The sequence below is a fragment of the Equus caballus genome, chromosome 7, assembly GCF_041296265.1.
Source record: "Equus caballus isolate H_3958 breed thoroughbred chromosome 7, TB-T2T, whole genome shotgun sequence".
Taxonomy (NCBI): Eukaryota; Metazoa; Chordata; class Mammalia; order Perissodactyla; family Equidae; genus Equus; species Equus caballus.
In genome coordinates, this window is record NC_091690.1 from 1190595 (window position 1) to 1308775 (window position 118181).

A 118181-nucleotide genomic window follows, 5' to 3' on the forward strand; every position below is an offset into this window, starting at 1 on the left:
TGCTCATCCGCCTGAAACCGGCCACGGCGGCCGTGCTGCCCTTGGTCAGCAGGTGGCGACAGTGCCCGTTTGATCCTTGGAGAGTCGGGGTGGGGGGGGGTCACAGGGCTGTGGGGGGGATGCGTGGGCGATCCCATTTGTCTTGCCAAAATAATAGTAATAATGACCTCTTCTGTTCACGTGCATGGGGACCTCGCTCTGAGCCAGGCGATGCGGATACCGCATCAAAGAAAATTTCCAGCATTGGTGGAGCGGACATTCTAGAGAAATAACATATCACCAGGTGATCATAAGTGCTGGGAAGACAATAAAATAAAGGGGTCCCAGGAGCGACTTGGGAGTGTTTGAGCTGGGGGCTCCCCCTGACACCCCCTGGTCCTGTGTGCTCATGGTTTTTGGGAGGAATTGGTTGGAACTGTGTGCCACGCGGGGTGCATTCCACCCCATGACACGCAAACTCCCGGCTGCTGAAGTGGAACATGCACACTTAACCGCTGTGCCACCAGGCCAGCCGGCCCCATGTCACTCATTATTAATTATTGTCATTTGGCTCAGCCTCTGGAACCTGGGAAAACAGAGAACAAGGTGGGTTATAATTGTGTGCAAACTAAGGGTTAAAAGGTTGTGCTCATAGAGGTTGGGTCTTAGAATTTGAGGGCCTGGCCCGGTGGTGCAGCGGTTAAGTTTGCACATTCCGCTTCAGCGGCCTGGCCTGGGGTTCGCCGGTTCAGATCCTGGGTACAGACATGGCACTGCTTGGCAAAAGCCATGCTGTGGTAGGCGTCCCACATATAAAGCAGAGGAAGACGGGCATGGATGTGAGCTCAGAGCCAGTCTTCCTCAGCAAAAAAAAAAAAAAAAAAAAAAAAAAGGAGGATTGGCAGCAGTTAGCTCAGGGCTAATCTTCCAAAAAAAAAAAAAAAAGAATTTGAGGACGCTTAAGTTTGCTTTTCAGAAACCAATGTTTTCCAGCCTGGAGGAACTGACCGATGACAGGTGGTTGGCAGCTGATCGACTCTGTGTGTGTGTGTGTGTGTGCGTGCGTGCGTGCGCGCGCACATGTGATCGGGTCATGGAGCCCTCTTGGAGTCTCATTTACCGAGAGCCCTGCTGGGGGTGGTAAAGTGTCCTGTGACGTCTGGGAAGCAGGGGATGGCAACTTTCCCCTCCTTGTCAGGCTGTGGCGGGCTTGCATCTGCCTTCCCCGGGCAGTTGAAGGAAGTCCCCCCAGCGCGTTTCCAGGAAAAGCCTTGTCTGAGGATCGCGGCCGAGGCGGGAAGCACCTGGGGCCCACACAGCTGCCGGGAGCCGCCTGAGAAAGTCAACAGGATAATGAGCCAGATAAACACGAGCCATGCTTGGCGCAAAGAGCGTTGATTTTGGCGCCAGCCCCATGGAGATGCAGGGGTTTTGTAGGGAAGTCCCTGTCCTCCTCCAGAGTCGTTTGCTGACTGCCTTGCAGACGTGGAAGAGCTTATGGCACCCAGCCCATCAGCAGCTAACCAGGCTTCTGACTGATTTCAATGTGCTTTCCGCTGCCATTAAGCTTACCATTAAGGAACCGATTTCACAGTTTTTCCAACCTTTTGGTGCTGGACACTAACCTATCACCACGAATTTTGAGGGTCATGTTGCTTGTGAAAGGGGCTAGATGATGAACAATGTCAAAACAAAAGGGACCTTATCAGTCAAAGATCTGGATTTCTAAAGCACTGAAATTATGACTCTAATTAGCTTAAGTAAAAAAAAAAAAAAAAAAAAAACAGCAAAACCAAAAATCACGGGAAAGCCCAAAGGCTTCCTGATTCAGGCATGGCTGGATCCAGGTGCTCAAACAATGTTTTCAAGGCATGGACCTCGCTTTCTCTCTGGGATCTGCTCTCTTCTGCTCTGGCTTCATTCTCAGACAGGCTCCACTGCTGAGTGGCAAAAACGATGCCCCCCCGCCCCCCGGGAATTCCAGGCTTAACTCTAGCATAATGAGAGCCACTTTTTTGCTCACATTTCAGACAGAGTCCCAGGGCTGACTCTCATTGGTATCGCTGCATCACATGTCCATCCCTGAACCAATCACAGTGATCAGGGGGAGGGAAATGCTCTGATTGACAAGCTTCTGTCTATTGTGGATAATGCTGCTATAAGCATGGTGTCCAAGCATCCATTGAAATCCCTGCTTTCAATCCTCTTGAGTCTATACCTAGAAGTGGAATTGCTGGGTTGTAGGGTAATTCTATGTTCAGCTTTTTGAAGAACAGCCAAACTGTTTTTACCCCAGCTGATGGACCATTTTACATCCCTACTTATATGTCTTTTGGATTCTGAGAAATTAAAAATAGGCAGGAAAACACAGCGAAGAGATTCACTTTCGACATGCAGAAAAATTAGGCATTCCTTCCAGCGACATCCCAATGAAAGACCATCAATATTTTTTTTTTTTTAATAATCAGCAAAACGGGGGGTCTTGGCTAGCTTGACTGGCACATCCAGTGATGGAGAGATGTGTAAAAAGAAAAGGAAAAACTAAACCACACATCAATCTGAGTTTTTATTTAGAAAAGAAAAAAGAAAGTGACCAGCTACAAGCAAAATGGTTTCCCAGAGTGTTGTTTTCTGCAGGAACAGATGCTGAGAATCACTGGGTTAAACCCTGTTTCACTGGAATGAATAACTGGATTTGCTCATAAAATTAGCATGGCTTTCCCGGAAGAGTCAAGAATCCCCTTTGCCTACGGTACAAATGGGGAAACTGAGCCCTGGAGTCAGCCTGGGCCTCAGACCAGAATTGGAACCTGAGTCCATCCAGGTCTCTGGGGACAGCTCCTCGGGAACCAGGTGGCAGCACCAAAGTGTGCTCGGGGAGTGACTGGAGTGGGTGTCGTGTGCCTTTCTGCCTCAGTCTCCCTACTCTACTGATTTTCTCCAAGGGTCCCCAGGGTCCGACTTTCGCCGCCGCCGGGACGGGTCTCGAACCCGCAACTCAACGCTCAACTGCCGGTCACGGGAGCGGCGCTCTGGGGAGGGGCGGAGCGAGGCGGCCGCGCGCGCGGCGTTGTGGGGATTGTAGTCCGGGCCCCGCCTCTGCCGCGCGCCGACCCCGCCCCTGGAACTACGCTCCCGTCGTGCCCCGCGGCGCCAGGCGGAGGCGGGGCGGGCGGCCGGTTGCTAAGACTTGGAGAAGCGCAGCGCTCGCGCTCGTCTCCTAAGGTAAGCGCGTGGCCTCTGGGGTCTCGGGCTCTCGCGACCCGGGCCCCCCCGGATGCGAGAGGGGGCGGCCACGGGGGGGTCTCGGCTGCGGGGGGCGCTGGCCGCGTGGGGAGCGACGGGGCAGCCGGGCCGGGCTGGCGCGCGCCTCAAACGGGCGGGGGGAGCGGCGCGTGTGCGCGTGCGCGTGCGCGCGGGGCGGCCGGGCTGCGGGACTCCGCTCCTCGCGACCCTCGCCTTTCTGCGCGTGCGCGCGCCCCTGCGGCCCGGCGTGGAGGCCCCGCGGGTCCAGCTGCTTCCGGTGCGCGTGCCCGCGGGTCATCGCGGCCAGCCCCCTGCCTCGGGGGTACCCCGTTTGCAGCCTCCTGCCCGCCTTGGGCGCGGGGACCCTCCTAAACGCTCATCATCCCACACGATCTTAATCCAAGGGTGAATTTTCGAGACTACTTCTTATCCGGGCCCCGGGGATCAGGGGTCCTCTCCCGCGCCCCACATTTCCGAGGGTCTCGAGCTGTCATGCACAGGAGGGCCGCTTGTAGGGGGGCCAGGTTCAGGAAGTAAAAGCGCAGGACGCCCCGTTAAATTCGAATTCCTGATAGACGAGGAGTGATTTTTCTTTTAATTGTACGTCCCAAAGATCGCATGGGACAGGCGCACCCCAAAAGATCATATGCGCCGCCTCTGGAATTCGGGTTCATCGGGGCGTCCTAGGTATCACCCCGCAACCCCACTCCATTGGGGGCGTGTTAGCAATGCGAATTCAATTGAGGCCCCGTCCCTTTCCGGTGGAGCCGAGTCCTGGAAACAGCGTCTGGAACCAGCGCCCACCCAGCCCATGGGCGCCTCCGAGACCCCAGCCCTGGCTGTTCCTAATGCTCAGGACTCACTGCCCTGCTCTGCCTGTCTTCCAGGCCTGGCTGTGGGTCACTGCCTCTGAGGAGCCCTCCTGGGCTCCACCCGCCACAGTCGGGGCCCCCGAGAAGCTGTAGGGTGGTTTCCAGGCCAGGCCTGGGTTTTCTTGCTTTGTGCCCTACACAGCCCCGAGTGACAGTGGTGGGTTCCCGTTTCCCGGAGGGGGAAGCTGGTGTGGGGGGTAGGACTGGTGCCTGAGGCCTCAGGGGACAGGGGAGCTTCCTTCCGAGCTGGGGTCAGGGCTCCTTGGGCAGGGCCTGGATGCACCCAGTCCAGGCTCTCTCCGTCCTGACCTGGGGATGAGATAAGGCCTCAAGCCCAAGGGTTACTGGGTGTCGCCTGCGGAGCCTGACTCGCTCGTGGAAGAAGTGCCGTTTCCCGTCCTCCTGGAGCCGAGTTCACTCCTGCTGGGACCCCAGGCCCACAGCCCCTGGATGCCACCGGCTGCCCATTGTCCCCAGGAGTTCCAGAGCACGCCCATTTTCCATTGGGATGCTGGAAGGGTGGGTGGTCCTAAGCCACTGACCCCGTCGCCATTAGGGGTCCCGTCTTTCTGGTCCAGGCAGCCCCTCCAGGGTGTGTGGTCCATGGGGAAGGGGCTGTCTTTGCAGTTGAACCCTCTGTGCCCTGGACAGAGGCAGCAGGCTCAGGACTGCAACGGTAAATGTGAAGGGACCCGCCTGAGCCCCTTGGAGACTTGGAGACGGAAGCTGTTGGCAAAGGGAAGGGACTGAGCTGGGCATGACCCGGGGAGAGCGCAGGCGGAGGGTGTGGGGGGTCAGGAGCTGGGAGAAGAGGAACTGAGGTGCGGTGGCCGCCGCCGCCACGCATCAGGTCCCCCCGGAGTGTTCAAGCGGGAGGTTTGTGGGTGGGTGCTCTGCAGGTGGCCCAGGCGTCACCCTCTGCAGAAGCTGTTTCCTTCTCGTGTAGAACGGGGTATGGACCCATCTTGCGTGGGCCGGAGCCTGCCAGTCTGTCTCGGAAGGCAGGGTCACTGAGCTGGTGAGCGGCCGGCTGCCAGGTTAGGTCCCAGCTCTGCCCGTCCCAGCCACGTGGCTCCCGGCAAGTCCCTTCACCTCTGGGAGCCTCGTCTCGGCCCTTAGAACAGGGATGGTCCCAGGATCTCCCTCCCCGGGTCAGTGGAGATGCAGGGGAGCCCGTTCGTGGAAGCCTGAGGACCCGTGGTGGTCACAGGACCCGCAGCTGTCCTCGAGGCGCCGGGCCTCGTCTGGGGTCTGCTGACTCACATCCTCCCCTCTCGGTCCCTTTCGCAGCCGCTCTGCTGAGATACAATTCACGGACTGCAGGTCACCCACTCATGAGGAGCGTTTTAGTGGTTTTTAATACGTTCACAGAGTTGAATAACTTTCATCTCTATCAGGTTCTAGAACATCCTCATCACGCTGCAAAGCAACCCCATCCCATCAGCATCAGCCCTGCCCCCTCCCCAGCCTGTGACACCCACAAGCCCGCTCTCTGTCTGTGGATCTGCCTGTTCTGGACGTTTCAGGTCAATGGGATCACACGCCGTGTGTCCTTCTGTGTCTGCTTCTCTCCTTGGGCATCGTGTGTTCAGGTCTGTCCGCATGCAGCCATGTCAGGGCCTCACTCCTTTTCACGACTTCATAATACTCCACTGTGTGGGTGGACCCGTGTGTGGGTGGACCCGTGTGTGGATCCGTCAGCTGTCGTTGGACACTGGGGTTGTGTGCACCTTTTGGCCGTTGTGAATTGTGCTGCCATCGACACATGTGTGCAGGTTTCTGTGTGCATGTGTGTTTTCAGTTCTCCTGGGCACATACCTAGGAGTGGAGTTGCTGGCTCAGATAGTGACTGTTTTGTCACTTTTACCCATCCTCCCTAGGGGTTGGTGGCCCAGCCAGCAGCGTCCCGCTGGCAGCCTCCTTTCCTTGTGGCTTGTTCTGTTTTAGTCGGGCAGAGGATGTAGTCTGGGAGGGACAAACGAGGCTGTGTCTGTCTTTTGCCCTGGAGACAGTGAGAGCTTTGTGGCCCGGGGCAGGCCATCTGGGCCGTGGCTCCTGGACTTGGTGTGTGCCGGGAGCAGGATTTGGCATCGGTGCTGTGGGCCCTCCTGGGGGCTCTGCCTGGCACCGGCGTCGGGGGTGCAAGCGGGGCCCCCCACTTCCCACTTCTCACAGCTGCCCCCACGCCTCCGCTCTGTGCATTTGCCAGACTTGCGTCGTGACCTTAGGGCACGTTGTGTTGGATGAGGACCTCACGTGCCCTCCGAGGGACCTGGCCAGTAACCACACGGGAGCCCGTGGGGTGCAGAGTGAGCCGGGGGTGCGCATTGTGAGGGGTAAAAGCAGTTAGAAGCCCAGTTTTTAAATCGCACAAAGAAACAGGTGAAACCAATTTTAAGGATGTGTTTGTTTAACCAAGACACACAAAGCATTACCACGTAAGCACACTGTCAACATAAGGCAGCTGAGGCGGTTTACGCTCTCTCGTCCGTCTTAAGTCTCCGACATCCGGGCTGCATTTCTGCTCAAGGCACAGCTCAAAGAAAGAGAAAGAGAAAAAGTGGTGGCAATTTAAACTCTCTGTAAACCCAGAGCTAGTAGGATGTGGGCGAGAGCGCAGTGGCCAGTGACGCGTTGTCCTTGGGCTGGAGCTCCGGACGAGCCTTCCGATGCGGCGCGCTCCTGGGACGGACCCCTCCGGCTCACCCCGGCCTCCCGCGGCTGACGGATGATGCTCTGCTCCGGTCTCTGTCTCCCACAGTCGGAGCCGTGCCCAGGATGGACCCCGCCCCGGGCGCCGCAGAGCAGCGTGGGGACCAGGAGGCCGGGAGCCCGGAGCGAGAACCCGCGCCATGGCAGGCCCTCCCGGTCCTGTCTGAACAGCAGTGCGGGGCCGTGGAGCTGGTGCTGGCCTACGCTGCACCCGTCCTCGACAAGCGCCAGACCTCACGGCTTCTCAAGGAGGTGTCAGCTGTCCACCCGCTGCCCGCGCAGTCCCACCTCAAGAGGGTGCGGCCGAGCCGCGATGCCAGCCGCCCGCACACGCTGGAGATGCTGCTGTGCCTGGCGGAGCCTGCCGTGGGCGCGCGCTCGCTCGCTGAGCTCCTGCCGTGGCCAGCCGTGGACGCCCGTGGCCTGGGACAGCCCTTCCTGGTGCCCGTGCCTGCCCGGCCGCCCCTGACCAGGGGCCAGTTTGAGGAGGCCCGTGCCCACTGGCCCACATCCTTCCACGAGGACAGGCAGGTGACCTGTGCCCTGGCCGGGCGGCTCTTCTCAGCACAGGAGCGGGCTGCGATGCAGGGCCACATGGAGCGGGCTATCCGGGCGGCGCAGCAGGCGGCCGCGAGGGGCCTGAGGGCCGTGGGGGCCGTGGTGGTGGACCCAGCCTCAGACCGTGTGCTGGCCACGGGCCACGACTGCCGCAGCCCGGCCACCCCCCTGCTGCACGCCACCATGGTGTGCATCGACCTGGTGGCCCAGGGCCAGGGCCGCGGCACCTACGACCTCAGGCCCCACCCCGCCTGCTCCTTCGCCCCGGCCGCCAGCGCCCAGGCCGTCCGCGTGGGCTCCGTGCGCAAGCTGGACGAGGACGTGGACACGGATGAGGACGGCCTCCCCTACGTGTGCACCGGCTACGACCTCTACATCACCCGCGAGCCCTGTGCCATGTGCGCCATGGCCCTGGTGCACTCCCGCGTGCAGCGCGTCTTCTACGGCGCGCCCTCGCCCGACGGCGCCCTGGGCACCCGCCTCCGTCTCCACGCCCGGCCCGACCTCAACCACCGCTTCCAGGTGTTCCGCGGCGTGCTGGAGGCCGCGTGCCGCCGGCTGGACCCTGACACGTAGGCCCCGTGCCTGCCCGCCCGCCGGCTTCCGGACTTCCTCTGCTCCGCGCTGGCCCTGGCCTCCTCCCGGACTCCAGGCGTGGCCCCGGCCTCCTCGCGGACTCCACATGTTGCCCCGGCCTCCCCCGCCGTCATCCAGGAGGCTGTGGTCCTCTCAATTGTAGGGACACTCACGCCTGCCAGCCTCGGAGCCAGCAGCCGCGCTGTTCCCGCCGGCCCGTGGGCGCACGTTTCTGCCCGGACTGAGCTCTCCCAGGACCGGAGCACAGCTGGGATCCAGCCGGGCCGTGGACCGTGGAGCCGTGCAGTCAGGCCTCGTTCCTCCAGCCACCTTCAGCCTCGAGCCCATGGGTTCTCTAGGATTGTGTCTCCTCTGTCTCGGGTCGGAAAACAGATGTGACCTGTAAAATAAACACAACCCCCAAACCAGGTTGGTGTCTGTTGATAGTCACGGGGCCATGCTGGCCGAGGGTCCCAGGTTCGGGGCAGTCCCTCCGCTGAGGGCCTGGGGTTGTAGGGCAGGGAGCTTCTGAGCCGAGTGTGGGCACAGTGGGGCCCCAGGTGTACCTCCCTGCCCGTGTCCTGGGTCTCGAAGGGCGTGCCTGGCCGGGGTGTGTCTCCGCTGGTGTAGCCCGCCAGCTCAGAGTCAGCTGACCCCAAGGCTCCTTTGAGGCCATCCTATGTCTGCTTCACAGGGACCCAGGGGGGTCCAGCGGGGTTCTGCCACAGAGCAGCTAGGGCTAGAAGCAAGGTGTCAGGACTCAGAGCAGGCCCGTTTGTCACATAGCACCGTGCCCTATCTGAGCACCCAGACCCTGCGCGGCCCCGAGGCAGCCCTGCTCTGAGCCCCCCCGAGCCCTCAGCGGGGGACGCCCGTGGCGCAGGGCACGCGTGGGCTCTGTGCAGTGGACAGACACTGGCATGGGCCGTGAGTCCGCCAGGACTGCAGGCAGCCTGGGCTGGGCCAGACAGAAGGTCCAGGTGGGGCTGTCACTGGGCTGAGGGGTGGGCCCTGGGGAACTCGGTGTCACTGGACCCTTCCCACCTGGACTGTCCCAGCTTCCTGCCCCATGCTGGCCTGCAGGCCTTGGTGTCCACGCCCCAGTGCCAGGCGCTGGGGACATTCAGGCCCAGCTGTGCCGTGATGACTGGGCAGGGACTGGCCGTGGCCGTGTGGGCGCAGCCCTGTCTGGAAGTGGCGCCGTCCGCGTGCAGAGCCCCTGTGGATCCGGCGGACACTGCTCGGTTGTGCGCGTTGGGGCAGCCTGGCATGGGGGCTGCTCCGTGACACAGTCATGTGGCTCCCTCTAGGAAGGGCCACTGCGTGCCCGCTTGTCCCTGGGTGCTTCGCTTGGGGTGCAGTGGGGACCTTGGCCCTGCAAGGCTCACGGGGGCAAACCCTGCAGACCCAGAGAGTCTGGGCTGTGTGACTTGCCTGAGGTCACACAGCAAGTGTGCTCACAGTTCTCGGTGACTTGGAAGTGGGACCTTGTGGAGGCGCTCAGAGCCATCCTTTGGCGTGGGGGAGGAGGAGGAGGTGGGAGAGCAGTGGGGGCAGGTCGCTGGTCTCCCAGGAACGTCCTGGCTGTGGCCACTGCGGGGTGGGGCTGCAGCCTGACCCCCTGTCAGTGCAGACGCCCCCCAGGAGGCTGTGAGGCCAGCTGGTGACTGGGGTCCCGCATTTGGGGCTGGCCTTTCGGGAAGAGTCCAGACACCCCCTGGGTGGCCTGGCAGCTAGCACTCTACCCGGCAGCCGTGGGGACCCCCTGACTGTGGCTGTCTCCCCCTAGGTGGCTGCAGGCTTCGCCCCCAGCTGGTCATCACAGCAGAAATGTCAGGTGAGTCTTACCCGGGGCCCTGCAGCAGGCGTCCCGGCTTCTCTGTCCTTCTAGGAAGTGTCCCCGGGCAGCTGGACGCACTGCGACCCCCTCGGGCACGCACCTCACTCTTGTCCCCCAGGCGAGTGTCCGGCCCAGCCGGCCTTCTGCCTCAGGGCTTGCTTTGTCGTTGACATGATGGTGGGCATCGAGATCCGGGCACCTGGGTTCGCACCTGCCCGTGTCCGACAGCACCCTCGCTCCGGCGGCCGCGGTGAAGAGCCCCCCGGGCTGCCCGCCTCGTCCTGCTGGGGATGGGGAGAGGAGGGAGGCGGGTGGACCACGCTCAGCCGGCTGGGGCAGAGCCGGCCATGGACCAGACCCCCGAGGCCACACTGTTCCTCTGTCTGCACACACTGTCCCTCTGGGGCTCCCTATCTGCCAGGAAACTGAGGTTTCACAGGGGCGGGCAACTCGGCTGGCGGTTTTAGCCTCCGTCCTGTCCCAGTGCCTGCTGGCGGGACTGGCTGCTGAGAATGTCACCCTGTCCTCACTTGGCTGGCGGGAGGTGTGGCGTCAATGTCAGGCCGGGAGAGGGGTACCGGTGACCAAGGGAGCAGCAGGACCTGGGGCTGGGGGCCGGAGGAGCTGTTGTGGGGGCCTTGGGACCCGGTCTCAGCTGGGACGGGGATGAGGGGTCTATGACCCGCAGTGGCAGGCTGGAGGCCTCCTCCCAGCCTCTCATCATAGAAGCAGCGAGGGGGCTGGCTCAGAGCAGATTGAATCCCCTGTGTGCTCAGGCTCAGGGCACTCCGTGGCGTCCTGAGGCTTCTCAGTGGCCAAAAGAGTGTGGTCTGCCCGGCCCACCTGCCCTCCTGCCCCTGATCTCGGTGCTCCTAGCCCGGCAGGTACCCACCCCAGGGCCTTTGCACTGGCGGCACCCTCCCCTAGAGGCCACTGGGTTCTCTTCTTCACCGGCTTAGTCTTTGTCCAGATGCCACCCTTTGAATGAGGCCTCCCCCGACCCCAGCACACGTGCCTGGCAGTCCCGCCTGCTCTGTTCTTCTCCCTGACAGCATCTTCTAGCACAGTTACTCAGTTGTTACGATATTGTGGTCTGCCCCTGTGGCACGGTGGCCCCGGGGGACAGAGGCCTCTGTCTGCTTTGCCCCTTGTCCGGCCCTCATCAGGGCCCAGGACACGTGTCCTGCAGCCGTGCTGGGGAGCATGCCACTGTTGAATCTTGTCCTCAAAAGACAGGTTCAAGTCCAGACCCCACTACCTGGGAACGATGGGACCTCGTTTGGGAGTAGGGTCTTTGCAGGTGTAAGTGGGTAAGATGAGGTCACGAGATGGGGGACGCTAACATGATGTGACAGACGTCCTTCTGAGAAGAGGGAGAGTTAGAGACGGACACACAGGGAGAGGCCATGTGACCGCGGAGGCAGAGACGGGCGATGCGGCCACATGTCAGGGATGCTGGAACCCCAGAGACTGGAAGAGGAAGGAAGGACCCTCCCCTGGAGTGTGTGGAGGGAGTGCGGCCCTGCCCGCCTGGATCTGGGGCGTGTGGCCTCCAGGACTGAGAGAGGATAAATTTCTGTTGTTTTAAACCCCCGAGTTTGTGCTCATTAGTTACAGTGGCCCCGGGAAGCTCATCCATTCCCAGTGCCAGAAATGTCTCTGGAGTCACAGGTGTTGACAGCACGCGGGCTCTGCCGCCGGGTCTGTGTTTCCTGTGAGCGCTGGAAGAAGTCACTACAAACGGGTGGCGTAAAATTTATCGTCTCACGTCCTGGCGTCAGGAGTCCAACAGGGTCCCAGGGGCTAAACCCAGGGCGGGCAGGGTGGGTCCTCCTGAGGCCCCAGGGGAGGAGCGTGTCCCGCCTCCTCCAGCTTCCAGAGGCGCTGCGTCCTGGGCTCGGGGCCCCTTCCTCCGTCCGCACGGCCAGCAGTGCAGCGTCCCCATCTCTGCCTCTGACCCTGGGATGACCCTGGGCCCCGGGGATCCAGGGTCACCCCCATCCCAGGGGCCTCGACTTAGCCCGTCTGCAGAGTCCCTTTGCCGTGTGAGGTGACACGTGCACAGGGCCCGGGACCAGGACGGGGACGTCTTTGGATCCGTGACTGAGCTGAGCCGGTGTGGCCCCGCGCTGTCGTCTGTCCCGCAGGAAAGGAGAACAACTTCCCGCCGCTGCCCAAGTTCATCCCGCTGAAGCCATGCTTCTACCAGAACTTCTCCGACGAGATCCCCATCGAGCACCAGCTGCTGGTGAAGAGGATCTTCCGGCTGTGGCTGTGTGAGCGGCGGGCGGGGCCGGGCGGGGCTCCCTGGACCCCAGACACCCAGGCCAGGCACGTCCAGGCCACGCAGCTGCCCCGTCCTCGGCTGGGGAGAGCCTCAGGGTTTTGTGATAAACCTCGTCTTTCTAGTCAAGTTCTGTCCCGGCAGCGACATGGTGTGGGGGACAGAGCCGAGGGGGCCGGCTGGGTGGGAGCCCTTGTCTGGCCCCGTGGTCCCCGCGCTGGTGGGAGCTGGCCTGCCTGCCCTGCCGGCTCGCCCGGGGGGTGGGAGGTGTCCCGGCTCACCCTCCTCGTCGCCCCTCCCCAGTCTACTGCGCCACCCTGGGGGTCAACCTCATCGCCTGCCTGGCCTGGTGGATCGGCGGCGGCTCGGGAGCCAACTTCGGCCTGGCCTTGGTCTGGCTGCTGCTCTTCTCCCCCTGCAGCTATGTGTGCTGGTTCCGGCCCGCGTACAAGGCCTTCCGGTAAGACGACGCCCGGCCCGCACCCCGAGGGGCCTCTGGGAGTGTGTGGGGCGGATGCGCGGCTCCCGACCAAGGCGGTCGGGACATCAACCAGGTGTGTGCTCAGCTCCTCTTGGGGCCTGCACCCTGGCCCACACCTGTCACTCTGGCCCAGGGATCAGTAACTGTCCCTTTCTCCTGTCCGGTTTGGGTGACAGTTTATATCGAGTCTGCAGACTGAATCCAGCTACTTCTTGTTTTGTTTTCTTTTGTAAGAAGCTTATTGAGATGGACTTTATGTAGCACACAACTCACCTACTTAACAGTTCACTGTTCTTAGCATCTTCACCAGGTTGTATGATCATCTCTAGTTCTAGAACATTCCATCACCCTAAAAAGAAGCCCTGTCCCCATGAGCAGTCACCCGCACCCCCTCCCCAGCCCCTGGCACCCACGGGCCCGCTCTCTGTCTGTGGATCTGCCTGTTCTGGACGTTTCCCGTCAATGGGATCATACGCCGTGTGTCCTTCTGTGTCTGCTTCTCTCCCTGAGCGTTGTGTGTTCAGGTCCGTCCACGTGCGACTGTGTCAGGGCCTCGCTCCTCTTCACGGCCACGTAATAGTCCAGTGTGTGGATGGACACACGCGTCTGTTGACGGACACTCAGGTTGTGTCTGCCTTTTGGCCGTTGTGAGTTGTGCTGCTGTGGACATTTGCCCCGAGCCGGCCCCCTGCTCTGAGGCCTGTGCCGTGTTTGCTGCTAGGTGGTCCCTGAATCCCAGGCTCAGAGTGTGTCAGCCTTTCTTGGAGCCAAGAACCAGAAGCCCGCCCACATTTGCGGAAGCTGGAGGAGGGCCGGGGCTCGAGGTCCCCAGCTGGCTCGGGCAGACGTGTGCAGGACAGCACAGCGCCGTGGGCCCTCGGGGACAGCCCTGCTCTGTGAGAGCTTCGCCTCCTCCTCCAGCCCCGGGTCCCCCAGCACCTACCCGCCCTCAGTGCACCGGCAGCGGCCTGGGACGGGGCCCTGCAGCTGTCCCTCGGGCTCAGGGCAGTCTGCAGGGCCCCTCAAACCCGAGATGCACCGTCTGCCCAGATTACTCTCCAACAAGCGCGTGAGCGTGGCGTGCACGCGGGACGTGGTCAAACCCTTAGGACGCAGGAGAGCGGCCCCACGTCCTTCCCAGTGGAGGTCCAGTGGCTGTAGCATCTGTTCAGAGGTGCTGCGTGCTAGCCCCTGCAGTCAGAGCCTGCTGGGCTCGTGCGCGGTGACCCGAGCGTCAGTGTCGGAAGCAGGAGGGAAGCCCGCTTTGCCGTCTGCTGCCCCTGTTCCTCAGGGGCGCCGTCCGGGGCGTGGGCCACGGTAACGGCGTGTCGTTTCCTCCCCAGAGCCGACAGCTCCTTTAACTTCATGGCCTTCTTCTTCATCTTTGGAGCCCAGTTTGTCCTGACCGTCATCCAGGCCGTCGGCTTCTCGGGCTGGGGCGCATGGTAAGCGGGGCCCGTGGGAGCCGTGTGGGTAGACGCGCCAGTGTGACGCGTGGGAGCTGTGGAAACACGGGAGGACACACGCACCGGTCAACGTGGGCCACGTGCTGACAGATGGGCCCCAGAACCCGGGCCGGCCGGGAGGGACCGGGGGTTTGCCCCCTGCTCCTGGAAACACTCTGTGGGGCGGGGGGCCGGGCCCAAAGCACAGACCCAGGGCCACGTTCTGCCGGCCACAGCTGCGTTCCATCCCGGCTGGCTGCTGGGCAGCATGGTCCTGCGGCGTGTCCTGGGAGGAGGACTGGGAGATGGAGAGAGGGCCTGCCCCACAGCACCGCCTGTGACCCCAGCGTCCAGAGAGCGCTCGACCTTCGTTGGTTTGCCTGTAAGGTGTTACAGGACGTTTCTGTGGCAGCTGTACAAATGACTCCAAGCCTAGGGACTTAAAGTGAAACACACACATCATCTCACGTCCTGGGATCGGGAGTCCGACAGGGTCCCAGGGGCTAAACCCAGGTGAGGGCAGGGCAGGTCCTCCTGAGGCCCCAGGGGAGGAGCGTGTCCCGCCTCCTCCAGCTTCCAGAGGCGCTGCGTCCTGGGCTCGGGGCCCCTTCCTCTGTCCGCACGGCCAGCAGCACAGCGTCTCCATCTCGGCCTCTGACCCTCCTGCCTCCCTCTGCTCAGGACCCTGGGATGACCCTGGGCCCCAGGAATCCAGGGTCACCCCCATCCCAGGGGGCTCTACTTAACCTGTCTGCAGAGTCCCCTCTGCCTCGTGAGGTGACACATCCACAGGGCCAGGGACCAGGACAGGGTCATCTTTGGGGCCTTCTGCCCACCCCGGTTGTCTGGCCTCGCAACTTTGGGGTCTTCTCGCTCACTTGTGGGCCTCCTGGCTCCTGGTTTGGGCCCCCGGGTTGCCTTCATTTCCGCGGTTCTCATTCTCGTCACTCTTTTCCGCTGTCCGCTGGGAGCGCTGCCGCGATCTGTCCTGCCCGGAGACAGGTCATGCCGTCTCTCTGGCCTTGGAGGCCTCGTGCGGGTGTTTGCGGCCTCGTGGGCCCGGCTTCTTGAGCTCCTTCTTTGTGGTCCGTTTCCTGCCGTGCCTGCCCCGTCCTCGTGCAGAGCCTTGCCCCGTCTGCTTCTCGCCAGATCTTCCAGAATCTTGCCTCCCCCACATGGCCCTGGCGCTCCCTTCCTGCGTGGGGAGCAGGTGGGCTCTGCGGGGACCCTGAATGTTGCATTCCTTCTTGGCTGACACCCTCCCAGATCTGGGTCTGGAGGACCAGTAATGGGCTGTCTTGGGGTCCCCAGGATCCTCCCAGGAGTGGGGACCCCCGGGGACCCCAGGACTCAGCCATGGTCGTCCTCACGGCTGTGGTTTCTGCAGAGAAAGGACATGAGTAAAAATGAGCAGAAGGAAGGGCATGTGGGGCGGGGGCGGGAGACCAGGCAGAAGCTTCCAGAGTCCTCTCCCAGGGGAGTCCCACAGGACGTGCCTGATTCCCCCAAACCAGATGTGACAGCACGTGTGAGGGACCGTCCCCAGGACTGGGTTCTCGGGCCGGGCATGGGATTCCAGGCTCAGGAGGGGAGCAGAGCTCAACCAGAGCCTGTGTCTGCACAGATGGCTGAGGGCTGGGAGCCCGGGTAGTGTGGCTGACTGAGCCCGAGTCCAGGTCCAGACGCCACTGGGGGCCGGCCTGGCGAGCCGGCCTCTGCGAGGTGGCGGCCTCAGGCCCACCATTGCAGCTCTCTTCTGCCCGGTGCCCCACTTCCTGGCTTCCACGCAGGGCGGGTGAGCCCTTCTTCCGCGGGGCCGGCTTGCAGAAAGGCCCCTCCAGGAGCGAGCTTTTCCTCCTTGAGTCAGGGCAGGACGGGGCGAGGGGACGGGCGCCCAGCAGCTGGTGCCCTCGGGGAAGGGAGTGGCCGAGGCGTCTTCCTCCTCTGTAAAACTAAGAGGATGAGAACAGTAATGACACCGCTGCTTGTGTAGGCGGGCCCTGACTCGTGTGCTCCCTATAAAGGGGCGACATTCCTCCCATTCGCAGATGGGGAGACTGGGCCCAGGCAGGGTGGGAGACGCGAGAGCGCGGGCAGCCGGCCCTCCTGGCTGTGCTTTCTTCGTGCGTGCCAGCCCGGGGCCTGGAGGGGACCACGCTGGCCCTGTCTGGGGCTGAGGGCAGGGAGCCACATCCTGCCTGGGTCTCCCATCCCTGGTCTGTCTGTCCATCATCATCCACCCCCCCAGCCCCCCCACCCCAGCCCTGCGGGCCCCGCGCAGCGGCAGTCCCCTGGGTCACCACCAGGGGGCGGGCAGACCGCGGGCTCTGGCTCGTCCCCGCCCGGCCCTCCTTGGGCTTCAGGGCAGCTCCTGGTGACAGGGCTTTGCTGGGGAGCCTTGCAGGCTGTCCCCGCGCAGAGCGAGGCCCCCAGGAGGCCTGCGTCCGGGCTCCACGCCCAGCCTGTGTCCTGCGTGTGGCTCCATCCGTCCTTCCCCACACGCTCTGGTCATCTGTCTCCCCGGGAGACACTTGCCTGTGAACCTGTAAAGCGGAGGGACTTCTGAAATGTATGAACATGTTGTGTACACATGAGCGTGATGCTCTTCACACCCGACAAGGTGACTGTGACCCCTAGGGCCACAGGGCGCCCAGCGTGCTGCCACCGTCCGTGGCTCTGAGCTTCGTTTCCTCTTCAGCCGGCTTTCTCTGTCGGGCCACTTGGAGGTCTGCAGAAGGGCGCAGGCGGGCCGGAACGCGGCTGTCCCCCGCACCCGGGAGCCCCCCATGGCCTGGGCCGCAACAGAGACCCGCTGGGTGCCTTGCGCCCCTGACCGCGGCTCTACAGGTCCCACCACCTTTCCACCAACATCTTTTCCTGTTTGGATCCCGTGTGGCGTTTGCTTGAGTTTTGCTTGAGCGGTTTGTTCACCTCGGGCGCCAGGTGAGGTCCCCCGCCTCGTGGGTGGCGTCTCTCCCAGGCCCCCGCCTGTGGGCTCCGTCATCCCGCAGAGACTGCCGCAGTTGGGGTTTTAGGGTAATGGCTTTACCCGGAGAGCTTTCACGGGCCTGAAGGCCACCTTTTTAATGAGTGTACAGTTCACTGCTTTCAGTGCATTCACAAGCTTGTGCAACCAGCACCACTGTCTCATTCCAGAACATTCCATCACCCCAAAAAGCAGCCCCGTCCCCATCAGCATCACCCCCCACCCCTCCCCAGCCCCCAGCCCCCATGAGCCCACTCTCTGTCTGTGGATCTGCCTGTTCTGGACGTTTCCCGTCCACGGGGTCACACGCTGTGTGTCCTTCTGTGTCTGCGTCTCTCCCTGAGCGTCGTGTGTTTGGGTCCGTCCACGTGCAGCCGTGTCCGGGCCTCGCTCCTCTTCACGGCCGCGTCGTGCTCCAGCGTGTGGGGGACACGTGTGTCCATCAGCCGTCGATGGGCGCTGGGGTCGTGTCCACTCTGGCTGTCGTGAGTGCAGCTCTGAAGTTTCTGTAAGTTTCCTTGTGGACGTGTGTTTTCATGTCTCTCGAGTGTCCCCCCCGGAGTGAATGGCTGGGTGACCTGGTGACGATTTTAACCTGAGGAGCTGCAGCCGCCCCCACAGGTTCTGCAGGCTGCGTCCCTGTGCCATCCTTGCATGTTCTGTCCCCTGTCCCTGGTTCAAGTTCCTGGCCGAGCGGCCTCAGGGGAGCACCTGGCGCCCCTTGTCCCCTGCCTGCCTCCTGCCCCTGTCTGCAGGCCTCTCTGCGGCCGCCTGCTGCCCCCCGCCACTCTCCGTGGCCTCTGCCGGGTGCGGATGGGATGCGGAGGCTCTTCCCTTGCCTGGAGCCGAGCAAGGCCACTGTGTCCCCTGCTGTTCCTGAGTGGCGTCATCCTGGGTTGTAACTGAGATTGTTCTCCTGGGAGCGGCCGGCCGCCAGTTGGCTCCTGGGCATGTCTGGGAGGCTGGTGCCCCCGTGGAGCCTTCTCCCGTTTACATTCCCACTGGGGGTGCGTCCTCCCTCCCCAGAGACTCCGTTCCTCAGGCTGGCCCCCCACCTGCCCAGCCCCTTTTCCAGGGCCCCGATCCTGTGGGAGATACTGATCCCCAGAGGATGCCCCTGGCAGACCCAGCACCTCTGCTCCAGCCGCCCCACCTGGCCCGGCCCCAGCTGCCCGTCCGTCCTGCCCAGCGTCCACTGAGCCCTCGGCCACTGGCCTTTCTCACACCCCTCACGGCGCAGAGCACTGTGCGCGGAGTGTTGCCCCTCATTTCACAGAGCGAGTACTGTGTTCTCGTGTGCAGGTGTGTACCACACGCACGTGTTTATAAACACTTTCTGGAAGGAGACGTGGCAGAAGGATTGCGTTCATTCCCTCTGGGCTGGGGAGGGGTGCTGGCGGGAGGGAGGCCATTCATTGTATATTCTTTTGAGTTTCCTGGATCTCAAACCGTGTGGTTTTATGACTCGTTAAGAAAAAGTGTTCTCAACAATTCCGTGTTTCCTGTCTGCCCGTTCCCAGAGGCGAGAACGGGTAACGAGATGGATGTTCTGTGTACGGACTGATGACGTCGCAGGTTTCATGGGCTCTTGCTGCTCCTGGCTGGTCTTCCGCTTTCTTTCTTCTCTCTTATGTTTTAGCATCTCCTGGGTATTCCGACGTGCGGCTGTAGCATGATTCATGTTTGTGCTGTCCCAGCCGGTGAATGTTTAGCTTCCTCCCAGCTTCTCGTTATTACAAATAATTACTGTGGCTAAATTCTTAGAAGTTGAATAGTTGGGGTAAAGGCCACACACTCCTGCTGACAGGGCAGTGTCCACATCCTTCCCTCACACACACCAAGTTTGCCGGTTCGATGGCGGAAGAATGACATTCTGATGTGTGTCTTCATTGGTGGGTTTAAACGTCGTTTCTCCTGTTTACTGGCCTCCTGGTACTCCTCGTACAAATTGGCCATCTCTCTGCTAGTTTATCTTTCTTGTTGGTTTGTTGGAGCTCTTTACATAGGAAGGATCGTGCACCCTGCTCTGGCAGACCTGCTAGCACCCACGCTCTCTCTTGCCCCTTGCAGTGGTTGGCTGGCAGCAATCGGGTTCTTCCAGACCAATGTTGGGGCTGCTGTGGTTATGCTGCTTCCAGCCATCATGTTCTCCATGTCAGCTGCCCTGATGGCCGTCGTGATCATGAAGGTAAGTCCTCTGGGTCCTGGGATGTCCAGCTTCTTCCCATGCTTCCTGTCCATGTGCCCCCCAGCCTCGAGGGCTCGTCTTGTTTCTCTGTCAGCAGCAAGAGCCTGAGTGTCAAGGAAGCAAGGGGACCCTCCGTGGTCCGCACCCTCGACTGCTCAGGCGGGGACCCTGCCTGCCCCGCCCACCGCTACCTGGCAGTGAGGGAGGCCTGGGGAAGCGGCAGAGCATGGGCCGACGACATGTCTGCCTCTGGGGGCTCTGTCTGCTGGAGCCCCGGCACACACGTGTGCCCAGGTGTAGCCCACGCCGCCTGATTCAGCCACCACCGGCCGCGCGTTCCCATTTACAGTTAGATTCAAATGGAGTAAAATTAAGTGAAACTAAAACTTCAGCGTCTCCACTTGCGCTGCCTCATTGCGAGTGCTCAGGGCCGACCGTCTCCCCCATTGCCGGTGCTCCAGTTGTTTGGAGCCTCCCTGCAGGAGACGTGCGCACTGTAGCCTCGGAGGCATCGGCCGCACCAGGGTGTGAGACCCAACGGGCCGCAAGGCCCACGGTGTGTCTGCCCAGCCTTCCCAGAGGTGCCGTCCCGGCTGGCCACCCACTGTGTGCAGGGGCGCTGCTCCAGAAGCCAGCCCTGCGCCGGGCGACAGGATTGCCAGCGACATTTAAAAACTGGTTTTGAGGGGCCGGCCCGGTGGCACAGTGGTTAAGTTCGTGTGACCCACTTTGGCGGCCCAAGGTTCGTGGGTTCTGATCCTGGACGTGGACCTAGCACCACTCATCAAGCCGTACTGTGCCAGCGTCCCACATACAAAACAGGAAGATTGATGCAGATGTCAGCTCAGGGACAGTCTTCCTCACCAAAAAAAAAAGGAAAGTTTTAAGTCCCTTCCAGCCTCCTTGCCACGCGCCCTCATGGCTGCAGCAGCATTGCAGTCTGGGCTGTTGACCCTGTGCCCTTGGCTGTCTGGGAGGACAGAGGAGTGCTCAGCGCCCCAAATCCCTCCAGCCGTCTGGACGACCTGCAGGGAGGAGAAGGGAGAAACGAGCAGAAACCGTGAACATCTCTAGAGCCCTGGCCGGGTGGTCTCGGCGAGACTCCGGGACGCGCTCCACAGGGAGCCGCCCGTGTCCAGCAGGGTCTTCCGCTCAGCATGAGAGGGAGACAGACAGGCCACCGGACGGGGTCCCCAGGGGCACTGCAGGCTTGGCGGGTCGCTGGCAGGGTGGTTGCAGAGAAGACAGGTCCAGCGGGACGCAACCACCGCGCAGCCTGACTGACGTCAGGAGCCTCGAGTGGAAAGGCCATTGTCTTGGTTCCTGAATTTGCCACTTTCCAGAAATAGCGCAGCCCAGTGCCCCTAGGGGCGCAGCTTTTCTGGACAGTGAGGAGTCGGTGGTCTGTCCCTGGGGGCTGTGGGGGAAATAAGCATCTGCCTAGAGATGGCTGTTGCGACGGACAGGGTCCAGGCCTGACGCGCCCACGTCACAAGGCCGTCGAGGAATCATTACCCGAGTTTTTTGTGCGTTTCTGCCACCAGGCGCCGCCCCGCGAGGCGGTGGGTGTCAGGCGGGGGCAGTCCCTGAGGAGACACGCCCCAGGCTGCCGGCAGGACAGAAATGCTCGTGGCTGAGGGTGTGCCAGGCAGGGGCAGCTGAGATCAACTCTGAGAGGCGACCGTGGCCCAAGTCCCCGATCCCGGTGTCTATGTGTTTTCTAAAGTTTCCACAAAGACCATTCTGTTACTTTTGTGATCCGTTTAAGGAAAGCGTCACCTGCAGCAGGAATGGGTCTCCTCGTCCCGCAGACCCTTGCTGACTTCTCTGCTTCCCTGCCCTCCCCCCCTGCAGGTGCACAGGATCTATCGAGGGGCTGGCGGAAGCTTCCAGAAGGCGCAGACGGAGTGGAGCACAGGTGCTTGGCGGAACCCGCCATCTCGGGAGGCCCAGTACAACAACTTCTCCGGGAACAGCCTGCCCGAGTACCCCACGGTGCCCAGCTACCCGGCCGGTGGCGGCCAGTGGCCCTAGAGCGAGGCAGCCGGCCTGCCTCCCCCTCCACTCCCGCTGCTGCCCTGCGGCCCCTGAGCCCTGGAGCCTGTACCCGTCCCTCCCGGGCAGCAGCTCAGCCCCTCCCCGAGCTGGGACGGCAGGAGGGCTCCCAGCCAGGCTGCCCCGCGTTCCTCTCCCTGCCCTGCTGGCACAAGGACGCTCTCCTCGCCCCACCGCGCTCGCCCCAGAACCGCGGCGGCCTCACACTCCCCGTGCGGTCTCAGAGGGCCCACCGCGGCCCCCTCGTCAGGGCGCTCGCCCCGTGCCAGGACGAGGGAGCCTCGGCACCGGGTTGCTGGGCCCCTCGGGCGACAGGGGACTTGAGGCACAGCAGCTCCTCGGACTTTTGTCCTCCTGAGTCCCCCACCGCCTGCTGCGGGAGGGCCCACCGGCTGAGCCCTCGGGACGGCCAGAGGCAGATCCGTCGCCTCCACGATCTGAGCGCTGCCCCCGCCCCCGTTTGTCTGTCCGTCCATCCCAGTCCCTCCGCCCCGGGCTGCTCGGCTGCTGTGGGGGCCGGCCTGCCTCCCACCTCCTGCCCACGGTCACTCGCATCCCGAGACGCCTTTTCCCTGTAATGGTTAGAAGTCCACGCCCGGGGAGGCTAAGGGAGAGAGGCCCCACCGGCACCCCGCCCCGTGCAGGCGCAGAGGAGAGCGGGCGGCTCTTGAGGTCACGCCTGCCCTGGGCCGGCCCTGTTCTGGATCCGCGGGAGGCGGGGCGTGCAGTTTCTCAGGAGGGCAGCCCTGGGAGGAGACGGCGACCCACCTCTGTGCCTTATCGAGGAATCTGAGCAGCCTCGCCGTGCTTGCTCCCTTCCCCTTCTGCTGGCTTCTTCCAGACGAAGGAACCCAGTGTCCCGGGGCATCTGCAGCCGCTTTGTGAATGGATGGACCACAGGAGGCCTCCTGGTGGCCTCAGGCTGCCGGGTGCCCCTCCCTCCCCAGCACTGCCCCTCGGCTGCTTCCCCGGGACGCCTGCTTCTAGAAGCCCCCGGCCGGAGGGCCACGCTGTTCCCCGGGCCTGCGCTTGCTTGCTTGAGCTGTTTGTGCCATGGTCCCTGGAGGAAGTGGCTGCATCCAGGTCCCCAGTGGACGAGGCCTCCTGGATGGAAACCCAGCCCCGGGTCTCCTGGTGCCCCTAACGTCCCCGAGCTGGCCTCTCGCACGGAGAGGTGCTCACCGTGGGGCCGAATCTCGTCATGACCCTAACGCTGATGGTGACACAGCCCGTTGGCCAGGTGGTCAGCGAGTGGTCACCCCATGTCGGAGGAAGACGCATGGATTCACCACGGCTCCCCCCTCCCCCGCGCCCCCACTGTCCTTGGCACCTTTGTTAATACGTTGAGGTGGTTTTTGTTATCAGAAAATATCCTGGAAATAAATACGTTCTTTCTGCATCTGAGCCAGCCTCCCTCCCGGGGGGCTGTTTGTGGCACGTGTGTGTGTGTGTCTGTCTGTCTGTCCCCGCCCGGGCCTTCCTCCCAACATAGGGTCCCAGCACTCGGCCTCCAGCAGGATAAACCAGGACCAGCCTGTGCACCTGGCCGCAGGGCCTGTCATCGAGGGTGACACCCCAGACACCCTGCAGTAGGTCTCACCTGTGGACCCAGCCCCGACGGGGCACCTGAACCTCTCTGGGCCCTGAGGAGGGAGCCCGGCTCCACCAACACCACCCCCACCCCTGGCAGCCTCACCCTCACGCCGTGGCCACATGCCACCCCTGTCCCTGGTGGTCCCGTACCGAAAGGACATTGGACAGAGGTGCACACAGAGAACTCCATGTGAAGGTCTCCTTGTTTTTTTTTTTTACATCAACCCATTTTCTTCATGCTCAACGGTTTTCATTTGAAAAATGGAATTCACAGAAAATGAGAAGCCAGTGTCGCTTGCCATAAAGGCACAGTCGTGGTAGAAATAGCTGGAGTAGAACCGGCCAGGCCTTACAGAGGCCCAGCCGGAGGGGCCCCTCCCGGGGCGCATGGTGGGGGCCTGTTGGTGGCAGAGAGTGGACGCCCTACGTGTACGTGGGAGGGAGGGCAGGCGTCTGTCTTCCCACAGGACACTTGGCTCCCACAGAGTGGAAGGAAACTAAGACCCACAGAGAAACTGGACAGACAGCGCCAAGCAAACGGCAGGGGTGGAACTGTGTTCCCCCAAATTCATGCGTGGAAGGCTGCCCCCAGGACCTCAGGAGGGGCCTCATTTGGATATAGGGCCGTTGTAGTCGTCAACAGTCAAGATGAGAGCTTGAAGGTGGCCCCTGGCCCAGTATGACTGGTGTCCTTATAGAAGGGACACCTGGACAGAGACACGCACAGAGAGGACCCCACGTGGAGACGGAGGCAGAGATGGGATGACGTGTCTATAAGCCAAGGAACGCCGAAGATGCCAGCAGCCCCCAGAGCCGGGACAGCATGCGACAGCCCCCGGAGAGGGGCAGCGAAGGTCAGAAAGGAGGAAACAGGAGACTCAACTGAGAGCGCGGTGCTGCGGAACGCGGGCCCGGAGGAACAGGGAGCCGGCGGGCGGGGAGGTGGGGCCGGTGACCGCCCAGGAGAGGGACACGCAGGCCTGCAGAAAGGATCGGCGTGTCGTTGGCTCAAAGGTGACATGCAAGGACGCAGGACGGGGGTCGGGTTGAGGGCCACCAGGGACGAAGTTGAGAAGGGGCCGTTCGCTGGGGCGGCCGTGATGGGACCACAGACCCCAGGGCTTAAACTACACGGATTTATTCTCCCAGTTCTGGAAACTGGAAGTCCCAGATCAGGGTGTCTCAGGGCTGTGCTCCCTCCAGAGGCTCCAGGGGAGGGTCCTTCCTGCCTCTCCCAGCTTCTGGAGGTCCCAGGCGTCCCTGGGCTTGTGGCCGCGTCCCTCCGGTCTCTGCCTCCGTCCTCACACGCCTTCTCTTTCTGTGTCTACCTCTGCTTGCTGTCTCTCGAGAGGACACCATCACTGGATTTGGGGCCCACCCTAATCCAGGATGATCTCTTTTCAAGATCCTTGATTACATCAGCAAAGACCCTGGTTCCAAGTAAGGTCACCGGTTCTGGGACATGGACACGTCGCTGGGGGCCACTGCTCAGCCCCTGCGGGGGGGGACCATGGGCCTTGGAGTGGGAGGGAAAGCAGAAGGCAGCCCAGGGCGGGAGCGGCCGCCAGCCAGGCCCTGCCGAGGCTGCACCGAGGGGTGTGACCGTGGGGGACGGCGTCCCTGGGCTGGGATGAGAGCTGTGTTCATGGTGCAATGGGTGCAGGGGGACCTCAGGTGAGGATATGGGGAGGGGACTTGGGGGCCCCTGGGGAGGTTCCCTGTAGGGGACAGTGTGGGCTGAGAGGACTCAGTGGGACCAGAAGAGAGGCACTCATCTCGGCCAGGAGCAGGGACAGCTCACCTCTAGTGAGAGGAAGCCGGTGGACGAGGAGGGTCCTGCCACAAGTCATTTGTGGCTACTTGTCTGTTTCCTGTGAGCCTGCCTTTAGCTCCGGGTCTGTCCCCCTCGGCGCTGGCGTCATTGGGGCCGGGTCATTCTCTGGGGTGACGTCCTGGGTGCTGTGGGGGGTTGAGCAACATCCCTGGCCCCACCCGCTCGATGCCAGGAGCACCCTCAGTTGTGACAACCACAGATGTCGCCACACATCACCCAGTGTCCCCGGGGGGCAGGTTCACCCCGGGTGAGACCCCCCTGCCTTACCTGCGAGATCTGACCTGGCAAAATCGTCGTTTGTGGAAATGATAGAGCAGCAACTGAATTAGAAAAATGAACACAGGGTTTGGTTTTGTTTAAGTCTGATCGAGGGCTGGAGTACTCGTTACACAGAAAAGCATCGATCCTGATGGAAGGCATTTCCGGGAGCAGGCACGTGAAGGCAACTGGCAGCGATTTCACCTCGCTGTGGAGAGAATTAGCGATCGATCAGGATGACGTCTGATTGATGGGGTTTACCCCGGACCTCCTTTCTCGCAGGAAGCTCGTGAGCATGGGAAGGAAAATTCACTCGTAGATGCCCTGCCTCCAGCAGTGCAGACACAGAGACCCCCCCCCAGGGCCGGGGCCGGGGCGGGGGGCGGGGGGGAAGGCCACGACGTGAGTGACGGGTGTGGACCAGGCTCCGGGGCGGCCACCACGAGACCCACAGGCTGGGGGCTCACATCCTGGAGCCACACGTGTGAGGTGAGTGTGTCCGCAGCGCCGTGTTCCCTCTGACGGCTCTAGGGGAGGGTCCTTCCTGCCTCCCCGAGTGAAACACTAATATTTAGGGTTTGAGACAGAAAACTTTAAAACATTTGATAATGTCATTTTTTAAAAATTCATTACATTTTGGGGCTGGCCTGGTGGCACAGTGGTTAGGTTCGCTCGCTCTGCCTCAGTGGCCCGGGGTTTGCCGGTTTGGATCCCCTGTGGATGCACTGCTCGTCAAGCCATGCCGTGGCAGGCATCCCACATAAAATAGAGGAAGGTTGGCACAGATGTTAGCTCACGGCCAATCTTCCTCACCAAAAAAAAAAAAAAAAAGTTACATTTTAACATTAAAAAATCTTTGTTTTTTTTTTTTCAAAAAAGGGATGAGTGGCATTGTTCTCATTTAGCAAATCTGTTTAACATCTGGCTTCATGGGAGACAGCTGGATTCTCCTGTCAGCTGCTGCATTCACTCCGCTGCAACATGATGCTTTGATCCCAAGACCAAGGTCCAGGGCAAAAGGTTTCTCTGGGAGGCGGGAGGGCAGAGGCCAGGAGGGGGGCAGTGATGAGCCTCCCATGGCTGCGGCCGTCGGGGCTCAGTCCCTTGGGACCCCCTGGGAGGGACTGAGGCTCTGTCTCAGCTTGTCCGTCCACAGCTGGGGAGCTGGGGCATTTATCCTACAACTCTTGGCAACCCGGCTGGGGGCTGGGGGCCCTGACCCTGCCCTCAGGTGGCGGGGCGGGGGGGCACTGGTTTGTGTGCATGTCCGTGTGCACCTGTAGGTGCCTGTGTGTTCGAGGTGCGTACATGTGTGTTTGTGCTTTGCTATGAGTTGAATTATGCCCCCCGCCATTCCTATGCTGAAGTCCTAGACCCCAGCCCCTCAGAATGTGACCTTATTTGGAAATAGGGTCTTGACAGGAGTAATTATTTAAAGTGAGGCCATGCTGGAGCAGGGTAGCCCTAATGCAATAAGACTGGTGTCCTTATAAAAAGAGGACATTTGGGGGCCGGCCCGGTGGCACAGCGGTTAAGTGCACACGTTCCACTGTGGCAGCCTGGGGTTCGCTGGTTCGGATCCCGGGTGCGGACATGGCACCATTTGGCAAGCCATGCTGTGGCAGGCGTCCCACATATAAAGTAGAGGAAGATGGGCACGGATGTGAGCTCAGGGCCAGTCTTCCTCAGCAAAAAGAGGAGGATTGGCAGCAGATGTTAGCTCAGGGCTAATCTTCCTCAAAAATAAAAAAGAAAAAAGAGGACATTTGGACACAGACACACACACAGAGGGAGGACGCCACATGAAGATGGAGGCGGAGACGGGGAGGCGGGACGCCAAGGACGGCCAGCGGCCCCAGAAGCTGGGAGAGATGTGGAGCAGACTCATTTTCAGAAGGACCCAGCCCTGTCGACACCCAGATCCGGGACTCCCGGCCTCCAGATCCGGGAGACGATGAACGGCTGTTGTTGGAGCCGCCCCGTGTGTGGTACTTTGTTGCGACCACCCGGGGAAACTCACACAGATGGGTTGTCTTGTCGCCCGGTCAGTCATTATCTCTGCTCCTAGGACTCCAAGGACCACCACCGACTCCTTCCCCCACGACTCAGAATCTCTCCCCTCCACCTGGTGGCTTCCACTCCCCCATCACGTCAGCCAGGCACCTCGCCTCAGCCCCAGAAACAAACTCCGATGTTTCAACGGCGGCCAGGCGGCCAGGAATGCGCTGGAATTTATTTCTCAGAGTCAATTTATTAATGGGAACTTAGACGCCCATGGAATTGATGGGTGGGTGACTGGGGACCCTGAATCGGACCCCGACCAGGAACGAAGGTGGCCGGGAGGACCAAGAGATGGGAGGTGGAACATTCTAGCAAAGAGAGAGGGCGGGAGGGCAGGACCCTTGGCCTGGCCCTGGCGTGAGCCGCTGTGAGCTGGCTCCTCTTTCCATCTCACCCTCCAGATCCCACATCCCAAAGGGGACCGTTCAGCGGCTGTGTTAGTCTCCTGGGACCCCCGTGACACAGAACCACAAATGGGGTTGCTGAAAACAACTTATTTCCTCCCAGTTCTGGAGGCCGGAAGTCCGAAATCAAGGGGTCGGCGGAGTTGGATCCTTCCGAGGGAGAGGCTGTCCCGGGTCTCTCCCAGCTTCCGGTGGTTCCGGCGATCCTCCGCGACCCTTGTCTTGGAGAAGCATCGCTCCCATCTGTCTGTCTTCGCACGGCCGTCTCCCTGTGTGTCTGTGTCCAAACTTCCCTCATCTTCTAAGGACACCAGCCGTTGGCTGAGGGCCACCCCTCTCTGGGATGACCTCATTCTAACTTAGTTACATCTGCAAAGACGCTACTTCCAAATGAGGTCCCATTCACAGGAATGGGGGCCAGGACTTCAGCATATCTTTTTGGGGACCACGATTCAACCCATAACAGTGGCCAAATCTGGGTCTGTATCTGTAGGAGTCTCCGGGGGCTGCCGTGACAAAGGACCACAAGCTGGGCGGCTCCAGGCAGCAATTTATCCTCTGACGTTCTGGAGGCCAGACATCCAAGGTCAGGGTGTGGCAGGGCCGCGTTCCCTCCGGAGGTTCCGGGGGAGGGTCCTTCCTGCCTCTCCCAGCTTCTGGGGGCTCCAGGCGTCCTTGGCTTATGGCCACATCACCCCAGCTTCTGCCTCTGCCGTCATGTGGCCGTCTTCTCTGTGTCTCTGTGTCTTCTTACTTTTTTCATATTTTTTATTTTTTGAGGAAGATTAGCCCTGAGCTAACTACTGCCAGTCCTCCTCCTTTTGCTGAGGAAGCCCGGCCCCGAGCCAACATCCGTGCCCATCCTACTCCACCCCATATGTGGGATGCCTACCACAGCATGGCCTGCTGAGCAGTGCCGTGTCCGCACCCGGGATCCGAACCGGCAAACCCTGGGCCGCTGAGAAGCGGAACATGCAAACTTAACCGCTGCGCGACTGGGCCAGCCCCTGTCTTCTTATAAGGACACCAGTCACTGGATCTAGGGCCTACCCTACTCCAATGTGACCTCATCTGAACCTAACTAATTACATCTGCAAAGATCCTATTTCCAAATGAGGCCAAATTCCGAGGTCCCAGGTGGACGTGAATTTTTGTGGGGACACTATTTGACCCTCTCCCTTGCCCAGGCGTTGGCCTCCCGGGAGCAGGGTGAAGCAGCAGCTCTTTGTCATGGCTCCTTGGTGACAGATAGGACCCTGCATGCCCCACGCTCAGGGGACAAAGCCATCCTGGTTTGCAGGGATTTCCGTGGTTTTAGCACTGAAAGTCCCAGGTCCCAGGAGACCTGGGGAAACTGGGAAGCTTGGTCATCCTATGCTGTGGGAAGGGATGCCCGAGAAGGCACACAATGGCAGGACACTAGCTAGGTCACATTTCACATGGTGGTACCCTGGCTGCCTCCTGCTTAGCCATCCCAGAGGAGAATCTGATTGGCTCACTCTGGGCCAATCAGAGAAGGCCGGGAGGTCACATGGTACAGACCTGGTTGCTGGGGGCTGTTCTCTAGGATGGGGAGCCCCCTGAGGGGGAGAGTTCACCCCAGGAGCTTCTGCACCCTTGAGGCCTGTTTCTTCATGGCTGCCCTTCACCACGTCTCTCATGAGCCTTCTGGCCTCAGTTTCCCCTCCGTAGCACACAACATCCAAAGAGAGAGAACTTTGACTTGTTCCGATCACTCATGAGCATATGGCGCCAGGCCTCGCCTTCGGTTGAGCACCCTCTTCTGCTGCAGCCACTGTGGCTGAGGTGGGGGTGCCGGGCCCACCCTCACAACAGTGGGGGCTGGCGCTACCCCCCCCCCCCCGGGGCAGGGCAGCAGCATTGGAGGTTCGAAGCCAGGGGACAGCGGGCAAGTCCATTCGCCTCTTTGAACCTCCGTTTCCATGTCTCGAAAATGAGGATGTGCACATCCACGTCCTTGCTCCCTGGGAGGAGAGGCCTGGCTGCGGGGAGCGCTGATTCAATGTGACAAAAGTGAACCGGGCCACCTGCTTTGCCTGTGGGCTGGCGCCGGACAGCAGGACGCAGCCCTGAGCCTGTCCTGGGGTCCCTCCAAGGAGGGGGACGCAGACGGACCTGCCTCTTATCAGGATAAAGGAATGCAAGGGGTGCTTCCTGCCCGTCTTGTCCCCCGACCCCACAGCTGTCTGGGTTTTATTGGGAGGCGGGATATTGTTTGACTTTCTGGGGGGGGTGGGGGGGGCGTGTGGGCCATGAAGAGACCAGCTCACCCTCCTTACAATGTTCTTATTATTCTATGGAGAGCCCCAAAAGCTCTGTTCCTACCCTAGCTTTCCCAAATGGCGTCCACAAGATCAAAGCCAAAAAGGAAGCAGGAACGTGTGGACCACATTTGAAGTGCGTTAGAAATGAGGAAGCACAAAAGGCCATTTGCTTTTTCAAAGATTCCAGTGATTAGAGAGAAATACGTTCGTTTGAGGCAGAAGGCCCTTTGCTGGCAGTTCTTTATTCATTATCTCATGGGATCCTAGGATATACCCAAACGGGCTATCGTGAGCCCTAACTTACAGATGAAGACGCAGGGGACCAGAGAGAGTCAGTGACCTACCCATAGTCACACAGCTTCTCGCTGGCACAATCTCAGCCTTGGCCTCACTTTCTGCATGCTTTCAGCTGCACAAGCCTGCCTTTACAGGGGTAAGGCTGGAGCTCAGGTTTAAGGCTCAAATACCCCTGGAGGAGAGGCCACCATGCCCCCTGACCCCTGACCTCTGGGAGCTGAGCGCCTGAGCGCAGATTTTCCTGAACATCAAGAGTGAGAGAGAAGAGACAGGGCCGGGAATTTTGAGAAAATAAAAACACTCGAGTTTCCGGAATCTGGGAGGACCATGGAGTTTGTTCCTTCCTTCCTTCTTTCGCTTGTTCATTCGCCACACAGGGTGACCACCTGCAGACTGAGTGCCTACTGTGCGCACAGGCACAGCAGCGAGCAAAGCAGACGCAGCCCCTGGCCTGGCGTGGCCGGTTTTAAACAGCCCACTCCTTTATAGTAAGGCTCGGGTTGGAAAAGATCAGGAGGCAGTGAGGAAGGACAACAGGAGGGGTGGGGGGGACTTGGGCGCCCTGGAGGCGGTGACATTGCAAGTGGGCGCCGCAACCGGTGCCATCCCGCCGTCCCACTCCAGCTGCATTCTCCTCTCCCATTTTTCTTAGCATCCCATCCGACTACGAGACAGCAGGACAATAACCACAGACCCCCGATCTCCCTCCCGTCTGATCACATCCAGCTTTTAGCCTTTAGGGTCCGGCCCTGGGTCACTCTGCCCGACGCCACCTTAGAACACCTGAAAGCATCGTGTCCACTGCTTTACTGTCCTGACTCCCCCAGAAGCGAGGCCAGCGGTCCAGCTCCCCGCGGCTCGACTCCCTGCGCCATTGGCAGGCACTTAATTAAATACCCGAGTGGACGGGGCTCCTCCCACGTGAAGATGCCCCCGGGACCGCGGGGGGCGTGCGGGGGGCCCTGCGCATCACCCCCTCCCCACGCTCCCTCCCGGCCGGCGGTGGACTGACGTCGCGTGAGCCAGCACGCTGCAGACTCGTGGAGGCCCGGGCCCGGCGCAAGGCCGGACAGCACAGCGGACCAGCCGCCTCGGGTGACCCCGTCGGACTCGGGCCGTGCTGACCCCGCCTCCGCTCCCGCTTACGTCACCACGTGTTAGGACACTGCCCGCCCGCCCCGCTGGAGTCCGCTCCCCGCCCGGCCCCACCCAGCCCGCCCCGGAAGTCGGCCTGTCCCCGCGCTGACCACGCCCCGCGGCGCCGCCCGGCCGTGACGTCAGGTGGCGAGACCGTGACGCCACAGAAGCGCGGCCGGGCACCGCCGGGGCGACCCGCCACGCGTCGCCATGGCAACGACGGGCGGGCCCGGGCAAGCGGCGGGAGCCCCGCCCCTCCGGGAAGGTGGACGCGACCCCGCGACTTCCCCGCCCGCGCGCGCACCCCCGCGCCCGCGGGCCTCCGGTGGCCCGCGGCAGGCGGCGGCCCGGTCGTCCCTCTACAGGGCGGCCGCAAAGCGCGGCGGCCGTCGCGCGGCGCCCCCGGCTGCCGCAAAGCTGCGGGCGCGCCGCCGGGCCCCGCCCCGCGCTGTGACGTCAGCGCGCCCCGCGGCGTCCGGCGGCTGCGCGGTGGGTGCCGGGCCCTCCCCCGCGACGCTGGCGGCGTAAGCGCGGGTCGCGGGCGACGCTGCGAGACCGGGGACCGGGCGCCCGCGCGGCGGGGACGGCCCGCGCCCAACATGCGGAGGCCGGCGGCGGCGGCGGCGCGGCAGCGGGGGCCCGAGCGGGCGCCGGAGCCCGAACCGGAGCGCGAGCGGGGCCCGCGGCGGGGGTCGGCGCAGCGCTGCTGAGGGAGCCCGGGCCGCCCAGCCCGGCCGGCCGGCCGCCCGCGGGGCCGCGGCCACGGCCACGGCGGAGGCCGAGAGGTAACGGCGCGCCCGGCTCCCGATCCCGCGGACCCCCTCCCCGGAAACCGCCCCCGCGGACCCCTGCGCTCGCGACCCCCAGTGACCCCCACTCTCCAACCCCGTAGCCCCTACAGCCCACGGACCCCCCGCCTAGACCCCAGCCCCTCACTCTCCCCCGTCTGCTCTCCAGGCCTTGCCCGCCCCCAGCGACCCCCAGACTTAGACCCTGCCGCCTCTCGCCCCTTCTGATCCCCACGCGGCAGCCTCCCTGTCCCCCCAGGTTAGACCCCGCTGCTCCCGCTGTCCCCTCAGCCCCGCCCCACCTCCGCCTTCACTGCCCCCGGTGCCCAGGCCCACTGCCCACTCCCCGTGTGCCCACCCCTCCAGCCCTGGGCCCTGGATCCCCGCCCCTGCCCACCTGGTCCCCGCGCCCCTGCCCACGCCGCCGCGCGCGCTCCCCCGCCCTGGGGTCCTGAAGGCCTTGCTGGGAGAGCCGGGGTCTCGGGGCGGGCAAGGGGCGTGCAGCAGGAGGGGGCTCGTCTGGGGGGACCTGTTGCCGGTGCTGCCTGGGAACTCGCGGCTCTCCCCTGCCTGCCCCTCCCCCTTCCGCCCTCGCCAACCGGCTTTGTTTTCCGGAAACACTTCGGATCAGGGAGGGGGTGAGAGTCTGTGCCCCGGGCGCGGCCACCCCGATCCCCTCCCTGCCCCCTCTGCCCCACGTTTCCGGGGGGGCAGCTTTCACATGAGGGGCTGGGGGCCTAAGGGAGAGCCTCCTGGTGATGTCCCAGGCTGGCGTCCCGGGCGCGGCGGGGCCAGCTGGGTTATTCTCTTGGCCTCGGGATGGCATTGTTTGCAGGAAACGGCCCTGGAGGCTTGCGTGCGCGGAGGTGGAGTCCAGCCTTTTCTCCCCACTTCCTTGCATGGGGGACCCAGGCCTGGCCACTGTCTGGGACTCTGGGGGTGTCCGAGTGTGCATCTGGTGGGGCTCCAGTCCCTGGATCCTCTGTCCCCACCCCGGGGGACAGGGACAGGCTCAGTTGGCGTTTCCCGGCCCCCAGGGGTTCCTGGAGCTCGTGGGAGGGAGAGATGAGTGGGAACGCACAGAGGCTGCCATCGAGGGGGAGCCGGTGGGCGCCGGCGAGCTCGTTCCCATCGGGGAGGGGGTGGCCGCTGGGGGTGGAGAGACTGGGAGCCGGGCCGCAGGTTTGAAAGAGGGAAGTTTGCGGTTGTGGCTGGTAGTTTGTTTTTGTTGTTTGCTTGTGTCTCCGCCACATTGTGCCCCAGAAAGCACTGCTCTGGGCCCCGCAGGCGGACAGATGGGCGGATGGGCGGGGGCTGGCTGCAGCGCCCCCGGGAGTGCACGCGGCCCGGCGCCGGCGTCTCCGGGGCCCAGATGTTTTGTTCAGCCGCTGTGGCGGTGTCTGTGGCCCTGCCTTGGGGAACGCAGCGGCGGGGGGGTGGGGGGGGGGGCGTGCTGGGTTTGGGCCGGGATCCCATAGAGAGCGCCAGGTTGCAGGCTAGGGGGCAGTTGTGTCTGCTGCATTCGGCACGTGGAGGTGTGGCCCGTGCTGGGGGTGGGGACGGAGAACTGGAAGGAGCTGGCTGGACCCTCCACCCCAGCTGTGGGCGGGAGCCCTGGGGTCCGCTGCGGTCACCGGCACGGGTCTGGTTTTCCTGTCCGCAGTTGGCAGCCGGCCCTTCTTGTCTGATTTCCATTCCCTCTCTCCCTTCGCTGAAGCAGATTGGGGCCGAGCGGTTTGTGGCCGGGCTCTGGGCATGTCCCTGTGCTGCGATGACAGCACCCCATGCGGACAGCCTCCTTTGAACGGCTGGTTCTGGTTCCGCCTGACTCTACTTCTCCTCTTAATTACATAGTAGTTACCTCTGGGCTGCGAGAGGAAGTAGGTGAGGTTTGTTAAAAATTGAAAGCCGTCTTATCTGCTCATCCCAGCTTTGGGGAAGCCAGGCGCCAGCCATTAATTTGGTCGACCAGCCAGTGAAGAGGAGTGCTGGGCCGCCCGCGTGCCTGTGCTTTTCCCGGTGGGTCCGAGCAGGCTCTCGGGGCAGGCCTGGGCACCCTGCGGCCGTGTCCCCGCCAGCTGCACAGCGGTGTTTCCCCTGGGGCGCCAGGAACGCCTAGTCCCACAGCTGGCTTGGCTGTCCCTGCTGGGCCCCTGTGAGCTGCCCCAGGTCGGCTCAGGAGCAGCGGGTCCCTTGGGGTTGTGGTGGGGTCAGCTCTCTGTCTTGTCGGACACTTTCTGGGCCCTGAAAACCCAGGGCTGAGCGGCCGGGGACCTGCTCTCGTATGCGGAGCTCATGGTCCATGGGGACCTCTCAGGCTGGGCTGGGAGGGAGCAGGGGAGGCGGCCACGCGGTGCTGGTGGAGTGGTGCCTTCAGGCCTCCGGTGGGCACGGGCCAGTCTGCGTGGGCCGGTTGGCTGTCATTGTTTGACCCCTGGGCAGGAGAGGCCGTTGTGAAGGAGCCTGCGTGCTGATGGGGTCCTGGCCAGCGTCTGGGGTCAGGCCTGGGCCTGGTGGCCACTGTCCTGACGGAGGTCTTGCCGTCTCGAGCTGGGCAGCGGGGGTGCCTGGAGAGCCCTTCCTGTCTGGTCGGGGACGTTCTTGCGCGCAGTGTCTTTCGGCTTAGCGGCCCATCAGGGAAGGGGCGCCTGAGCCAGGGCCTGGTGGGTCTGGAAGCCCCAACCTTGGGCCGCTGCCCCTCCCTATCAGGAGCTTTGGGGGCTGTGCTGGGCGGCCCCTGTCCCCGTGGTACGGATGAGGAGGTCGAGGCCCGAGCGAGCCACTCTGGCGAGGAGGTAAACAGGGTGCCAGCTGGAATTGGCCTCAGCAGGAGGGATGTGGTGGGAGGATTTGGGGTCACGGGCCCGATGGACCAGAGAGGGGGGTGGGCGCCTGCTGCCAGTGAGCCCTTGTCTGTCCCCCCCCCCCCCGCCGGCTGTCGGCCTTGCCCTGGCATCTTGCTCCTGCCTGGTCTTCCGCACAGGCTCCTGGTGCAGGCTGTGCGGCACTGGGCCCTTGCCTCGCGAGGGTCCGTGGGAGGGCTGGAGGGACTCTCGGGGAGGGTGGTAGTCAGCGGCACGTCTTCCCGTTGCTCAGAACTCCCACGCGGCTCCCTGAGCACGTAAACAGACTATGGTCCTGCTGTCACACGGCTGCTCTCCTGGCCCTGTCTGGGGTTCCCTCTCCTAGAACACCTCCCAGTTCCCCTCAGAGGGCAGCATGCAGCCCCCTGCTCCGAGCCTGGCCCCCAGAAGGGGTTCTTCTCTCATCCGGGAGCTCGGCGGTGTCCACGGTTGGTGGCCGCCTGGTGTGGAACAGTCTGGGTCCTGCCGGCTCTGTTCGGCCTGTGTCAGGAGTTGGTTCACTGGTGCACGGGCCCTCGCAAAGTCTGCTCTTAGGGGATTCTGCAAATCCGAAAGGACCATGTGGACGCAGAGGACTGCTTCTCAGAGAGGGCGGCTGGGCAGGGATGGAGCCTGCAGAGCGTGTGTGGGCTGAGAGGGTTCCCGGTGAGGGCGGGGGCAAGGACTCCTCGCTAGGGGTGGGCAGGTGCCCAGGAGCTACCCCAGGGGACAAGGACGAGAGGACCCCAGCTCGCTCTGCCTGACCCTGCAGGGCTGGACGTCTCTCCCATCAGCAGCTCCCTGTCCAGAAGTGGGAGCCCAGCAGGACGTTCTTGGAAGAGTGGACGAGCTGTCCAGTGTCCTCACGTGGCTCAGAGCCCCTCCCGCCAGCAGCAGGTGGGGGCCTGGGTGCAGGCCAGGCGCCCGACAGGGTCCCGGGTCATGGAGGGATCCGAGGTGGCCTCGGGGTGGGCGGGTGCTGTTTGAAAGGTAGAAATAGCTATCACACGTTGTCGCGTGTCGTGACTTCACGTTGGGCCGTGTTCTGAGAGTCTTGGAAATAGTCGTGCTTAAAGGTAACCGCTCAGTTATGCAGACATCCCCGCTCTCCTGAGGGAGGTGACACTGGGCTCTGTGTGGATCTGCAGAATGTGTCCTCTGCTGCAGACCACCAGCCGCTCTTATCTCCACGCGGGGACAGACGGACGGGGCTGCAGGGCCTTCGTCCCAGAGGTACCCCTGAGATGGCGAGCATTTGTGGCTGTGCCCGTCACGGGGGGGCCGCACTCACTGTGGTCCCAGGGCCAGGCTGGTGGGTGACCCAGCCAGGACGTCAGGGCAGGGCTGGGGGGTGGTGGTAAGGGGCAGTGGGCCCAGGACCCCTCATGGCATGCTCCTCCGCCCTGCTGGCGCCTCCCTCTGTCCCTGTTCTCAGCAGCACGGAGGCCAGGGTGTCCCCACCTGGCGCTGTTTGTCAGTGCCCACCCTCCCCTGGCCTGCTGGTCCCACTCACGGGCACCCTGTTCTCCTGAAGCTGCCCCACTGGGCCTGCGGGGGCCCCCCTGTTCTCCTGAAGCTGCCCCAATGGGCCTGCGGGGGACCCCCCTGTTCTCCTGAAGCTGCCCCACTGGGCCTGCGGGGGCTTCCCTGTTCTCCTGGAGCTGCCCCACTGGGCCTGCGGGGGCCCCCGTTCTCCTGAAGCTGCCCCAATGGGCCTGCGGGGGCTTCTGTTGGGGACGCTTTCTATACCTGGGTCTCTCCCCTCAGCGCCGTGGACATCGGACCAGGTCCTTGTCTGGGGCGCCCCCAGTTGTGACCACCACAGCTGTCCCTAGGCGTCACCAAGTATGGGGGAGACCCTCCCCTAGAGACTTCCCACCTGCTTGCATCCACCCAGTGGGTTGGAGCTGTGGGCCTGGGGTCCAGAAGCACAGCCCGCCCTTGCCCCCAGGAGCTGGACCTCTAAGGGAGGAAGAGGGGAGGGGACTGGGGGAGCCTGTCCTCCTGACGGCCAGCAGGGAAGTGGACCTGGAGCAGTGGCCTGGCTGAGGTCCCCCATGGGGCATATGTGGCATCAGCGTCTCCCCTCCTCGCATTGTGCCTCTGAGGATGACTCCCCTTGGCATGTGGCTCTCTCCTGGTTTCATCCCGGGGCTCCAGGCTGTGGGGGGAGTTACACCTGCTGCCTGTGGGTTGGGACTGCCTCGGCAGGTGGGGGCGCCCGGCTGTGGGAACGGCTCTGCCCCAGGCCGGGGACGGGGAGCTGATCAGGATGCCATTCCCCTGGTCTGCGGAGAGCAAAGAGCTGGGCGGGCACTCCGCAGTCCTCCCTCCAAACTGGAGTCCAGCTGGCCTGTCCTGGCGCGCCCTGCAGCTTGTGCCCCTCGCTCAGGCGAGCTGCGGGGTGTGCCAGGCACCTCTGCCGCCTCGGGCTGCAGACCCCCGTCTGTAATGGTTACTCTGGCACCCAGCTCAGCAGCCCGCTTGTGGATGCTGCCGAGTGTTTTTTGGGGGGGGGGGGCAGGGGCAGCAGGTACTCCACCCCAGCGGTGCAGGCAGCTGGCCCATGGCCCCATGGAAACAGGACTCAAGCTGCGTGGGTGGTTGACAGTATGCAGTAGCCTCGTTAAAATGCAAAAAGCAGCAGGTGAAATTTGTTTTATTCATCTCGGTGCATACAGGACCTGACCGCTTACACGTGTGGTCGGCGTCCGAGACTGTCACTGAGGTGGCTGGTCGCTCCTTTCGTTTGGGTGTGCGTTGACACCGCAGCTCGTCCCCAGCTGGAAGCTAAGTTTCCTTTGGAAATGCTTGGCTTTGGGAAATATACAGAACTGCGTAGAAACCGTTCGCGCCCTGGCCAGTGAGTCCTGCGGGGGGTCGATCCAGCTCCCTGTGCCTGTGGCCCCGGCTCCCGCCCGCGCCTTGGCCCGAGGGCACGGGAGCCGGGCAACTTCGTGTCCTTGTGGCCAGGTGAAGGCGAGGGGCCCCCAGCTAGGTTTTAATTTCAGACGAACAACTGAAAATTGCTTCCTGCTAGTCTGTCCCGAACACTGCATGGGACGCCCATGCACCAAGTGGTCCGTTGGTTATCTGAGACTCCGCGTGTGCTGGGCGCCCTGTGTTTATCTGCTCCGTCCAGCACCCTCGGCTGGCGCTGGCCTGCTGGGGCACTGGGTGGCCAGGAACGAGGTGTGACATGGAGAGTCGGGGTGCCGCCTGCTCCTTGGGAGAGAGGGGCTGTCCTGCTGCATGTCTGGCCGGAGGTGGGGCCCGGCCGGGCTGGGCAGCCTGGAGTGTGCCCAGGGCCTCCCAAGGTGGAGCTGCGTGTGCGCACAGATGAGCTATGCTGTCGCCTGCCCGGGTCTGAGAGCACTGTGGTGTGCTGCGTGGGCATGGCACCCACGGCCCAGGGACTGAGCCTGACCTGGGTGCTGGGGGCCTTGGCAGGGCCGTGGGGAAGGCCCGAGCTCGTGGGTGGGACTCGAGTTCTCCCGTGGGCAGTGGGAGTCAGCCCTTCCTCCTCCCCAGCGTCTCGCCACTCGCTGTCTTTTGCCTCCTGTGCACACACACCCCTCGGTGCCTCTGGAATGTTTACGGGCAGCATCTGTCGTGGAGGCCGGCGTCGGTTAGACAGGGCCCAGGAGCGGGAGCCGAGGCTCTCCCGTCGGGCCTAGCATGCGGGCGGCTCTGATCTGCACGGGGATGAGCCATGTGCTCGGAGGGAGGCCCGGCCAGAGCCTCCCCCTCGAGTTCTGTGGGACTGCTGTGTCGGGAGAACACACACTCCACGGTTTGTAGTTGAGATGTGATTCACAGACCATGAGAGTCAGTGAAGTGTGTCCCGCGGTGTTTTCAGCACCTTCGAGGAGCTGTGCAACCGCCACCTCTGTCTAGTTCTAGGACATTGCGCCACCCCAAAAGCAGCCCCGTCCCCACCAGCAGTCACCCTCACCCGCTCCCCAGCCCCTGGCCCCCACAAGCCTGCTCTCTGTCTGTGGAGCTGCCTGTTCTGGACATTTCCCGTCCATGGGGTCACACGCCATGTGTCCTTCTGTGTCTGCTTCTCTCCTTGAACGTGGTGTGTGCAGGTCCGTCCTTGTGCAGCTGTGTCAGGGCCTCGCTCCTCTTCACGGCTGCATCATGTTCCAGCGTGTGGGTGGACACGTGTGTGGACCCGTCGTCCACTGGTGGGCACTGGGGGTGTTTCCACCTTTGGGCATCGTGAGTCCCGCTGCTGAGAACACGCGTGTGCAGGTTTTGTGTGGACGTGCGTTTCGGTTCTCTTGGGTGGACACTGAAGAGTGGGGCTGCCGGGCCATTCCGCGTCTCTGCGATGAACTCTGAGGAGCCGCTGACTGATTTCTAGGGTGGCTGTGCCATTTCTGTCCCCACTGCCGTGGGGGAGGGTCCCATCTCCTCACATCCCTGCTGCGGACGCTTTTCCAGCGGCTGCATCCTGGTGTCTCCTCGCATCGCTTCTCCTGGGCTGAGGTTTCTCCTGACCCTGTATCCCAGCTTCTCCGCCTCGTCAGAGTCCAGGAACGCTGGCTGGTTTCCGGAGCCCGCCGTCCTGCTGCCCTGCACTTTCTAGAAAACCAGGAGTTCTGAGCGTGTGCCGGGCACCGGGGCTCCTGTACAGACAGACAGATGTGCCAGCCTCTGGGTCTCGGTTATGGCGAGTTTTGGGGCCAGGCACCCTCAGCCTCCTCGCCCGCGCTCCTCTGAGCAGGTATGTCCAGAGTCTTAGAGTGACCGACAAGCGCCCCCAGCCCGTGAGACCAGAAAACCACCCTGCTTTCTTGGTGTTTTAAGTAGCAAAACCCACCCGTGCACATGAAGAAAACAAACGTTTCAGCAAAGCGTAAAGGACGTTTTTGAAAAGTCAGGTTCCAAGTGTTGGGCACCGTTCGCGGTGCAGTGAGACCCCTCCAGACGCCGACACACCTGTGTGTCCGTCAGCAGCACCAGCCGCTGCCCTGGAGCCGCCTCCCGCGGGAGCAGCCTCGGGCCTCCTCTGAGTGGAGGAGGGCCTCCTCCACCGTGGAGCGAACAGACCACCCTGGGCTGTGCCCTGGCCAACAGAGTCACCCCCCCCCCTCCCGCTGTCCCCAGGGCCCCGAGCTCGGTCTCCAGGTGAGGTGACAGCCCTCCAGTCCCAAAGCAGGCGCTTCCTCGAATTGCAGGTGAGGATTCTGCCATTGGAGGGGAAGTGAGGCCTGTGTGTGGGGACCTCTGGGCAGGAGGGGCCTGTCGGAGTGCCGAGGGCAGCTCAGGATGGGGAACTGAGCCAGAGGGGAGGGTGGCCGTCGGTGGGGGGAGGGGAGTATGGTGCCTGGCGTCTTGGGCGCCTCTTGCAGGAGGGCCTGCCTCGGTGTTGCCTGTGTTGACTCAACCGCCGCCCTCCTCGCCCTGAGAAAGGCTGCCAAGGTCCCTTGTCCAATGCTGTGCCCAGTTCTGGGGGACATGTCACCCCGAGGGAGCTGGCCGGGCCCCCGCCCACCTCCTGCAGGTGGTCAGGTCCCCTGGGCAGGGCTGAGAGGACCAGGCCACTGTGGGGGATGCTCAGCCCACCCCAGGAAAACTGGGGAACAGGGGCAGTGTCCTCTGCCGTGCACATGGGCCTGTTTGCCGGTGCTTGGGGGCCTTTCGTGTCCTGCCTCCTGGGTCCCCTCACCTGCATCCACCAGCAGCCACCCCTCGCCTTCGCCGGCTCTGCAGGGGTGGGGCTGGGCCCATGCCCACGGGAGCAGCCCTTGCTCCCAAGGGCGGCCAGGCGGATGCGTGGAGGGCGTCCCCCTTCCCTGCCGTGTCCCCACTATTGCTGGGTGCTGTCATCTCGAAGGTGGCACGTGCTCGGTGGGAGGGAGGAAAGAGGATTCCAGGGTGGGAAAGGGGGAGAGGGGCGTCCCGGGTCGTCTCCCCGCCCGCCTCCGCTCCTCCGAGCCAGAAAGAGCTGGGCGACCACTTCCTGGCCCCCGCCACCTGCAGGGCAGGCTCTGGGGCTGCGCCGTGTGCGCTTCCTCTCCGTGTGCGCCTCCTCTCCGTGTGCGCCTCCTCTCCGTGTGCACAGCTGCTGTCAGCTGCGCACAGGGCGGGGCACGGTGGCCCCAGCATGGCTGTGGCAGCCCTGGCAGCCATGTGGCTGTGCGGGTGGTCCTCGCAGAGGCTGGGTGGGCCCTGAGGCTGACAGCGGAGCCCTGTGAGCTGCCCCCTGTGCGCCGGCCCTCCTGTGGCTCTGGCGGGCTGAGCAGCCATGTTCACTCGCGTCATCGTCAGAGATGCTCGTCTGTAAGGCGGTGCGTTTCCTCTGCGGCTCTGCCCCGTCTTCCGTGTCTGTGGGTCTGTTCTGTTTCGCTTGGTCCCCAGTCTTGGCGTTCCTGCCTGTGCCGTGACAGAAAGTACCGCATCCTCAAGGAGTTTGCGGGCAGTGAGTGGGCGCAGGGACACTGCGCAGGGGTGTCGGGAGCCCGGAGGGCCGGCTCGCGGGGCGACGCTGGGGCTGGGGGGCGGATTGGGAGGGGAAGGTTTGGTTCTTTTTAAACAGCCTTTATCTCAGAGCAGTTCTGGAGTCACAGAGACGGCGGGAAGGCAGCTCGGAGACCCCCGTTGCTCACGCCACACGCTGGAGCCGGACATGCTCCCGGCGCTGAGCCGGGGCTGGTGCATTTCATGAACCCGGGGCCCCGCTTTCCTCACACTCCTCAGTCCCCCGGTGTCCTCCTCCGTCCCGGGACCCCATTGGGACCCCGTGTGGCAGGCAGGTGCCGTGGGTCCTCGGGCCCCTCTGGGCCGGGCCACTTCCTGTGACATTCCTTGTGTGGACGCCCGGGGCCATCGAGAGCAGCCCTGGGAAGCCCCTCTTCCCCCCCTCCCGACTCTGGGGGCTCCGGGGAGGCCGCTGCCGCCTCTTCCAGCGTCTAGGATGCCGGCAGTCTGGGGCTGTGGCCACGTCCCTCCAGTCTCACCCCGTCATCACGTGGCTTCTTCCTGCATGTCTCTTGTCTCCTTGTGTGGACACCTGTTGTGGTTAGGGCCCACTCTCATTTGCAAACGAAGTCGCATTCCCAGACTCCGGGGTTGGGGCGTGTCTTTCTGGGGACACAGCCCACACCAAAGACCGAGACAGTTGACCCGGCACGTGCACGGCTCCACCCACACTGCTGGGCCGGTTGACAGCATGTTGCCCAGGTAGCCCTGAGGTGGCCCGTCCCCTGTAAGTCTTCGGCCCTCTCCCCAGAGCATCGGCACATCTCGTCCGCCTGGTGCGCCTTTCGTGAGTGGGCACTGTGACCGACAGTCCCATCGTCCACACCAGCTCCGTCCTCATGGCAGGAAATCCTTGTGCCCTCTCAGGGCATGGTGGGGGCCGCGGCCAGCTTGTGCCAGCTGCTGAGCCTGTCCTGGGGTCTGTGCCCCCTGGGCACTTAGAGGCAACCTCACACCCCTCCTTGCTACACCTGGCCTGCTCCACTCGTTACCCATGCCCTCGGCCAGGTGGGGTATGGTGGCCATGTCCCCGGCCCTGGTGAATCCTGGGAGGAGCTTCTGGGACAGAGCGGGGCTAAGGGGAGGGACGTGTATGTCCAGAGTTGCCTAGAAGGGGCCACACCGGGATCGCACCTGAGTCTGGGCACGTGTTAGTTGGGACTGGTGACCATGTCCGCCGTGTGCTGGGCAGCCCACGAGGGCCCCCGGGAGGGAGGCTGCCCCACCTCTGCCTCCAGCCTCTTCCCGGCTCTGGGCTGGGGATGTGCCGGTGATGTCAGCCCAGGGACTGTGACATCACTGAGTGGAGACGGGCAGAGAAGGGGGTCCCTGGGGCCTCCGCCAGGGGAGCTGGCCCCTGGCCTTGACAAGATGGAGGACCCCAAAAAGAACACGGCAGGTAACAGCTGAGGAGGGCGCTTGCAGGGAACGTGGCCCTGGCCACGGGGCAGTCTCTGCAAGATGCGCTCAGTGTAGACACGGGCGGGACGGCAGCTGCCTGCAGACTGGCCAGCGGTCAGCCACGGCCTGGACCAGCAGGTGGGGGTGGGTGGGAACGTCCTGACATGGAGGTTAGGTTGGCGCAAGGGCCGAGTTGAGCCCACTCCCCGGGAGGGCCTGGCCGCGTCGGGGAGGGCTCTGGATGGGACTGGGGGCCGTGTTGGCTGGGTTGAGCCCAGGTTTATTTTAGGGCTGAGTGAGGCATGGGGGGCCACCTCCCCACTGTGGGTATTTTTAGCCCTGGGCCCAGCTGGCTGACATCAAACACTTCCCTCCGCTCAGGTCTCAGTCTGAGCTTCCACCCAGGTGTGCGGGCGGGGCACCCGTCACCTCCCAGGCCGGCCTTTGGCTCTAGTCCTGGCCCCCATCGGCCCCTCCTTGTTGTCTCCGCTCCCCATAGGTCAGCATGTGACTCGCTCTTGCTGTCCCCCGCAGGTCCTGTCTGGCTTGAGAGGGTCCCAGGAGAGGACCCAGAAGGCCCTGTGTAGCCTTTGGGGGGCGGGGAGCACACCCAGGGCATGCCGGGTCGTCACTTCTAGAGCCATTTCGAGTGTGTGGCCTGCTGGGAATGGGGGAGGCCACTCTGGTTTGGGGGCCGAGCAGGGGTTGGCATCCTCGGGCCGTCCCTGGGAGGGGTCAGGGTCCAGGGCCCCTCACCTGCCTCCCTGGTACCTGCTGGCCTTACAGGCGGCGCCCGTGGGCGCTTCCTGTCATAAGGGGCTGGTGGGGGCAGACATGTGGGCCGAGGGACCTGAGGTGGGGCGTGCGTATGTGAGCATCTCTCCGGTTCACACCCGGGTGCTGGCTGTGTGCTGCCCACGGGGCCCCAGGGGGCCCGACACTGCGCACCAAGCCGCTGCTCCGGGCTCTCAGGCCATGTGTGGGCCGGTCCTCTCCCCGTGCCCCGTCACATGTGTCCTCTGTTGAGGGGCCTCCTCTGAGCCCCTCCGCTGGCAGCTGGAAGCGTGTCTATAAAAGTGCGTCTCTGCTGGGTGGAGGTCCCTCTTCCGGTCAGTGAGACCACGAGAGCGGGGCTGCTACAGAGCAGGGTGGAGTGCCGTGGGCGCCTGGCCGCCCTGGGCCTCAGTTTCTTCCTCTGAACACGGAGGTGGAGTGGATGCCAGGGGAGTCAAGGGTGTGTGGAGGGCATCTGCCGGACTCCGAGCACGTGTAGGTGCCCCATAAATGCTGGAGGCCACCGCTGTACTAGGGTCATTGAAGGTGGCCGCAAGAGGGTTCCTCGGGGAGAGAGTTGCCAGACCCCAGGCCTTGTCACAGGGAGCTGGCGCGAGGATGTGGACTCGTGGGATCCCCAGAACCAGCCGGGGGCATGAGATGTGGCAGCTTCCTGGCCCTCAGGGCCCCCTGCAGGGGCACGGGAGGGGTTTGTGCCCTGGCATGGGGCCGGGCGGAGACGACGACAGATTTCGGGTTGCAGGGCCAAGAGCACCTCCCGCCTTGACCTGAAAGCAGGTGGGGCCACTGCCCAGGAGGGAAGTGAGGACCCCCGAGGGGCTCCTCGAGCGTACTGTGGGGCAGAACGGTGTTGGTCCTTCCTGCCCATAAAAGCCAGTGCACACAGTTGAACCCCAGACTCGAGTGTCTCTGCCTGCAGAGGGGACCACAGGGCACAGCCACTGCCGGGAAGTAGGACTTGGCAGCATGTGCGCCCTGGGCCACCTCCCGGTACCTCTGTTCACAGCGTGGACGCTGCCTGATCTCGTGGTCCCGGAGTTGCGCCCCCGTGTGCCCCCACCCTGTTCCAGTGACCAGGCGACCCCTGTCATGCGTCGGTGTGATCTCAGGTGTAGGGGACGGTCTCCTGTGAACAGGAGAGATCCTCCTGTCAGGCAGAGACGCCAGGCCCGGGACAGAGACCACACCTCTGTCCTCACTTGTCCCCGCTGTGCCCCGCCTGCGTGGGGACCGTCTAGCACGCCCCTTCTGTGTGCGTCCCCGAGATGGCGGCTCTGTGCGGGATGCTTCCTGTGGTCCTGCCAGGGGCAGGTGGGTGTGCCTGGCCCCAGGAGAGTGCGATGGAGGGGCGCGGGAGTACACGCACCAGGGCTCTCCTCATAGTGTCTGAAATGCACACGGGTTTCACATCCACCTCTGATGTGTGTTTGTTTTCCGAATATGCCTTTGTGTGCATGGGTGTCTGCGCATCTGGGCGCGTGCTTGTACATGTGTGTGTTTGTAATTGTCTTCGGGCAGGAAAGAATCCGCTGGAAGCCACCTCTGCGTGTCTCTCCGGGGGGTGGGATGCAGATTCCGGTGACCCTTCGCTGGAATTGGGCTGTTTTCTGAGGAGTGAGAGCTGTGTGTCCAGGTGTCTGGTCCGGGAACAGGAGAGGCTTGGGGTCACTGTGTGCGAGCCTCTACACAGTGGACAGGGCCAAGCCTTCGGCTTTTTGCCTTTAGAAGTTACCAGTACAGGGCCGGCCCAGTGGTGCAGCGGTTAAGTTCACACGTTCCACTTTGGCGGCCCGGGGTTCGCTGGTTCGGGTCCCGGGTGCGGACATGGCACTGCTTGGCAAGCCATGCTGTGGTAGGCATCCCACATATAAAGTAGAGGAATATGGGCATGGATGTTAGCTCTGGTTCAGTCTTCCTTAGCAAAAACAGGAGGGTTGGCAGCAGATGTTACCTTAGGGCTAATCTTCCTCAAAAAAAAAAAAAAAGTTACCAGCACAGGCATCTTTTGCGAAGATCCCGCCCAAGCTGGTTGCTGTTTTGAGGAGCTCAGCCTCCCGCCCGTGCCTGCTCTGTGTGGCCCTCTCGGTGGCTCCAGAGCTGAACCGTGTGCACAGGTTCCTGTGTGGTTGGGTCCTGCCCCCCATGGAAGACCCTCGGCCCCCGTGGCTGTCCCCTGCTGGCTTCCTTCTCATCGTCTTCTGTGCGGCCACGGTCACTTCCTCACATGAACGTGCCTGGCCGCCCCTCGTTTCTGGCTTGGGCTGGGGCTCTGTCGGGGCAGCGGAGCAGCCACGTGCCCAGAAGTAAAGCGAGAGCTGCGGGGAGTGCGATCAGGACCACAGCGAGACGTCAGCTTGTGCCCGCTGGCACGGCCGTGACCAAGCCAGACCTCAGGAAGGGCTGGAGGCTGCGCAGCTGCACCCTCGGCGCGGCAGGCGCAGTGGGCAAGACCGGGAGATGGTGTCAATGCGAGAGCAGCTTGAGGCTCCTCACACATAACAGAGCGTCCCGTCTGAGTGGCACTCCCCTCGTTAGGCACTCGCCCAGGAGAAGTGAAGGCACAGGTCCACGCAGAGACGCGTGCATGAGTGTCCACAGCAGCCTGAGGCCCGAAGCCCCAAGGTGGCAACAAGCCAGGGTCCCTCCACAGGGGAGTGGATGGGCAGATGTGGTCCATCCACGCTGGAACGGGACGCAGCCCTAAAGAGGAGTGAGGCCCTGGCATGGCTGCACCTGGACGGACCTTGAACCCACGATGCTCGGGGAGAAGAGCAGACACCGGGGGACAAATGAGATCTACTCACGTGAGGTGCTTAGAGTCAAATCCAGAGAAACAACGTGGATTTTCGGCTCCAGGGGGGCGCGGAAGGAGAGAGTGGGAGTGGCTGCTGATGGGGACAGGGTTGCTTTTGGGGTGATGGAATGTTCTGGAACTGCTGGTTGCCCAGCTCTGCTGATAGAAACCATGCTTCAGTAACAGCCATTGAACCGTCCCCTTTGAAAGGGTGAGTCGTGTGGTCCGGGGTTTCTATTTCCTTGATGTAAACGGCAATGAGCCAGGGACTCAGACACAAAAGCGTGGGCCTCCCACCCTCGGCGCAGGGAAGTGCTGGGCGTCCTTTGTAGCAGCGGCCGCTGCACCCCAGATGTGCCCTGTGGGCCTCACCCCGGGACACGGCCTGGGGGCTTGGGAGGACGCGAGGAGGGTTGCTATTGAACAGCCAGCTGGAGGCTGAGGCCTGTCTGCGCAGATGGGCCTGCCGCCGAGGCCACGGGCGCATTTGGAGGCTTTCGTGCGGTTTCCAGGTGCACGCGACCCCTGGCCCAGCCGCCTCATGTTCCCTCCTGGCCGCTGTCCCGAGGCCCCTGTCCCCGTCACGCCTTCCAGGCTGTGCCAGTGGCGTGGCGGGTGCCATCGATGGAGCCTGGCAGGTGGGGATCCCCACAGGCCCCCTTCCCCCCGCCCTGTCCAGCCCCTGCTCCTGGCAGACATGCCCTTGGTGCCTTCTCATCTCAACCCCCCTGGTCACCGGTGCCCACCTGAGTGATGGCCCCAAAGCAGGCCAGGCCCCACCCCTTCCTGACTGAAAGCCCCAGGTCACTTCCACGTGCAGTGGGGTGGAGCACGCGACTCTGGGGCTGGGTCCTCCAAGTGCCCCCTGGCCCAGAGGGGAGGAAGCCCCTTAGCTGGCGGAGGTCCACGTGCTGCCCCCTCGCCAGGCTCCCCGTCCCCTCAAGGGTGGGGACTTGGGGCACCGGAAGCTCCTCGAGAAGAGCGGCGCTTGAGCCCGGCGTGACTCGCAGTGCACACGCGTTACAGGTCAGCGAACCACGCGGCGCCCGTGGACACGGAGAGCCCGTGGTTCTCAGGAAGCTTGGGTTGATGGCCAGATTCTCCCGCTGGTGACCAGCCTGGGTTCCAGGTCTTCCTGTGCGGACTGAGACCTGAAACAGGCCGCAGACCCCACTTGGGAGCAGCCTCTGCGGGCTCAGTGCTGTTCGCGTCCGGACGGCACCCCCGCGGCCTGCTCCCCATCGCCTGCCATCGTGGCAGCCGCCTCACTGGGGTTCCCACAGGGCGGGGACGGGCCGGGACCTGCAGCTCCGCCGGCTTCCGAGGGTGGACCGTCCCCGGGGCTGAAGGCACTGCGAGGAGCAGTATGTCACTGTCCCTGTGTCTCACCCGGAGGGGACGGATGGAGAAGACCCTGGACGTAGATAAAGTGGCCAACAGTGAAGCGATGGGGGGTCCAGGGTTTATTACCTTTGTTTTATTGTAATTATTTCCTTGTAAGTTTATGTAAGTTTACGTACTTTCATCTGCATTGCCGCTGCTCGCGGTCAACTCCCAAATTCCCAACAGCAAACAGTCCCCACAGGTGATGGGTCACAGGTCAGGAGGTGGCCTGGCCCCTCTCTTGAAATTCCAGGACAGCTGCAAGTGGGCAGCCTGTGGCCTGCTCCCTGCGCCACCTCGGCCCGGGCTCCTGGTTCGCAGCCGCCTCGCCTCCAGTGGGAGCGTCCCCCCCCCCCCCACCGCGGGCGGGGCTTGTCCCAGGCCCCAGGGAGCGCAGGGCTGTGTCCTCACACGGGGCCTCCCCGGAGCCCAGGGAGATGGAGACGCACGGGGAGTGGGGGCTCCCGGGACGGGGTCCACTCTGAGCTGGCCCGGGCGTCTCTGCTTTGAGCCTGGTGACTAGCGTGTCCTTTGTACGCCATGGAAGGTGCTGTTCTCGGGCTGGGGTGGGCCGGACGCTTGGCCACTGTGCTGGATGGTGATAGCCAGGAGGGCACTGAGGCGTGTCCAGATGGGCAGGCACTGTGGCGGCCGATCCCAGTGACCCCGGGGTCAGTGGGGGACCTGGGAGTTGGGTTGGCAGCTCACCAGGAAGGACTGCCTAGGGGAGCACCCGCAGCATTGGAGCCGGGCCCAGGGGCCCGCCAGGCCAGGCCTGTGCGGTGCTTCTTGTTGGGGCTGACCTGTCCGCACGGCTTGTTCTCGTCCTTGGGAAAGGCCAGCGAGTCACCCTGGTTTCAGCACCGTGAGGTTTTGCCTGAGCCCTGGGCCCCCGCCCGCCCGGACGGTGCGGGGTCTGCCCGCTGTGGGCCTGTGCTCTGGCCGGGTGGCCGCGACGGGACCCAGCCTCAGCCAGTCGCCAGGAGGTGGGCAGTCTGCGTGGGCGGCCGAGCCGGGGCGGGCGTGCACACACGTGTGGGGTGTGCGTGGTGTGCACGCGTGTGTGGTGCGCGTGTGGGGGAGTGCAGGAGTGCGTGCACGCCCCGGGTCCTTTCCACCTTGTGGTCCCATGTCTCCGTGCATGTGTGGCGGGGATCCCCTCTGTGGAGCAGCCCCACCCCCTCACTCCCAGGAGCCCAGGGCCAGCAGAGGGCTCTGTCCTCCATGTGCTTCTCAGGCCCCACTCTCATGTCCCCATTGCCATCCCCAGCACTCCGTTTCGACGTCTGGGTGGGCACTTCTTGGTTGATTTGAGTGGGGTGACTGGCTGGGATGGGGGGGACTAGGTTCGGGGAGAGCTTGTGGGCTCAGGATGGGTCGAGGGAGGGAGCCGGGGCTGCGGGCAGGCCCTGGGTGCCCACGCTGTGCCCAGCCCTGCTGGGATGTCTGCCCCTCCCTGCGTCCTGGGAAGCTGCTCGGGCACCTGCCATCCTCTCTGCGGCCCCTTCCTGCCCAGTCACCCTTTGCCAGGCTTGCTCTTGCCACTGCGGCCAGTCACCCGGCTGACCACAGGGTCACAGGCTCCTGGAACTAGGCCTGGGGCCTTTCACATCTCCTGGACGTCCCAGGTTCAGGGGACAACTTGGAGGTCCCCAGGGACTCTGCTCTGCCATTGGTCATCTTTCCTCCTCCTCTGAGCGGCGCTGTGGCTTGGGGAAGGGGGCTGTGGCGGGCTGACCCCTAGTGTCTCTGCGCCAGGCCTGGGGCCCCTTCCTGGCTCCAGGGTTCTGGGGCCTCTCACTCGATTGGCGTTACCCGTCCTAGCACTGTCGTCCTTGAGCCGTGTTGTGGCGGTCACACGACGGAGTGTCCCCCCCTTGACGCGGGGCTTCACGAGGGCCTCAGCCACCTGTTCTCTGTGCCCCAGGAAGTCACGGTCGCTCTCGCGCCTTCAGAGCTCTTTCCAGAATGCTGTCTCACCGCAGGAGCCCCCTTGTGGTGTCGCCCTCAGTTAACGCTGACCTCCCCCGTCCCCCGGGTCCCCTGCCGGGCTGCGTGCCGGGTCTCGCAGCATCATGGGGGGCATCGCACCTGCTAATCTGTGCCTCTGTTTCTCCGCCAGCCGGGAGCCACGAGATTTGAGGCGGCGGGACCTGTCAGCAGAATGTGTCCTCCCCCCGCGCACAGCCCCAAGGCCACCGAGATGAGAGCCGCGGCTTGGCCCTCGCGAGCGCCAGCGTCTCACTAGCCGGGGTCCGCCGGCCGCCATGGTGTGCTAGCCCTGGAGAGCCACCTGCGATCTCACGTCTCCACAGACCCGGGATTTGCACGGCAGCAGAGTCACCGTGGAGAGGCCAGGGTACCACAAACTTATGGATTTTGACAAGAAAGGAGGGAAAGGGGAATCGGAGGAGGGCCGGAGAATGTCCAAGGCCGGCGGCCGGACCAGCCACGGTGTCCGGACTTCGGGGACCAGCTCAGGGGTCCTGATGGTGGGCCCCAACTTCCGGGTCGGGAAGAAGATAGGCTGTGGCAACTTCGGGGAGCTCCGGCTAGGTGAGCCCTGCTCATTCGCATTCGGGGGGTGGGGGGAGGGCTGCCTGGGGGCACGGCCGTACGCAGACAGACCCCCAGACTGTCGGGACCGGGAGCACAGGTACGTATGTGGGGTCCCCTACCCCAGGAGGAGGAGGTTGTGCGGGAGCCCGGCCCCCCCCAAACTCCAAGGGGTCTGGGCCCACACACCAAGGGCCACCCCGGGGGTCCAGGTGTGGCTACAAGTCCAGCACTTGGCTCGGGGCTGGGGCGAGCCAGGCTTGGGGTTCCTGAGCTAAAAGGCCGTCGAGGGCGGGGGCCCGAGCTCTGTCTGCCGGTGGGAGGGATGCGGGGCTGTCACGGTCAGTGATGGAGACGGCCATGGGTGCCGGACAGACAGCACCCTCCCCAGAGCCCAGCCCGGCTGCCTGGCAGAGCGGCCACTCTTCAGCTTGCCCTGGATGGCGCCTCTTTGACCTGGCCCTGCTGCCCCCTAGGACGTGCGTGTGCACACAGACATATGCTCGCACATACGTGGGCACACACACACTCCCCCCAGGCCCAGAACTGACCTGCAGCCTGAGGGTCCCTGTATGGCCTGAGCGGCCGTCGTGGCCCCGTCCTGGGCATCGGGAGCAGCAGCCTGGACAGAGCAAGTCTGTGTAGACAGACGAGCGCGTGTGTATCGGGGGCCCTGGGAGGCTTGCTTTTATTTCAGACGTTTCCTAACTCTGGGGCGCGTGTTCTTGCGGCTTGGCGTGGTTTGAGAGTTGCCACATTGTCATGGTGCTGGTCGTGGTTGCCCCATTGCTCTGTCCGTGTGTCAACTGAGTGCCTTTCACTGTCCGCCCTCCTGCTCGGGGACGCTGGGCCACGCCCAGGTTTGGCTGCTGTGAGCTCAGCGTCCTTCTCTGGGTCTCGGTCGCGTGTCCTCGTTGAAGCGCGGGGTCGGGAGGAGGGCCGTGCCTAGGAGAAGTGCTGTGGGCGCCTGGAGCGCTGGGCTCCGCGTCCCACCAGCCCTGGGGTCAGGCTGCCCTGTCTGGGCGTGTCAGCGGCTGTGAGTGTGTCTCACGTGAGCTGTTTGCACTTCTCTGCTGAAAGATGTTGAGCAACATTGTGTTTCATGTCTTTTTCGGGTTGTTTTGAGGATTTTTTCTTTATCTTCAGTTCTAAATCTGGATGCTGCCTTGCTCAGGGGTGGTTTTCTCTGTTTATCCTGCTTGGGGTTCGTGGAGCTTCTTGAATCTTTTTCAGTGGTATTCACGCTTTTTCATTAGACTTGGGAAACTTTACCTGTTATCTCTTCAGATGTTTGCCCGCCTCGGTCTGCTCTCTGCTCCTCCACCCTTGTCGCACGGAGGCAGGCAGTGGGCGCTGTCGCTCGGGCCCATCGTGCAGCCCCTTTTCTCTCGCTTCAGCCTGGACAGTGTTCGCGCCCTGCTCCAGGGTCCCCTTTCTTCCTGTCTGCACTGTAGTCTGGCGGGAGCCACCCAGGGATTTCTCCTTTCACACGTCGTATTTTCTCTTCATTTGACTCCCGTTTCCCTCTGGACCTTTCTCTTGAAATCCTCGAGTGCTTGCGGCCGTGGTGCTCTGACTGTGTTCTTGCTCGTCCCGGTCCCCTGTCCCCCGCGCTCACGCGTCTGGTGGTCTCCGTCGTGCATTGGGCAGTGTGGCGCCGCGCGTTCGGTCTGGGTTGAGCTTCGTCCTGCCGACTGGTCTCGACTCCGTCTGGGACTGGTTTTTGCCCCGCTCGGGAGCTGAGAGCAGATGCCCCCAGGGCTAGAGCTGCCGTCCCCAGGGTGTGGCCTTCCTGGATTCCTGGTGGAGTGTCAGCGGGTTCAGGAGGCCTCCACGCTCTGGGCGGCTGCAGCTCCAGCGTCCTCCCGCCTCGTGCGGCCCCAGAACCTCCCGTCTGCGCACGGGCCCTGGGGAGTTGCTCTTTGAGGTCCTGCAGATGCTCACCTTCCGCCTGCTCAGCTGAAACGGCGACACGGGCATCGCCGAGGCTCTCAGGGCCAGAGCCTGTAAACCCACAGACCTCAGATGCGTGCACGCACGTGTGCCCACAGACACGCACACACGCTCCCTTCAACCTCGGGCTGGACTCCAAGGACTGGGTCTCCCAGGGCTCAAAGCACGAAGCGTCTTCAAGACACAGGATGAAAGCGCCAGGCACCGTGAAGGATCAGTTAGACTCGGGCACCGTTTAGCGCGTCTGCTTGTCAGCACCGTCAGAGCCTGGACGGGCGAGCCATGGCCCAGGAGGTGCTGCCGTCAGAGCCCAGCTGGCAAAGCACTGGTACCCAGGGGACCGACCGGATGAGGATGCGATGGTAAAGGGACAGACGCCCCAACTAAAAGCGGGCAAGAGGTTGGAGCAGACGCTTCGCAAGAGCAGACGGACGATGGCCCGTCTGGCACCGATCAGAGCAGCTCTGCTGTAAGGGAATGCCTGAGACCACCAGGCGTCCCCTGCACATGGGGTATGTCCCGATGCCGCCCAGCCGGGAACAGGAATGAGCCCTGGGCACACCACAGCACGGGGCGTCTCCACCGCACTGGGCCCTGGGACAGGAGCCAGGGAGGAGAGCGCGTGCGGGCGGTTCACCCTGGGGGCCCTCCCGGAGGAGACGGTGGGCCTTGACCTGGAGGGGCGATGACCTTCTGTCATGATGGGAGGGGGGTGGCCCAGGCTCACAGGTGTGCGCTCCGACGTGTGCGCTGCCCAGGGACGTGGCGCCCCCCGAGGGAAGGAGGGGACCATGAGGAGGCGCTGAACTCGGTCTCTGGCTGGAGCGTTTCGGGGCCGGGGCCGCTCTCTAAGAGCAGGAGATTGACGGGTGACGGACGTGCAGATATATCAGCAACGGAACAGACACGGTGAACAGCCGATGGTGTGATCCAGGCGCTGAGGGTTTGGCTGTGCTGTGCGTTTGAAACTCCCCTGAGAAAGCGTTGGGGGAACACGTGAGGCACCTCGGTTTTTGTCAAACCCAGGAACCAGGACTGGAAGCAAGCTGGCTTTCCCTGCTGACAGGCGCCTGAGGGCCTTGCGGTCCCCGCAGAGACTGGGCACCCCCGCGCCCCATCCAGGCAGGGGCAGGAAACGGGGTCCTCGTGACGGGAAAGAGATGGGGAGAGGCGCAGCGGACGGCCCTGGATGCACGGTGGTGGCGCGTGGAGGCCGGCGGCGGCTCCATCGGCAGCCAGAGGTGGAGGGCTCGCCGGGCGCTGCCTGTGCCAGCACGACATCAGCTGTGTTTCTCTGTCCCAGCAGCCACCAGTCGGGAAAAAACATACAAACGTCACCAGGCATCCGAGCGCCAAGCCCGCCTGGTGCCTCCTGCCCGGATCTGAGGAAGCACACCCGGGCTCTCCACGCCACCAGCCACGGGCACCACGAGCAGCCGCGTGGAAGGGGTGGGTCGGTGTAGGATGCCCCCCTGAGGTCTGCAGACTCCGTGGCACTGCAGCAGGGCTCTGGGGAGACCACCGGCGGACTTGGCTGCGTGCGGACGCAGATGCCTCAGGACCAGATGGAGCGGGCGGGGGGACCTGGCCACCACCTGAGGTCGTCCACAGAGGGACGGCCTGAGCGCATGTCACCCGGACTGTCCCGCTGCAGCAGGGTGGATGGGGGTGAGGCCTCCTCCCACGGTGGACCCCCTCAGGCCTGACAACAGCAGCACCTGGAGGAGTGGGGACCCGCGTGGGGCTGTGTGCGTGCGGTCAGCACCTGGCGAAGGCGGTCTTGGGACAAAGGCTGCACAGGACGGCGCTGGGAGGGCTGCGGGACCAGAGCACTGGCGCATGTGCGCACAGCGCTGTGTACGGCAACCCGAAAATGATACGAGGGCCTGGGGCGGCCCTGCCTCCCATGGCAGGTCACCAGGGGTGATGACAGGACTGTCTGGCGCTCTGCCCGCACTAGGGACCATAACAGGTGGAAAAGTGGACCTCAGGAGACCCCGGGGCTCGTGCTGGGGCAGCTCCGTGAGGTTGCGTGGGCAGGCTCTTTCTCTACAGGCGCTGGGGGTCCTGGGGGCTGGGCTCGGGGAGGCCTGGCCCGGCCGCGTCTGTTTCCACCCTGAGAGGGACACGGGTTCCCCACCTGGGCATGCGGCTCTGTCACCTGGGGAGCCGGCCGTGGGCCCTCCTGAGTGGGCAGGGTCTCAGCTGACACAGCTGGGCCGGGGCCTGCATCGGGGTCCCAGTGCGGGCGAGGGGCGCGGGAGGAGAGTGAGTCGTGTGGGGGTGTAACATAGCTCCTGGTGACTTCTGTCCTGGGCCCCCCACTGCACAGTCATGGGGCGGGGGAGAGGAGGCACGGCCTGCGTCCCCTGGGGGTGGGGGGCGGCTCCGGGATTGCAGTCTGCCACCTCAAGTCTGTGAGTCCCACACGAAGGCATCGAGCGGACTCAGTCAAGTTACCGGGCAGCCCTGGGGGAGATTGGGTGGGGGCGCCCGCATGGGGGGCTTCCCGAGCATCTGGGGCAGTGTGGTGGGGAGGGCACTGCCGAGTCTCCTCCAGCTTTGCCGCAGCGGGAGTGGATGAAGGGCCATGGGGTCACGGGGTCTTTGTTCTATTTTCCCTTTTTTAGATGGGACAGTTGGAGGCCCTGGCGCGCTGGTGGGGAGGACCCCGCAGAGGAGTTGGGAGCAGCCCCTTGAGTGGGCCGAGGCAGGGTTGGCCTGGGGGTGGGCGGGGTGCCGGGGTGACTTTGGGGGCTGGGGTGGGTGGGGTGCTGGGGGGTCAGCAGGAAGGTGGTGGGGGTGCCAAGAGAGGAGGGTGCGGGGCCCCTGGGGGCCTCCCACGGCGGCGCGGGGTGCCTTGCAGACCGGGCGGGCTGGGCCGAGCTCAGGGGGCTGGGGGACAGGAGTTGGCCCTCGGAGGGCCCTGCGAGCTGACTGCCTCTCCTCCACAGGGAAGAATCTCTATACAAATGAATACGTAGCTATCAAATTGGTGAGTCGGGGCCCTGACCCCCGCCCCCTCCAGCCGCCTGGGCCCCCGCTCACACCCGCGCAGCAGCCCTGGGGTGGGGTCTCGGGGCTGGGGGAGGAGCGCGCCGGCGCCCCGGTGACGGCCGCCTGTGCCCGCAGGAGCCCATCAAGTCCCGGGCGCCGCAGCTGCACCTGGAGTACCGCTTCTACAAGCAGCTCAGCGCCGCAGGTACCGGGGGCGCGCGGGGCGGGGCGGGGCGCGCAGGGCGGGGCGGGGCGGGGCCGGGGCGCGCGGGCGCCACACGAGCGAGTGTCCGTCCGCCCGCAGAGGGCGTCCCTCAGGTCTATTATTTTGGCCCGTGCGGGAAGTACAACGCCATGGTGCTGGAGCTGCTCGGGCCCAGCCTGGAGGACCTGTTCGACCTGTGCGACCGCACGTTCACGCTCAAGACGGTGCTCATGATCGCCATCCAGCTGGTGCGCGGCGCGCGGGTGGCTGGGGGGGGGGTGGGGAGGAGGCGCGGCGGGGGCGGCGGCGGGGCTGGGTGGCCTGGGTCCCACCCGCGACGACCGCGTGCCCCCCCAGATCACGCGCATGGAGTACGTGCACACCAAGAGCCTCATCTACCGCGATGTGAAGCCCGAGAACTTCCTGGTGGGCCGGCCGGGCAGCAAGCGGCAGCACGCCATCCACATCATCGACTTCGGCCTGGCCAAGGAGTACATCGACCCCGAGACCAAGAAGCACATCCCGTACCGCGAGCACAAGAGCCTCACGGGCACGGCGCGCTACATGAGCATCAACACGCACCTGGGCAAGGGTGAGCGGCGCGCGGGCCGGGCGGGGGGGCGCGGGGGCCGCGCTGACCTGCTGTCCCCCCGCAGAGCAGAGCCGCCGCGACGACCTGGAGGCGCTGGGCCACATGTTCATGTACTTCCTGCGCGGCAGCCTGCCCTGGCAGGGGCTCAAGGTGGGTGCGGGCCGGGGGGCGGGCCTGGCGGCCTCCGCGGCCGGGTGCTGACCGCTCTCCCGCAGGCCGACACGCTCAAGGAGCGCTACCAGAAGATCGGGGACACCAAGCGGGCCACGCCCATCGAGGTGCTGTGCGAGAGCTTCCCAGGTGAGCCGACCCGCCCCGGCCCCTGCTCCCCGCACCCCCTGCCCCTTGCAACCCCAGCCCCTGCTCCCCGGGCCCCCTGGCCCTGCCCGTGCCCCTCGCTGTGCATCCCCGGACCCCCGCCCTGTGCCAGCCCCAGCCTGCCGCTCGCTCTCCGCAGAGGAGATGGCCACGTACCTGCGCTACGTGCGGCGCCTGGACTTCTTCGAGAAACCGGACTATGACTACCTGCGCAAGCTCTTCACCGACCTCTTCGACCGCAGCGGCTTCGTGTTCGACTATGAGTACGACTGGGCCGGGAAGCCCCTGGTACGTGGGCGGGGACGACCCGGGGGGCGTGCAGGGAGCCCCTGGTAAGTGGGGGTGGGACCCTGGATGTGGGGCAGGACTTTGGTCGTGAAGCCACGGGCCCTGGGCAGCAGGGGGGCGGGCGGCGGCCTCAGCCTGCGTCCTGTGCCCCGCAGCCGACGCCCATCGGCACGGTCCACACCGACCTGCCCTCGCAGCCTCAGTCTCGGGACAAAGCCCAGCTACACGGCAAAAACCAGGTGAGGGGCCGGGCCCAGGACCCCGACGGGGGCGGGCGGGGGCCACGTGACTCCATGTTGCCCCCTGCCCCCCAGGCGCTGAACTCCACCAACGGGGAGCTGAATGCCGACGACCCCACTGCCGGTCACTCCAACGCACCCATCACTGCGCCGGCCGAGGTGGAGGTGGCTGACGACACCAAGTAAGGCTGGGTGGCAGCCGAGGCTGGGGCGCCCTGGGCCACCCGCCCCCGAGCCCCTGGCCCACCTCCCGCCCCTCACCGTCCCTCCAGGTGCTGCTGTTTTTTCAAGAGAAGGAAGAGAAAATCCTTGCAGCGACACAAGTGACGAGGGCGGTCTCTGGACCCTCTGCCGCGGCCCTCAGGGCGCTTGTCACGGCCGTGGCCCAGCGGACGTGGACTGTGGCCGCCGGGCTGCGAGCCCCCGGCCGCCCTTCACAGACTCGGGCCGAGCTTCCCCCCGTGTCTGGCCGCCCCACCGAGAGCACTAACTGTCCGCCCGGAGCGCGCCGGCCGCCGTTGCAGTGAGTAGAGGCGCCGGTGGTGTCATAAAGTCCAGCTTGTCTCCCTCGATCCAAAGGCCGTTTTCTCGAGGGGGCGCTGCGGGCGTCGCTGCCGGGGGCGAGCCGCCTGGGCCTCCCTGCGCCAGAGGGCACGGCGGGGTGGGCGGCCCCCAACCAAAATGCTGCACCAAAGCTTGGGCCGCCGTGGCCCTCGGGCCAGCCGCGCCTGCTCGCCGAGCTGCGCCCAGACCCGCCCCGGGCGGCCCGCTCGACCCGGCCTGGCAGCCCATGTGGGCTCCTGTGTCCGCTGCGGCGCTGGCCAGCGAGGGGACGGGCGCTCGGCTGGGCCGCAGGCGCAGGGGCGGCACCCATGGGACTGCGTGCGTCCTGGAGGCCCGGGCGCTGTGCAGGCGGCCGTGCGTCTGGGTCCTGCTTCACCGAGTGTACAGAATGGCACTTCCGTTTCTCTCATGCTTCCTGGAAGCCATAGAACTTAGGGGCTTTTTTAAAAAAATAAAGGAAAACGAAACCAGTCCTGAGTGTGGTGTCCGGTCTTTCCAAGAGGTAGAGGCAGCGCCCTGCCCCCAGGAAGGGACAGCACCGCAGGTGGTGACGATCTGGATGGAGCCCGGGCGTGGCGGCCCCCTCTTGGGGGACGGGCAGTGGGAACAGCGGAGGGCCGGCTGGTCCTGTGGGGACAGGCAGGGGACACGGTTGCCTGCCCGGGAGGAGAGTGGGGAGTCACAGGCAGGGATCTGGGTGACGGGCGTGGCGTCGGCCGTCCACACACACGGTGTGAACCCGACTACGCGGCTCCCTCTTCCAGGACAGCCCAGGCCCCGTGTGCCAGGAGGGGCCGAGCGCGCCCACAGCAGGGGCAGGAGGAAGCGTGTGGCGGCCGTGAGCGCAGCAGGCCAGGCAGAGCGGTCTGCTTGGCCGTGCACTGAGTGTCCCCCACAGTCCTGTGGACACCTGACCCCAGCACGTGGGCCGTGGGGGCGTGGGGTGCCGAGGGCCCAGTGCCTTAGAAGAACGCCAGCGCTCGAATCTCCCACGTGAGGAGGCGCACAGGCGGCCGTCTGCAGGCCAGGGCGCTGGCCCTCTCTGGAGCTGCGTGCCGCCCGTCCCTGGGCACACAGCCTCCAGGCGCACCCCCGCCGAGTCTCGGGTTACTGCAGCCGTGCTGACTAGACAGTGGCCCAGAAGGCGGTGACGGAAATGCACGGGAGTTCCTGAAGAGAGCCAACGGGCCGTCCCAGGTGGATCGCAGCATTTTCTGGCACTTTCTCCCCAGCAGCACAGAACCAGCAGAAGGGGAGACCCCGTGTGCGCTAAACCCTGTCCGCACCTCGGAGGTGAGCGCAGGTCCCCGGGTGTCTGCCCTGCCCCTCTGCAGGACCGTGGGGACAGACACTAGGGGCCAGGAGCAAAGGAGAGAAGTCACAGCCTCGCCCGACGCGGCTTCATTGGGTGGGCAGCCGCGAGGCCAAGGCGGCAGGACCTGGTCCAGCAGCGTCTGAAGACGCGGAAACCATCTGGGATCAGAAGTTCACACAGTAAGGACAGAAACGGGCCAAGAGGAGAAGCGAAAGCGGCTGCTTGCGTTTAGGAGGGAAACGCAAGAAGAAAAGCCACTGGAAGCGAAGAACAAGTCGCAAGGTGCCCAGGCCTCCAGCAAAGGTTGGAGAAAGGGGCTCGGAGTCAGGAGGAGGCGGCGAGGAGCCGGAGCGCGGGTGTCGGGAGCGAGGCGGAGGCCCGCGTGACTCCGGCTCTGAGGACGGGACGCGGATGGGCCGAAGCTGCTGTCCAGGCTGCTCCACACACAGGGACCCGCGTCCCCGTGCCCACCGGGGACCTGGGAAAGCTGGGGGGTGTCAGGCCTCGGAGGACGACTGCAGTCTAAGAGCGTGATGATCCTCAGGCCGCGGGCAGAAAGACGCATAATCCAGCGAGGCGAGAGAAGTCGGCACCAGACTTTTCTAAACCAGCGCACGCAGCGAGGCGACGATGGAGCACCCTCTGCGACAGCGCAGGCCACGAGCGACAGCGGAGGGCGCCCGGCCACCGGGCCGTCCTTCCGTCTCACAGCCGCAGCCCTGCCTGTGGCTTCAGCTGGCGGAGGAGCTCTGCCTGCTGGTGAGCGTGTAACACGCATAAACGTACACCCGGGACACAAAGTGGGGCTCGGGGCTGGGACCAGGGTGCCGCCTCTGTGATGTCGTGAAGCAGAAGCAACTGTAAGAGCAAGACGAGGAGCCGGGCCAGAACGGGCCCATGGAGCTGGGCTGGGACCGGGGGATCCGGCCCAACGATGGTGTCCACCACGCGGGCAGGTGGGTAAATGCAGAGATGCGTGCGTGTGCATGTACACTGGGGCCTGTGCCCACCTGGCCCCACTTGCACCATCTCTGTCCTTTGTTTCCCTCCTGACGTACGCCCCAGTTCCCTGCGACTGGATTGGCTTTATAGAGCCGAGCCTGCAGGACCCCTCTTTGTTCAGACTGTCACACGTGCACGCACCGTGGATGCCGTCTGCCGCCCTTCACTTCTCCTGCCGACCAGAGGGTCGTCTCGGCCGGAAGCCCCCCCAACGATGTTTTAATCCCAACGGTGCGGGTTTGTTGGCAGCAAACGCGCTCAGCTCTTGGTTGCCTGAAAACATCTTCATTTCGGCTGCAGTAACGAAGGACGTCTCTGCCGGGAGCAGGGTTCTGGGTCGGCAGGTGGTGTGGTTTGGTGTTTTTGCCTTTCGGCATTTTAAAGACACCGTCCTGTTAGTTCTGGTGAGAGGCGAGTGGTCAGCGTTGCTCCCTTCAGCCTGACCCCCCCCCGCCCCCCCCTCCCCCCCCGTCCTGTCGTCCGGCAGCTTCTGAGAAGGTCGTTGTCTTTGGTTTGAGGCCGTGCGGAGTGGGGTGTGGGTTTCTTTGTGTTTGTCCTGCTCGGCGTTTGCTGAGCTGCCTAGATCTGCAGGACGACATCTTTCATCGATTTGGGGAAATTTCCTGCTGTTCCCTCTTCAAGTATTTATCCCTCCAAGTATGTCTTTTGCCCTTTTTCTCTCTTTCCCAGGATCCCAGGTCCCCGTGTGCAGGACTGTCTCATGTGACCCCACAGCCGCTGATGCCCCGTGGTGTCTTTCTTCTCTCTCTCTCCCTCTGTGCTTCAGTCGGGATCATTTTGCATCTCTGCGTGGACGGATCCTCTCTGTCGCGTTTGGTCTGCTTGGCAGCTGCCCGATGAATTCTTTTCCCATACTTTTAGTTGTTGAGTTTCCATTTGTTTCTCCCTTTGTGGAGTTTCTCTTTCTCTGTTTCAATCCTCCATCTCTTTGTCCTCTGTGTCCTTTAACAGCCTTCTAAGAGCAACTTCATAATCCTTGACACTGAATTCCAACATCTGTATCCTCTGTGGGTCTGCTTCTATAGGCTGTTTTTATTTTTGTTGGGTTTTTTTTTGAGGAAGACTAGCCCTGAGCTAACATCTGCTGCCAATCTTCCTCTTTTTGCTGAGGAAGACTGGCCCTGAGCTCACATTGGTGCCCATCCTCCTCTACTTTATGTGTGGGACGCCTGCCACAGCACAGCCTGATGAGCGGTGCAGAGGTCCATGCCGGGATCCGAACTGGCGAACCCCGGGCCGCTGAAGCGGAGCACACGAACTTGACCACTGTGCTACAAGGCGGGCCCCTGTAGGCTGTTTTTCCCCCCTCTTGATTACAGGCAACATTTTGCTCTTGCACATCTCGTAATTTTTATTGCATCCCAGACAGTGGGTGTGAAGGCAGCAGCAGACATCCTTCCCCAGAAAGAGCACCCTCCTTCCTCCCCGGCAGCGTGGGCGGGGCTGGTCTCGCTGGGAGTGGAGCCACCTAATGCGGCTGGGCCTGCCCGGGGTCAGCGTCGGAGCCGGTCCACAGCTCCTCAAGTTTGCGTCTTGACCTGCCTCGTCTTCACTGCTGGCCCCGCGGTCTAGCAGGACTCTGGATTCTAGCAGGAAAGACGGCAGGACGTTTCCCGCTGCCTGTCCCCAGGCATTAAGCCAAGGCCCACGGGGGAGAATCTGCCGGCTTTTCCTGTGCCGCCTCGTTCCGGTCCGTTCCACCAGCCCACATGGGCGTCCGTGCTCCGCGGGCTTCCATCTGCCCGGAGGATGCCCTGCCCACAGCAGGCCCAGTCCCCACCAGACGCCGCGGGGGGACGCCCGAGCCCCTGCCCACCGAGGGCTCTCTCCTCCCTGGGGTTTACCCTCTGGATTTCTCAGCATCCTCATCCCTTTGACGTGTTTATAATTATATAGGATTCCTTCTTTTTAAGATTTTGTTATTTTAAGCTCAGGGTGTGCGATGTGCTGATCTGGTAGATTACAGACTGTGAAACGGATCCCACAGTCAAGGTGACTAACGCGGCCACCACCTCACGGTGCCTGTGTATGTGGTGAGAACACAAGATCCACTCTCGTAGCAAATCCCGAGAGTACAATACGGTGTTGTCAGCTGTTGTCCCCAGGTTGCCCCAGAAAGCTGGGCCCCTGTGACCAGCCCCTCCCCACCCCGGCACCCCCCGTTCTGCCCCCGGGGCTGCGAGTTCAGCTTTAATTCTGGATTCCACTTAAATAAGCCAGATGACACAGTGTTTGTCTTTCTGTAACGGGCTCATGTCACTGAGCATCGTCCTCCAGGCCCGGCCACATTGTTGCAAACGGCAGCATTGCCTGCTTTCCCAAGGCCTCTCGTGCCTGTGCGTGTCATCTCGATCCCTTCCCCCGTCGCCGGAGCTTCGGTTGTCCCCACATCCTGGCTGCCGGCCGCGCACAGACCTCTTCAAAGTGCTGATCGCCTTTCCTCTGGCTGCGTGTATCCCCAGAAGGGGGGTTGCTGGACCACACGGTTGGTTGTATGTTCAGTTTTTCGAGGAAGCTGCATACCGTTCTCCACAGTGGCTGCACCTATATAGGATTTCTCTTTTTTTAAAGGAGTCAGGTGTTTGTTTATTTTTTGAGGAAGATTAGCCCTGAGCTAACTGCTGCCAATCCTCCTCTTTTTGCTGAGGAAGACTGGCCCTGAGCTCACATCCGTGCCCATCTTCCTCTACTTTATACGTGGGCCGCCTACCACAGCATGGCTTGCCAAGCGGTGCCATGTCCGCACCCAGGATCCGAACTGGCAAACCCCGGGCCGCCGAAGCGGAACGTGTGCACTTAACCGCTGTGCCACCGGGCCGGCCCCAAAAGTGTTTCTTAATTACCAAACCGGGGGGTTTTCTGTCATCTTCCTGTGATCGATGTCCACTCGGATCCCGCAGCAGGCCGCGCACGCCCTCGGCATGAGATGCATTATTCCCGTTCGGACTCCCCTGAGTGTCCCCATTTTGGCCGGGGCTTCCTGGGCCCGAGAGGCCGTGCTCCCCGGTGTCGGCTGCCGTGCTACACACCCGGCAGACCGGCGGGGCTGCTGTCGGTCTGAGTCCTGACTTCCTGTGTCTGCTGTCCTGTCGCTGGGAGAGCCCTCTCACGGTGTCACGCTGTCAGCCTCCAGCCCCGCCCGTCTCTCATTTGTGCTCAGTCCGCCCCCGACGTACGTCTTTGGACCCGTGCTGTGGCGCAGAGCTGGCCAGGACTGTCCCAGCTTCCTGTCGGGGACCCTTTCATCACCGTGAAACGTCCCTCTGGGTGTGAAGTGAGACTTAATGCCTTGGGGTCCACTGTCTAGTGTGACACAGGCGCGCCGGCCGTCTTTTGGTGTTTGTATGACTCTCTGTCTTTTATCTTCAGCCTTTCTGTATCTCGATGATTAAAGCAAGATACTCATAATGCGCCAGTCGTTTGCTTTGGGTTTGGTAGCCACTCTGACCGTCGGTCTTTTCGTCGGGGTGTGTGAATCTGTGGCCCATCCAGTCCTCACCAACCAGGGCGCGTCTCAGTCCCCCGGGCTCGTTTCCTTTGGACTCCGTCAGTCTTTCGTCCTCACTCTCATTTTTGAAGCGCACAGAACTCTGGTTTGGGAGCCCTTTCTTCCTCCTGGCTGCTTTCAGGGTTTTCTCCTTGGCTTTTCAGCAGTTTGACTGTATGTGAGTTTTCTGTAATCCCAGTGTGGGTCACGGAGATTTTTAACTATGTGGATTGATGTCTTGATTCATTTTGGAAAATTCTTGGCTCCCCCCGTCAAGCACGGCCTGTGCCCACCCTGCGTCCTCCCCTCCTCTGTGTCTCCATCTCCTCAGCTCCCCTCTCGGTCCCCTCCCCTCCCGGCCACTGTCTTCACCTGGGCCATTTTCTCTCGCCTGGTTCTCTGGTTCCCTAATCCCGTCTTCTGTGCGCCGAGCCCCTGGGCGCTTCCTTACAGATGGCCTATCTTCCGGAACGTCAGACGCAGATGTGTCCCCACGCTGTTGACATTCTCCGTCACCGAGTCTGTTTCGTCCGCCGTTTGCTCTGCTGTCTTCAACACCCGACTTCCGGTAGCTCCGATTTCTGAACAGGCGTGGGTGCGTCTCCATGTGCTGTTTCTCAGCTCACTCTGTGACTTCTGCAGGATGCTGGCCATTGTCATGGCAACTGGCAGTACCAGGTTCCCGCCCGCGCACAGGGCGGCCAGGGGCCCAGCTGGACCTTGCTGGGCGCGGCTGCATCGTGCCAGGCGCAGCCCCAGGTCCCCAGGCAGAGCCCACAGGGTCCCCTCCCGGCACAGCCCCGTGGTGTCCCCGGGGCCCCTGCTGCTGCACAGAGGGGCAGGCCAGGAGCCCAGAGGTTTCGTGTGGAGGAGGATGGAGGGCACAGGGAGAGTCCTGAACCCCCGTGCTCCCCGCGCTCCCGAGGCCCGGGCGGAAGTCTGTGTGGGGAGCGGCGATCCCAGGGGCAGGCGGCCGCAGAGGGGGGCCGGGCCGCCGCTCCCCAGGAAGAAGCACGCGGGTCGGGGTGTGTTTCTTTCCTTTATTAAAAAAAATCATTTGGGGGCGCGGCGTGAGGAGGGCACACCTTTCACGGCTTCGGGGACACAGGTTCCAGAAGGAATCCCTGGGGCGGAGACATGGGGGGCGGGGGGGCGGCAGGGGCTGCGCCCTCCAGGTGTCCGGGCACAGCGCTCCCTGGTGGGGCAGCGGCGCCAGGACCATGGGTGCGGTGGCCGTCGGGGCGTGGCGTCCGCCCGGCAGACAGGGTGGGGCCTGTGCGCCCCGCTGCAGGGGCCGGCGGGGGCGTCCCGAGGCTGGGCCCTGGGGGGCCCTGCAGGGCCTCGAGGGGCTGAGCCCCCCCCACCAGTCTCACTCTCCAGGGCTCAGGCCGGGGGCCCGGGGCCCGGGGTCACGGTGGCCTGAGCGTCCGCAGTGAACGGACCAGAACAAAAGGGACCCAAGAGCCCCCCGAGACGCGGGAGGAGCGCCCCCCACACACCGTCTCCTCCCGCAGAAACGGGGATCCAGGATGCACTGCCGTGTGCAGCTAACAGGACAGACAGGAGGCGACGTCCCACACGAGTCCTGGCTCCGGCGGCCGCAGGGACGGGGGACGCCCCACCCAGGGACCTGGCGGAGCCTCGGCTTGGGGCGGGCGCGGGCCAGTCTGCCCGCTGAGTCCTGGGGGAGTGTCGCCCGCCCCCGGCGCCTGTCCTGGCAGCCTGGCTCCCTGCACGGGGCGGCGCGGGCGGCCTAGGTGTAGAAGATGAGCTCGGGGATCTGGCCGTCCTCCACGGACGTCCCGTTGTTGTTCCCGGCCGCGTAGCAGAAGGTGAAGCACGTCTTGGCCCCCGTCGTGGGCGACTCGTGGGTCACCTTGCGCAGGCCCTTGGTGCCGTAGTGGGAGTCCGGGCCCTGCCGGGGTGGGGTCACGGCGAGGTGAGGACCCCGCGGGGCCGGGCCCCAGCAGGCCGGGGAGGGGCTGGGGCGGATGGCCAGCGAGGGGGCAGCAGCCCCACCCAGGTGTCGGGGCCTCAGGGCAGCGGCCCTCCAGGCGTGCGAGGCCCTCGCCCCTCCCGGCCGCCCAGCCCGGAGGTGGCCAGTGGGAGGGCAGTCGGGGTCCGGGGTGGGGTCTGGGGACCAGGGTCGAGGTGGGGGTCCCGGATGGGGTTCAGGGCTCCGAGTCGGGATGGGGTGTGGCCCGGGGAGGGGCTCCAGGGTCGGGTCGGCCGCGCACCTTGAGCGTGGCGCACGCCGTGTAGTTGACGTTGGGCAGCACCTCCACCGGCTCCTTGAACATGACGCGGAAGGTGCTGGCCGAGCCGTCGCAGCTGAAGCCCGTGTCGTTCTGGCCCAGGACGGTGTTGCTGTCCGTGTGGATGATCTGCGGGGCAGGGACGGGCGCTCACCCGCGGGACCGCACCGAGGCCGGGCGAGGGCAGAGCCCCACCCCAGGTCCGGAGCGGGGTCAGCCTGGGACGCGCGAGGAGCCCGACGGGGGCCGGGGAGGCAGGGCCCAGGGTCCCGCGGGCTGTGGAACACCCCTCGCATCACGGGGGCGGGACACAGAGCAGAGCGGCGCTGAGACGGGTGGGACAGCGGCGGGGGCTGGGGGCGGGGCGCGCGGGGGGCCCTGGGCGGGGCCGGGGGCTGGGGGCGGGGCGCGCGGGGGGCCCTGGGCGGGGCCGGGGGCTGGGGGCGGGGCGCGCGGGGGGCCCTGGGCGGGGCCGGGGCCTGGGGGCGGGGCGCGCGGGGGGCCCTGGGCGGGGCCGGGGCCTGGGGGCGGGGCGCGCGGGGGGACCTGGGCGGGGCCGGGGCCTGGGGGCGGGGCCGGGCGCGGGCGGCACCTGGATGTTCACTTGGTAGTCCGTGGGCCCGTGGATGGAGCCGTAGAGCCCAAAGCCGACCACGAAGATGCGCTTGCTGACCGAGAACCTGCCGCGGACGGAGGACGGGACGCTGGACTCCCGGAGGCCGCGAGAGCACGGCCGGCGCCCCCAGCGTGTCCGCCGCCCCGGCCCCCACCCCGCCCCGGCCGCGCACCTGATGCGGTCGCTGGTGCCGCTGTAGCCCCAGCGGCTCTCCACCTGCTGGAAGCGGTTGATGCTGCACTCCTTCCCGCGGAGGCAGCAGCGCGGCCGGTCGATGAAGTCCACGCGCGGCTTGGGGTTGACGGTGAAGTGCAGGAAGAGGCTGACCACCTCGCGGTCCACCAGGATGCCCGACTGCGCGGGTCCTGCGGGCACAGGGGGCGGAGCGTCGGCGCGGCAGGGGCGCGGGGTGAGCCCGAGGGCGGGGAGACCCCCAATGCCGTGACGGGCGGCTTGTCCGCGGCGTCTCAGAGGTGATGTCAGATTCCCTACAAACGTTAGGGGTCGGGGCGCCTGGCTTTTGGGGAGGGTCCCGCGCAGACGACGGCTGACCCGCTGATTCCTGGCTCGTTGGGCCAAGCCCCCTCCCTGCCCCAGGTCTCCTGCCTCCACTGGGGCCGCCACCCCTCGCGGACTACCTTTTGGGGTCACCCCTGGTTCACAGAGCAGGTGGCCGCCCTGTCCGTCCCCACACAGGGCCATCAGCGGCCGAGGGGCGACTGGCGGCTAGAAGCAGTCAGTGCTCCTGGCGGGGGGCTGAGAGGGGCTTCCACAGACGGGGAGATGACAGGTCCGGGAGGGGGAAACAGATGCAGAGATGTGACAGCGACAGGGGGGGTCACAGGTAGGGCTGGGGGCCGCTGGGCCACAGGGGCGGAAATCGGGGGCCGGGAACCTCACACACACCCCTGCCCGTCACCTCTCTGCCAGGAGGACAGAGCCCAGGACACAGCCCGCCCCACACGGTCCTCGAGTTCACAAGACTCGCTCATTTACCAGCTTTGAACACGTTTCCGCGTGAGGTCGGCCGGGGCAGTGCTCCGAGCCAACACGCGAGCCTCACCCGGGGGAACGGGGTCGGGGACAAGCAAGATACGAAATGGAGTTCAGAACGTTAACCACTGTCGCCTTTAATCTCTGCAGAGAAGACGCAGAAAGGATACACAGGGCAGGCTCGACCGCCGCCCGCCAGGGAGACGGGCTTCAAACGTCTGCTTTCTCCAGTTGTCAGGTGGACATCCTAAGCGGGGACTCTGACACAGCGTGACAAAGGGCCGGGGCCCGTGGGCGCCCCCTGCTGGCTCAGAGACAGGGCCACCAGGCCCAACGCAGACCCACAGGACACACACACTGTCCCTCCTGGTGCTGGCAAGGGGGGGCCATGGGGGGCAGCACAGGCTCCATTCTGAGGACGAGGGGACAGTCCTTCTTGGCAGGTGGTGTCACAGGGGCCTGAGACCTGGGGGGAGCGCTGCAAGGAGAGTGGTTTTGGGGGTGCAGGCCAGGCTGGAGCAGGAGGTGTCTTAGGTTGGGACAGTCGGACCCTGTCGCCCAGAGCTCTCACTAGGAATTTTGGCCCCCGGGGGACACTGGGCCCCATCTGGGGACATCTGTGGTCATCACAAGTGGGGTGCTCCTGGAATCAAGTGGGTGGGGGCCAGGGATGCTGTCCAACCCCCACAGTGCCCAAGACGGCCCCACAACAGCAAGCGACCCGCCCCGATGTCACAGTGCCCAGGCTGCCCCGGTCACCACGCACTGCCGGGGCCTGGGCCAAGGAAGGCTCCCTCAGTGTCTGATGAGTGACCCCAGAGCACACGGACAGTCTCTGAGGCATCACTCTGGCGCTGTGCACACGGCGGGCCGCCGGATAAGACACACGCAGGATTCCAGGCACATGTGATCTCAGGTCAAAGGCGACTGACCCATGGGGCAAGTGCCCCAGCCGAGGCCTGGGGGACACATTCTAGAAAGTTATCTGTTTGCTGTGTTGCTAAATGCGGTGACCCTAAGACTGGTGGGAACAGGGCAGTGCAGACCCAGGAGAGACAGGACGGTGGGTGTGCGCTGGCCACAGGGCTGCATCACAGAGCCCCGTCCAGAACCTTCCAGGCCAGCATGGCCCCAGGAAGTATGCATCCACACAGGGTGGGGGCACGGGCAGGGCCACCCCACACTGGCCCCGAGCCCCAGGCCTGCAGCCGCGGCCACTTCCCACCCCTTCATGGGGCTCGTCACGGACGCTGACGCCAGAGTCCGGCCCCCCAGGACACGAGCCCAAGACGGGGACCCTCAGTGGCCGGGGCACTCAACACATACATGTGGACAGCGAGACAGAGGGAGGGGACACAGAGACACAGGAGGGGCGGCACCAGGGGTCGTTCCAGGTTCACACGCTCAGGCAGGGTCCCAGCTCCCGAGGACACGGCGGGTCTGTCAGCAGCACACGGAGCACATGCGTGTCCCTGGCAGCGGGCTCGTGTGGGGGACACACAGCCAGGACACGTGACGGAGTCACACGCGGGGTCCCTGGGGGTCGGGCTCTGGAGCGGCCTCGCCCCCCTGCCCGTTACCTGCAGCGAACTCCTCGATGGTCATCAGTGGGAAGCGGATGAGGGCCAGTGCCTTGCCCAGAACCTTCCGCTTGTTCTCAGGTGTCACCTGCAGCTGCTGGCGCTGACACTCGGCCTCCGACCAGCGCACGACGGCGTTGAACAGGCGTGCCTCCCGGATGCCCAGGGTGTCCCGCTCCAGGACAGCCACCAGCGTGTCTGTGGGGACAGCCGGTCAGCGGGCGCCTGGCCGGGGCCTCCGCGTGGGCATGGCTGACTGCCGCAGGGCAGGCGGACCCCGCGGCAGCCCCCCGCACCGGCCCTACCCAGGTCGATGTCCGTGAAGCCCTCGGCGGTGATGGCGTCGGCCGTGTTCTTGTCGATGTTCTCCAGGCACAGGCTGGCGAGCTGTGGCTCGTCGAACAGGCGCGCCTGCGGGGAGAGCGCGGCAGCACCACCGCCCCAGGCTCAGCGCCCGCTCCCGGGCCTGCATGTCGGCCCGGGTGTCAGCCCGGGAGCCGGTGACACGTTCTCCCTCCAAGTTCCCGGCCTCGCGGTAACGCACCGGGGCCCAGCACATGCACGACCCCCTCCGGGCCTGCCAGCGCCTCTAACGCCGCGGCCCCCGCAGGTCAGGCCCGAGTGGGGGATAGCAGACAGGATGGACCCAGGAGATGTGCGCAGTCCCCTCGGGGCTGGCTGGAGCCACCGGGGAGAGGGCCACAAGTGACCGGCAGGACACGGGAGCCCAAGCCTGACCGTCCCAGGGTCAGGGTGCAGCCGCTCCATGAGGGACTCGCGCTCTGGCAGGCCAGGGATGGAGGAGACTCTGGTCTCTCTGCCCGGGACGCTGGTGGGCAGCGAGCCCCCGCGCCCTCTGCCCTGCGCTCTGCTGGGGCCCAGCTGGGACGCCCCCTGAGGCTGCCCCTCAGCAGATGGCCGGGCGGCCCTGTAACAGTCCTGGCTCAGGCCCTTTAGGGCGACTCAGTGAGCGGCGGTCAATGCCGAGGCCCAGGCGCCACCTCTGCGAGAGGGCTGCAGATCTGGCCTGTGGGGCTGTGACCGCCGGGGAGGGCGCCCCCACGCCCGGGCTGCCCCGTCCCCAGCCTTCCCGGCCTCCTGGCCCCCGTGGCTGCATTGGCCCCACCACAGCCTGTCCGTCCACACAGAGCCCAAGGGGGTTCCCTGGAGAAACCCCATGCCCGCCCCCAAAACCCATCACGACGCCCCGGGAGCCGTTAGCGCATCCCTGCCGCCACCAAGTGGATGGACGGCGACCTGGAAAGCCCATGGGGATGCGACTGGGGTGGGGGGTGAGGGGGCTCATCCTGGAGCAAAATTTAAGGGGCAAAACCTCAGAATCCCCCCAGGACCCCCAGCCCCCGGCCCTCCAGCCCGCTGTCACCCTTGTCCCCCTATCTCATGCCCCAGCTCCGTTTCCCTGGTCCCCCACCCCCTGGTCCCTTGTCCCGTCCCCGTTCCCCGTCCTGGCCCCGCACCTGTGTGAGCAGCATGAAGGCGTTGTCGGCGCGCAGGTTCTTCTTCAGGAACTCCACGCAGTGGGCCTCGAGCGCCGGCACCGCGTACTTCTTGGCCGTGTACAGCGTGGTCATGACCGTCTCGGGCCCGATCTGAACCTCATCCGAGTAGAGGAACCTGGAGGGGCAGCGGCCGTGAGGCAGGAGCCACCCAGCCCGGCCCCGGCGGCTGGTGGGACCCCAGCTCAGCCCGGCCCAGAGGGCCCCTCCAGAGCAGCAGCTGCTGCCCTCTGACCTGCAACGTGACCTGGCAAAAACATCCTGGGAAAAGCCCCACACTCCACCCGGGAAACGCAGCCCCACGGCAGGCAGGCCTGCTCCTGTCCCCACGCCAGGGCCCCCGTGGCACCGTAGGATCTGCCCTGGGACGTGGAGAGGTCCCCTCGCCTCCGCACCGGACGTCAGGCCTGACACAAAGCTCGGGGCACCAGGTAATGTCAGGAGCGGGGTCAGCCCGAGTCACAGATGCGCTCGGACCCTGCGGCCCTGGCTCCCTGTGAGGCCGGGCCCAGCTGGAGTGAACACGGCGCAGAGCAGCGGCAGACACGCCCGCTCCTGGGTCCCAGGCCCCCCAGAATGCGCTGGAAGCCCAGGCACGACCCCAACACAGCAGGTGGAGTCCCGCGGGGTCAGAGAGACCACGGGCCAAGGAGGCCGGGGATGCTGCTCACGCCCCTGGCACCCAGGGCGACCCCACAGAGAATGACCCGGCCCCATTGTCCGCAGTGCCGAAGGGGACCCTGCAATGGGGACAGGCCATCAGTGCGGAGGAGACAGGTGAGCCCCTCACGCCAGTGGCGGGTGTCCCAATGGTGACAGTGCCGACCCTCTCGGGGGGCAACCCTGCAACATTATCAAAACCGAGAGGGACGGAGAGGGGCACGGAGACGGAGAACGGACTGCGACGGGCCGCCGCCTGCGCTGCGCCTGAGGCGGGGCCAGCAAACCGCAACCTGCCACCTGGTTTGCGTTTTGATTTTTTTTTAATGGATATCATTTTCTTTTATTTTTTAAATTATGATAAAGTACACATACTATCCACCGTCCTCACCATTTTCAGGGTACAGCTCAGCAGCATGAAGCACATTCACGTTGCTGTGCAACCATCCCCTCCATCTGTCTCCAGAACTTTCCATCTCCCCAAACTGCAGCTCTGTCCCCATGAAGCACTGACTCCCACCCCTCCCCCAGCCCCTGGCCCCCCATCCACTTCCTGTCTCTGTGGCTGTGGCTCCTCTGGGGACCTCCTGTGAGTGGACCACACAGTGTGTGTCCTTCTGTGTCTGGCTCATGTCACTGAGCATCACGTCCTCCAGGTCCGTCCACGTGGGAGCAGGTGTCAGGACCTCCTTCCTTTTCAAGGCTGCGTAATATTCCAGCATCTAGATGTGTATGTCCATCATCTGTGGATGGACACTTGGGGGTGCTTCCACCTTTAGTCTGTGAATCACGCTGCTGTGGACATGGCATGCAGAGATCCGAGTCCCTGCTCCCACTTCCCTTGGGGACGTACCCAGGAGACGGACTGCTGGATCATACATCTCTTGAGTAAGTTTTTGAGGAACCTCCAGATTCTTTCCACAGTGGCTGCCCCATTTCAGATTCGCGCCAGCCATGCACAAGGGTCCCAACTTCCCCACACCCTCGCCAGCTCTTGTCGTTTTCCATTTTTTTAATAACAGTCGTCCTGCTGGGTGTGAAGTGGCATCTCATTGTGGTTTTGTCTCCTGTTTTTGTAAATAAAGTTTTCCTGACACGCAGCCCCACGCAGGTTACAAATCGCCCACGGCTGCTTCCGCAGTGACGGCGGCCAGGCGAGTCGTGGGGGTGGAGCCCACGTGGCCGCACGGCCCAGGACATTTCCCCCGGCGGCCCGCAGGCCCCTGGTCGAGGGAAGGACCTGAGGAGGGAGGTCAGACGGATGAATGAGGTGTCCCAGAGAGCGGTCTGTAATCACGGACGCTGGGACCGGCCCCGGAGTCCAACATCACCGGATGCAGGCGAGGATGATGGGGCGTCCACGGACGGAAGCGGCCGGAACAAAATGATCCCCGGCGGCAAATGCTGGACGCGGGCTGAGGAAAGCGGGGACGGCGACACGATGGGGCAGAGGGGGCCGCGAGCACATGACACGAGCGGGGCATGAGCCAGCCGGGCGGGACCAGCCGCCAGCCCGTGGTGCTTGTCTGCGCGGGGAGAGGATGAGTGGAGCTCCACTTTTTCATTTACAGTTCTCGGTATTTTCTTAAAAAAGTGTTTTTGGGCGTGAGCTTGTGCCATTTTTATAATCAGAAGCGAAAAATCAACTGTACATCTAAAGGGCTGTCTTAACCGTTCGGGATAATCTTTAAAGTCCAGAGGCGGGAGGATCGTGCCCAGATGAGCACGGAGGGTGGCGGCCCGGCCCCTCGCGCTGCCTGCTGCTCCCCTCCTCCGCCCCAGGCAGGCGGGCGCTGTTTCCTGCGGCCCGGGCGCAGCCCCCACCCCGGGCTCTCACGGGGATCGTAAAGCACTTGAGAAAAGTTCTGACGCTCAAAAAGGAAAATACAGGTGGATTCAAAACTCTCACCTCATGCCACTTCTTTAAAATCTCTGTTGACTACAAAGGATCAAAATGGGGGACTCACATCCACACGGCACGTGGACGGACCTGAACCCACGACGCTTGGGGAGAGAAGCAGACACAGAAGGACACACGGCGTGTGACCCCATGGATGGGCGGGAAACGTCCAGAACAGGCAGATCCACAGACAGAGAGTGGGTTCGTGGGGGCCAGGGGCTGGGAGGGGGTGGGGGATGCTGATGGGCACGGGGCTGATTTTGGGGGGATGGAAATGCTCTGGAATTGGATAGTGGTGATAGCTGGACAACACTGTGAATATACTGAAAGCAAGTGAATTACACACTTTGGGTGAATTGTGTGGTATGTGAATTACACCTTGATAAAAATAAAAATGGGGTCTCCAGAGCCCCTCTCACTGTGGAGGCGAGTTCTAGAAATCTCCGGGGAGCCAGGGCTCTGGGGGCGCTGTCCCGCGGGTTTCATTCCCTCCTGAGCCGTCTGTAGACTGAGACGCCAGGCTCGCCGGCCGCGGGGTGAAGGGCCCACATGGCTTACTTGAGCAGCGCCAGGAAGGCGGCCGGCTCCACGTCGGGCAGCTCGATCTCGGTGGACGTGGTGGCCATTCCTCCGTTGAACATGGCGTCGAAGACGGCGCTGCCCACAGCCAGCACGAACCTGGTGGTCAGAGAAGAGCCGGTTACCCTCCATGTGGCACCCCGGTGCCCAGGCGCTGTCCAGGGCCATCTGGGGGCCAGTGCACCCGCCCCAGAGCCCAGGGGCACACGGCTGGGACACTCTGCCAGTGCCCGGCGGCGGATGGTGCTGGAGGAGGCTGAGGGGCGACAGGCGATTCCACGGTCAAGAGCAACACGAGGCCAGGGGGAGGTCATTCCCCGGGGACAGAATAGCCCAGGCCCTCTGCCGCTCCGCCAACGTCCACGCACTCGCACACTCATTCACTTGCACACTCACACACACACAGACGAGAAGTCCACATGAAGACGGAGGCAGAGGGGGGTGACGCAGCCACAAGCCCAGGGACGCGGGGGCCCCAGAGGCTGGAAGAGGCAGGAAGGACCCTCCCCAGGAGCCTCGGGGGGGGGAGCGGCCCTGCCCCCCTGGCTCTCAAGCATCGGGCTCCAGAGCTGGGAGAGGACGAAGGCCTGTGCGTTCCCGGCCCAAGGCGCTCGTGCCCGTCTAGCTGCCACCTCACCTGCATCACCACCCCCGCCCCGTCCATTCAGAACAGCAGCCGGGTCCCCAGGCCCCATGACGCCCTCCCACACAAGCTCCATAAATAAAGCGCCTTCCTGCTCGCCCTTCTTTCTACGCTTAAAAAAGCACCTCGCTCTCCTGCGGGGGAAACGATGCAAAGGCGGAAAGGGGAAGCGGCCCACCTGGGCCCGGCGCGGGTCCTGCAGAGCCACCAACGGGGCGGCCAAGGGCCTCACACACCCTCGGGGCCCTTGGCGGTGGACGTGCTGACAAACCGCAGGCCCTGCAAAGGCTGGCAGGTCCGAGGCAGGTGGGCCCCACCTCCAAGGCCCCTGCACCCATGCCCGGCCCACCCGGCCCCTCCTGGTCAGATGCCCCCAGGGTCATCAGGTTCCAGCCACCAGCACAGCCCTCGGTGCCTGCGCTCGCTCCTGCCTCCCGCCACCGGAGGCCCCGCCCCGCACCCGGTTGGCCTCCCCACGTGTCTTCCACCCTCCCCTCTCCTCCCACCTCCAAAAACGTAACAATCCACGCAAATCAAGCCACAGTGAGACGGCACCTCACCCACGAGGGCGGCTAGAATAAAAACATGGACAACAACAAGAGTCAAGGAGCATGTGGTGAAATCAGGCACGCGGGCACGCTGGTGGGGACGGAGGACGTGCAGCCGCTGTGAGAACAGTCTGGAGGCTCCAAAGGTGGTCGGACATGGAGTTCCCAAGCGACCTGGCATTCCCCCCCTGTGTGTGTACCTGAGAGCAGTGAGCACACAGCCACGCAAAACCTGCACCCCCGTGCCCTTGGCAGTGTGTCCACAGCAGCTAGAGGGGGACAACCCAGTGTCCATCAGCAGACAGGCAGACAAACAAAACATGCCCATCCACCCACAGCCTGGAATATTACGCAGCCATGAAAAGGAAGGAGGTCCTGACACCTGCTCCCACGTGGACGGACCTGGAGGACGTGATGCTCAGTGACATGAGCCAGACACAGAGGGACACACACTGTGTGGTCCACTCACAGGAGGTCCCCAGAGGAGCCACAGCCACAGAGACAGAAGGTGGATGGGGGGCCAGGGGCTGGGGGAGGGGTGGGAGTCAGTGCTTCATGGGGACAGAGCTTCAGTTTGGGGAGATGGAAAGTTCTGGAGATGGATGGAGGAGCCTGGCTGCACAGCAACGTGACTGTGCTTCATGCCGCTGAGCTGTGCGCTTAAACATGGTGAGGACAGTGATTTTTTTTTTTAAGATTTTTATTTTTCCTTTTTCTCCCCAAAGCCCCTGGGTCCACAGTCGTGTATTTTTCAGTTGTGGGTCCTTCCAGTTGTGGCATGTGGGATGGCGCCTCAGCATGGCCTGACGAGCAGTGCCATGTCCACGCCCAGGCTCCCAGCTAGCAAAACCCTGGGCCGCAGAAGCAGAGCGCGGACTTCACCACTCGGCCCCGGGGCGGCCCCAGGATGGTGAATTTTATGCTATGTGTATTTTACCACAATTTGAAAATTTAAAAAGGACACGGTGACCCACTACCCTGAGGGGGCAGGGAAGAAAAGGCCACCGAAGTGGCTTTGGAAACCAGGTGAAGGCAAACGGAACCATCCAGCACGCCGCACTCGAGTTAGCAAGTGCGCTCCTCACAGGAGAGGGGGCCGCACTCCGACGCAACCTCACGAATAGTCCAGGGTCACACGACTAAGCAGACACGTCGCGGAGAAGGAAGCCAGGCTCTCGCCGCGGGAGAAAGGGCTACAAACGGGGCGAGGAGGACTTCCACGGGGCTGACCGCAGGCGGGCCTCAGGACGGTCTCGTGGGTGGGCGGCTGGACGGATGGATGGAGGGACAGACAGACACAGGAATACACCCAGCGGGCAGTAAGTCCCCTCCCAGCGTCGGCTCGGGGGGCATCTCAGCAGTGACAGCCCAGCAGCAGCGTCCAGGTCTTGGATCAAAAGCCCGTCCTCCATGGACGGGAACCAGGCTCCCTGGAGAAACGGCTGATCCAGGGCCAGGCGGGGAAAGGACAGGACGAGCTGGGGGTGCCCTGGGGGTCAGCAAGGAGAGGAGAGCTCCCAACATGGCGGGGAAGGTCGAAGGGACACAGGAGCCACTCCAAGGTCCCCAACGGCCAAATCCGGGACAAGATGAGCAACGAAACAGTGATCGTGCTGGACGACCACCCAGGATGAAACACGTGGCCACGAGCCCAGGGGGACACAAGTCAATAACCGAATGGACAGACGACTCGGGAGAAGGGCCGGCTCCTCCTCTGGGAACTCCAGCTAACAAACACAGACGGGGCAACGGAAGCACAGCATCGCTGCAAATCAAAGACCAGAGCAAAGGCTGCCTCCAGGGAGAAGCACCACCCCAGATGCCACAACCACGGGCAGAAGCAGGAGAAACGGGATGTCTGCGGTCTCAACGTCGACGCGGGAAGACTTATGAACAGGGACGGTGGTGACGGTACGGTGCAGAAACTCGCAGACGCCACCCTACGCCATGACCAGGGCTCACGTCGCCAGAGATGGGACGGGCGGACACCGCGGGCCTGAGAAGGACACGCACCAGCGCCTGGCCTCCGACAACACAGGGATGAAAGTGGGAAGACGGGAACAGACACGCGGGACTGACGGAAGCCGTGGGGGAGCCGGAGCGGCTGCACTCACACCAGACAGGACAGACGGTCAGACGGGGCACATTCCCAGGGAACGGGCATTCCCAAGGAGCAGATGGTCAGCACGCCAGGACCAGGTACCAGTGACCAGCGTCCCCACACCTAGGAACAGAGTCCCCAAAGACGCCAAGCAGGGACTGAATGTGAAAAGGAGAAATTCAACTATTATGGTCAGAGGTTTCCAGGCCTCACTCTCAGAGACGGACAGAACCAGCCAGAATGCCAGCAAGGACATGGACAGAACAGCCCCATCAGGCGACCTGACTGAACCCACCTTCACGGCGCCCTCGACCCCACAGCTGCAGGAGGCACGTTCTTCTTCAGGGCATGTGGAACCTTCTCCAGGACAGACCGCGTGCAAAATGACGCAAACACACAAAGGGGCTGCCACCAGTCAGAGCACGTGCTCCAGACACAGAGGAATTAGCTCACCGATCGACGACAGAAGAAGTCTGAGACATCCCCCAATATTTGGAAATCAAACACGCTTCTAAGTAACCTGTGGGCCAAAGGAACACGAGGGAAATTAGAAAACATCTTCACTGGGATGAAGAAGAAAATATGACGCATCAAAATGCATGGGATGCAGCCAAAACGGAACTTAGAGGTAAATATTATCTAGTAAAGAAGGATCTAGAATCAATGAGGTAACTTCCATCTCAAGAATCTAGACCGTGAAGAACAAATCAAACCCAAAGAAGGAAGGAAATGATAAAGACAAGAGTGGAGTTGACGGGATTGGGAATGGGGGAAAAAGAAAATCAATGAAGCCAAAAGGTTGCTCTCTGGAAAAACATCAACCATCACTAAAACTTTATCTAGGCTGATCAAGAAAAAAACGTACAAATTACCAAAATCAGGGACAGAAGAGGGGACATCACTACAGACCCTAAAGAAGGTGAACGGATCTTAAAACAACGCTGTGTCAACAGATGAAGGCAACGCAGACGAAAGGAACTGTCTCCTAGAAGGACACAGCGCCCGAAACCGACGCGTGGAGAAAGAGACAACGGAAACAAACAGGGCAAGTAAAGAGAAGCAGCTCGTAATGAGACAGCTTCCCACGAAGGAAAGCTTCCCCAGATGGCTTCGCCGGGGACAGTCTAGCAAGCAACGCAGAAGTAACACCCGCCCTCGGCCAAGTATTCCCGAAAACAGAGAGGGAGGGAGCATGTCCCGACTCGCCTGTACGGCCGAGGACACGGTGCGGCCACCTGAGACAACAGCTCGGTGGTGTCAGGAGCAAGCGTTACTCCTCGAGGTGCCCAGGCCACCCCCGGTGTTCATCCCCACACGTGGATCTGCACACGAGCGCTCACAGAGCACCGCTCAGCACCGGGCGACACTGGGAGAGCCACACGCCGGCCACCTGGTGAACGGGCGTCCACACGGCGGGAGCCAGCAATGAGAAGACACGAACCACGGAGACTCGCAACATGGGCACGAAGCTCAAGGACTTTAAAGAAAGGGGCCGGGCCGAAGACGACATATTTCTCACTCGAGTTATAGCAATTTTATAGAGACGGCAAAACTAGAGAGACGGGAAGCAGAAGGGGGACAGCCTGGGGCTCGGGGTGGGAGTGGGGACCGGCTGGAAGGGGACAGAGGGAACCGTTCCCGGTGACGGGAAGCATTCTGAAACTGGCCGTGGTGGGGGCCACACGATTGTATAAACCTCCTTCGCGGATGATCGCCAGGACAAACCAACCAGAACCCAGTACCGACGGCACTCGGTGACGTCGCCCCACACCTCAGGGAAACTCCCAGGAGACAAGGACGCACAGAAGCGTCCTCGCTGCTCCAGAAGAATGTGTCTGACAGAGATGTTAGCTCAGGGCCAATCTTCCTCAACAACAAAAACAATATATATATATATACATATATATATATGAAAAAAAATCTATAGCTTTCCAGCAAGAACCAACTAGAAAAATACAATGATTATTCACAACACACAAAAAATACAGAAAAATTCAGCAATAAACACGCAAGAGCTACATGAAGAAAACAACACAACTTTCCTAAGGACACACAAAAAAAACGCCCTGAGCAAATGGAGAGACATGTTCCCAATAAACTCTGTACTCTAAACGCTACTCAGTTCTCCCCGACCTGGTACCTTTGGAAAGACTAACCCCCCCAGAAATTCCTTTAGCACTTGACAAACTGATTCTAAAGATCGTAAGGGACCACTCGCCTGGGGCCGGCAAACTGCAGCCCTCAGACAGAATCCGGCCCACCACTTGTTCTTGTCAATAAAGTTTTATTGGAACACAGCCATGTTCATTCCTTTACGTGCTGTCTGCGGAGGCGTCTGTGCTGCTAAGGCAGAATCCAGTGGTCAGGACAGAGACCGTGTGGCCCGCTGAAGCGATGTGCTCTGTCCCTTTACATAGGTTTGCTGGAGCCACGCTAGAATGTGGGAAAGAGACGTTTTGTCACACTCATCCCCTGTAGCCAGCACCACGTTTCAAGGATGGAGGGAGGGAGGGCGGGTTGCATGGGTGACTGATTCTGGAGGAGTAAATACGTGAGACCAACCGAAAAACTCTTGACAAAGAATAAAATTCTCAAAACACGCCACGAAGCCACAGTCATCAAAAAACGTTCGTGGGCTGAGAATGCGCAAACGGATCGATGAAACAGAAGGCCTCAGACCCGGACTGCCCCACTTTCTAGACTTCCCGGCGTTGATAAGTTTTCCACGACAGAATAAAGCTGTTCGACAGTAACTCTGTGGGACTGCCCCACGTGCACAAGCGCTCCCCCAAAGACAGCCGCCACCTCCCCAGAGCAGCCCCACGGGGACAGCCGTGCATGCGGGCAGGGCGGGTGACACCCGTGTGCTGGGCCCCGCTTGTGCCAGGCGTTCTCCCGGGCGCTCGGACGGCACGAGGGAAGGAGGGAGGCCGGGCCCCGCTCACGACAAGCCAGCGACAAGCGTCAGACAGACGTCAGTCGTTAGGGTCAGGAGGAGAAAGAGCGGAGGGCGAGGGTGCGGGCTGAGGGCTCAGCAGAGGGGGGCCCCCTCCTAGCTCTGAACGAGGCCCGAGCTCACCGGGCCAGTGTCTGCCACGGTCCTCTGATCTGGGGTCCCAGGCCCAACGCCACGCCCAGGTCACCTGGCACCTGGCATCCACGGCCGCTCTCAGCCCCAGCAGGTGACCACCCCAAGCCAGGGCCCTGGCTCCAGACCAGGTGGGTCCAGACCACACAGGCCTTTCCTGCAACCGGCATGAGCGCCTCCCGTGTCTGCTTTTCAAAGTCAACCCAGACCTTGTTCCCACGTCACCAGTTCCGACACTAAGGTCTCCTTTCTGCTCAGGACCCCACCCAGGAACTCACGTGGCATTTGGCCGCCCCCCTCAGGCTCCTCCAACTTTCCTCGCTCTGCCTTGAGGACCGGCTGGGTGTCTGGCACTGTCCCCCGACCGGAGTTTGTCGGGGTTTTCTCATGAGTCGACTGGACGCGCCAGGTTCCCAGGCCTGCAGACCAGGCGACCAGACCAACAGGAGTCCACTCCCCTCTCAGCCCTGGCGGCCACACGTCCCAGACCCTGGTGGGCAGGGCCACGCTCCCTCCACAGGCTCCAGGGGAGGGCCCTTCCTGCCTCTGCCACCTTCTGGGGACTCCAGGTGTCCCTGGGCTTGTGGCCACATCCCTCAGTCTCTGCCTCCCCTGTGACACGGCCATCTCTTCTGTCTCCCCTGTGTGTCTAAGGACATTTGTCACTGGATTTAGGGCCCACCCAGATAATGCAGGATGACCTCATCTTGAAACCCTTTTTATTTTCTCAAGGAAGACTGGCCCTGAGCTAACATCCGTGCCCATCTTCCTCGGTTTTGTAGGTGGGATGCCACCACAGCATGGCTTGGCAAGCCAGGTGTGTAGGTCCTCACCCGGGATCCAAACCAGCGACCCAGGCTGGGCTGGGAAGTGGAGCTCACAAACTTAACAACACCAGGCCAGCCCCTTGAAACCCTTAACTTAATGACATCTGCAGAGACCTTCTGTCCAAACAAGGTCCCATTCACAGGTTCTGGGGGTCAGGACGCAGGCACACCTTTTAGGGACCACCATTCAACCCACAACACTGGGGTTATGGGTTTGGGGAAGAACACGGTGAGGTGCCCTTCTGGTCACTCCCCATCAGGGGTCCTGATGCCCACAGGAAGTCACCCTGAGGTTGACCTTGACTGCCCGGCTGAGGTGGGGTCGCCGGCGTCCCCACGTCCAGCCCACCCAGGAGGGGGTGGGAACTGGGTCCAGTGGGGAGGACTCGCCATATTAGGAATTCTCGGGGAAGCACAGTGGGGTCTCCGCCCGCCTCGTGTGCTCCATCTGGGCTCCACCCGCGTGGCCGTGGACCCTCTTTTACGTGCTGGGCTCCGTCCCACCCTTACTTAAGCCTGCGCGTCTCGAAGACGAGCCCCAGGCCACTGGACAAGCACTCAGCTGGGTCGCCTCCTCGACCCTCCCAGCATCCCCGGGATGGAGGTGTCTGAGTGGTCGGTCCCGGCTCACAGATGGGGAAACTGAGGCACAGCCAGCCCAGAGTCACTCACTGGACAGTGATCTACCTGATGACCGTTGCAGGGGAAATGTCACCAATGCCTTTAAAATCACAATCCAAAGACTGAACAGAAAGAAAAAGAACAGGAACCTTCTCTCCTGGACTACAGAGCGTGGGGCACCGACGCCGGGCAAAGCAACCAGAAAAGCGCCATCAGCCTGGCCCAGACGCCCTCCGGACACTGAGCACACAGGTCAGGGGGCTTCCGGGACCGGGGGGTACCGCCAACGGCTGCAGGGACCGCGAGCTGTGCAGCCACTGGTATGAGAAGGGCCAGGTCCCCAGGGTGGGCGGGTGTGACGTGAACGTGGGCGTCAGGCACGCACCCCCCAAGAGCCTGATCCCAGACCCCACTTTCAGGGGGCTCCTCACTGCCGTTCCTGAGCACCCCGTCCTCTATCACAGTCCCTGGGCCACCCCATCCACTCCCATGGCTCCGGACCCCTGCGTGCCGCAGACCCCAGACCCACGTCACCTCTGGCCATCTCTCTCCAGGCATCTCGGCCCCTCCAAAACAACAGGGCCCTCCCGGGCCCGCCCCCACCCCGGGATGCTTGAGCCTGGAGTCTGGGGGACCCCTATCCGAGCCCCCGCTCTCCCTCACCTGCCAAACCACCGCCTCTGCACGCTACAGGGACACACCTCCCCCAAAGAGAAGCCGAGCCCTCTGCCCCCGTTTCCATGGTCCCCACCAGGCTCCTGCGGACGCCCATCGTATCTGTGGCCATTCCACCCCTCAAAGCAGATCTGGCCACTGCGGCCTGCAGCACCCCTCGCCCCTTCTGCTCTGGCCTTGCTGTGGCTCCCACGTGCCCAGCTCCTCTGGTCTCTGGAGCCTCAAGCTCCCCTCCCCCAGCCCCATTCAGTGCCACTTGCTCATGGTGTAGATCCTGGAGCGGGTCAGGCCTGGTGTCACCCCCACCCCCACCCCGTATCTCCCGCCTGCTTTCCGAAATTCTTATTAAATCTCACACCTGTCCTCTTACTTAACCTACATTTCCCACCAGACCCTGGGCCCTGGGGCCACCATCTGCCCTGTTGCCCCCTCTCACTTCCTGGCAGGGCCAGGCCCCTCTCCTGCTCCCCACGGGGAGTCCCCACTTTGCCACCAAGTGCGATCAAGTACGAGTCCTGTGGTCAGCCGGCGCCTGGGGGGCCCCCACTGGCCCCCTCGCTCCACTCAAGCAGAAACCCCGGGGCTCCCCCACTGGTGGGGTTTCTCGCTGCATACGCCAGGTCCCATCCCGGGGGGGGCCAGGGGGTGGGCTGGAGGAGGGGAGCGTCTATCGAGACTGGACCGGACCGAGCAGTATTTAGGAGCAGGCCCGGGCGCAGGGCGGGGGGGGCTGGCAGACAAACCACCCAGCTTTGGGGGGAGGCCCATGAAGATGATGGGGGAGGGGGCTGCAATACACACAGGGGGGAGGGACGAGCCACAGGAGGCCCCGGGGACCCAGCTGCGGGCCTGGAACCTTCTGCCAGCAGGAATCTAGACCCCGTTTATAACCAAGAAAAAGCCGGAAAGAAAAATCTGGAAGATACAGGTTAGATAAAGGCCACACGTCAGAAAGGCGGGAGGACCTCGCAGCAGGGTGGGGACACTCCAGGCAGAGCGTGAGAAGCCTCCCGCTTCCCTCCCTCAACAGAGCCCTCCCCCTACCAGGTCGTGGGGTGCAATGGAAGCAGGGTCAGAGGGAGCAGGAGCGGCTGCGCCCTGGAGCCAGGCAGAGGGCTGGGGCCTGGCCAGAGAGGAGGCCCTAGGCTAGGGGTTCAGGGGCTGGGGAGGGTCAGCGGGTCACAGAGCTTGGGGTCACGGGGCAGGGGGTTGTGTGGTTTGGGAGTCTGGGGTCCTGGGTTCATGAGGGGGAAGTCTGGAGGGGGCCTGGGGGTCACAGCCAGGGAAGGATGGGGTACTGGGCGCAGGAGGTCACTGGGGCAGGATGGGTGGGGGGCCTGGGAGGTTGGGTCCCAGGGGTCCCAGGATGGCGGGTCGGGGGCAGGGGCCCCGGGGATGCTGTGCATCCAGGTGGGGATCCGGGATGGTGAGTCCCAGGGTGGCGAGCCCCGGGGCGGGGGTCTGGGGTGGCAGATCCCACGATAGTGGGTCCCGGAGCGGGGGTCCAGGGTGGCGGGTCCAGGGCAGGGGTCCGGGACAGGGGTCGGGGTGGCAGGTCCCGGGATTCTGGGGGTGTAGGGTGGCAGGTCCAGGGCAGGGGTCCAGGATGGCAGATCTGAGATGGCGGGGTTCTGGGATGCAAGGGTCCAGGATGGCAGATCCCGGGATGCTGGGGGTCGAGGGTGGGGGTCCAGGATGGCAGATTCCAGGATGGTGGGTCCAGGGCAGGGATCCCGGGATGCTGGGGATCAGGGGGGCCGGGGGGGGGGGGGGAGTCTGAGATGGTGAGGGTCCGGGATGCAGGGGTCAGGGATGGCGGAGGTCCAGGATGCTGGGAGTCAGCGATGGCGGGGGTCCGGGATGGCGGGGGCCGGGGATGGCGGGGGTCCACGATGCTGGGGGTCAGGGATGGCGGGGGCCCGGGATGGCTGGGGTGCGGGATGAGGGGGTGCGGGATGGCGGGAGTCCGGGGCGGGGGTCCCGGGATGGCGGGGTTCCGTGGTGGCGGGTCCAGGGCAGGGGTCCGGGACGCAGGGGTCGGGATGTCGGGGGTTCGGGATGCCGGGGGTCCCGGGATGGCGGGGGTCCGGAATGCTGGGGGTCAGGGATGGCGAGGGTCCGGGGCGGGGGTCCCGGGATGCGGGGGCCCAGGGATGCGGGGGTGGGGGATGCGGGGGTCCGGGACGCAGGGGTCCGGGACGCGGGGGTCCGGGCGGGGGTCCGGGCGGGGTCCGGCGGCCCGGCGGTCCCACCTGTGCGCCGGGATGCGCTGCGCGCCGGGCCCCTTGCCCACGAGGAAGTGCACGTCGCAGAGCACCTCGTTGTTGAAGAGGAAGGCGAAGCGCTCCTGCACCGTGGGCTTGGTGGCCTGCCAGTTGTACGCGGGCTCGCGCGCCGCCGGCTCCTCGGCCGCCCGCTCCGCGCCCGCCGCGGCCTGCGCGCCCGAGCCCGGCCCCGAGCCCGGCGGCGGCGGCGGCGGCGGCGGCCCGGGGGCGGCGGGGGCCGAGGCGGCGGCGGCCGCGTTGCCGGGGGCGGGGGCGGCGTTGGCGCTGGGCCCAGGGCCCCCAGCGCCCGGACCGACCCCCGGCGGGCACGACGCGCGCCCGCCGCTCCCACCCGCCGCCATCTTGTCGGTGCGGCGCGGGGCGGGGCCGGGGGGGCGGGGGCAACGCGGAGGGCGGGGCCTGGCGAGGGCGGGGCGACGGGGAGAGGGGCGGGGCGACGAGGAGGGCGGGGCGGGGCGCGCTGCCGGCCCACAGCGGGCGCCTCAGGCGCCGGACCCCACGTCCTGAGCCCCGTCCCTCACGCTCTGGACCGCATACCAGATCCCTGACCTCAGACCTGGGTCCCAGATTCTAGATCCTTTACCTCAGACGCCAGGTCCCAGATTCTAGATCCTTCACCTCGGACCCCAGGTCCCAGATTCTAGATCCTTCACCTCGGACCCCAGGTCCCAGATTCTAGATCCTTCACCTCAGACCCCAGGTCCCAGATTCCAGACCTTTCACCTCAGACCCCGGGTCCCAGATTCCAGACCCTTCACCTCAGACCCCGGGTCCCAGATTCTAGATCCTTCACCTCAGACCCTAGGTCCAAGATTCTAGATCCTTTACCTCAGGCCAGGGTCCAAGATTCTAGATCCTTTACCTCAGACCCCAGGACCCAGATTCTAGATCCTTTACCTCAGACCCCAGGACCCAGATTCTAGATCCTTTACCTCAGACCCCAGGACCCAGATTCTAGATCCTTTACCTCAGACCCCAGGACCCAGATTCTAGATCCTTTACCTCAGACCCCGGCCCCAGATTCTAGATCCTTTCCTTCAGACCCTGGGTCCCAGATTCTAGATCCCGTATCTCAGACCTCAGATCTCACACTCAGACTCGGATCCAGAATCCTGGGCCCCAGATCCCAGACCTCAGACCTCGGACCCCAGATCCTAGATCCTAGACCTCATACTTCAGATACTAGGCCCCAGACCCCAGAACTGGGACCCCAGACCTCAGACCTCAGAGCCCCGACCTCAGATCCCAGATCAGCAGCCTCCGCTCCTACATCTTCAGACCCAGGGGTCCCATCCCTTTGATCTCAGACTCTGAACCCCGGGGCCTGGACCCCAGACTGCAGACCTTACATCCCAGACCTTAGGCCTCAGACCCCGCGCTCCAGATCCCAGAACCCAGACCTCAGGCCCCAACCCCACACACTGAAGCCCAGTCTCTGGATCGTCGATCTCCATCTCTGACCCAGAACCCCAAGTCCCCAGTCCAGACCCCATCCCAGACCTTGGACGCTGCACTCAAGGGTCCACACCTGGGATCCCAGACCCCAGCCCCCAGCCCCGGGGGCTCTGTCTGCCCGGCGGAGGGCACCCCACTGTGCACAGGGGCGAACTCAGGCCCAGGGAGCTGCCACTGAGTGGGAGAGGCGCTCTGGGCATTCAAGACTCAACAGACACACGGCGCCCCCCGGGGCCAGGGTGCAGCCACAGGCCCGGGGCCCCCCCACCCCGCCAGCTCCACGCCTTGCAGCCGCTGCTCACAGGGCGCCCCCCTGGCCCCGGGCCCACCGCCTCCACCCTTTGGGGAGAGAGATTCACCCCAGTAAACAAGCCTGACACTTACACCCACCGCCAAGGGCTCCCCGAACCTGGCGATAAGCTTTTTCCCAAAGCTTTACTTTTTTCACTCTAAGAATAACAATACATGAAAAATAAAGGAACTTGGAAATGCCAGAAAAATATGGGAAAAGAACACGAATGTCATCTATCGTCTTATTGTCCCAAAATAAGTAGTGTTAACACTTCGGTGTATTTCTTTATTGTTTTTTTTTTTTTCCTTGTTTTTCACAAAGAGTGGGAGCTTTTTATATAGCTGGGGTCACCCTGAATGCCCACCATTTGGTAAGGAGATGGCAGCCTTTAGGGTGGGGATGCTGAAAAGTGGTTCCTCCGAATAAAATCAGGCGCGGCAATTATTGCACACAAATTTGAGGCGGAAAACTGCTTAAAGGCTACTTCACTGGTCAGGTAGTCCTTACAGGGGTCCTCAGCAAGTACCGCCTGCCTGCGGGCCGGACTCGGCCCTCCAGCCGGTGTTGTAAATAAAGTTTTATTGGCATGCAGGCACGCCCACTCATTTGCATAGTGTCTCCAGGCTGCTTTTCCAGGCGTCCAGGGTGCATATGAGTAGCTGCCACTGAGACCACATGGCCAGCGAAGCCAAAAATGTTTACTCTCGGGCCCTTGACGGAAAACGTTTGCAGACCCCTCCTCTATAAATATATATAAATTTATATATAAATGATATATAAATATCATTTCACCCTTTTCTTTTAGCATTTGGTGAACCCCGCACGTTTCTAAAGATCCCGATTATAGCTTATGTGACTTCTTTATTCGTTTGATCTGTCAACGTAAAATATAAGTCCAGGCCCTAATAATCATATCGATAGTATCTTAAATAACTGCTAGTTGAAAATTAAGATCTAACATCCCGGAAGCTACCCAGGGGATGGGGTGGGGCAGGGGTGTGTGAATGACTCGCCTGCTGATTGGCTCAGGGACTGGGCACGTGACCAGTCCTGGCCAATGAGATGCGAGGAAGAGTCTCCAGGGATGGGGGATTGGTGGGGAAAAGGTTTCCGTGGAAGGAGCCTCAGGATGGCAGAGCCGGGAAACGGAAGGAATCTGAGTCTGGGCCGGCGGTGTGAACCGTGCTGATCCGTCAGGGCCTGGAGGCCGCCCCCGCTCGGGGCTGTCTGCTCTGCGAGCTGGTGAAGGTCTTTATGGAGTTGGGCAGGCAGCGTCAGGTGTAGCTCAAGGCGCCTAATGGATGCAGCTGTCCCCGTGGCCTCCTCTGCACCCCTGCCAGGAAGGACAGACGACGAAATGTCTCTGTTCCTGCCTCCCTTATGATAATCCTGACGTCGTGGGGTGATTTACACAGACAGAGGCCTGGTGCACATTTCGGTTATCAGCACGGAGCAAAAACACTGAAAGATCTCGGGGCTTCACTGGAAGAAGGGGCAGGAGAGGAATTTCGGGGAGCGTGCATGTTTCTAGGGGCGCAGCAGCAAATCAGCAGCAATGTAGCCACTGAGAACAGTGCACGTTTGTTTTCTGACAGTCCTGGGGGTCAGGAGTCCGACAGGGTCCCACGGGGCTAAACCCAGGGCGGGCAGGGCTGGTCCTTCCGGAGGCCCCAGGGGAGGAGTGTGTCCCACCTCCTCCAGCTTCCAGAGGCGCCGCGTCCTGGGCTCGGGGCCCCTTCCTCCGTCCACACGGCCAGCAGCGCAGCGTCTCCATCTCGGCCTCTGACCCTCCCGCCTCCCTCTGCTCAGGACCCTGGGGTGACCCTGGGTCCCCTGGGTTAGTTTCCCTGGGTTAATTAGTGGGATAATTTCCCCATTTCAAGATCTTTAACGTAATTCCATCTGCAGAATCAGCTTCTGGGGCTCAGGAAGTGGAGATACTTGGGAGCCATTATCCGGCCAACCACGGGGTGAATAGAATGTTCTACACCTTAATGGAGGTTTCAGTTGCACAGAAGCGTGCATTTGTCAAAACTCAGCAAAAGTATACTTTTTTTTAAACTACTCTTTTTTTTTTCTTTAAGGTGTGCTTTTTGGTGAGGAAGATTGGCCCTGAGCTAACATCTGTTGCCAATCTTCCTCTTTTTTTTTTCTCCCCAAAGCCCCGGTGCCCAGTTATATAGCCTAGTTGTATGTCCTTCCAGTTCTTCTATGTGGGATGCCGCCACAGCACGGCCCAGTGAGCAGTGTGTAGGTCCACACCCAGGATCTGAATCCGTGAACACCGGGCCACTGAAGCCAAGTGCGCAAGCTTAACCACTAGGCCACAGGGCTGGTGCCAGCAAATGTATACTCAAGAATGTATATTCACAGGTTCAGATCCCGGGTTCAGACCTACACACCGCTCACCGAGTCATACTGTGGCAGCATCCCACATACAAAATAGAGGAAGATTGGCACAGATTTTAGCTCAGGGGCAATCTTCCTCAAGCGAAAAGAGGAAGATTGGCAACAGATGTTAGCTCAGGGCCAATCTCCCTCACCAAAAAAAAAAAAAAAAAGATTTATGCAAGTCATCACCTATAAATTTTACTTCGAAAGAAGAGATATAAACGAATATTGAACTCTCATTTATCATAAGCTGATGATACGCACACCAGATCATTTAGGGGCTGCGAACTGATATGTGCAACTGTGAAACGCATCACAGATAAGATGGAGTGATGGCTGGACAGGGGGATGGATCACCCATAGATACTGTGAAAGGGCAATGGTAGAATGTATGTGTCAGGCATATGAGGGTTCCCTGCAAAAGTATTTAAACTTTGTTATACACTTGAAAATTTCCATAACCAAATGTTGTCAGGAAAACACTCAAATTATTATTATTATTTATTTTTTTGAGGAAGATTAGCCCTGAGCTAACTACTGACAATCCTCCTCTTTTTGCTGGGGAAGACTGTCCCTGAGCTAACATCATGCCTGTCTTCCTCTACTTTACATGTGGGATGCCTACCACAGCATGGCGTGCCAAGCGGTGCCATGTCCGCACCCGGGATCTGAACCTACGAACCCTGGGCCACCGAAGCAGAATGTGCGCACTTAACCTCTGCGCCACCAGGCCGGCCCCTCAAATTATTTTTCAGCATTCTGTGGGTCAGCTGGGCTGGAAGGTGCAAGACGGCTTCCCTGGCATACGGGGCGGTTGGCGCTGGCTGCTGGCTGGGAGGCCTCCGTTCTCCGTGGAGCCCGCCAGCCTCCGAGAGGCCACGTTGACTTCCTCACGTCGTGGCGCTTGGGCTCCCGCACCTCGCTTCTGCCACGTTCTGTAGGGCAGAGCGAGTCACAGGGCCAAGCCCGGGTTCAAAGCGGATGGAGGAACAGACGACCCGTCCGGGGCGTGCACACACAGGGGTGTGCATGTGGGGATGGAGAAATTTGGGGCCTTTGCACAAGCCACCGAGGTATTCCAGCCCCGTTGTTTCAGTTCGTGTTCCGTTAGAAGGTGTTCGGGCTCCTGACATTTCTCGCTCTGGAGCTTTAAGCCGCCAGGTCTTACCTGACGATGGCGTTTAGCCCCCAGAGGGTCGCGGAGGTTAGCTGTGAGCAGTTCACTCATGAGACGGAGGGAAAACAACGTGAGCCATTCGACGTCTGAAGCTTTCACCAAGAGACCCTGCCACCGCCCACCCGCGATGGAATTTGTCCGTGGAGACAAGTTAGGATTCAAATGCACACAGCCTGCAACTCACTCTGAAGCTGGAGGGCTTCTGGGCTTGCCGACCGGAAGGCTGGTGAAGAGGATGATGTCCCCAAGGGTTTGCATTTCTTCCGGGAATGAGCGATCCAGGCAAAGGTTACCCGTGTCGTGGAGACCCTTGGGTGCGTTGTTGATGGGGACTGAGCCGTCATATTGCTGGACGCTCATCACGCACACTGCTGTCTCGTATCGCCATCAAGACCTCTCAAACAGGGGCCAGCCGAGTGGCGCAGCGGTTAAGTGCACATGTTCCAATTTGGTGGCCCAGGGTTCGCCGGTTTGGATCCCGGGTGCGGACATGGCACTACTTGGCAAGCCATGCTGTGGTGGGCGTCCCACATATAAAGTAGAGGAAGATGGGCATGATGTGAGCTCAGGGCCAGTCTTCCTCAGCAAAAAGAGGAGGAATGGTGACAGGTGTCAGCTCAGGGCCAATCTTCCTCACCAAAAAGCAAAAAAGAAAAAAGAAAAAAACCAGACACAAAATAATACATGCAGTATAATTCCGTTTACGTAAAGTTTGGAAAGAGGCAAATTAAATGTATTTCGGCTGCATACTCCTGTGGTCAAACTATAAACAAAGCGAGAAAGAAATAATAGTAAAATTCGAGTTACTGGCTGCACTGGGGGAAGGGAGGATGGGGTCCAGACGGCTCCTGTGGTGGAAGGGAGAAAGGGAGAGCGTTCTGAGGTCCGGGCAGTGGTCATCTGTTGGTTTTGCAAGAACTTGTTAAACTATCCATTTGCACTGCATGCATTTTTCCAAAAACGCATTGTATTTCACAATAAAAGGGTTTTCACAAATAATGTTTTAAAAGACATCAGCCAATGAAATTATAGCGAGTTTTGGTCATAAAGCCATTTCACAATTTATTTTACATAATAGTAGTTCCCCTGCTGGTAGAGTTTTTATTCAAGCGTAGAGAAGAATTCAGAAAGTTTTCGCCATTTCAGCTTTGGTGCAAAAATGGGAATCTTTGCAAGGATTGAGACAAATAATTCTCAATCGCCAGTGTGGTGTCCTCTCCTAACCGTCCTATTGCTAGAGAGATGGATTAACGCTAAAAAAAAAAAAAAAAATCTCTGGGACATATTTCTTTTATTAGTAAACAGGGAAATATTCTGAAATGTGAGAAATAGATGTTTCCATTTTAACACGCCACATTCTTTATTTTATTTTAAGCGGAAAGCCTTTCACAAAAGCCCGTAAATTTGCAACCATTTCGAATCGAGCAGGATGATGTTTTCTAAACAAATCAGCCTGAGACACAGAAGCTGGCGGATTGACGACAACGGTTTTTTCAAATGACCATTTTTACGACTGACCCCCTCAGCGGTCAAGGGGGTGAAGTTGCTTTCGAGACATAATTTACAAGATCCTTATTTATTTTGGTTTAAACATCTCACATTTCCATGCCCGGCCAGGGGGGCAGAGAAACCAACGCAGCCGTCAAGAGAAGCGTTTTTGTTTCAAGGAAAAAATGTTCTCAGTTTCTCAGAACACGAGCTCTCATACCTCTGGTCACACGTTTACGAGGGGACAGCTCTTCAGCCGGACGCTGGGGACATCCTGCTCGTCCCAACTAGATGGACATCCCGGAATGGGCATAAATTCTGCAGTGACAGAAATCAGGAAGATGGCTGTCCGGGGAGTGGAGGGAGCTCTCTGGGATGCCAGAATGTTCTAGAACTTGATGGCGTGTGGGTGGCACAGGTTCCTGCCTTTGCTGAAACCCATCAAATGACACTTTGGGTGCGTGCAGGTCCCTGTAAGTAACCGGACCTCAGTTCAGTTCCGTCGGCATTAGGATATTACATCTTCAGCTCCTGGTGTCTTTCTGAAGACACACACACACACATTAGCTGTGAAAGCAGAAACCTGAGCCACCTCGGTGACAAGGAAAAGCCACCAAGCCTTTCTGCCCCACCTCATTGACAGTTTTTGCTGTTTGCTGATCCAACACCTGTCCTTGAACCACCGCGCCCTGTCTAAGCTGGTGTTGGCCTCTAGGGGGCGCTGTTTACATAGCCAATCCCAGGACATTTTTTTTTTCTTTTTCTTTTTTCTTTTTTTTTTTGGTGAGGAAGATTGTCACTAAGCTAACATCTGTTGCCAATCTTCCACTATTTTGTATGTGGGACGCCATCTCAGCGTGGCTTGATGAGCAGTGCTAGGTCTGTGCCTGGGATCCGAGCCTGTGAACCCCAGATCACCAGAGGATAGTGTGCAAACTTAACCACTACACCACGGGGCCGGTCCCTCCAGGGATTTTAATATCATTCACAACAAAAATGCCTGGCATTGAGAAAAAAAAAATAGGAGAGCTAGCAATAATTTTGGGGACAGTAACTGAAGGGGATCAGAATATGCTTCCCCAAAATATGCCACTTTGGCATAAGAATTATTTTGAGCTGAAGGCATTTGAGTTCCTGAAATCCTTTATCTGCCAAAAAGGAGAGCCTCCCAAAAGAACTCAATCGTCATAAATCCCTTTCCGGATCAACTCTAATTTTCTCTCCTCGGAGAAGAGAAGTCAGCCCTGCTCCCAGATAGACTTTGTTACAAACTATCGCAGCTCACATTTGTTCTCCTGAAGCCCGTTTATCTTCCTTAAAATTCATTTGCTCTCCCGTAAGTGGCCTTTCTCCCTTCATTTTCCCTGTTACGAGGGTACATGGGCTCTCAAATCTCGCCATTCTGTTGGGCATTCACTTCTTTCTGTGATGCCCTGAGCATGTAAAATTCTATGCCTTTTCTCCTGTTAAAATACCTTTCATCAGTTTAATTCGCAGGCCCCCAGGAACAGATCATAAGAGGGAAAGGTTCTCATCCTCCATGCAACTCAAGTTTGCCAATGAGATCAGCTGTGGGCCAGCACTTCTTGATTCCACTTGCCCAACATTAGCCTGAGTTGAAGGCGGAAACACTTCCGACAAGCCAGCCCAGCCTTCTCCTTGACACCCTGGCACAGGAGGGGACCTCCTACGAATGGGTCAGTGACCCTGAACGGGTGGGGCTGAGCCCAGGCCAGCTGCCTAGCGCCAGTGGACTCAGCCTGGATTTACTCTCTGGGCCATTAATAGTCTCACACTCAGTCAGGCTGTGGGATTTACCCCGGCACAGAACGGAATATTCACTCACGGGGACAGCATGGCCCCGTTAGGTCATGAATGGGGCATGTGAGTGGGTTTACGGAAAGAAAGAAGACACCTTCGACTGAGACCGGCCAGGAGTCTGCAGCTCTTGATGAAATCCTGGATTCAAGCAATGGCGATTGGTGGCGTTGAGATAATTAGGTGAGCCGTGAAAGAGGAACCAAGCCAGTCCGTGTGCTGGGATCTCATCACACGGGTCACATCCACGTGACTGGCATCGCTCTAGCACGAGGATGAATCGTAGCACCTCTAACTGTGGAACGACCGATATCATGAGAGGTGATGCAAGATGAGGTACCCAGCGCCACCTAGAAAGTGCTGGAGCCAAAGGTATTAAGTGGACTCCACCAAAAGCTTGGGGTCCAATATCCCACTTCTGAGAAATTCAGGGGGTCGGGAAAGGAGCTAAAGCCAGTGGGTGACCTTCTGCAGGGACAAGCGGCTAAGTCCACCTGCTGTTGGTCCCCACCTGAGGACGTCTCCACAGCACAGCGGTGTCCTCACAGCATGGCGGCTGGCGTCCCCCGGAGCGAGTAACCGGAGGGAGCGTGACGCGGAAGCCACAGCAGCTTTTAGGACCTCACCTCAGAGGCCACACTCCATCATTTCCCCAACATCCTGTTGGTACCCGGGTCCGCCCTGTTCCACGGGGGTGAGAGAACCACGCAAGGGCATGAGCATCCGAAAGCACGGTCACCGAGGGCCGCCGTGGAGGCTGGTGACCACCAGGAGCAAAGGGAACGAACCGCGCCAGGAGCCCGGACCGTGGCGGGCAGCCGGCGTCGGCAGTTCCACCCTAACGGCCCCCCGTGCAGGGTTTTTAAATGGGTCTCCCGCCCTCCCAGGGCAGCAGGAGATCCGAGCCTGGGGCCACCTGCTTGGTCGATGGCCACATGTTGGGGGTTGCTGTGCATTTTTATTCCGCTTACACAGCCCGTGGGGCAGACGCTGAGTGTCGACCCCTCTGATCCTACTAACTTTGCTCGTGGACACCTGCCCCCCGGCAGCCAGCACCCTCTTCTCTCTGCCCTTGAACAGCCCTCAGGCAGCTGGAAACTGCTTCACCTGGACTCAGGTCGAGCTGGGGAGAACCTGGGAGTCATGTCCCCATGGGGACGCCCCCAGCGGATGACTGACGGGTGTGGGGTACAAATAGCCCAGCTCCCGTGCCCCAGGCTGGATGGCTCTTGGTGTAGGAGGCCGTCTTGGGCACTGGAGGGTCGAGCAGCATCCATGGCCCCCACTCACTCGATGCCAGGAGCTCCCCCAGGGTGACAACCACAGGTGTCCCCAGACATGGCCCAGTGTCCCCCGGAGAGGGGAGAGCCAGGATCGCACCCCAATAAGAATCATCACCCAACTGGGTTTTCCTGGGGAATCCTCATAAACCACAAATCCTGTCTCAGGACCTGATTCTAGGGATCCCGGCCCCAAAGAGACAGCAAAGGAAAAACTAGAATTGGGGACCTCTAGTTTTTCAGATAATCAGAAGGGCCTCTGAGACTCATAGAGCGATGGGTCGGACTAAACGCATTGATTTGTTTACAACCCAACGGAGCAAATCTGTTCCCCACGTCAAACGTCTTCTAGAGACTGGCCAACAATCTAATAATGTTTTACAAGCTCCAAGGTCAATCGTTTTACTCCAGGAAGGTGAACCAGGAATGCGTATTTAACGAGCTGGAATGTTCTGGAATGTTCCGGAATGTTCTGGAACATTCTGGAATGAACGGTGCAGCTCTCGGGGACCTTAGTCAGAGGAGTGGTGGCACCCGAGCCAAGTGGTTAGGATCGTACCTGTCTCCCTCCACCCCTCCTGGAAGTTATCGGGGAGGGTCACTCGTCAGGACTGGAAAAATCTGAAGTCCCCACAGAAAGAGATTCTTTCTTTACTGACGAGGTTGCATCAACGGTTTGCGAGGCACCCCGCCTCCTTCCCCGAGCCGGCCTCTGGGAAGAGACAAATGTTAACCGGTGATGCTTAGAGCCGGGAACCTGCTTTGCAAAGTCTGGGGTGGCGACGGGGCTGACGCGGTTTCTGTGTCGTTTGCCACGGTATCCCAGGTCTTTACACGGGGACACAGGGGGAAATGGATGAGAGGTGTGCGGGTGCAACGGTGGCTGGACGACAGGGAGCCTGGCCTGACTCAGTGGTGAAGTGCGGGTGTCGATTCCGCCCCGGCCGGTTGGGTGACATGAGGGGGACGGCAGCGCCAGGTCCCGCCACGTCCCGTCTATTCCTCTCAATGTGCTCCCCTTGCCCGCCAAGTGCCGGTGCCAAACCCCGTTCTCCGCAGAGCTCCCGCCCGCCAGCCCCCACCATCGCTGCAGGACAGAGCCGGGCCCGGTGGACCCCTGGGCCCAGGCCCAGACAAGGAGCCAGGAGGTCTGCTGTCCACGTCTTCGGCCGCAGGGCCGCGTCCCTGAGTCCCTGAGGCTGGGCGGGCTCCGTGCAGGGTCTGGCCGATGAGCTGTGAACAGAAGGGGCGAGACCCTCCAGGTGCCCGTCCCTTGCTCCCACTGGAAATGGAGCCTGCGTGTCCAGGATGGGGGGCCGTGGGCAGGGCCCCAGCCACCCGGGAGCTGAGCCGGAGATAAGCCTGTGGTTCTTTTTTTCTTTTTTTATTATAATAAAATATACATAATATAAACTGACCATCTCAACCGTTTTTCAGGACACAGCTCAGCGGCATGAAGCACATTCCCATTGCTGTGCCACCATCCCCTCCATCCGTCTCCAGAACTTTCCATCTCCCCAAACGGAAGCTCTGTCCCCAGGAAACACTGACTCCCAGCCCCTGGCCCCCCATCCACTTTCTGTCTCTGTGGCTGTGGCTCCTCTGGGGACCTCCTGTGAGTGGACCACACAGTGTGTGTCCCTCTGTGTGTGGCTCATGTCACTGAGCATCACGTCCTCCAGGTCCGTCCACGTGGGAGCAGGTGTCAGGATTTCCTTCCTTTTCACGGCTGCGTAATATTCCAGGGTGTGGATGGACCACACTGTGTGGATCCATCATCCATCCAGACACTTGGATTGATTCCACCCTTTGGCTGCCGTGAACATCTGTATTCAAGTCTTTGTGTGGACGAAACAGATGTGGTTTTAAGCCACTAAGGTAGTGGTGCTGTTTGTCACTGCAGCGTAACCCAGAAGTGTGACTACCGTGCTGTGTCTGGAAACTTCTAGAAGGAGAAGCACCCTGTAGAGACAGAGAGAGGCCCACCGTGGAGGAGCCAGCCCCGTGAGTGATGTTACTGTCTTGGACGTGGACCCTCCATCCTGGCGGCCTCAGCTGATGGCTCGAGGGTCCCAGACACACCTCCCGGCTGAGCCCTCCCCAGATTCCTGGCCCACAGCATCACGAGCAAAGCAAAAGGGTTGTTTTCAACTGCGGTTTTGGGGAACGTCATGCAGCCATAGGTCACTGGAACGTGGCCCTCTCCCCAGGTCCTTGCACAGAGAAGGTGCTGGAACTCTGTCTCGGTTTTGTATGGCTCCCCGTAGCAGGCGGGGTGTCGTCCCATCTTCGCCCCACCCCCTTGGGTACCGAGTCTGGTCTTGTTCCCGTGACACGAACCCAATTGCAAAGCGCAGCCCTTAGCTCTCACGACCAACCTCCCAAAATGGATTGTGAACATTCTGGCCATTTGGGGAGGGGGGGGGCGGTCCCATCTGAGCTCCCCCATCCCCCGCCACATCTCTGCTTCCAGTCTCTCACCTCCTACCCCTCCGAGAAGGTTCTGGATTCCCAAATTCTTCTTATGGAGAAATCCAGCCCTCCCCGGCCCCTGCAACCTGGCCAAGCGACGGGAGGGTCCAGGCCACACCAGACCCCAGGAAGCCAGCTGGAGAGGCCACCTTCCCCCGACCCACCCAGGCAGGATGGAGATGCCAAGACGTGTCACGGACCTCCCGCCCCACCCCGCCCCACCGATGGTCAGGAGAACAGTCATCCCCACCCCCCAGGGTGGACACTGTAGAAAAAAACAATTATTCACTTGGGAATGTTTAAAAACCCACAGCACAAACATATTTTAGATATATTCATCCTGGGAAATAAAGCAGTCCTGGATATACAGCAAAGAAAGTTTATGCTGCTTCTTTTTATGATGGAGGGGAAGGGAGGGAGGCGGGAGGGAGGGAGGGCGGGGTCAAGGAGAGAGAGAGAGAGACGGAGGGAGAGGAGACCAGAGAGCAGAACGACTAAAACTCTGGGTGATGTCAGAGAACCCAGCTCCACCTGCAAATATATTGGCCATTTGCCCAGGGGCAGATGACTTGACATGGTCGTGCCTCAGTTTCCCCATCTGAAACTGCCTCCTCCTCCTTGTTCGGGATGCCCGGCGTGCTCCCTCCTTGGCCCCAAGTGGAGGGGTCAGGGGCTGTCTTCCCACTGGGACCTGGTCCCTTGCCTCCACCCTCATTCTAGAGTGGGGGTCCGGGTGACACCCTCCCCCAGATGCCTCCCACTGCTATAGAGTGTGTTTATTATTCTAGGTGGTTGTCATGGGCCGTGAAACCCCAAGAAGCCGCACATGCGAGGGGGGAAGGTGCAGAAGATGAGGGAGCCCCCTCTCCCGGCATTACGACGCCCCCCACCCCATTTCACGGATGCGCGTAGTGAGGCCCTGGAGGGGACAAGCCCAGTTTCACCTGGAAGGGTCAGAGTTGGGGGTAGAAGGGCAGGAGGGACCACCCATGCAGAGACCTCACCCACTCAGCCTCTCTGCCTCCATGAGCATTAATTGAGCGCCAGCTGTATGCCCAGAGCTCAGGACTAACGAACCGAAGGCGTGAGAGCTGAGGATCAACCAAAGACAACGCGGGGGGCCAGGCCTCCTGGGCTGAAAAGGGAGGGCTTGACCTGCCGCATAAATTTAACCGATTAAAATGCACTAAATGAAGCATTCCGTCCCTCGTTTACACCGACTGCATTTCGCGTGCTCAGGAGCCACATGCGGCTGGTGGCTGCTGTACTGGACAGTGCAGATGGAGAGCATGTCCATCATTCCAGAAAGTTCTATGGGAAGGCGCCAGGTTTGATGGTCTGGTCTGATGTGCTTTTATTTCCAAGTGAGAACATGCGGCGAACAGAGCGTCCTCAAGTTCAGGGAGGACACTGTTCTGTTTTGAGTGAAAGGGGCAACTTCCAAATAAGACACTTTGTAGCCGTGTCACTATCCCGGTTGCAACATTGTCATCGAGTTTTGCAAAATGTTACCACTGCGGAAAACTGGGCAAAACGTTATTTCTTACAGCTCCCTGTGAATCCACCAGTGTTGCAGCAAAAATTCCCAGCACAGAGTAGTGTTATCTTGACGGCTAGGTTTTTTGGTCCTGCCTTAAACTTTGCACCCTGGCAGGGGTTGTGCTCGCCTCTCCCTGGTCCTGGCCCCGACGTGGGAGTGGCTGTGAGCCGGTTTCTCGCCATTGCATGCCTGACACCAGGAACCGGGGAAGGGATAAAGCCACCCCGGCAGACGGCGACGGTGACGGATGACAATGAAGGACCAGAGGCTGGACAGGGTTGAGACACTAGGCTGACGACCTCAGGTTGGGAGTGACCAGCGCTCAGATACACAACCTCGATGTGGCCCCTGTACCCAGGGAGTAGACGCCGCTTTGAACGTGCGGATAAAACGCTGGCCACTTGAGGGGCCGGCCCGGTGGCGCAGCGGTTAAGTTCGCACGTTCCACTTCTCGGCGGCTCGGGGTTCGCCGGTTGGGATCCCAGGTACGGACATGGCACCGCTTGGCAAGCCATGCTGTGGCAGGCGTCCCATGTATAAAGTAGAGGAAGATGGGCACGGATGTTAGCTCAGGGCCAGTCTTCCTCAGCAAAAAAAAAAAAAAAAAAAAAAAAAAAAAAGAGGAGGATTGGCAGCAGATGTTAGCTCAGAGCTAATCTCCCTCAAAAAAAAAAAAAAAAAAAAAACGCTGGCCACTTGAGCGCGTCCCTGTTTGTCTGTGAGTCTGTTCTGGGACTCAGTGACCTCATGCCAGATGCTGCCCCAAGGGCCTTGAACACGGGTGGCCTGGGCCCCAGACCCCGGAGGTCTCCCTGACCCCTGAGCCAAGGGTGCAGCTTTGGGCAAGTCCCCCTTTGTTGGTGTCTGAGCCTTCTGCCACCTCACATGGAGGTCACAAAAGGGAAACTGAGGCAGGGGAGGATGGAGCTGTTGCTTTCCCATTCCACGTTGGGAAACTGAGTCTCCGTTGGGGTGATGATGGACGTGACGGAACCCCTACAGCATCTTGCCAAGGTTGCCCACACACCCCAAACCCTACGTAGGGGAGAGCGCAGTGCCTGCGTGACAGAGGGTGTGGACGCAGCCCAGAGTGGGAACAGACGGGGCCAACGGCACACGATGGCCCGCCCAGCTCCAGCTGCCTCTCCAAACCCCGGAGGCGAGCAAGGTGGGTCGGGTGGATCCCGTCCTCCCCCAGGTGTCCCCGGCCCCAGGAATCCAGCCTTCCCTCCCTCCCTCCCACTCCCTCCTGCCCTGGATCACCCCATCCAGGCTGCAACCAACGAGGTGACTTCTTCGTCACGTCTGACTTGATTTGATTGCACTTTACTTTGATCCAGTTTCTCCTCCTTCCCGGGGAGTCTAAGGCCAGGACAGGTCACGGGCTTCCTCTGGAGATGGGACGACTAAGGAGAACAATGAGACGGGGCGGTTCGGAGGAGGGCCCGGCACGGTGACTAGTGACAATGACGGGAACAGACTCTGGCACGAGTCCCTGAGCTCTAGGGAGGAGACACCCGAGCTGGCCTCCTCCCTTCCCTCGGGATGATGTCACTCCTCCATGCATTTATTGAGCACTTGCTGTGTGCACCGCACCTTACACAGACTCAGTCTCACTGCCTTTTTAATTTTTATTGAGGTGAAATTCACATAACATAAAATTACAAAGTTAAAAAAATAAACGTTTCAGTGCCATGTAGTACATTGAGCATGTTGCACAGCCGTCACCACTATCTAATTCCAGAACGTTCTGCCATCCCAAAGAGAAATCCCGTCGCCATCAGCATCACCCCCACCTCCCCCCCCCCAGCCCCTGGCACCCACGAGCCTGTTCTCTGTCTGTGGATCTGCCTGTTCTGGATGTTTCACGTCCATGGGGTCACACGCCGTGTGTCCTTCTGTGTCTGCTTCTCTCACTTTATTATTTTTTTAATACAACTTACTTTTTAATAAACAGTCTCATGTGGACAGAAGACAACACAGTTTTCGTGCCCCCCCTCCTCCGGTTGCCTGTTGGCGCTGACATCAGTGTGTGGCGGCTCCCCAGATCTCGGGTGTGACCTCAGGGTGACCGTCTGATCTGCACGCGCTCCGTGCTGGCTGGGACTCGCGGGACCAGGGGAGCCCCGAGCTGGCGTCCCCACTCCAGGGGTGGAGCCTGGGCCCAGGCGGTCGGGAAGGGCTGGGTTTCCTGCCACCGCTGGAGGCCGGCGCTGCGGGAGGGGCGGGCGGGCGGCAGGAAGCGGGGCTGCGGAGCTGCAGCGAGTGAGGCTGGGGAACAGGCTGTGCCCGCGGCCCGGGCTTGGAGGGCAGCAGGGGGCAGGGAGCGGTCAGCGGCGGGCCTGGCAGGGCTGGGCAGGGCTTGCTGCCACCTGCAAGGGAGGGCGGTGGCTGGGCATGTGACACCCCCTCCCCCACGCGTATGCCAGGCCCTGCCAGGGCCAGGGCGGGGCCCCGGGAATTGAGGGGGGACACTGGGGGTGGCGTGGGCCAGGGAACCAGGCGGGTCGGTGGTCCTGGAGGGGGCTGGTGGGGGCCAGACTGGGGGCGGGGTATCTGTCTTGGAGGTAGCTGAACAAATTTTGGGGGCAGGGACCAGGCCCAAGGGTGCCCAGGCTTCCTCCTGATGGGCCGGGTTGGGGGGTGTGCCACCTGCTGATGCTGGGCTCTTAGGCAGGAGGGGGGTGACCCACTGCCCCAGAGGATCCTGGAGCCCATGCCTTGCCAGGCGAGCCTTGCCCACAGCCCCAAGAGCCCCCCTCCAGCCCCGACCCATGTTCAGGTTGTCCCCAGGCACTGCCAGGCCACCCCCCCACACGGCCTGGCGTTTGTCCTGTGGCTCCTGGCCACAACGCCCACCAGGCCCGTCATCCGTCACTGGGCTGGCTCTGAGGGTGACAATGGCTCACTGGGTCCCTGGGACCCCAGGTCCATATTCCATGGGACGGCCAGAACGGTTCTTCCGAAAATGACATCCTGTTGGTCTGTGCCCTGCTCACATCCTCTCCGAGGGTCCACCCAGAAGGATGAAAACAACGTCCACACAAAACCCGGACACAGATGTTCTCAGCAGCACAACTCACACAGCCACAAAGTGCGAACAACACAAATGTCCACCAGTGAATGAACAGATCCACACACGTGTGCACCCACACGCTGGAGTGCGACGCGGCCGTGAAGAGGAGCGAGGCCCTGACACGGCTGCACGTGGACGGACCTGAACACACGGTGCTCAGGGAGAGGAGCAGACACAGAAGGCTCCGGGGGCTGATGCTGGACCGGCCCATCCAGCACTGCCTGCTCCCCAACCCCAGGCCCCAGAGTGACGGCACCTGCTTCTTCCTTGTCCCCTCATCACTGTGCTAGCTGCTTGTCACCTCACGTGGCTTCTCTCAGATCCCCACTCATCAGATGAGGAAACTGAGGCACACGGCAGTCTGGAGGGAGCTGCGATTCCAGCCCAGGCTGACGTCCTCAGCCACTGGGCTTCCCTGCCTCCTTTGGGCTCCTGCCTCCAGGAAGTTCTCCTTGATTCACTCCCTTCCCCCCAGGATCTGAAGTCAACCCTGGGCTGTGCGGCACAGAGGGCTGCATCCAGCGAGAGCTTAATCATGGCTGAGGGGATGGAGTCGAGAGGGAGGAGGGCCAGCCACACGGGGGATGTTTGAATGACTGGGGCTTCCCCCCTTGAATCTGAGATAGCTGAGCACCTGACCATGGACGTGATGGGCAGGTGACGCCAGATCACCTGCAGCTTCTGCTGTGGGCCGGTCTTGGACCCATCTGCCACATTGTGAGGAGGCCCAAGCCACGCGGGAGGCCACGCGTGGGCGCCCGGCCCTCCTTCCCGTCTGAGTGGCCTTGAAGCCAGCCCAGCTCGAACCTGCAGACGATGAGGCTTCCCGGCCGGGGGCCCAGGCATCCCTCGGCAGGACCAGCCAGCCCACCCGCAGGGGGCCCCAGCCCATCACCAGGAGGCACTGAGACAGTGGGGCCACCAGGTTGGGGGTGGGGGTGGCTCGCAACGCGGCCCCAGAAAACCAGGACGCACAGGCCCACGCGAGTTTTTATGGTTTTATTAAATCCTTACAAAACAGAATACAAAATTCCGGCTTTGACAGTTGGTTGTAAAGGAAACCTTCTGAGCTGTATCAGTTTGCCTGGTACAGTGGAGTTTAAAGTGCTTTGATGTTTTTCCCCCACTTTTAAAAAAAATTCGAGTTTTTTTTTTTTGTCTTTTTTCACACTTCTTAACATCGAAACACTGCCGTGCCCCCCGCGCCAGGGCGGCCTGGGACCCGGCCGCTCGTTCACAGTTAAGGGTTCGGACCAGCTCCCCCAGCCGCCCCGTCGAAGTGATGGGGGAGGAGGAAGTGGCTGTCCCACCTTTGGGGAAAAGAAAAAAACAAAAACAAAAACAGAAACAAAAAACACAGCTGCTCATAGCCCAGCTTTCCAAAGGAACATGGACACAGCGCCTGTTGCGTCTTTTTACAAAAAGGCGGACTCCCCAGTTGCGAAACGTGGGGTCGCTGGCGGGTGAGCCGTGGAGGGGTGGGGCGGTCCCACCCCGTGTCTTTGGGAAGGCCAGTCCACAGATCCGGGCGGGCGGGGGCCGGGAGGGCCGGCGGCCCCCACGACCTGCGACAATCGAACGAGACTCGAGGGGCTGCAGTGACGGCATCCCAGCCCCCCAACCCAGGAGGCCCCCCCCGACATTCAAGTATTTCTTAACAACGAGGAAGGGAAGTCAACCGATGTTTTTACAAAAACTAACAGAATGGGATGAACAACTAGAAGCCGTCGGCCGGGCGGCGGGAGCCCTGCCCAGACCACGGGGCCAGGCTGCCCGTGGGGCACGGAGAAAAGGAAGCCTGTATTGCATAGTGTCACCGCCCCAGGACTGGGGTGGGGTGCGGTGGCCAAGGCCGGGGGTCACGGGGTCACGCACGTGTGACCTGTGCGCTGGGGCGTTCAGAGGGGTGCCCGGGGGAGGGGGTGGTGGCAGCTGCAGCCGTTTTCCTGAAGGTGGGCGGAGCAGAAGCCTTGCCCCAGGTTGGCCCTGCTCCAGGAGGGGCTGACAGCGCTCACACCAGCCCCGAGGGTGAGAGGGGCAGGACGTGGCCATGGTCAGACTGAGCCCTGAGAAGGGCACTCGGGTGCCCGGGGAGGGGGTCAGCGGGACCCCCACGTTGGCTGACGGGTGCCTGTCCAGCCCCTCCCACTTGCTCGGGGCCACCCTCCTGGGGGGCAGAGCCCCTGGTGGAGCGGGCAGTGGGGGCGGCCCCCGTCAGCTGCAGCTTAAGGTCAAGGTTCAAGGGAGCCCCGATTGTCAGTCAGTGGGGGGGGTCCGGCGGCCGTCCGCCCTGCCTGCCTGCACCCAGACCCCCCTCCTGCCACAGGGGAGACCTGAGATGCCCCGGTGCCCACCAAGCCGTCGGGCTGTCTTTGGGGGAGGGAAGAAGGACCCGCCGTCCCATGAGGGGGGCGCCGAGGGGGGCCCATCCCTGAAAATACTGTGAGGGCCGGGGAGGGGCAGGCATGGGGCCTCCTGCGCCCCGGGGTCTGGAAGACGGCCGACGCCCTCCTCTCCTGAGTCACGTCGGGGGGGCGGTGGGGGCAGCGGGGGCCTTTCACAGTACAGGCGAGCAGCGGGCAGCGGGCGGCAGACCCAGCCACACGCCCCACTCCCCCTGCCAGCCCCGGGCCTGCTCTGCTTTAAACACCGTTAAGAGGAGAGAAAAATGGAGGGGGCGCAGAGAACGAGGAAAAAACCCAGAGCAAAAACCTCATATAAAAAGACCCCCCCAGTGGAGCTCGGCGCCTCGGGATCCAGCCGGGGGGAAGGGCAGCCTGCTGGTCACCGGCTGGCAATAGCTTAAAAAAATCTTTAGATTTGATGGGGGTGGGGGCACCTATGTACAGAGGGAGGGAGGGAGGGAGGGAGGGAGGGAGGGGATCACGCGTGGTCTCCCACCAGGACCACGGGGGCCGCGGACAGGCTGGCTCGCTGCCGCCGCTGGGCCAGCTTGGACTGCGAGGGTGGGGACAGCTGCAGGCAGCGTGAGGTAGCTCTGATGACCACGGGCTGGCCCTGCCCCGCCTCCTCGGCCGCGTCCTCCTCGCGCTGGGCCAGCTGCCGGTTCATGGCGATGGCCTCGGCCGCGAACGACGTGAGGTCTTTGGCACAGCTGTTCCTGGGGACGGGGTGGGCGGTCACCGAGGACACGGAGGGGAGCTGCCAGGCGCACCCCTGCTTCCCTGGGGACCCCCGGGGTCTGTGCAGGGCCCTGGGGGAAGGGCTGCGAGACCTCAGGCCCCCTCAGTCTCCCCGGGGGGCCAGGACTCCAGCTGGGGGCCCCATCAGTCACCAGGTATGAAAACACTCAAGCGTTTGGGTGACTTCTCCCCAACTTACACATATTTTAAAGCCATTTCAAACACCTTAACATACAGCCCCACCCCCGGGTGTGGAGCTCCCCTCCGAGCCGAGCGCCTCACCTCTGCAGGACCATGGGTGTGGGCAGCGTGTTCTCCGGGGCGCACTGCAAGGACACAGGAGACGCAGCTGCAGAGCAGACACCACCGGGCCCCCAGGACGGCCCTCCCCCGCAGGCTGTGACCACCCCAGATAAGGGGGTGCACGTGCCAGGACTGAGGCAGGCCAGGGGGAGGGGACGGGATGGATGACGACGACACTGCCCGAGCCCAGCTCCCCAGGCCAGACCGCTCACCAAAGCTGACCCCTCCTGCGGTTCCAGCCCAAACCCGTGGCAGCTGCTCCCTTCCCGACCCTGCTCTCCTGACGCTCCTGAAGCTGGGGAGCCCCTGCCCCGACTTGCCTCAGGAGCGGGGCCCCAGTCTGTGCGCCCCACGGGGGCCCCGGTGCCAGCTTTTATTTTTGGCTAAGCTCCCTGGCCTGGGGTGGCAGCCCGGCTCAGATGACCGCTGGCCGGGAGAAACACGAGCTCCGCCGACACTGGTGCTGGGCGTGGCAGGCCTCTACTGACCCTGGCTCCGGGCCCGGCCAGAGGCTCGACCCCCAGCTGACCTCAGCTCCGGTGGTCCCGACCCCTCCCTGGCCTTCCACGGCTGCGCCCGCCAGCCCCCCACTGTGCCTGGGCTCCTAGCAGACACCACCACCAACCGCCTGACCACATCTCAGAGTGGCGACACGTGCTCCAGGTCACCCCCGGGCCGCGGAGGACGCTGGGTGGGGGCGGCCGGCACTCACCCCCCGCACCCAGGGGTGCTGCAGGACCTGCGCAGCACTGAGCCGCTGCTTGGCGTCGCGGACGAGGAGCTTGGAGATGAGGTCTTTGGCGGCGAAGGAGATGTGGGCCCAGTCCTTGTCGGGAAACTCGTACTTGCCCTCTTGGATGCTCTCAAACAGCATGTTCTGGGGGACGCAGGGCGGAGGGTCAGCGCAGCCAGCGAGGGCGGAGGCCAAGGCCCCGATGATGGGACGGCCGAGCCCAGACCCAGGCAGGGACCGAGACACTGCTGAGTGACAAGCTCCTTCAGGGCCCCAGACCCCACCACGGGGCCTGACCTGTGACCCGGGGCCCAAGTTCAAGGATCCCCGACTGGCCGCTCGGACAGCAGGGTGGCTGGAGAGCTCTGTGGGACTCAGGACTGGTGTCCTGAGGTTAGTGGGCAGGGCGGGGCTCCGGGGGGCGAGGGGCCAAAGGTCTGGGGGGTCTGGACTAGAGAGCCAGTCTCGGGGGGGGCCCACGCTGGGCTCTGCCCAAGGGAAGCCTGCTTCACAGAAAAGCAGCTCCGGGGGAACCGGCCCTGAACCCTGAACCTCGTCATGCGGGCAAGAAGGCTGGAACCCTGTCACTCCAAATCACAGGCCTCACCCCCTCCTCAGCTCCCTGAGCCCTGAATGCTCTTCCCTGTGGGCCAGGGGACCCAATGAGCCTCGGGAGACCCAGAAAGGCCACACTGGCACTGCCCAGGGGATGTGTGGCTGATCTAAGGCCAGGCCCAGGGAGGGACACTGGGCAGGACCCAAGATAGGGTGGGGTGTGTGTGTGTGCGCACAGACCAGGCCTGGAGCTGTGCACAGGGAGTCCTCAGGGTTCATGATAGTACCCAGTCTAGGTCCCAGGGTAGGAACGGGGGTGCACGGGGTGCCCAGGCCAGGTCCCAGAGCGGGCGATGGGGTGCATGGGGTGCCAGTGCAGGCCCAGAGTGGGATGCCCGATGCAGATTCAGGGTGGGGGTGCCCAAGGTGCCACTGCAGGGCCCGAGTTGGGGCAGGGCTTCCGGAGTGCCTTGGGCAGGGCCAAGAGCAGGGTGCACGGGGTGCCCAGGGTGCCTGGTGCAGGGGCCCAGAGCAGGTGCACGGGGTGCCTGGTGCAGGGCCTGAGTGGGGGCGGGTTGCCCGGTGCAGGCCCCAGAGCGGGGTGCCCAGGGGGCCTGGTGCAGGTTCAGGGCAGGGTGCCCGGGGTGCGGTGCTGGGCCCAGGGCAGGGTCCCCGGAGTGCCTGGTGCAGGGCCTGGGGCGCGCGCACCTGGCAGGCCGGGCAGGCCTCGCCGCGGTCCCAGCCGCAGTCGCTGCCGCAGTGGCCCACGAAGGGCGGGTAGCCGCTGAGCAGGATGTAGAGGATGACGCCCAGGCTCCAGAGATCGCAGCGCTTGTCGTAGATGCTGGCCTCCTCGCTGAAGGCCTCCACCACCTCGGGGGCCATGTACTCGGCAGAGCCGCACTGCGGGCAGAGGGTGGGGGTAAGGGGTAGGGGGGGCCCGTCAGCGCCTCGGGACTTCCCGACGTCACGTGAGGCGCCTGAACCCGGGTCACCTGAGCCCGCCGCGCCTCAAGGCCCCGCCCCGCCCCCACCCCCGGCCAGTCAACAGGCACCAGGAGCCCGCCCTGTCCAATCAGCAACAAGTGCTGGGAGCCCGCCGCGCCCGCCCAATCAGCGGCAGGATCCGGGAGCCCGGCCCGCCCCGCCGCGCCCGCCCGCCCAATCAGCGGCAGGCTCTGGGAGCCCGCCCCGCCAATCAGCGGCTGTTGCCAAGCGGAAGCCCGAGCTCGCAGCGGAGCCTCGGCCCCGCACCTCGAGGTTACGCAACCGCAGCCGCAGCTGCAGCTGGACCGGATCTGCACCGGATCCGGGCCGTCCCGCCCCCCCCGTCGGGGCGCCCCTCACCGGGGTGAGCAGCTCCGGGGTGGAGATGGGCGAGCAGTCCCCGTTGAGTTTGATGCCGCTGCCCAGGTCGAAGTCACAAATCTTCACCGGGGAGACCTGGGGGCGGCGGGCGTGAGCGCGGGCTGGGTCTGGGGTCCCCGGGGAGGGGGGGGGCCGCCCCCTGCATCCCTCACCTGGTTGGGGTGCTCACAGAGGATGTTCTCGGGCTTTAGGTCCCTGTGGGCGATGCCTGCGGGAGGAACCGCGCAGAGGGTCAGTGGTAGGTGGACAGAGGGCAAGGCTGGACCCTGGCGGATCCCCAGGACCCCTCCGGGGATGGCACCTACCTTTGTTGTGCAGGAAGTCCAGGGCGCTGGCCACGTCCTGCACGACCACGCTGGCCTCCAGCTCATTAAAGTGCCGCCGCTTGTGGATGTGGCTCAGGATGGAGCCTGGGGCCGGGCCATGGTGGCGGGAGAAAATGCTGTAGTCACCTGCGTGTCCCCAGGCCACTGCCCAGTGCCCACCACCCCACCCCACCCCACCCAGCACGGACAACCCGGCTTTAGCCTCATTGGGCCCAAACTGCACCCTGAGCTGCCGTGTGGACAGAAAGCGCAGACCCCACAAGCCCCCTCTGATGGGCAGGACCCTCTGACAGGTTCTCCCTGGTGGCCCTGAGTCGGCGGCCCATGAGGACCCAGCTGGAGATGTCCCCCAGGCCCCACGTACCCCCTCGCATCTTCTCAAACACCAGATAGAAGCGGTCTTCCTCCTCGAAGAACTCGATCAACTCTAGAACGTTCCTGGGGTGGGAGGTGGAGAGGCAGGAAGGGAGTGAGGCCTCCCGAGGCCCCTGGACCCACAGCCCAGCCCAGGAGGGCCACCTTCTCCACCCCTGGGCCCACAGGAAGGCTGGGACTGGGGCCGCCCACCTCCGACTGTCAGCCCCCTGCCGCTGGGCCGGCCCACAGCGCCCAGCATACAGTGGTGCTCACTAAGTGCTTGCTGGGGGCGGCGAGGCCTTCGGGCCCATTCGTCCCCTGAGGGACGGCTGGGGGCCCGGCGTGTGACGTTACCTGTGTCCCTGGCACTGATACAACATCTCCACCTCCCGGAAAACCCTGCTCCGAATGTGGCCCGGCTGCTTCTCGATGATCTGAGAGGGCATGTGGATGGCGGGGGGGGGACACAGCAGCTGGGTCAGGCAGACCCTCCACGGCCTGAAGGCCCCCCCAACCCAGAAACTCCCCCCATTTCACGCCTGAAAGACCTTTAAGCTCTGCAAGGCAGAACTCTCCTATGGGGGCTCAGAACTTGCCGGAAATCAGAACGGTGGTGTGAGCAGCAGCCGGGGACAAAGCGTTTCCCCTGAACTGTGTGTGTGTGTGTGTGTGTGTGTGTGTGTGTGTAAGGGAGAGCAAGAAGGCACAGAGGTTTCCCAACAGGCCTGCAAACAGGACCCATGTCAGGGTCTCTTGGACTGGCCGGCCTCCCCTCCCTGACTGGGAGCCTGGTGGCCACTGTGCCAGCTCACACACCATTCAGGAGACTAGAAGGGCCTCGGGGTACCAACTACCAGCCAAGCCATCCCCATTGGCCAAGTCTCACCCCCAGTTCCACACCGGTCTGGGCAGATGCCCTCAGCCCATGGGGCCGGGTCTATTTCAGGCCAGCCCAGACTGGCCGCCTGCCCACCAGCAGGTACAGCCTCCCAGGAGCCCAGAGCTCAGGAAGCCAGCCCGTGCCTCTGCTCCCAACCCCCACTGGCACCCAGGAGCTCCGAGGACCCGGGAGTTCTGGGCCACTCCCCTAGGAGCAACCCCAGCCACCTAAAGGTGGCAGCCAGTTCTCGCCCCGCAACCTCGGGCCCCACGCACCCACTGGGAACCTCTTCCCAGGGCTGGACCCTTGAGCTCCACCACACAGGCTGGGTCCCCACCCGCACCCAGGCGCCGGGCCCAGCACCACAGCCCGGAGGAGGAGCTGCCGTGTGTGCCACTGGCCACCAGGGCTGGGCCACTACCCTATGCACTGTCTCACCTGTCTAAAGACAACACACCTGTCCCAAAGAGGAACAGAACAAGCAAGTTGTACAATGCCACCAGCCACACCCTCCTGGAGTAACCTGAACCTCCTCCTGTCCCTGGGGAATCTGCTAAGAGCCCCGCTTCATGGAGAAGGCAGCTGTCCCTTGCACGAGGGGGACGGCCTTCTAGGTCACACACCACGTGACCCGGGCTACCTAAGCACCCCGAGCCTCTGTTTCCATGTCTGTCAAACGGAGACAGGAAACCAGAGTGCCGATAGGATCTGCAGGAGGAAGGGCTCAGGACACCTCGTGCGCAGAAGGTGTGTGCGGCCATCCCATCGCCCACCCCTCCTGGGAGCTCCCTGGAGGCAGGGACCACAGCCACCTCTGTTGCCAGACCTCCCCCACGACCCGAGGCTTCTGGCCAGCCCACGGTGCCCCCCCAGCCCAGAGGCAGGGTCATGGGGGACCTGGAAGGCTTCTCAGAACCTCCGATCTGACCACCTGGCTGGGCAACCCAGGTGGCGAGGCCACAGCTGCCAGGCCACTCGGCCACCCCTGGCCAGACGCTGCACGGGGTGAGCAGGAGCTCTCACAGCCTGCCCTGATCTCCCCCCCAATGCCGAGCCCCCCGGGGCCCCGAGAACTGTGTCGCCCTCCTAATCCTCGTAACCGATACAGAGAAGCATTTGTCATCCCTGGGGACGGGACTGGCCTGAGGTGACCCAGGAGGCGAGCGTCAGCTCTGACCAAAGTCCCTGGCTCTCAGAGGCCACTCAGCCCCAGGTCCACGGCCTCCTGCACAGGGGCTGCCCCTCGCGGTCACTTCCCATGGGGACTCGGGGGCCCAGCCTAGGCTGACCCAGATTCCCAGGGGTGGCCTGAGTCACCACCCCTGAGGCCATTTTTAGACACTGGTTTTCCCCAGATGGCTGCTGGTCTGGGAGTTCGAATGCCAGCACGCCGCCTCCTGCCACCCCTCTGGCCAGTGCCGGATCCCAGGCCTGCGGGTGGCGGGGGGAGGCGAGTGGAGCCGGCGGCATGTGCCCACCTTGACGGCGTACTCCTGGTTGGTGATGAGGTTGACGCAGGTTTGCACGCGGGCGTGGGCACCCTCCCCGAGCACGTCCTCCTGCAGCTGGTAGACATCTGGGGAGCAAGGGACAGTGAGAACCGCCCTGGGGGGGCCCCGTGCCCTGCCAGCCCTCGCCCCACCGGCGTCCCTCACCTTCGAAGCGGCCCGAGAAGCTGTCAGTGGCCCGGCACCGCTTCTTTTTCTTGCCCCTCTTCTTGGCATCGGGGATGTCGATGGGCTGGCTCGAGGGCATATCTGGGCAAAACCAGGAAGGGAAGCCCACCGGGTTCAGGAGGTAGCCCCTGCCCCCACCTGCCCCCGGGGCTGGCCTGCCGCTCTCAGGCCCAGCCCAGCCCTCACCCCTCCACCAGTAATACCCCCTCCCTCCCAGGCCCCTCACCAGGGCGGGCCGGGCACTCCAGGCTGAAGTCCGCCTCCCCGTGGTGCGCCTGGTCTAGGGAGAAGGCCAGCTCGAAAGGATTCTGCCCCTGCAGGGGAGAGAAGAGGAGAGAGCGCTCTCAGCACCCCTGTCAGGACAGCCCCACCCCACCGAGAGACCGGCCGTGAAAACACACATGCTCCCCCCCACCCAGCCACGTGACCACACGCCGATGGGGAGAGCCTGGCTTTGCTGACCATGAGCAAAGGGACCTTCTACCCCGAGCCCAGGGTCTTTGGGGTCTCTGGGGAGGGGGGCCGCGTGGGAAGGGGCCGGACAGACACAGGAGCAGGGGGCGCTGCCTCCCATGCCAGGACCAAGTCCCGTGGGGCCCAGGCCACACCTACCCTTGGTGTGCTGGCCTGCAGAATGGGGACAGCTCCACAGCCCGCCTGACCTCGGGCACGCAGTGGGAGGGGTGAGTCACTGGCTCCTGGGCCAGGCACCCAGCGGGGAGGACTTGCCTGCGTTCCCACGGCCTGCTGGGCTCCATCCTACCTGCGCAAGGCCCTGGTCCTCCTGGCCTCAGTTTCCTCTCTGTGAAACAGGCACCACTGCCCTCCTTGCCTCACGCTGCCCTCTCCCGGCACCACCGTGCTCTCTGCCCCTGGATGGTTTTCTTCGTCCCCCTGCCAGCCACACCTCCACTCCTGGGGCTGCCTGTGAGCCCCCCAGCTCTGGGCATGCTGAAGCCACCGCTCTGTGGTCTCCCGGTGCAGCCCCACCCAGCTCCGCCTCCTCTCTCCCAGCACCCCGCCGCTGATACTGGACTGCGGCACACTCCCAGGGGTGACGGGAGAGACACCCACAGGCTCCAGTGTGAACACTGGGCCACCCTCTGCCTGGCCCTGCCCAGGCCACAGCCTGCACTGTCCTGCTCACCCCTGACACCCCCAGGAGGGTGCCCCTCACGGGCCCCAGTGCCCAGCTAAGAGACCAGCCCTGGTGAGGAGGGGCCCACTCAAGCTCCCTGCTTGCCCCCAGGACTGGGCACAGGGTGGGAGAACCCACCCATGCAGGAGAAATGGTTTTCTGTGCCCCAGACAACAGGTTGCTGGAACGTAAACATTTCTGCAGAGCAGATGATCCAGCGTGAGGACAGGCGGTCCCTGCCTCATGGGCGAGGCTTTAAAGCTGGGACTGAGGCCCAGCCAGGTCTCTTTAGAATCAGCTCTAATGGCCAGGGCCTCGGGTGGACGCCCAGGGGTGGTGCCAGCACCGATGCTGGGCGACCTGAGCCAAATCACTGCCTCTCTCTGGGCCTTGGGACAACTAGGGCATGGGCTTTGGCAAGAGGATGATCCAGCAGATAAGAAAGTCCAGGAGAGCCCTAGGGAGACCCCAAGGGGCGTGCCGGCAGGAGGGGCCAGGCCAGATTCCTGCAGACAGGAGCCCGGAAGCCAGGCTGGCCTCAGAGGGGGCAGGCGGAGGTCAGAGGGAGCGGCTGACAAAGAGGCGTGGGCCCTTCCCGCCTCCCCACCCACCCTGCAGATAGCTGCTGGGAGGCCCGGGCAGGGGAGGGGAGCGGGAGGGAGGGGGCACTCCCGCCAGCCGGCGTGGGGCTTGTCCACCAGCCCCTGCCCACCCAGGGGTCCGGCCCCCACGGGGAGGCAGCCACACGGCATCGCCAGTGCCCACATCAGCACTCTGATAAGGCTCCATCCACAGGTGCCTGGTGACCACTTCCCCCTGGGAGGGGGGGCCTCAGAACGGCCACATAAGGGGGTCATCAGGAGGGAGAGTGGACGTGAGGCTGGCAGCCAGCACTCGGCCTAACCACCTCAGCCCTGGGCCTGACCAGCATCCAGGGTGACACGGGAGAGAGCTACCCCCAGCTCGTGCGACCGCATATGGGCGCAAGGATCCAAGGGGGCTACCAGGTCCCATCACTGTCCCCACACGCCTGTTGAGCCTCCAACTCAAAGCAGACAGAAGAGACAGCCAAACCACCGAGGTGAAGGAACGCGACATTCAACAAGCTCTTGTGTCCTGGTCACCACCTGCAGGGGAACCCAGGACAACCGCCACTCTTTCCGAGCCTCCACTTTCCCATCTTAAAACGGGGAAAATCTGTGGTCGACCCCGGCAGGCGTGTCACCCTGCTGAGCTGCTGCCGGACCTGAGGGAGGGAGGTGCCTCTAGCCCAAGGGGGCAACCCCAGTGCAGTGGGAGGAGACTCCAACTAGGGTGGCCGGCCCAGGGCCACCTCAGAGCCAGGACTCCCTGGCCAGTGTCCCTCCTACCTCTCGTGGGACTCCCATAGTCCCACCTTGGCTCAGGGCTGTCCGGCAGCCTGCAGAGGCCAGCCCGCAGTCCCAGGCAGTCTGGGCGGACTGGGCCCAGGGCTGGCTAGGGGACTCCAGTCAGCAGGCCTTGGCAGGAGGCGGCTGGAACCATCCAGAAAGTTCGCGTTTGCTTTGGCTGCTGTGCTGGCCCCACACACTGACCCCATCTCGGCTCACACCCAGCCCCAGGAGGAGTGAGACCACCGCCAGTGACGCCTCATGTCCACGCCCCTCCCACCCAGCCCTGGACACTTGGACTTGCCAAGGCTGTTGCTGCCCTGGAGGGGGGAGCGAGAATGACAGGCGTGTGGGCAGGGGTGGGGCGCTGGCCAGGGACGCTGGCTGGACAGGCCTGGGAATTCTAACCCAAACAGTCTCAGCTCGCTCCTCCCACTCTGGCACGCCAGCATATACACATACACACACACACACACTCACACACACCCAGGTCCTGCCTCCTCTACTGGGCAACAGGTCCCCGTCCGAAGCGGCCCAGAGAGGCCATTACATAACTCCACCGGTGGGGTGGGGTGGCGGTGACATCACTGCGTCCCCTGGGCCAGGCCCGGTGAGGCCCCTGCCCAGCACCTGCCCACCCCCCCTGGACTCGCTCATCTGAGACCAGCGCTTGGCAGCCATGGGGCCACCGCAGAAACTTCCCGCTCCGACAGGAAACAGTGCTTGGGCCTAGAGTGTCTGGGAGATGCAGGGCTGGCGGGGCATCCGATCCACTCCCCCATTCCGCAGACCACCTAGGAGGGCATGCAGGGGTGCCTGCAGCCCTGCCTGGGGCTCCTGGAGGAAGACCCCTACAGATCCCACAGGCCCCATGGAGCTGGGGACAGGACTGGGGCCTGCTGACTCCCCCAACAGCGTGCACCGGGCTACAGCTTGCAGGGGACACACAGGCAACGGTCTCCACGGGTAGGGGGCCCTCAGCCCTATTTGGGGATCCCGGAGGAAGGACCCCACAGGCCCCATGGGGCTGGAGACTGGATTATGGCCCACTGACCACCCCCCTTCACCGTTGTACACCCGGCTGGGGCAGCCCCAGGCGCACGGCGGGGGCGGGCACGAGCCCCGGGAGAGATGCCGGGGGCGGGCTCCGCGCCCCCTCCAGCGGCCACTCGGGTGGTCTCACCCGGAGCGCCCCCCAAACCAGCCTGGCCCTCACCTTGAACGAACGGTGGAAGCCCTGAAGTTCGGCTGTTTTCTTCTGCACCATCTTCTGTCCGGGCCCCACCAGCGGGGGAGGGGACGCGGGGCCCGGGGGGCGGCCCGTGGGCGGGGGGCGGCCGGGGAGGGGACCCTGCGGGCGGGAGCAGACAAAGGAGGGCGTGAGTGGCCGCGGCCGGCGCGCCGGGAGTCAAGGCCAGCGCGGCCGGGTTCCGCGGGGCCCGATCCGTGCGCCCAGATCGGGGCCGGGCCGGGCCAGGCCGGGGTCGCCGGGCTGCACTCACCGGGGTCGGGCTCGGGCCGGGGCCGCAGAGCCGCCGCCGCCGCCGCCCGAGACGCGCAGCCCCGATCCCGCTGCGCGGACCGCGCGGGGAACAGCGCCGCCGCCACCGCCGCCGCCACCGCGGACTCCTCCGCCTGGGCCGCCGCCGCCGAGAGGAGCCGCGCGCGCCGCGCCGCCGCCGCTTTTATAGGCCAGGCCCCGCCACGCCCCCAACGCAGACCCCCGCCCCCGGCCCCGCCCACACGCGCACGGCGTAGGGGGGGGTCGGAGGGGGCGCTCCGGGCCCGAGTGCGGCTGCGCGGTCCAGCCGCGGGGCCCGCCCGCGCGCCTGCGCAGTGCGGCGCGGGGAGGGGCTCTTGGTGCGCGAGCCGGGCAGGATTCTGTCGGACGTGGGCGGGGCTGCCCGAGGCTCGGGGAGGCCGGCGGGACGCAGGCGCGGAGCCGAGCCCGAGCCCTGCCCTTTGACACCACCCCAAGTCTCTCTGCCGGAGCTTGGGATCCACCGACTCCCGTGGGCGATGCTCCAGCTCTGGGACCTGCTGTGGCTGCCTCGTGCAGTTCCCGATCCCGGCCCCGGCAGGCGCACCCCAACACGCTTCCAGGTCCAGCCGCCTCCCTCGGGGGGCTCTCCAAGAGTTCGCCCCATCGTTGGCAGGGAAGGAGGACCACAGTAGCGGGTGGGGACAGATCTGTGAAGGACCCTCTCTCAGTCCTGCAAAAGAGCGTTTTCCTGGCCTGATGGGGAAAAAGCCCAGGGGTTAGGGGCAGCCAGGACAGGACAATCCTATTTCGGCTGGGCACCCCTTTCCCCAGGCCCCAAAAGAAGCAGCCCATCCTAAGCTCCGTGGCCCTGCAGCCCTGCGGTGCCAAGTCCTCAGTCCCTGAGCTCGGGGCACAGGCCTGCGAGGTGGACAGTGGTCCCTCTTCTGGAGACCCCAGCCTGTCCTTCCAGAGGCTGCCCACCTCCCACCCCCAATTGTCCCCCAGCCAGGCCTGGCTGACCTGAAGCTGGCTCGGCCCCTTCGCCACCAGCCAGCCTCTGCTTATGTGTTGCCCCCCCAAGACCACAGCTCAGGCCACAGGAGCCGGGAGGCCTGACCTCAGCCAGCCCCAGGGCGTCTGGGGAAACCTGGAGGGGACTCCCCAGCCCGTCCCCTGCGTGTGCATGCGTGTTATGTGTGTAGACACGCACGTTGGCTCCAGGTGCCTGGGGTGGGGCTGCTAGACCTGCCAGCTCAGGGAAGCCTCAGGCTCCCTCCTCATCCTCCCCACCCCACTCCTCACCTGGCTGTCCCCTCCCACTCCTGCCTCGGGGGCCATGGCCCTGTCTCTGTGTACGTGGTCACCTGCAGGTCTAGGTGCCGTTCTGGATGGCAGGTGGGTACAGGTCGGCTCTGCCAGAGCACAGACCTGTCCGCCGCTGCCCCAGCGCCTGCAGAGGCCTGGCGCCCAGAAAGGGCTGACCACGTGTTGCTAAGGAGAAGGGGTGTGTCTGAGCGTGCGTGCGCATTTGTGCACGAGCACATAGGGTCGTGAAGTGTATGAGCTTCCCGGGCTGCTGTCACAAAGTACAAACACGCCGGAGGCTTCAAACAACAGAGATCTCCGCTTTCACGTTCTGGAGCCCAGCAGTCTGAGATCTAGGTGACACCCTGCCCGCAGGCTCCGGGGGAGGAGCCTTCCTGCCTCTCCCGGCTTCTGGTGTGGCCGGCCATCCTTGGCGCTCCTTGTACACACACCGCCCTGAACTTCACCTCCGCCTTCATGTGGGCGTCTTCTCTGTGCCTGCGTCTGCTCTCTTATGGGGACGCCGGTCACTGCTTAGGGCCACCCCACTCCAGGACAACCTCATCTTCACTCCATTACACCTGCAAAGATCCTATTTCCAAAGGTCCCATTCACAGGCCCCCAGGAGGGTTGGGACATAGACCTATCTTTCTGGGGCACACGATTGAGCCCTGACAGTGAGTGGAACCGTTTTCCGGCCGGTAGCTATTCTGCGTTTGTCCCTGTACCGACCCACGTGGGGCTGCCGTTCATGCTGACCTCAGGGAACAGAAATGAACTGAGGTCTCACCTGCGGCCATCTTTTGAGGTCCTGATTCAGGAGCTCGGCCTGTGGGGGCAGATGTGTTCCCAAAGCCAGAAGCTGGGCCCAGCCCTGGGCACCCGCTCAGAGGAGCTGCTTCCCCTCACACGGGCCGGACACGCGGGCCCCTCGTGGGCCCCAGGCTGCAGGTGGGGAAACAGGAAGCTCCGAGACGGGCAGACGGCTGCTGCCTCTGGGGTCTTTCTACCCAGGGGCTCTCCCCGGCCTCCCCTCAGCACTGCTGACATGGGGGCCGGGTCACTCTCTGTGGGGGGCCATACCGGGCACTGTGGGGTGTGGAGCAGCATCCCTGGCCCCCACCAATTTGATGCCAGGAGCACCCCCAAGTCATGAAAACCACAGATGTCCCCAGACGTCACCCAGTGTCCCCTGGGGGGCAGGATCACCCCAGAGGAGACCCACTGCTTCTGGGCACCTGGCCCCATGAGTCCTGCATCCCCCGCCCCGTGTGTGAGGAATTGGGGGCCAGGCATGTGTGTGTACATGCATATACAACACTAGCGGGAAATATGCAAGTCCTTGCACATGTATGTATGTCCCTGGGGGCATACATGTAAGTTCAATAAATGGACATCCTGATGCCCTGGAACAGGACAGGTTGGAGACCCTCAGGACCCACCAGAGTCCCCCGGGGCTCAGCACTGGTCCAGCCTGCACTGTTGGGGGGGTTGGCCAGCAGGAATCGGGGAAGAGGAGGGACCCCTGTGCCCAGCCTGCTGGCTCTCAGCCTCAGCCCTGTCCTGCCGGGGGTGGGCCACCAGCCCAGACCGCCGATTCTGGTCATCTTCCTCGAGACAGACCCTGTTTACAAGCCGAAGTCCCAGAGGTGCTGGGGGCCCAGCTGGGCCTGGACATCCTCCCCACCTGTCCCTGGGCCCCCAGGGGTCTTGCCTGCCTCCAGGAGGGAGATCGGCCCTACCCCGGGGTAGAAGGGACCTGCCAGGCAGGCAAGGCAGGAAGCCTGGGCCCCGGTCCTGCTCCTCCGCGGGCCCCGCTTGCTGGAGGCCAGTTTCCTCCATCCTTCCGGAGCGGGGTCCGGGCTGGGGCAGCGGCGGTCGGTGGGGAGCAGGTCCAGCCAGGTCAAAGGACCCAGACAGAACTGGTGGGCAGGACGGGCGGGGCCCAGAACGAGGATACTCCCCAATGCCCCCAAGGATGCCAGGGGAGGCGGCCAGCCTTGGAGTGGGGCTCAGGGTTGTCCTGAGGGGCCGGGCCAGCCTGAGGCTCCCAGAGCAGGAGGTGCTGGCCTGAAAAAGAAGGACAGGAGGAAATGAGGTGGCTGGGGCAGCCTCTTGCATCAGCTGCAGCTATACACTGGCTCCCGGCGTCCCCTTCCCCTCACCTCTCCCCCCACCCCCTGCAGTTCAGCTTCCCTTGTGGCTCCCTTGGGGCCCAGAAGCTGAGGGGTGCTGGCCCCCTTTCCCGCGCCAGCCATGGAGCGGGCTTGGCAAGCCTCAGGCCAAGGGAGCAGGGAGCCGGCTCTCTCAGAGGCATCCCATCCCCAAGAAGCCCCTTGCTTCTGCAGGTGACTCTCAGTGGGATCTCCCCAAAACCCCAGAGCAGACACCAGGCAGGTCCTGACTGCCAGCCCTGGGGCCTTTGCTTCCCCCTGCCCCCTTGGAGCCAGGAGGAGGCAGGCTGGCCGGGTGGTGTCCACTCTGACCACCCCCTCCTCGGCCTGGCCGGTGGCCGGAGCCCTGGAATCCTGGGGGCTCAGTCATGC

General features: G+C 62.8%; 5 protein-coding genes across 19 annotated transcripts; 3 read left to right on the top strand and 2 right to left on the bottom strand.

The window, feature by feature from the left end:
• Positions 1–3099: 3099 nt before the first annotated feature.
• SCAMP4 (secretory carrier membrane protein 4) lies at positions 3100–22621 on the top strand. 2 transcript variants are annotated; one of them, XM_014741316.3, is made up of 7 exons: positions 3100–3204; positions 9733–9780; positions 11931–12059; positions 12371–12527; positions 13892–13993; positions 19050–19167; positions 21022–22621. In XM_014741316.3, exons 2-7 carry the CDS (start codon positions 9774–9776, stop codon positions 21199–21201), a joined length of 693 nt encoding a protein of 230 aa, XP_014596802.1. In that variant the 5' UTR covers positions 3100–3204; positions 9733–9773; the 3' UTR covers positions 21202–22621. The 2 variants fall into 2 exon arrangements, with proteins under 2 accessions (XP_014596802.1, XP_023500103.1); XM_023644335.2 differs by lacking the exon at positions 3100–3204 and adding an exon at positions 8236–8372.
• Positions 6876–8371, top strand: ADAT3 (adenosine deaminase tRNA specific 3). Its single transcript, XM_023644334.2, has one exon. It carries the CDS (start codon positions 6876–6878, stop codon positions 7941–7943), a length of 1068 nt encoding a protein of 355 aa, XP_023500102.2. The 3' UTR covers positions 7944–8371.
• Positions 22622–31589: 8968 nt separating the features above from the next.
• CSNK1G2 (casein kinase 1 gamma 2) lies at positions 31590–57766 on the top strand. Of its 13 annotated transcripts, XM_070272434.1 has the most exons (13): positions 42507–42610; positions 49707–50140; positions 54724–54808; positions 55048–55088; positions 55226–55295; positions 55395–55543; positions 55653–55887; positions 55952–56037; positions 56103–56187; positions 56345–56493; positions 56649–56732; positions 56808–56914; positions 57005–57766. In XM_070272434.1, the coding sequence occupies exons 3-13, from the start codon at positions 54724–54726 to the stop codon at positions 57057–57059; spliced, it is 1146 nt and encodes a 381-aa protein (XP_070128535.1). In that variant the 5' UTR covers positions 42507–42610; positions 49707–50140; the 3' UTR covers positions 57060–57766. The 13 variants fall into 13 exon arrangements, 10 of the variants coding, with proteins under 10 accessions (XP_023500107.1, XP_023500105.1, XP_070128534.1 ...); XM_023644339.2 differs by lacking the exons at positions 42507–42610; positions 54724–54808 and adding an exon at positions 31590–31876; XR_002808983.2 differs by lacking the exons at positions 42507–42610; positions 54724–54808 and adding an exon at positions 31734–31876 and having other exon boundaries at positions 56345–56468.
• Positions 57767–64147: 6381 nt separating this feature from the next.
• BTBD2 (BTB domain containing 2) lies at positions 64148–84369 on the bottom strand. The gene is made up of 9 exons (XM_023644341.2): positions 83977–84369; positions 73201–73320; positions 70044–70200; positions 68871–68976; positions 68566–68763; positions 66165–66357; positions 65969–66056; positions 65359–65505; positions 64148–65036 (listed from the first exon to the last, which is right to left on the bottom strand). The coding sequence occupies exons 1-9, from the start codon at positions 84348–84350 to the stop codon at positions 64875–64877; spliced, it is 1545 nt and encodes a 514-aa protein (XP_023500109.2). The 5' UTR covers positions 84351–84369; the 3' UTR covers positions 64148–64874.
• A 17613-nt stretch (positions 84370–101982) lies between these two features.
• Positions 101983–114502, bottom strand: MKNK2 (MAPK interacting serine/threonine kinase 2). Of its 2 annotated transcripts, none has more exons than XM_023644342.2 (14): positions 114350–114502; positions 114064–114198; positions 110566–110653; positions 110319–110420; positions 110142–110239; positions 108138–108217; positions 107791–107864; positions 107406–107510; positions 107253–107308; positions 107080–107175; positions 106441–106635; positions 105157–105321; positions 104424–104467; positions 101983–104119 (listed from the first exon to the last, which is right to left on the bottom strand). In XM_023644342.2, the coding sequence occupies exons 2-14, from the start codon at positions 114112–114114 to the stop codon at positions 103882–103884; spliced, it is 1392 nt and encodes a 463-aa protein (XP_023500110.1). In that variant the 5' UTR covers positions 114115–114198; positions 114350–114502; the 3' UTR covers positions 101983–103881. The 2 variants fall into 2 exon arrangements, with proteins under 2 accessions (XP_023500110.1, XP_023500111.1); XM_023644343.2 differs by having other exon boundaries at positions 101983–104113; positions 114350–114484.
• Positions 114503–118181: the final 3679 nt, after the last annotated feature.

Excerpts from the sequence above, each read along its gene's own strand:
- ADAT3 (XM_023644334.2), top strand. The coding sequence starts at position 6,876 with ATGGACCCCGCCCCGGGCGCCGCAGAGCAGCGTGGGGACCAGGAGGCC.
- SCAMP4 (XM_014741316.3), top strand. Across the intron at positions 12,060-12,370 it reads GATCTTCCGGCTGTGGCTGT|TCTACTGCGCCACCCTGGGG; the intron begins GTGAGCGGCGGG and ends GCCCCTCCCCAG. Across the intron at positions 13,994-19,049 it reads TTCTCGGGCTGGGGCGCATG|TGGTTGGCTGGCAGCAATCG; the intron begins GTAAGCGGGGCC and ends TGCCCCTTGCAG.
- CSNK1G2 (XM_023644337.2), top strand. The coding sequence starts at position 49,957 with ATGGATTTTGACAAGAAAGGAGGGAAAGGGGAATCGGAGGAGGGCCGG. Across the intron at positions 50,141-55,047 it reads CTTCGGGGAGCTCCGGCTAG|GGAAGAATCTCTATACAAAT; the intron begins GTGAGCCCTGCT and ends TCTCCTCCACAG. Across the intron at positions 55,296-55,394 it reads CAAGCAGCTCAGCGCCGCAG|AGGGCGTCCCTCAGGTCTAT; the intron begins GTACCGGGGGCG and ends GTCCGCCCGCAG.
- BTBD2 (XM_023644341.2), bottom strand. The coding sequence starts at position 84,350 with ATGGCGGCGGGTGGGAGCGGCGGGCGCGCGTCGTGCCCGCCGGGGGTC. Across the intron at positions 70,201-73,200 it reads GCCTTCCTGGCGCTGCTCAA|GTTCCTCTACTCGGATGAGG; the intron begins GTAAGCCATGTG and ends CTGCCCCTCCAG. Across the intron at positions 66,057-66,164 it reads GGCACCAGCGACCGCATCAG|GTTCTCGGTCAGCAAGCGCA; the intron begins GTGCGCGGCCGG and ends CGTCCGCGGCAG.
- MKNK2 (XM_023644342.2), bottom strand. The coding sequence starts at position 114,114 with ATGGTGCAGAAGAAAACAGCCGAACTTCAGGGCTTCCACCGTTCGTTC. Across the intron at positions 110,421-110,565 it reads GGAGTGCCCGGCCCGCCCTG|ATATGCCCTCGAGCCAGCCC; the intron begins GTGAGGGGCCTG and ends GGTTTTGCCCAG. Across the intron at positions 104,120-104,423 it reads ACACCCATGGTCCTGCAGAG|GAACAGCTGTGCCAAAGACC; the intron begins GTGAGGCGCTCG and ends CCCCGTCCCCAG.